This window comes from Eleutherodactylus coqui, chromosome 5 (genome assembly GCF_035609145.1).
Source record: "Eleutherodactylus coqui strain aEleCoq1 chromosome 5, aEleCoq1.hap1, whole genome shotgun sequence".
Lineage (NCBI taxonomy): Eukaryota > Metazoa > Chordata > Amphibia > Anura > Eleutherodactylidae > Eleutherodactylus > Eleutherodactylus coqui.
Genome location: NC_089841.1, coordinates 67,594,856 through 67,708,105, shown reverse-complemented (window position 1 = coordinate 67,708,105; position 113,250 = coordinate 67,594,856). Strand labels below are relative to the sequence as shown.

At 43.0% G+C, this 113,250-nt stretch overlaps 2 protein-coding genes across 4 annotated transcripts; one reads left to right on the top strand and one right to left on the bottom strand.

The window, feature by feature from the left end:
• The first annotated feature begins 3,359 nt into the window (after nt 1-3,359).
• Nucleotides 3,360-78,012, top strand: RUSC2 (RUN and SH3 domain containing 2). Of its 3 annotated transcripts, none has more exons than XM_066602666.1 (12): nt 3,360-3,505; nt 18,312-20,300; nt 39,195-39,980; nt 42,137-42,334; nt 43,623-43,757; nt 44,003-44,079; nt 49,012-49,186; nt 49,968-50,073; nt 50,158-50,204; nt 51,591-52,449; nt 63,550-63,705; nt 71,178-78,012. In XM_066602666.1, exons 2-12 carry the CDS (start codon nt 18,398-18,400, stop codon nt 71,341-71,343), a joined length of 4,608 nt encoding a protein of 1,535 aa, XP_066458763.1. In that variant the 5' UTR covers nt 3,360-3,505; nt 18,312-18,397; the 3' UTR covers nt 71,344-78,012. The 3 variants fall into 3 exon arrangements, with proteins under 3 accessions (XP_066458763.1, XP_066458765.1, XP_066458764.1); XM_066602667.1 differs by lacking the exon at nt 3,360-3,505 and adding an exon at nt 16,235-16,288; XM_066602668.1 differs by lacking the exon at nt 42,137-42,334 and having other exon boundaries at nt 71,178-78,011.
• Nucleotides 78,013-78,164: 152 nt separating this feature from the next.
• On the bottom strand, nt 78,165-104,694 carry CIMIP2B (ciliary microtubule inner protein 2B). The gene is made up of 6 exons (XM_066602669.1): nt 104,537-104,694; nt 98,467-98,693; nt 96,921-97,096; nt 86,142-86,280; nt 84,541-84,762; nt 78,165-78,554 (listed from the first exon to the last, which is right to left on the bottom strand). The coding sequence occupies exons 1-6, from the start codon at nt 104,602-104,604 to the stop codon at nt 78,466-78,468; spliced, it is 921 nt and encodes a 306-aa protein (XP_066458766.1). The 5' UTR covers nt 104,605-104,694; the 3' UTR covers nt 78,165-78,465.
• Nucleotides 104,695-113,250: the final 8,556 nt, after the last annotated feature.

Below are 113,250 nucleotides of genomic sequence, written 5' to 3'. Positions count from 1 at the left end.
CGGCCTTACTGCTAACTGCACAGTACAACGTCTTCTAGATCACAGTACTACTTCTCACACATAACTGGACAGGACTACTTCTCGGTGATCACTACATAGTGCCGCTTCCTGTGCTTCTTCATCCATCATATATGTTCGCTGGGATATAATACTCGGCACATGCAGACGGATGCACAGTACAGCTTCAGCTGTCATCGCAGGTAGGATTTCTATGACACACAGTTATAATTAAACTCAATTATAGGCTGTAATGTCTGTAGATTTGCTCCGGGTCGAACGTCTGTCCATAATGACAGCGAACATCAGCAAATCTTCATATTCATTACCAAACACAACACGACAGCGGCCAACAAACTGCACCTGCGGGCCGCTCACCCATGACATAGCTGGTGCTGCAGAGCTGGCACTATACGGAGCAAGTTCTATCATGTGTGATACCGCCTGCTGAGCCTGTGTATCCAATCCCTTCATGTGTGATACCGCCTGCTGAGCCTGTGTATCTAATCCTGTTATGTGTGATACTGTGCTGCTGCGCCTGTGTATCCAATCCCTTCATGTGTGATACCGCCTGCTGAGCCTGTGTATCTAATCCTGTTATGTGTTATACTGTGCTGTCAAGCCTGTGTATCTAATCCTGTTATGTGTTATACTGTGCTGCTGAGCCTGTGTATCTAATCCTGCCATGTGTGATACTGCCTGCTGAGCCTGTGTATCTAATCCTGCCATGTGTTATACTGTGCTGCTCAGCCTGTGTATCTAATCCTGCCATGTGTGATACTGCCTGCTAAGCCTGTGTATCTAATCCTGTCATGTGTGATACTGTGCTGCTAAACCTGTGTATCCAATCCTATCATGTGCGATACTGTGCTGCTGAGCCTGTGTATCTAATCCTGCCATGTGTGATACTGCCTGCTGAGCCTGTGTATCTAATCCTGTCATGTGTGATACTGTGCTGCTGAGCCTGTGTATCTAATCCTGTCATGTGTGATACTGTGCTGCTAAGCCCGTGTATCCAATCCTATCATGTGCGATAGTGAGCCTGTGTATCTAATCCTGTCATGTGTGATACTGTGCTGCTGAGCCTGTGTATCTAATCCTGTCATGTGTGATACTGTGCTGCTGAGACTGTGTATCTCATCCTGTCGTGTGTGATACTGTGCTGCTGAGCCTGTGTATCTAATTCTGTCATGTGTGATACTGTGCTGCTGAACCTGTGTATCTAATCCTGTCATGTGTGATACTGTCTGCTGAGCCTGTGTATCTAATCCTGTCACATGTGATACTGTCTGCTGAGCTGTGGTATCTAATCCATCATGTGTGATGCTGTCTATTGAGCTGTTGTATCTAATCCTGTCTGCTGTGATATTATCTGCTGTACTGGATGTATCTAATCCCTCTATGTGTGATACTGTCTGCTGTAATATCTAATCTTGACATGTGTGATACTATCTGCTGAGCTATTGCATCTAAGTAAGGTCCCTCCAGGGGTGCTGATTTGGGATCTTAACCGTGAACCCCTACGGCACCCCTGGACAGAGCCAATAACGAGGTCTGAACCGGACGTAAGCCTATAATGTGTGACACTGTCTGCTATACAGTTTATCTAAAGCCTCATTTACACGCAACAATTATTGCTCAAAATTCGTTCAAACAATGGCATATGGGCGATAATCGTTGCATATAAACGCTGCCATCCTTTACTTTTCAGCTGAACGATGATTTTAAGGTGAGCTTAAAATCCATCATTCAGCCTGAGAGAGTTAACATGGACTGCATGCTGTGTTCTCCACGGAAGTCGGAGATTACATTGTATTCAGCAAACAGCTTGTGCTAGAACAATGGAGCTGTATGCAGAGCTCAGGCTACATGCTGTGCTCTACAAACAGCTCCCGGAGCTCCATTTACACCTAAAGTAAGCTAATAAAGTGTTAATGGACATTAGCGTCCATTAACACTTTATGCAAACTGATTGCTAAAACTGTCAATCTTTTAATCGTTGGAAAGACTGTCTTTGCATGTAAACGGACCTTAAATGTATTTTGTCCACAGAGTCATTTGTATCTAAGGGCTTAAACAGATGGGCGTGTTTTTGTACTGTTATGCGGCTGTGAAAATCGCGCTTGAATAATGGGACGAAACCACTGATTTCAACGGTTTTATTGTCACTATCGGGATTCCCGCGCGTTAAAATACTCTGCGCCACAAAAGATAGGGCAGGACCCGTAAAACCATTACGGAGTTTGAATAGTCCGAGAGGGGAAAAAAACCCAAATTATAAACTAGTATGCTCTGTATCGGTGAGCGTATTAGCGCATGTGCCCATGTGTTTTTGCCCTAAGCCTGTACCATGAAGAAGAACCTTACTGCAGTCCTCATCCTGAGCCCTTCACATCAGAACTGGGGGGTTCCATTATCCTACTCCATTCGGGAAACTGGAAAACGGAACCATCGTATGTCGGAACCGAATGGCTCTGGACTGACCCACAGACTATAATGGAGTCCATTCAGTTTCCGTCGGCTGTCCAGCTTTTTGCTAGATTTGACAGGATGAGTAGCGGTGCATGCTGGGCTATTTCTTCCTGTGTTTTTTAGTGGAAATCAGCGTTGGAGATTCTGAACGGATCCTGCGATGCTGATGTGAATGAGCCCTCAGTGTACAATACAATACTTGTATGGCGCAGAGTTTTAAGGCAGCAGAAATGCAGTCCTAAGCTCTCGCTCACGACCTGAAGGTTGCGGGTTCAATCCCAGCATGGTTCAGGTGGTTGGCTCATCCTTCCGAGGTTGGTAAAATGAGTACCCAGCTGCGTGGGGCTAATATATAAAAATTACCTGAAAGCGCTGCGGAATAAGTTGGCGCTATACAAAAAGGATTTATTTTTATTTTATTTATGTCTTGCCTCATTTTGCAAAGATGGAGTGTCAGCTCTTAGGGCCGTGCATCAATGCATCAAGCTGCCAATGATCCCATTACGTAAGAGTAATGACTGTAAGCCGATGATGGTATTATTCTGTCACCCTCCTGTCATTGATCCAATCCTCCTCACCCCTCCTAGTGACATTTTACGCCCGCTGTGGAGAATCCCCACCGACCTGATTCCCGGGCCCCGGCGGGCTCACAGTCTACATTATTTAACTGTATGAAATACAATTTATAGATAGCAGCTGGTATTGGATGGCCCGTTTGCAAGAGGCGGTGTTGGCTGGGCATGAAATGGGCATGCAGAAATTTCAGGGAAAGAGTTAATCCAGCCTTTGCTTCCCACCCTTCCTTCATCCATCCTCCTCCTTCTCCGCCTATCCTCTGCCTTTGCATCCCTGCTACCTTGCAGCTTCTCCCTCCTCTCTGCCTGGACCCAGTGGTGCCTCTCTCTGGGCAGAGGCAGTGCTGACGTCAGCCCAGCTGCACTGGCAGGGCTGTGATGGTGGGATGGTGTGAGCGCTGCCAGGAATGTGATGCACACATACAAGGAGCCATGTTAGGAAGAGCAGAGCTGTGTGCTGGGTGAGTGGCGGCGCTGCTGGTTATGGAGGGGCTGTGGAGCTGTCCCCCTGCGTCCTTGCATGCAGGCTGCTGTCTGTGGCCCAGCTGTCATCCACATAATAGGCTCTTTCAGGGCTGCGCCTGTCTGTCTCCATTGTGTGTGTGCAATAATGTGCAACACCGCTGAGTCTTGTGTCACCTTGTGCAGCAGCCAAATGGATCTACGCCTGCAGTGTGTGTGTACGCCTATATGTGTGCGTTATATATGGTATCTATTATGTCTGCCATTTATATGGTATCTATGTGCGTTTTGCACTGTGGATACGGATGGGTATATGATTGTGTATATGTGATGCCTGGCTCCGTACATCTCATCTGGGCTACTGTGCTTGTCTTGTCATTGTCTATCTGGTGGGGATGCTGTCCTTGTCTCTATATGGCACACTATATATTGTATATACGCATAGGCCTGTATAAGCTGCATTTGTGCTCATCAATATTATCTATCTCTCTCAAATCTATCTTATATATCTCTATCTATCTCATATCTCTCTCTCTCTCTCTATCTATCTATCTCATATCTATCTCTCAAATCTATCTCATATCTATCTATCTCATATCTATCTATCTATCTATCTATCTATCTATCTATCTCTCTCTCTCTCTCATATCTATCTATCTATCTCATATCTATCTATCTCATATCTATCTATCTATCTCATATCTATCTATCTATCTATCTATCTCATATCTATCTCTCAAATCTATCTCATATCTATCTATCTATCTATCTATCTATCTATCTATCTATCTATCTATCTATCTATCTATCTATCTATCTATCTATCTTGGTTTCATGGTCTGCTCCTCTTTAAATTAACCCTGTATGTCCCCCCTCATGGCCTGTTTGTACGGGGCAGCGATAGGCCTTGTGTTCTCGCCATATCCTCAGTCTCATGATCATTGCAGATCATGTAGAATTTTATATTGTCAGTATTCTATGTCTATGTATTTTGCGCTATGGATAGATACTGGTTTATGGCTTATCGTATGGCTGGGTCTGCACATCACATCTGGGGTGCTGTGCTTGAATTTTCTATCTGGTGAGAATGCTGCCATTGTCTGTATACATCCGTATACTGTCGGTACAGGGTCACTATACAATGAACATATCTTCCAGCACCACAAAAATCCTCTATGAAATCACTTAATTTTGTTCAGAACAGGGTTAAAAACCATGACCAGCAAATGCGTGCTTTTTCATCACTGAGTTTCTAGCAGTTTAATCATGGCGGTTTCACATCATTCTAAAACACTTAAAAAGCCCAATGTCAGTTACTAAACCACTCCCATATCAGTTATATATACTGTATATATGCTTAGACCTGTGTATGCTGCGTGTGTTACTCAACAATATTATCTATCTATCTCATATCTATCTCAATCTCATTTCTATCTCATATCTATCTATCTCATATCTATCTATCTATCTCATATCTATCTATCTATCTCTCTTCTATCTATCTATCTATCTATCTATCTATCTATCTATCTCAAATCTATCTAACTATCTCACATCTATTTAACTCATATCTATCTATTATCTATCTATCACATATCTATCTATCTCATATCTATCAAACTCATGTTTATCGATCTGTCTATCTATCTCATATCTATCTATCTATCTATCTATCTATCTATCTATCTATCTATCTCATATCTATCTCATATCTATCTCATGTCTATCTATCTATCTATCTATCTCATATCTATCCATCTCATATCTATCTCATGTCTATCTATCTATCTATCTATCTCATATCTATCTATCTCACATCTATCTAATTCATATTTATCTATTATCTAACTATCTAACTCATATTTATTCAATATCTATCTACCTCATATCTATCTATCTATCTATCAAATTACCTGAAAGCGCTGTGGAATAAGTTGGCGCTATACAAATAACAAGATTCATCGATTATCATATGTACACTATGTGTGTATATTGTGTCTGTTTCCAGTTTCATGGTCTGTTTACCTAAAATCTTTTTTTCTGGACTGCTCCTCTTTATATTACCCCTATATGTTTCCCCCATGGATCGTATTTACGTGGCAGCGATAGGCCTGGTGTTCTCACATAGCCTCTGTCTCATGATCATCACAGATCATGTAGCTAATTAATATTTCATCTCTCGGGATGATTATCTCTTTGCTCCACCCTGGATGACAGAAGAGATGAGCAGCTTATTCCAGGACCTCTAATGTGGCCCCGGGATGTTGAGCTCTTGCACGGCTCAGTGGCAGAGATATAAAACAGAGTGCTGAGTGTGCGCGAAATTGGGCCTACGATCAATAATACAATCAGCAGGATTGATCCAGCTAAACACTACAAGTAATGTAACTCAAATTCAGCAAAACCAGGTAGGAAATTACTAGCCAGGCTCAGGGCTTAAACAGAAGAACGTGTTTGCGCAGGTTTTTGCGCGCGTGAAAGTCACGTCCATGGAAGATGACGAAACAAAGCAATTGATTTCAATGGGTTTGTCCTCACAAGCGTGTTTCCTGCGCGCAAATCCTGCATGCGAGAAAAGATAGGACCAACCCTAGGAGGGAGTTACGGCTCAAGCACATAGGTGCATGCACTAATATGCTTGTCACTATTGTGCACAAGTTTGAAAAAAAAAGAGAAGTCCTGTACGAACTAACTTGCATGTACCATGATTCCCCAAAATAAGACCCTGTCTAATATTAATTTTTGCCCCAAAAGAGGCACTAGGTCTTATTTTTGGGGGAGGCCTTATTATACTTACCTAGCAGGCTCGGTCCAGGTCCCCCCACTCCTCTTCATAGCTCCAGCGCGTGCGCTTGCCGCAGTCCTTGGCACCCGTACAACATGACTTCCTGGTTACGAGATTCATAAATCCCGCCACCAGGCAGTGATTGGTATATCCAATGCTGCATTGATTGGCAGCCATAGCATTGTGGAAGTGGGATTTATGAACTGGCTGTCAGCCGCAGCAAATGCAATGATTCATCCAGCGCTGCATTGATTGGTTCATCAACCACTGCTCAGCCAATCACATCCATCGCTTCCTGGAGGCGAGATTTACGAATCCCGTAACCAGGAAGTGATGTTATATGAGCACCAAGAACTGCGCGGATTAGAGCTATGAAGAGGAGCGAGTGGGACCTGGACCGAGCCTGCTAGGTTATGTATTTCTTTTTCTTTAATGTAGTGTAGCTAGGACTTATTTTCAGGGTATGGCTTATATTTCAAGCCTACCTGAAAATCCAGCTAGGGTTTATTTTTGGGGTAGGTCTTATTTTCTGGGAAACATGGTAGTATTATCTACGTGCAAAAAAGATAGGACAAGTCCTATTTTTTCTCACGCGTAGTTATAACACGCGAGAATCCCAATAGTGAAAAAGGAAACCATTGAAATCAATGGTTTCTTTTTGTCACGTTATGCGGTCACGATTTTCAGCAGATGTAAATCTCAGCAACTTTTTATCTTTAATCTTCACTGTCTTTCATTGCTTTTAATTATTTCCAAATTTGTTTTTACTGGAAACAATCAGTAAGCTGTTATTGGTTCATCTGCTACAGTATTTTCATCTTCTCTAGTTAGAGCATAGAATATGTCATGGCTTTCAGTTTATAAATAATGCATTGTTATATGCTAATAAGCTGCATATTCAGACAAACCATAGATAGAGTTAATATATAGCCACCAGCACCAGCTAGCCTACTTGTTGGTGGTTTCATGTAACAACAGGAATGTTTTTGCTAAGTTGTAAAGGGGTAAGAAGAAAATAAGTGAAAACAGCAATGGAAAAACTTTCGGAGCTTATAGAGCAGACTTTAATTAAAAGTGGAGCTTTATTTTAAGCATATTTATTAGAGACAGCACATGCACTACATAACTTAGACTATTTTATGAGACCTGCGCTTGGATTCCTGCAGTTGGGCACGTGTCAGAATACTTCATCTGTTTACAATAACTCCCTGCATGGTAAATGTAGTTCCTCAGCAGACATAACAGTGGAATAATAAAGACATACCATACTGCATATACTGGATGTTATTACAGCCAGGGGTGATGATATCATTTCTGGGGAACTTGTTTGAGCCTCAGGATTTCCATCTGTAGATTCCTGTATTATACATAAATATATCTATATCACACACAGACACAAATGCTTGTTATCTGTGAAAGGATGAGTATTATTTATGGTACAGGAATTATAGTCCTGCATATAGGGGCAGTAGTATAGTAATTATATTCTTGTACATAGGAGCAGTATTATAGTAGTTCTATTCCTTTACATAGGGGGCAGTAGTATAGTAATTATATTCTTGTACATAGGCGGCAGTATTAGAGTAGTTATATTCTTGTACATAGGGGGCAGTATTATAGTAGTTATATTCTTGTACATAGGAGGCAGTATTATAGTAGTTATATTCTTGTACATAGGTGGCAGTATTATAGTAGTTATATTATTGTATATAGGAGGTAGTATTATAGTAGTTATATTCTTGTACATGGGGAGCAGTATTATAGTAGTTATATTCTTGTACATAGGGAGCAGTATTAGAGTAGTTATATTCTTGTACATAGGGGGCAGTATTATAGTAGTTATATTCTTGTACATAGGGAGCAGTATTATAGTAGTTATATTCTTGTACATAGGTGGCAGTATTATAGTATTTATATTTTTGTACATAGGGGGCAGTATTATAGTAGTTATGTTCTTGTACATAGGGGTAGTATTATAGTAGTTATATTCTTGTACATAGGAGGCAGTATTATAGTAGTTATATTCTTGGACATAGGGGGCAGTATTATAGTAGTTATATTCTTGTACATAGGTGGCAGTATTATAGTAGTTATATTATTGTACATCGGAGGTAGTATTATAGTAGTTATATTCTTGTACATAGGAGGCAGTATTATAGTAGTTATATTGTTGTACATAGGGAGCAGTATTATAGTAGTTATATTCTTGTACATAGGGAGCAGTATTATAGTAGTTATATTCTTGTACATAGGTGGCAGTATTATAGTATTTATATTCTTGTACATAGGGGGCAGTATTATAGTAGTTATGTTCTTGTACATAGGGGGTAGTATTATAGTAGTTCTATTCTTATACATAAGGGACAGTATTATAGTAGTTATATTCTTGTACATAGGGAGCAGCATTATAGTAGTTATATTCTTGTACATGGGGGGCAGTATTATAGTAGTTATATTCTTGTACATGGGGGGCAGTATTATAGTAGTTATATTCTTGTACATAGGAGGCAGTATTATAGTAGTTGTATTCTTGTACATAGGAGACAGTATTATAGTAGTTATATTCTTGTACATAGGTGGCAGTATTATAGTAGTTATATTATTGTACATAGGAGGTAGTATTATAGTAGATATATTCTTGTACACAGGAGGTAGTATTATAGTAGTTATATTGTTGTACATAGGGAGCAGTATTATAGTAGTTATATTCTTGTACATAGGGAGCAGTATTATAGTAGTCATATTCTTGTACATAGGTGGCAGTATTATAGTATTTATATTCTTGTACATAGGGGGCAGTATTATAGTAGTTATGCTCTTGTACATAGGGGTAGTATTATAGTAGTTATATTCTTGTACATAGGAGGCAGTATTATAGTAGTTATATTCTTGGACATAGGGGGCAGTATTATAGTAGTTATATTCTTGTACATAGGTGGCAGTATTATAGTAGTTATATTATTGTACATAGGAGGTAGTATTATAGTAGTTATATTCTTGTACATAGGAGGTAGTATTATAGTAGTTATATTGTTGTACATAGGGAGCAGTATTATAGTAGTTATATTCTTGTACATAGGGAGCAGTATTATAGTAGTTATATTCTTGTACATAAGGAGCAGTATTATAGTAGTTATATTCTTGTACATAGGTGGCAGTATTATAGTATTTATATTCTTGTACATAGGGGGCAGTATTATAGTAGTTATGTTCTTGTACATAGGGGGTAGTATTATAGTAGTTCTATTCTTATACATAAGGGACAGTATTATAGTAGTTATATTCTTGTACATAGGGAGCAGCATTATAGTAGTTATATTCTTGTACATGGGGGGCAGTATTATAGTAGCTATATTCTAGTACATAGGGGGCAGCATTATAGTAGTTATATTCTTTTACATAGGGGCAATATTATAGTAGTTATATTCTTGTACCCAGGGGCAGTAATATAGTAGTTATATTCTTGTTCATAGGGGCAGTATAATTGTAGTTATATTCTTGTACATAGGGGCAGTACTATAGGAGTTATATCCTTGTACATAGGTGGCAGTATTATAGTAGTTATATTCTTGTACATAGGAGCAGTATTATAGTAGTTATATTCTTGTACATATGGGACAGTATTATAGTAGTTATATTCTTGTACATATGGGACAGTATTATAGTAGTTATATTCTTATACATAGGGGACAGTATTATAGTAGTTATATTCTTGTACATAGGGGGCAGTATTATAGTAGTTATATTCTTATACATAGGGGCAGTATTATAGTAGTTATATTCTTGTACATAGGGGACAGTATTATAGTAGTTATATTATTGTACATAGGGGGCAGTATTATAGTAGTTATATTCTTGTACATAGGGGGCAGTATTATAGTAGTTATATTCTTGTACATAGGGGGCAGTAATATAGTAGTTATAGTCTTGTACATAGGGGGCAGTATTATAGTAGTTATATTCTTGTACATAGGAGACATTATTATAGTAGTTCTATTCTTGTACATAGGGGGCAGTATTATAGTAGTTCTATTCCTGTACATAGGGGGCAGTATTATAGTAGTTATATTCTTGTACATAGGGGGCAGTATTATAGTATTTATGTTCTTGTACATAGGGAGCAGTATTATAGTAGTTATATTCTTGTACATGGGGAGCAGTATTATAGTAGTTATATTCTTGTACATAGGGAGCAGTATTATAGTAGTTATATTCTTGTACATAGGTGGCAGTATTATAGTATTTATATTCTTGTACATAGGGGGCAGTATTATAGTAGTTATGTTCTTGTACATAGGGGTAGTATTATAGTAGTTATATTCTTGTACATAGGAGGCAGTATTATAGTAGTTATATTCTTGGACATAGGGGGCAGTATTATAGTAGTTATATTCTTGTACATAGGTGGCAGTATTATAGTAGTTGCATTATTGTACATAGGAGGTAGTATTATAGTAGTTATATTCTTGTACATAGGAGGCAGTATTATAGTAGTTATATTGTTGTACATAGGGAGCAGTATTATAGTAGTTATATTCTTGTACATAGGGAGCAGTATTATAGTAGTTATATTCTTGTACATAGGGAGCAGTATTATAGTAGTTATATTCTTGTACATAGGTGGCAGTATTATAGTAGTTATGTTCTTGTACATAGGGGTAGTATTATAGAAGTTATATTCTTGTACATAGGAGGCAGTATTATAGTAGTTATTTTCTTGGACATAGGGGGCAGTATTATAGTAGTTATATTCTTGTACATAGGTGGCAGTATTATAGTAGTTATATTATTGTACATAGGAGGTAGTATTATAGTAGTTATATTCTTGTACATAGGAGGTAGTATTATAGTAGTTATATTCTTGTACATAGGGAGCAGTATTATAGTAGTTATATTCTTGTACATAGGGAGCAGTATTATAGTAGTTATATTCTTGTACATAGGTGGCAGTATTATAGTATTTATATTCTTGTACATAGGGGGCAGTATTATAGTAGTTATGTTCTTGTACATAGGTGGCAATATTATAGTAGTTATATTCTTGTACCCAGGGGCAGTAATATAGTAGTTATATTCTTGTTCATAGGGGCAGTATAATTGTAGTTATATTCTTGTACATAGGGGCAGTACTATAGGAGTTATATCCTTGTACATAGGTGGCAGTATTATAGTAGTTATATTATTGTACATGGGGGGCAGTATTATAGTAGTTATATTCTTGTACATAGGAGGCAGTATTATAGTAGTTATATTCTTGTACATAGGAGGCAGTATTATAGTAGTTATATTATTGTACATGGGGGGCAGTATTATAGTAGTTCTATTCTTATACATAAGGGACAGTATTATAGTAGTTATATTCTTGTACATAGGGAGCAGCATTATAGTAGTTATATTCTTGTACATGGGGGGCAGTATTATAGTAGTTATATTCTTGTACATAGGAGGCAGTATTATAGTAGTTATATTCTTGTACATAGGAGGCAGTATTATAGTAGTTATATTCTTGTACATAGGTGGCAGTATTATAGTAGTTATATTATTGTACATAGGAGGTAGTATTATAGTAGATATATTCTTGTACACAGGAGGTAGTATTATAGTAGTTATATTGTTGTACATAGGGAGCAGTATTATAGTAGTCATATTCTTGTACATAGGGAGCAGTATTATAGTAGTCATATTCTTGTACATAGGTGGCAGTATTATAGTATTTATATTCTTGTACATAGGGGGCAGTATTATAGTAGTTATGTTCTTGTACATAGGGGTAGTATTATAGTAGTTATATTCTTGTACATAGGAGGCAGTATTATAGTAGTTATATTCTTGGACATAGGGGGCAGTATTATAGTAGTTATGTTCTTGTACATAGGTGGCAATATTATAGTAGTTATATTCTTGTACCCAGGGGCAGTAATATAGTAGTTATATTCTTGTTCATAGGGGCAGTATAATTGTAGTTATATTCTTGTACATAGGGGCAGTACTATAGGAGTTATATCCTTGTACATAGGTGGCAGTATTATAGTAGTTATATTATTGTACATGGGGGGCAGTATTATAGTAGTTATATTCTTGTACATAGGAGGCAGTATTATAGTAGTTATATTCTTGTACATAGGAGGCAGTATTATAGTAGTTATATTCTTGTACATAGGTGGCAGTATTATAGTAGTTATATTATTGTACATAGGAGGTAGTATTATAGTAGATATATTCTTGTACACAGGAGGTAGTATTATAGTAGTTATATTGTTGTACATAGGGAGCAGTATTATAGTAGTTATATTCTTGTACATAGGGAGCAGTATTATAGTAGTCATATTCTTGTACATAGGTGGCAGTATTATAGTATTTATATTCTTGTACATAGGGGGCAGTATTATTGTAGTTATATTCTTGTACATAGGGGACAGTATTATAGTAGTTATAGTCTTGTACATAGGGGCAGTATTATAGTAGTTATATTCTTTTACGTAGGGGCAGTATTATAGTAGTTATATTCTAGTACATAGGGGGCAGTATTATAGTAGTTATATTCTTGTACATAGGGGGGCAGTATTATAGTAGTTATATTCTTGCACATAGGGGGCAGTATTATAGTAGTTATATTCTTGTACATAGGAGACATTATTATAGTAGTTCTATTCTTGTACATAGGGGCAGTATTATAGTAGTTATATTCTTGTACATAGGGGGCAGTATTATAGTAGTTATATTCTTGTACATAGGGGGCAGTATTATAGTAGTTATATTCTTGTACATAGGGGGCAGTATTATAGTAGTTATGTACTTGTACATAGGGGGCAGTATTATAGTAGTTATATTCTTGTACATAGGAGACATTATTATAGTAGTTCTATTCTTGTACATAGGGGGCAGTATTATAGTAGTTATATTCTTGTACATAGGGGGCAGTATTATAGTAGTTATATTCTTGTACATAGGGGGCAGTATTATAGTATTTATGTTCTTGTACATAGGGGGTAGTATTATAGTAGTTATATTCTTGTACATAGGGGGCAGTATTATAGTAGTTATATTCTTGTACATAGAGGGCAGTATTATAGTAGGTATATTCCTGTACATATAGGGCAGTATTATAGTAGTTATATTCTTGTACATAGAGGGCAGTATTATAGTAGTTACATTCTTGTTATGTTATTTTTGGTATAGAATAGAAGTTTATTAATTGGTAAAAGCACCGTGCAGAATAATCCTACAGCTTAATGAATATAAAAAGCAGTTAAAATGCAAATAATTGCTTTAATTCATCTAACTTGTTCTCTTATTAAATTTTCAATAAAATATAGCTCTATTAAAGATAAATGTGAGAAATTTTTCTGGAGTGAGGCCACAAATATATTATCTCCGCACAAAATGAAATATTGTCCCCATTACCCTGATCTCAGGGTGGAAAATTACCCTCACCAGTTATTGCCTGATAGCAGGTAAAAAGTGACAACCTCATGCTTGGTTCAGAATGCATAGCAGAGATCTCCCAGCCATCCCTGCTTGTTCAGTGTCTGGAGAGCCTTGTCTGCATATTTGCATTCTGAGAAGTCTCTTCTTTATAGTAATCTAATGTAAAAAAAAAAAAGCTTACTGCCCCCTACATTATAGAAACGCACTTAAGCTTTTGGAACTGATTTCTCCAATCCCTTTTGTTCTACTATGAATTGCATAACTGTCGGTATATATTGCGTTAATCGACATAGCTGCACGGGTGATTAAACTGCTGTAAGGAGTCACATAACACCTCATAGGTTTACAGGTATTGTATAATTCACAGGTGAGTGTTATGTCAAATTGTTCTCCCATCACTATTTTCATTCCAACCATCACTTCTACATGTGCTCCTTTTTGATGCTCCTCTGTGCTTGAAATGGGCCTTTGTGAAAAGATGTCCTGTTTATTAGTCCAGGTGGGTAAATCTACTTACCCTGGTCATCCAGCTTTGTGGACTTCAATCTATCTGCATCGTGGTCAGTAGTTCAGTTCAGTGTATTTACTTGCATTGTTCTTCTAGTCTATACAACAATCAGACACTAGTGTCTATTTCTTTCTTAGTCCTGGTCAGTGGAGTGTAGCTAAATTTCTAAATTAGTTTGGACCACTGATTTGGAGGTCTTTAGCTGTGTACGTATATATGATTCTTGGTCTCCATTTTGGTCAACCCTACTTACCTTTGAGACAACTCCTTTGACAGATGCATCTTCTAGTCTACTCTTGATAACTCAGTTGGGTCTATCAGTCTTTGTCTTTTTGTGGGGTCTAATTGTCTCCACTCTAATTGTCCTTTTTGGTATGCAGTAGTTTTTCTAGTCACCTAGCTTTGGAGGTATACTCTTTACCCAGGTCAGAAAACTAGATTTGGAATAGTCTTTTCCTACTAAATATCTTCTGGTCACCAGGTTACTTGGATGTACCAAACAATCCGAGTTCCAAAACTGTAAGGAGTCTTCTTATATTTCACTTGACTTCAACTCATTTGGCCTCCTGGCTTTGGTTCATGCTCCAATCTGTGTTCTGATAAGTAGATCTGATGGATTTAACAACAATACTTGTCCTGACTCCCACATTCTGAGCCTTTGCGTCTGCTCTTAGTTCCCTTTTTGGCAGTATTTCAGATTGCACCATCAGGCTTGGGTGTAAGAAGTAGTCATGGGGCTTTATAACAAAACTTGCTATGGGTCTTACGCTACTATGACAGTATCCAACAGTAAGTGAATGCAAGCATATAAGATAATGATTATTTTCATCTCTACTCTTTCCCATGTCTTTTCCTTTCCTTGATCTTCTCGTGTTCTGCATTCAATTCTTCGCTGTCTTTTTATGCTTTTTGCCCAGTATCCACTAGGATCTCCAACTGCATTTTAGTTCTAAGTGTAAGTGAGTGTCTTCTGGGCTCCATAGCTATGCATTTTACCCTAGTAGTTACATTTGCATGTATCCTGCTCAGGGACCCAGTTCAGCATATCTTCTTGGCTTGACTATGGACTGTAAAGTCTTCTCCTATCTTCTCCTGGCCAATGGCTAAGTTGATATTTTAAAGGTAACCTGTCATCATCACTGAGCCCCATAAAATATGTTATGGGGCTCAAAGAACGGGGAGTCTCAGAAGCTGTATTTCATACTTACTGGGGTGTCCCTTTCTAGTGTGTGCACCTCCCATAGTGATGAATGGGAGATATTTGCGCAGAAAGAGTCAAGCTGCCCACAAGTGCCAACTTCATGGGCAACAGGGCATCTGATGAGTATAAAACACAGCTCCCTGGACTCCCTGTTCCTCTGTAGTTTATGGGGCTCAAAGGTGATGACAGGTTTCCTTTAAGGTCCAAAAGTACATTAGGAAAAAGTCAGCCTAACTCACCGATTTCGTCTGGACTGTCCGACTTTTGCATGTGTATGGGGGCTTCCTGATTCTCCCTGACAGAAGATGTTGAGGGAAAGAAGGGTCAGGCTCACTGAATTTCAACACCCTATTCTTTTGTTTCCTCTGAAGATAGGCCAACGGCCAGAAAATTCTGGCTGTGGGTTACCTCCCTCTGCCCACTGAAAATGCTTGGTCTAAGAGTGTTTCAATGTTTGGAAGAGTTGGGTAAAATAGCTGTTAGCCGAACAAACACTTAAGCCAACAGCTATTGAAAAGGCATGAGTACCTTTAGTCTGTGTGTCATGATGGGTTGTCTCCTTTCCTCATTTCATCTAGTGGCATTTCTGAGTATTACTATTCATATGGTTGTTGGGTGTCCTCCTACTTCAGTCATAGTAAGAAACTTAGCTGGGTGTATCTACTAGTTTTGGCATATTTTCCTATCTCCCTCCTAGTCACTTGTTTTGCCGGACAGAAGATGCCAGTTTGCTGTGGTCATGATCTATTCTTGGCTGACAGTTTCAGTTTGTTTCCATTTGTCATGTATGTCACACGAGCAGTCGGGCTCTCGCCCCAACATGGGTGAGTTACTGAGCAGGAGCATAAATGTAGCACTTGGTAAGCATTTGTGGTTTGTGTTGCATCTGATTTCATAGATTTTTTGCCATGTTGTTGTGTTATACATTTTCTTGAGACATGACCTGTTGTAACCTTTGGCATTTAGAAGATGATCATGAATCGGAATTTTTGACAAGATGCAATGTGAGTCTTCTCAAGACAGATAACGTTCTAAGATCAAACTTCAATGTTCATCCTTCATTGAACGCTGTTGGATGCTTTTGTGCCTTGGTATGTCAGTTGTGATTAACGTATGTTGGGTGGTATGTGTGATAGTATTTGTGTGCCAGGATGTGATTGTTCTATGCCCCTAGTGCCAGTATGACAATGTCTATGGCTGCAGTCAATATCCCATCATAGTGGAGCTTTATATATAAAGTGGATAGTTGATATGGGTGACCAAATAAAGAGGCCCTAAATGCATGTGTTGACATTTAAAGTAGCCCTTAAAGGGGTTGTATAGTATAAAAAGAAACATGTCTGCTTTGTTCCAAAAACAGGACGGCACCTGTTTACAGGATGGGTGCGATATTGCAGCTCAGCCCCATTCACTGAAATGGAGCGGAGTTATAATTAAACCAAATATAACTCGTGGGCAAGTGTGGCGCTGTCTCTGAAAGAAATCAGCTATGTTTCCTTATCCTGCAGAAAGGTCCTTACATACAGTATAGTCTGTTTGTAATTCAGGTCATAATACACAGAGTTAGGGTGGCTTCAGATGACTGTATGCAAAATTGCGCACACTTCAGCAAAACATATTTGCACAGTGCAAGAGGTTTGATGACGTAGATGTGCACGCATATAGGCACATAGTACTGTACGTTTTGCGCACACAGGGCCTGTTCACATGCGCGCAAGACCCCCCCCCCCCCTCCCGCTGTTATTTAAAAGGCTATTTAGCCTAATAAAGTTCAGATGTGTTCTTTTATTTTCTCAGAACTACACAACATATTGCGCATTAGCACACCCCCAATAGATTCTTTGGGTCCCTTGGTGCGCAAATACGTAGGAAAATAGAGCATAACTGCGGCAGAAATCTGCTGCTCAGCTGTCGATTTTCTTCTATGGCTTTTAGGATAGCTTCCGAGGAGCATATACGCATCGTTTTTGTGCTGTGAACGTCACGCTATTGCCCACGTATCTGCGCAATTTGCTGTACTTTTCGATCTGACCAGGACAGTTCACAGCTGTGCCCCAAATTAAAAGGCAATTTAGCCTAATTAGTGCGTGGTGTGTTCTTTTCCACACTAAATTGTGCAGCATTTGCTCACCCTCCATAGACTCCTATGGGGCCTTTGATGCATGCACAAAAATGGAAATGAAAATAAACCCATTGAAAACAATGGGTTCTGTTCTCTGCACATTGTGCGCAAAGATTTTATGCACACAAATGCAGACGCAAATACGCCCGTGTGAAACCGCCATTAGAGGCAAAATCCATGCAGGAGACTCCTTTTTGATTCCACCGTGTGCACAAGAAATGCAAATACAAGACATTATATATATATATATATATATATATATATATATATATATATATATATATATAAAGGTTTTCATCATGTTCATTGGGGGACACAGCCAGACCTTGGCAGCAGCCATACTCCAAGATCTTACTGTGTCCCCCATTAACATAGACAAGAAAGATAGAGAGAACGAGTAAGTTTCCAGTCCAGCATGTTAAATTTCAGGGGGTGTAAAAAGGATGTAGCAAAATGGGTCTGGCAGGGCATACTGTATGTCCCAGGTGCTGAGTGCCAATGAGCGTGCCAACAAGCCAGTTTGACGTGCCAGAGTATTAAAACTTTGGGCTATAGTGGCAAAGTGAATCTTTGCCCTGGGTAAAAATAACCCTAGTTAGTGATTACAGAGCTTATACAGTTATGGAGACAACTTACTATACTGTAAATAATAAAGGAACCATAATGTTGTAAAATAAAGTCACATTATATAAACTTGAGTTGGAAGGCAAATTTCTTGGACAAGGATTAATAACTTCCATTTATTCTATTTTTTCTTGCAGGTATCTTCACATTTAATATGTACAACCGTTCTCCTACCTGCAGTCGGTGAGAGTATCCAATGTCCTAAAAGGAGATCAACCTCATTATGGATAGCCCACCCAAGCTAGCTGGAGAAACCTTAATAGTGCACCATATCCCATTGGTGCACTGCCAAGTACCAGATAGACAATGCTGTCCAACATCCAACAGATCCCATTCCTACAGCAAAAATGACCTTGGTATTACCAGAACGACTTCTCTACCAGAACGGGACCTATCACAGGCTGACTCATTGGTCTACAGCAGTTTAATCCAAACATCTGAACCATCGGTGAAAGAAAGGGGGAGCAAAAAAGAAGAAGATTGGCAGGGACCAATCACTAGAAAGCGACATAACCCATTCCTTCCGAATGATGAAGATGAAAATACTACATCAAGTGGAAGTGAGGGGGAAAAGTCCTTTCATCTCCATAGCGCTTTAAGTGGACCAAAAACAGGATTTCAATTCCAAGATCTGTCCTTGCCCCCATTTCATCTCCATGATAATCCACCTATTGTGAAGCCATGGATATTGACGGGAAGGTCAGGACTTACGGATGGGCAAGAAGAGAAGACCTCACCTGATGATTTGCAGAAAAGTACAAATGGTAACCCGGGTTCATCAATTGAGGACCAATCTTGGAATCATCATGGTGGTCCTAGCTTCACTTTGGATTGGAATCAGAGCTCAGATTTAGGAAACCAGGATTTTCTCCAAAGCAGAGAGTGCACCTGTAATGGTTCAGAATCACTGAGGCACTGCAGGTGTTACAGTGCTTCTAGCCAGTCAGAGATGGACCAGCAGGTGAGCTATGTAAGTGATTCCTCCTGCAATAGCTCAGACGGGATTCTTGTTAATTTCAGTACCTTATATAACAAGATGAACGGACAGCCTAGATCCAATCTTAATTCGGGGAGCCTCTCATGTGATTCTTCATTTTGCAGTCACCCCGACACAGGTGCTTTCTACCTTGATTTGCAGAGTTCACCCACAGAATCCAAGATGTCTTGTGACTCACATGTTCAAGAAGCTTCGGGTAAGCCATGTAGTTGCCACCATCACTCATCTTCTCCTGAACTGGATGCCAACTGTAACTCATACCATCTTAACTGTGACTCAGTGCCATATAATGGAGAGAGTTCAGAACTAACTTCATGTTTCCAAAGCCAGGCAAGGCTTGTAGTGGCGACCCAAAATTATTATAAATTGGTTACATGTGACTTGTCATCTCAATCCTCTCCTAGCCCAGCAGGTTCTTCAATTACCAGTTGCTCGGATGACCATACCAAAGGGAGTCCAGTGCAGCCAACAGAGTATTTCCTTTTTCAACAGCCAGAGACCAGTTCAGACACAAATGATCCCAAACCGCTCATAGGAAGATCCAAGTCAGACACAATTGAGGGGCAAGTCTACGTCAATGTGTCACCACCAAATTTTAATACCGGTAGACAACGGTCTCGAAGTTATGATCGCAGCTTGGACAAGAGTCCATCCAATCGACTAGGGTCTTTGGAGCGTATGATGAGTTGTCCTGTCAAGTTAAGTGAAGGTCAAATAATACAACCTGAGGGCTCATCTCCAAAGAGGGTTACATCATTTTTGGAATTAGCTAAGAGCAGAAAAAAGAATGGAACCAGTCCACCATTAAGATCCAGTGGGGATTCTTCCTTAGAGTTCTCTCCAATTCCAGAATATCATCGGGACAGTGGTAGAACATATGAACATGGAGAATTTCGGAGTCACAGCCTTCCACCAATGTCCTTTTTGCACTGTATGAGCCGTACTTGTGAGGGTTGCTCAAGCGATAATGTGGAAAATAAACCTACAACTTCAAAGCCGACACCTAGTACTAACCAGACACGTGCCACTACCCAAGCTTGTGTTGATCAGACCTTGAAGTGCAATGGTCTAGATGCTGGAGTTTCTGGGCTTAACTTCCTCCAAAGAGACCCAAGAGTAAAAGGAGATGGTAAGTAGAAATATAAAGGTGCATTTCGCTGTTCTATTTTCATGTCAGAAGTTATTAGTGTAGGATTTCTAGTCTTTCTAAGAATTAGCTTTGACTTCCAGTTAAGTGACCATTATTCACGTAATGATGCTAAAGGGCAATTACAGTCAGAACTATCAGAAGGCATACTGTTTCTCCTTGTGGACTATGCCAAGTAGGCGTAAGGAGACCTATAGGCAAAACAATTCTTCTCTGGGGAATTTGGTATGCAATTGTAAGATAGTACAATGCCTTTGCAGTGCCACCTATAAATGCCGCTGCTTCATTACATGCCAGAGATATTTTACAAATTGTTATAGTCAAATATTGTTAAATTTGAATGTAATTACGTAATCATGTTTCAGGATGAAGATCAGTTTTTAGATTCTGGGATGTTGTTTATCACATTATCAACATCTGCTGAGTAATGCTTTTTATGTGAGTTGCCAAGGGGATAATAGGAAGAAAGAAGCACTTTTCTAGCATTAACTACTATACTGCTCTTATGGACAGAAATACAACTAAAACAATGATACAAGAATATAACTACTATAATACTGCCCCCTTTGTACAAGAATATAACTACTATAATACTGCCCCCTATGTACAAGAATACAACTACTATAATACTGCCCCCTATGTACAAGACTATAACTACTATAATACTGCCCCCTATGTACAATAATATAACTACTATAATACTGCCTCCTATGTACAAGAATATAACTACTATAATACTGCCCCCTATGTACAATAATATAACTACTATAATACTGCCCTCTATGTACAAGAATATAACTACTATAATACTGCGCCCTATGTACCAGGTTACAACTACTATAATACTGGCCCCTATGTACAAGAATATAACTACTATAATACTGCCCCCTATGTACAAGACTATAACTACTATAATACTGCTCCCTATGTACAAGAATGTAACTACTATAATACTGCCTCCTATGTACAAGAATATAACTACTATAACACTGCCTCCTATGTACAAGACTATAACTACTATAATACTGCCCCCTATGTACAAGAATAGAACTACTATAATACTGCCCCCTTTGTACAAGAATATAACTACTATAATACTGCCCCCTATGTACAAGAATATAACTACTATAATACTGCCCTCTATGTACAAGAATATAACTACTATAATACTGCCCCCTATGTACAAGAATATAACTACTATAATACTGCCCCCTATGTACAAGACTATAATTACTATAATACTGCTCCCTATGTACAAGAATATAACTACTATAATACTGCCCCCTATGTACCAGGTTACAACTACTATAATACTGGCCCCTATGTACAAGAATATAACTACTATAATACTGCCCCCTATGTACAATAATATAACTACTATAATACTGCCCCCTATGTACAAGAATATAACTACTATAATACTGCCCCCTATGTACAAGACTATAATTACTATAATACTGCTCCCTATGTACAAGAATATAACTACTATAATACTGCCCCCTATGTACCAGGTTACAACTACTATAATACTGGCCCCTATGTACAAGAATATAACTACTATAATACTGCCCCCTATGTACAATAATATAACTACTATAATACTGCCCCCTATGTACAAGAATATAACTACTATAATACTGCCCCCTATGTACAAGAATATAACTACTATAATACTGCCCCCTATGTACCAGGTTACAACTACTATAATACTGGCCCCTATGTACAAGAATATAACTACTATAATACTGCTCCCTATGTACAAGAAAATATCTACTATAATACTGCCCCCTATGTACAAGAATATACTATAATACTGCTCCCTATGTACAACAATATAACTACTATAATACTGCCCCCTATGTACAAGAATATAACTACTATAATACTGCTCCCTATGTACAAGAATATAACTACTATAATACTGCCCTCTATGTACAAGAATATAACTACTATAATACTGCCCCCTATGTACAAGAATATAACTACTATAATACTGCCCCCTATGTACAAGAATATAACTACTATAATACTGCCCCCTATGTACAAGAATATAACTACTATAATATTGCCCCCTATGTACAAGAATATAACTACTATAATACTGCCCCCTATGTACCAGGTTACAACTACTATAATACTGGCCCCTATGTACAAGAATATAACTACTATAATACTGGCCCCTATGTACAAGACTATAACTACTATAATACTGCTCCCTATGTACAAGAATATTACTATAATACTGCCCCCTATGTACAAGAATATAACTACTATAATACTGCTCCCTATGTACAACAATATAACTACTATAATACTGCCCCCTATGTACAAGAATATAACTACTATAATACTGCTCCCTATGTACAAGAATGTAACTACTATAATACTGCCTCCTATGTACAAGAATATAACTACTATAATACTGCCCCCTATGTACAAGAATATAACTACTATAATACTGCCCCCTATGTACAAGAATATAACTACTATAATACTGCCTCCTATATACAAGAATATAACTACTATAATACTGCTCCTATGTATAAGAATATAACTACTATAATACTGCCCCTATGTACAAGAATATAACTACTATAATACTGCCTCCTATGTACAAGAATATAACTACTATAATACTGCCTCCTATGTACAAGACTATAATTACTATAATACTGCTCCCTATGTACAAGAATATAACTACTATAATACTGCCCCCTATGTACAAGAATATAACTACTATAATACTGCCCCCTATGTACCAGGTTACAACTACTATAATACTGGCCCCTATGTACAAGAATATAACTACTATAATACTGCTCCCTATGTACAAGAAAATATCTACTATAATACTGCCCCCTATGTACAAGAATATAACTACTATAATACTGCCTCCTATATACAAGAATATAACTACTATAATACTGCTCCTATGTATAAGAATATAACTACTATAATACTGCCCCTATGTACAAGAATATAACTACTATAATACTGCCTCCTATGTACAAGAATATAACTACTATAATACTGCCTCCTATGTACAAGACTATAATTACTATAATACTGCTCCCTATGTACAAGAATATAACTACTATAATACTGCCCCCTATGTACAAGAATATAACTACTATAATACTGCCCCCTATGTACAAGAATATAACTACTATAATACTGCCTCCTATATACAAGAATATAACTACTATAATACTGCTCCTATGTATAAGAATATAACTACTATAATACTGCCCCTATGTACAAGAATATAACTACTATAATACTGCCTCCTATGTACAAGAATATAACTACTATAATACTGCCTCCTATGTACAAGACTATAATTACTATAATACTGCTCCCTATGTACAAGAATATAACTACTATAATACTGCCCCCTATGTACAAGAATATAACTACTATAATACTGCCCCCTATGTACCAGGTTACAACTACTATAATACTGGCCCCTATGTACAAGAATATAACTACTATAATACTGCCCCCTATGTACAATAATATAACTACTATAATACTGCCCCCTATGTACAAGAATATAACTACTATAATACTGCCCCCTATGTACAAGAATATAACTACTATAATACTGCCCCCTATGTACCAGGTTACAACTACTATAATACTGGCCCCTATGTACAAGAATATAACTACTATAATACTGCTCCCTATGTACAAGAAAATATCTACTATAATACTGCCCCCTATGTACAAGAATATACTATAATACTGCTCCCTATGTACAACAATATAACTACTATAATACTGCCCCCTATGTACAAGAATATAACTACTATAATACTGCTCCCTATGTACAAGAATATAACTACTATAATACTGCCCTCTATGTACAAGAATATAACTACTATAATACTGCCCCCTATGTACAAGAATATAACTACTATAATACTGCCCCCTATGTACAAGAATATAACTACTATAATACTGCCCCCTATGTACAAGAATATAACTACTATAATATTGCCCCCTATGTACAAGAATATAACTACTATAATACTGCCCCCTATGTACCAGGTTACAACTACTATAATACTGGCCCCTATGTACAAGAATATAACTACTATAATACTGCCCCCTATGTACAAGAATATAACTACTATAATACTGCCTCCTATATACAAGAATATAACTACTATAATACTGCTCCTATGTATAAGAATATAACTACTATAATACTGCCCCTATGTACAAGAATATAACTACTATAATACTGCCTCCTATGTACAAGAATATAACTACTATAATACTGCCTCCTATGTACAAGACTATAACTACTATAATGCTGCCCCCTATGTACAAGAATATGGCCCCCTGCACACGGGTGGAAATTCCACGGCGGGATTTACCGCAGAATCTCCGCCTGTGCTTGCCTGCATAGGATTGCATAAAAAAATGCCATCCTAGGCAGACGGCCGTGATTTGTCCGTGTAAAAACACGCGCGAAAAACAAATCGTGGCATGTTCTATTTCTGTGCTGGTCTTCCAGAGGCCCGCACAGAAATGTCAGTAGTGACCAGCCAGCTGCCAGCGCATAGCAGTGATGGAAGATGCCAGGAGCGGGTGAGCCGCAGGTCTCTGTAGGGGCATGGTTCCGCATCCCTCGCAGCCGGATCTGACCTGGCCGTCTGCAGGCGGCCTATAACTACTAAAATACTCCCCACTATATATTATAATGTAGTCACAGTCCCCTGTGTTGAAGAATAGAGACACAGAGAGTTTAAAAAACTGTTATGCCCGGCTGTAATTGCTCTTTACAAATAAGCAGTTTATAATAACTGAACTTGTCACCAGTCATCTGTAATTGAAACCAATAACAGCGCTGTATGTGAATGCAGATGAGCGGTCCGGTGGACGGCTTCCCTTGCTGCACCTTTTTCAACCAAGTCCACTTCCTCATTTCCCTGTGATGTGGATGATACAGCTGAAATCTGGTGCCTGCGATGTGCGGTGGGCTCCTGGCGCATGCGCAGACAAGCTACTTGTTTCTGCCCACAAATGGGATGGCTTATTTGCATGACAGTTTCCCTTTAAGCTCACATGAGCTAGATATATGTGAGGATATAGTGTTTTGTAACAGAAAGCTAAATATGGTTCTATTATTGCAATGATAGGGATGAGATAGTAAGATTATTATACTGTATTTACGGGATACTTTGCAGTCCTTTGCGATTGGTTAGAATGTGTCTGCTCTCCTTCTACTGCATTATTCTATGCACTGATATGCATACAGCGCTTGTATCATTGTACTATCACACGTCTGATTCTTGCACTTTCTGTGCTCCTACTTTCCCATAACAAAATGTCCTGTCCGGTGTACTACAAATATACTGCTGTTATGGGGATGGTATACAGATCAAAATTTCTTTCCATAGCAATACCATCAACCAAATTACTTCAATAGTGTCCATAATATCCAACTTTTGAACAATGGAAAGAGGGACAACTGCATAAGCAGCCACACTTATAAGCAGCCCTACTGTAGCACTATTTTATGACAGGCCGTGCCCCTTTTACGCAAAGCCACACCCTCTGTAGCCCAATAGTGTTCTTCAGTGACCCCCACACTGTAATAGTGTGCCTTAGTGACACCATCACAGTAATAATGACCCCCTTAATGGCTTCAGTAGCAATAGTGACCTCGCTAGTGGCCTCAGTAGTAACAGTGATCTCTATAGACGCCCTAGTAGTTATAGTGGTCCCAATAGTGGCCCCAGTAGTAACAGTAATCTCTATAGAGGCCCTAGTAGTTATAGTGATTCCAATAGTGGCCCCAGTAGTAACAGTGATCTTTATAGTGGCCCCTAGTAGTAATATTTATCCCTAAAGTGGCCCAGTAGTTATAATAACCCCCCCCCCCCTCCTGCCCCCCAGAGTGGCTCCAGCGGTAATAATGATCTCAATAGTGACTCAAGTAGTAACAGTTATCTCCAAAGTGGCCTTAGTAGTAATAGTTATCCCTAAAGTGGCCCCAGTAGTTATAATAATCCCCAGAGTAGCCCCAGCAATAATAATGATCCCAATAGTGGCCCAAGTTGTAACAGTGATCTCCAGAGTGGCCCTAGTAATAATAGTTATCCCCAAAATGGCCCCAGTAGCTATAGTAACCCCCACCCCACCATAGTGGCACTAGTAGTAATAGTGATCCCCATTAGTAGCCCCAGTCTTAATAATGATCCCTAATGTGAACCTCCAGGCACCTATCAAGCATTTAACCAACTTGTAGTCCCACTCCAGCAACAATAGTGCAGCTGCTGTAATCAGTCTGAGCTCTCTGCTGGTGTCTGCATACAGGAATGCAGACACCGGGGCAGAGGTCAGGGCTCACACTGTCTACACTAGTGTCCACAAGTGAGTTAAATGCTTGTTGTGGGGGAAAAATGGTACATGCCTCCTACCGCGTGGGACTTCGGTACAATGTTCACAATCTGGGACTGTCTTGCAGACAGTTGGGAGACATGGTATACTGCGAATATGTGATAAAAGTCAAATTTGATCAACCCATGTAACTCTACATAGTGAAGGTGAGGGATCATTCTAAGAGCAGGATCATTTCCAGGTCACAACCATACAGCATGAGAATAAAATTTAGATGAAAGCTGGCTCAACCCAACAATTTTGGTGTATTACTTTTACCGATGCCATAATCCTCACTTGATAGCAGATGATGGAGAGTGGGGGGGATGAAAATTGAAGTATGTTGTCTTTTAAGATGCCTAATCATTTATTTCTGTGAGAGTTAAGCCACCACCAGATATGTCTGGTAACAGCTTATTCCCCTCTATACAGTGAAAACGCTTGCATGCTTGACTGAGTAGAGCATACATACAAGGAGAGTCTATGTATAATATACAGGGAATGGACAAAAATATGGAAACTCTGTACGAAATGCATGGGATTTTAATAATTAGCAGTGACTTGTCTTTTGACCACCTGCTTAGCTGAGAGCTTTCTCACCAAATTTGTGTTTACTTCACCTCTTGCCCTGCTCTGGGTGGTTTTGGGAGCCAGCTGGTAACAGCAGCTGAGTGGCTCAAACCCCCGACCAATGGAACCTTGTTGCTCAGGCAGATATTCACTTCTGCCTGGCAGCATTTGTGTCTTATTACCTCCACTTAAAAGCTGTGTCATATTAACTCCACTTCGCAACTGAAGCCTATGGTCCCTGTGATAACAATCAGCAGTGAGAACCCAGGACAGGTCTTAGATCTTCTCACAATCTTCCTGCCACCTTTCTTCCCATTTATTTGGAGTACAGTTTTCATTTTTAACATTTTTTTTTATATCTCTTGTGTCAGATACTAACCCAGCAATCCGCAGGAGCAGGGAAATATGATGTGTCATGGAAACAAGATAGATCATTAACCCGGCGGCTGGGTCTTTTGGTTTTCCTTGGCAGGTGTTTGCGTCTGAAAATATAAAAACCCATCCATGATGCAGAATCTTATCTTATCTGCCTTATGTCCATCCTATAGATAGATAATTCTATTTACGATGGACACCCCGGGCCTTGTCTGTTCTTCAGCTGCTGCATTTGCTGTGTGCTGAGAGTCGCTTACTGGAAGCTCATGGGCAATGTGAGTAATGCAGAGACTGGGACATTCCAGAAGCCCCAGGTAAAAATAGACGATGCAGACAGCTGCCTGTGTCATTATAGGGGAGGAGACGCGCCCCGGGCAGACATGTTTTATGAGATGCCTCGCCACATCTGCATCGGTGACATATGCCTGAAGTCATGACACAATGTAACACGTGAACCGCTGCCTGAGATACACATATATAAATACTGACGTAATTATTCTGTGCGCATACTAATGTGTGTACACATAACTATATATGTGCACATATGTATACAGACACATACACCTTCAAACACAAAGAGGGAGAGACATCTATATAAATATACAATCATTGTCCAAAAAATCAAGCACCTAGAAGAAGTTGTCATTTTGCTGCAAAACGTGGCATACAGTTACCTCTCAGGCAGATGAACAGTCTTGTCACCTGAGGCCCTAAAAGTGGTTCCCCCCTTGGCCTCTAAAAGGCTCTCGGAGACTCCTTGTGTGTAGGGACCTCTTCGTCCGCTTGTGTAGAGCTTGTTGACCACTAGATGCCTCTACGGCACAAAGAGAATTCGCCCAATTAACATACTTTGAGAGGGGAGCGCATTATTGGGATGTGAGAAGCTGGATGGGCAGATTGTCGAACTGCCGCCATCTAGGCCGTTCTGACCAGACTGTTAGGAGGTGTTGGGACTAGTGGATGTGTGAGGGCACACAAGGCAACCGGGCTCAGGACGGCCTCAACAGGCCACCAGTAAAGAGGATCATCTGATTATCCAACAAGCGCGAGCAGCTCCCACTGATTCACTGTCCGCTATATAAAGACAGGGGCGCCATCGTTACAGGCACTTGTGTCTGTCGGAACCATTTACAGATACCTAGCTGAAGGACATTTGGTCTCACAGTGCCCATTACATGTACTACCTGTGACACCTACTTGTTGTAGGCTCCATTTGCAGTAGTGTTGTGAACGATGAAACTGGCCTGCTACGGAGTGGAACCAGGTTGTCCTCAGTGATGAATCTAGGTTTAGTTTGGGCACTGACGACATGTTCGTGTCTGGAGACCTCGGGATGAGCGCCTCAACCCTGACTTTGCTGTGGAGCAGCACACTACCCCCACTGCTGGTGGAATGGTCTGGGGGGCCATCGCATATGACAGTCAGTCACTCCTAGTAGTGGTATAAGGGTCAATGACAGCCCAGTGATATGTTCAAGACATCCTGCAGCCACATGTGTTCCTCTCATGGCGGCTTCCAAGAGGCATTTTCCAGGAGGATAATGCTTGGCCGCACACACAAGGGTGTCACAGGAACGTCTCCACAACATTGTCACACTAACGTGGCTGCCCGGTCCCCAGATTTATGAGACCATCGGGGGCCCTAACTTCAACAGCCCACAAGTTTGCACGATTTAGAGGCTCAGTTACAGCAAATGGGGAGCAATATGCCGCAGGATATCATACAGAACCTATATGCCTCCATGCCCACCCATATCACATCTTGTATCCAAGCCAGAGGTGGTACAAGAGGGTACTAGAGCCTCCATGCCTGCCTGTATCACATCTTGTATCCAAGCTAGAGGCGGCCCAACAGGGTACTAGAGCCTCCATGCCCGCCCGTATCACATTTTGTAGCCAAGCTACAGGCGGCCCAACAGGGTACTAGAGCCTCCATACTTGCCTGTATCACATCTTGTATCAGTGTTCAGTTTTCTGTAGTAAATTCTCCTTTTGCTCTGATATTTTAATCACTTACTTAGATCAACGTTGCAATCACATAAAAAGCTTTCATTTATTTCAGACAACCCCTTTGAGGGGAGGGAATGTTTTTCACAATGAGTGTACATATGAAGCAGGGTATGGGAGTTGTATGGCATGGTGGTGAAGGAGTCACCATTTTTCATAAAAATAAACTTTTAAATGTGGTTTTCCGCTCCATAGGAGGGCAGTAATACTTCGAACATTGCCTAAAAACTTTAACCGAAATTCACAATAACAGGTCTCACAAAATATAGCGCCTTGGGAATGGCAAGGCCCTCAACACACACCAGGATCAGTACATCTCCATCTTTGGATTTCATGCTATCATCATCGTATTTTCAATAGTCCACATTAAATTATCCTTGTCACCGTAGGTTTGAGCGTCTACACATGATACAGACCATGTCTCAGTCATTGATCTGTCCGTCTTCATTCATAACACTGCTTGCTTAATTTCGGGAGGTCGCCGCACACTCTAACATCGTGGCCTCAATGGTGCCGTATTCACATAATGCAAGGCATCTCACATTTACATGTAAATTTGGAGCTCCGCCTACACATGGACTCCACGCACAGTAGATGCATAAAGTACAAATACAACCGCACTAACTGTGATACATCTCTTCTGCACGTATCGCATAGCTTCTCTTTTGTACGTATCGCCTCCATGAAATCCTGCCTGACCGATACATACCGATACATCTCCCTGGTAATTAACCCCTGCATTAACAGCATACATATCAACATAATTAACACATTGTATACATAAAACTAGCAGTGAATCCCGACATAACCACTACACATATCACCTAGTCATGTACGTTCATAATAGTCCAATAGTCCATGAAGTGTTTGCACAGTAAGGCCGCCTGCAGACGAGCGGGTCGGATCCGGCAGCGAGAATTCTCGCCGCGGGACCCGACCTGAGAGCCTGCAGGGACGAGCACGTACTCTCCCGCGCCTGGCGGCCCCAGCTCTTTCATGTGCCGGCTGCGGCACAGCCGGCGCATGCGCAGACCGGAGCCGGCGGCCGGGTGAGTGCGTGCCCTGCACAAAAATAGGACATGTCGCGGTTTGTTTGCCGTGCGAGATTTCGCGCGGCCAAACCGCGGCCGTCTGCATAGGAGTGCGTATTGTAATGCACTCCTATGCAAACTTTCAGTGGCCGCCGCGGGATTTCCGCCCGTGTGCAGGCGGCCTTCATTTGAGACCGGTCTCACAAGTTTAGCCACTTTCATCATTCTGGGTGCATTTCGCAATCATCGACTTCAGGACCAAGTCCCTGCGGGAAGGGGACCTCCCTTTCCTTTCATGCAGCCTGTGTCTAATTGTCCCTGGTCATCAGGCCCTTTCCTTATCTGTCATGCACTGTTCCCCAACATGGGGACAGCATTCCAGTCACCAGTCTTCCATGGCTGCCTCCACGTATTCTGCCAATCTGTGTATATATATATATATATATATATATATATATATATATATATATATATATATATAAATAATCACATGAACATATACTGTACATAATTATATACAGGTATACATATATAGACCCAAATATTTAAATATACTACAAAGAAATCCACATCAAACCCAATGACAATTTGCTTCCAATGCAAATGAATGGAGTTTCTCTTCACGGGCACCAAGGGAAAATCTTCATAAATTGTTGTCTGCGTCATGGAAAAATAATCTGCAAGAATAAGTAGCATGCTACTTATTCTCATATCTGCCGCACAGCAGATTAGTCCCACACCGATTAGCCCCATAGAATAGCGCTAAGCCTTATACGGATCTGCAGCACATCAAACTGCAAATCCGTGGCAGATATCCAAGTGTCAACCCCAGATTTCTCCAATATGTGTTGGATATGTGTGAACATACAGTACCATTATAATATCTCATTGTCTATAAGTGCACATATACAGCTTGTCCTGATGCGATCACAGTTGAATAATAACTATTATGACTGTGACCGGCTGTGCCTATTCTATCTGTGATGCGTTCCCACTTGGACGGTATAGACGTTGCATGCCGTGCATTGGGTTGTGTGCTTTGTTTAATGACAATTGCTGGTTACTGAGTAACATCAGCATCCTGGGAGCGCAAGGCTTAACCGTACACTGAATATTCTCACTTCTATCCAGCCATGTGTTATTTTTATTAAACCAGCAATACATAGGATTGAACCCTCCTATATTGGAAACTATGGACATATTTTGTAGGTTGGTAGGCAGTGTAGGATATAGATGTTATATGAATTGAGGAGGACACATATCTGCCATATTCTTCTAAATCTGGCCTGAAATTATTGCAGGTTGGTTTGGATTAGGAGTACTATGGAGTGAGGGTAAAGCCCATTTATCCCATGAGGGACGCAACGGGACCACCTGTAAAATGAGACACAAAACAGACTGCCTGGTCCACCACGACCCTTAGGTTTTGGCACTTGGTACCCTGAATCTTAGACCAGTCCTTTGTAGCTAGGTCAAGCTGTTGTCTTCTAACTGAAAATATGTGAAGAGACCAGAGCATTTATATTGAGCCCTGTACGGTGCATTATTTGGGCACTATATGGTTCCACTGTATGAGTACTGCATGGTTTTATTGTTTGGGCAATGCATGCCAATATTAGTTGGCCTCAATATTTTCGAGTAATGTGTGACAGTATTATATGAACACTGTGTAGTGTTGTTATTTTACTACTACTTGGGGGTATTGGTTTGGTACTCTATATTGGTATTATTTAAGCAATATGACAATGCTATTTTATTTAGGCACTGAATAGATGTATTGTTTGGCTAGAGCATGGCTGTATTTTTTCATTAGTGTAATGAGTTATTGTTTACCTATTGTATGGAGCTAATACTTGGCTGTTGCATGGAGGTATAATTTGGGCAATATATAGCAGTGTTATTCGGTTACTGTATGGAGCTATGATTTGGCTATTGTGTTGAGGTGTAATTTAGGCAACATATGGCAGTATTATTTGGTTACTATATGGTAGTAATATTTGTCTCTTATATTGCAATATCATTTGTTCACTCTATGGTGGTATTATATGCGCAATGTAGAGTTGTATAATTTGTCACAGAGCTGACAATGTGTGAGGGCCGAGCGCAGACGTTTGTGGGAAGGGGAAGACAGCGGGGAATAAGAATGGCTGTCAATCGGTGGCTCTGCCGTTTCTCCCTGGAACACCCAGACGCGGCCCGTCCCGGTTGCGCACAGTGGCAAAAGAAATGACGGTAGTGATGAATGTGGTGATTCTAATGTTTATGTGACGCCAGTACCTTTTTTGGTGAATCCTTCTGGTAGCGATGAAATAAAAAGAGTCCACACCAGAGTTGATAAAGTAAACCAAAGATACACAGTTTACTAAATATCTTCACAGCAACACAACAGTTCCAACTTTGCAATGCAGCTTTGAGACAAACTTCTCAGGTATAGCTTGCAATAACAGTCCTTTCTTATCTGATTCTACCCTGAGGAACGAGTTCATTAAACCACGGTAAACATCTGTGGTAGCAAGAGGTTATTCGTGGAAGACTGAAGGGAATAAAGCCATCTCTCCTGGACACACTGACTTTTGCTCTCCCGAGATTAGTTAGACTCACTATTGATGATGGCCACTCTGCTCTAAGGGGTCTGCCCTGTCTGTGCTTTCTTTTACAGCAGGGATGAAAAAGACTCCCTTCACTCTGGCCTCCATTGCTTAACTTTTCTTCACTAATCTCGACCAAAATCCATGAGGCCGACTACTCCTGACTTGAGCTCGGCATGCTTAGTCTTCCCTCTCTCACTCTCTCACTCTCCAACCACCACTACTCACTCCTCCTTCTCTACTCAAACTCTAACTTACCCTAGCTTAGCCTATAGCCAATCCTAAACTAGGACTGAACATCGTGGAAGTAGCATCTCCCTTTGGTTCCAGCTGTCTTTCAGTCCAGTCAGCCTTTCAGTTTCTTAGTGAGAGTATTAAAACCAGCTTCTTTGTGTAAAGGATGCCGGTTATACTTCTTGTGTTTCTGGCCAGTGTATTGTGGACTTTTGCTCAGTGGTTCTGTGCATAGTGGACTTGTACCCTGAGTTTCTGTGCAGTGTAATTCATTATCCATAAGTTTAGTATCCTGCATTCTGTGGTTCGGTGTTCCATGGTGTTGAAACTTGTTCTACCTTGTTTCTCTCCCACAGTGGGGTCACCCTTTTTGGGGTAGGGCCTCCGCTTTAGTTGCTGGTCCAGGTAATACCTTGTCTCCCTCATCATAGATCCTAGTATTTGCTTGTTCCAGGCACCTATGTTTGACCCTAGATGTCCCATATATCCATCCTCTAGTTTTGACTCCATGCTTAGTTCCAGAATAAATCTACTTCATTTGCTCCAGCTAGTCTAATCATATGTGACATTGTTTGATTAGTATAGGGTGGTATTAGTTGGCTTTTACATGGGAGTATTGTTTCAGTATTGCATTATGACATTATTACAGCATAGATGAGATGTTTTTGTTTTTGACATTGGATATTTGAATCTCAGTATCAGCTAATCCATTCGCTCATGTTCAGTAATGGCAAAAGATGTTAATTGAAAAATTAGCAAAATTATTCTTTTATCTATAATGAATGTATTCTAGGTGGGAATGTTTTTTCAAATTGATAACTATTTCTTAGAGATATCATAAAAGGTGTTGGCGGTAATTAGAGTCAATGGGCAGTGTAGATTTGTACTCAGGATAGATTTGGAGCTCAGCAGCTGGAAGTTAAAATAGGCGAGACTTTCCAAATGGCTTTAGCCGATAGTTTGATTGCTTTGAAAATCTAAATCTGGTCAACAAAGGTCAATTGAACCATGATCTGACCAGCAATGCCTTCACTGACGGGACATATTGAGATATATGTGGCATGTCTCCAGTAAACACAGTGATTTTGAACCTACCGGCAATAATCCAAGGGAACCGTTTCTAATTTAGGGCAAATTAGCCTTAAATGTCTAAGATTTAAATAAAAACTAAAGAGCCTTTTTGTTTTCTTTTTTTTTAATGATATTCATAACACCAAAAATCATACTAAAGGTATAACTGAACTTCAATAAAAAAAAGTTGGGGGCTCAACAGGGCAATCGAAAGTTCACAGTGAACTGCTGAGCATCGATAACTGTTAGTATTTTTCACTGTGATAAATTCCACAATACATTAAAAAATGCTATTTGTTCTGAGAAAAAACAAGTCTTCATATGACCCTGCAGAAAATAAAATAAAAAAGTTATGGTTCTTGGAAGGCTGGAATGAAAAAACGTCCAGAAAATGACCAAAAATGAAGACTGGCTGTGTCACTAAACAGTGAGGAGCAATGAGCATAGAAAGACAAGAAAATAATTAGTTTTACCAGGTCTGCAATGGAGGGTCCAAATGGAGCCTACACTGTAAATGTGAACAGAAACTAAAAGCTGACCAAAAAAAGGTGGAAAATGGGTTATTCAGGGAAGCAAAAACTTTTGAGCGTTGTTCATATAAAAAATACAAAATAACACAAAACTCATGTGTCCCGACCCCACATCACTTCCATTCCTTTTCTGGTGGTGTCTGGTCCCGCACTGCTTTTTACTTCCTGCTGCAGCAGGAGAGGGCCTCTGATTGGCTGCAGTGGTCACATGTCTCTAGTGTTAGTGATATCATTGATGGTTCACTGCAGCTGGAATGAAAGAGCAGCAGGGGACCTCATGGATGAGGACAGCTTAGAATCTTTGGAGGTGAGTACATGTATGTCTTCTATGTTTATTACAGCAGTATGACATTGCTCTCCAAAATTTTGCTGTCGTGGACAAACCCTTTAAAATCCTTTTTAGACCTCATTCCACCTTGTTTTTGTCAGCTTGAGGCTTCATTCACTTTTAGGGAGCTATGTAGCTGGTTTTTCACGCCTGTCTGAAAAATGTGACCATCTGAGGCATTGTATTGCAATGAAGTTGTTCACCTGGGCGAATTTGTGGTGCGTAAAACCATTGCATCGGGGAAAAAAAAAGATCATATGCGACTGAAATCAGAGGGTGCACAGCGGGAAAAAAAAAAAGATAGTTCTAGATGTATCTTTCGACCAATATATGCTGGTGGCTCCCATAGACTCCTAAGGGAGCTGATAAAAAAGGGAGGGGGAGAGAGTTTAGCAACACTGCGAAAAGCTTACAGGTACCTCTATTTAGTCATTCCGTGGATTTATGCCGAGTAAGGTTTTCCGGGCTGCAGAGTATTCTTTCGCTAATACGTCGCGCCCAGCCGTGTGAATAAATGAGAAAACGCTAATTAAGCTCGGGACTTGATCGCGGAAGATCGTTCATTCATGCAAATTAACGTAGCATATGAGCGAACATAAAAACGCATACGCTTGTGTGAATAGCCTGAGGGTGCATTCAGGTGGGCGTGCTTTTCTCACCTTATACTGCTGTTATAAGCACAGCGATCTAACAGGACAAAACCAAACCACAGATTTCTATGGGATTTCAGTAGCTTCGTTTTCACCCCCTCCTTTCCCGACCAGGTTTTACACGGCCCAGGAAAAGATAAGATCTGCCCTATCTTGCACGCATAAAGTGAATACCGTGTGCGAGAAAGATCGGGCAGTCCCTGACTTCTCGCACTAATTTCGAAATTCCTGCGCTCTGGTGCTGGGGAAGGAATTCCACTCACTCGGTCACAACTATGCTCCGTGCTGCGAAGTTTAATTGCGCCTACACTCGTCTGAATCTGCCTAAGGCCAGATTCATGCGGACGTATTTGCAAAATATGCACATGCGAATGAACCCTATTGAAATCAACTGGTTCTATTCTCTGCGTAGTGCGCACGCCATAAGGTGCGCAAATATGGTCAGGTGAATCTGGCTATAGGCCTGTGTCACCTGCACATATTGGCATAGTGCTTTGCCATCAAAATGTGCTAAAACCGGGCTTCATCCACTTTTTGGAAAAGTGTCGGGGTGTGCTGTAAATGCCCAAAAAGCAGTTTTGGCGCATTCACCCAAATTATGACTTTTGGATGCCTTAGTTCTGGTATCCAGGGCTTTTTTTTTACTAGGGCGCAATATGTAAAGTGAACCATTGATAGTCAGTATTGGGATTTATATTCTTCTTTCATCACAGATCTTATTTTACGACTGATTAACCCCTTCATGAACAGCCTATTTTGTGCCTTAAGGACGAAGCGTTTTTCATTATCACATTACAAGATTGAAGGGTTTTTTTTGGATGTGTTATGGCACCATTCTGGGGTACATATTTTGTATTGTATGACTTTTATTACATTTTGGGGGAGGGGTAGTGGAAAAAATTACCAGAAATTCCACCATTGATTTTGGGTTTTGTTTTTACAGCATTCACCATTCGGTAAAAATAACACAATAAATTTATTATCTGGATCAACACGATTACTGTGATGCCAAATTTCTATAGATATCTTTTATCACTTTTACTTCTTTTGCAAATAAAAATACGTTTTTATAGAAAAAAATTAAATCAGCAGCCTCCCATTCTAAGACCGAGAGCATGTTTATTTTTCTGGCAATGAAGCTATTTGAGATTTTTTTTGGGGGGGAAAGAGTTGTAGTTTTTTGGTATCATTTTGAGGTACATGTGACATCTTGATTGCTTTTTATTGCCTTTTCTTTTAGAGGCGAACAAAAGAAAAATTGCAATTCTGGCGTTATGTTTTAAAATTATTTCTACAGCGTTCATAACACAAGAGATGAATAACCAAATATTTTCATATTGTCTGGGTCGTTATGAACGCGGTAATACCTAATATGTGTCTCTTTTTAAATATTTTTTTTGTGTTTTATATATTTAAAAAAAGGTTTTGTAAAGAAAAATGCATTTTTTTTTAAACTGGATTTTTTTTCCAATTAAACTTTATTGGACTTTTTTGACACTAATTTGAAGTACCTGAGGGGACTTGAAGATGCGAATGTTCGATCGCTAAGATAGTACACTGCATTACTTGTGCAGTGCTTTCTATTAAACCTATTACATGAGCCTATTAGACTCTGCAGGAGGCGGGTCTAATTGGATGTTACATGGCAGGCATGGAGAACTTTGTCAGGCTTCCGGCTGCAATGGGAACCCATTGTTACCTTGCGATTGCATTATGAGATCCCGATGGGTGACAGAAAGAATCCCCTCCCCATGTCATCTGCTTACATGCTGCAGTTGCTATTGATTGGGACATGTAAGGGGTTAAACTGTCAGGACCTGAAGTTTCTCAGTTCTTGGATGTTAAGAACAGGAGCCTGGCTGTCAATAGTCGGCTAAGCCACCGCCTTAAAAACATGTATGTGCAGGTTTAAAGCCCATTAGTGAGGTCAGTCAAAAGGCGTATTGCGTTCAAGAAGGGGTTAATAAACAGAATTTAACATATAAAATGCTATGATGGGATTTAACAGAAGCGAATCCCTACAGACTATGCTTGTTACTGCGCCGCAGATGAAAGTCTTGTGAAGTTCTCTGGGAATCACTGCGGTTCCTGCTTTGAGCGTTGTCCTGAGAATACTGATTTTTTTTTTTGTTTTCGGGTGAGCTAAAGAATCTGGGTTGGCGCCAACATAACACAGCGGCAGAACCTGCTTTGCTTACTGATGCGGCCTCATTACGAGCAGCGTGTAAAGTCAGGGTGAAGGCAATTGGTATTAGGCCTTGTGTTCACCACATGGGAATATAATGAATATTTAAATTACTCAAGTAGAAGCTCATTGACCTGGAAATGCAAATGAATCTGCTGATATCTCATTATATAATGAAATGTATTACTGCTTAATGGATAAATAACCGATATTACACAAATACATCGTCTATATAACGGCTCTGCTGCATACCGTTCTTGCAGATTACATTATAGTTAAATTTGCTTACTTTACATGATGGGGAAGGTAAGGTATTGTGGTTCTCCCACACTATATCTTGCTGAACATACCGCTACAAAGCCTTAACAGAAAACATCACACAGGATAGGTTGGATGTGAAGACATAAAGGGTTTTTTCAGGATTTAAAGGGGTTGACAAGTTTTAACCTGCCTATCACCAGTGGTCCCAATAAAGTGAACAGAGCAGCATGGCTGGCCTTAGCTATGTGCGAACCCTTGGTGCCCCTGGCTACCAGCTTGTAGAAGGGGCACCAAGTGGATGTAAGCTGGAGGTGATCACCTCTGTTGAGTCCATCTAGTCAGTTGACCTTCGCTTACTTTACTCTGATGTTCTAAGGAGCCTCTGTCAACCTATGGGCGCCTCTGCAACACAACTACTTAGTTCTGGTGTGCTACTGAACTTTCAGATAGACTAAATAGATTTTCTGCAACAAATCTATTGCATGTGAATATAACCTTATAGTATAGCAAATATCACTGTTCTCCATACTGCGCCTCTCCAATTGTTGTGAAACCACAAGTCTCAGCTTTCCTAAGATTGGAAAAGACTGTTATAAAGTGCTCATATTATATGACCACATGATCTCATGGACTGTGTTGTGTTTTGTCATCACACAGGTATGGGCGCAGAAGCCAAACCAGTTTTCCGCTACAGCAAAGACCAGCGTCCGACCACCTTGCCAATACAACCATTTGTTTTCCAGCATCATTTTAGCAAGCCTAAAACTCGTCCCCTCCACAGTCACTTTACCTCCAGCTTATCTCAGCTGTATGGTCTGTCCAGCAATCGTTCGTCCAGCCAACATAATGTGTCAGAAACCCAGTCGTCGGCACCTGGCACTCTGGCCGGGCAGATGGAAGTCAGTGGTGGTCACGGTAAAATGATCAGTGTTCCTGGAAAGCTTTCTCTGGATGGACTGAAGACCATTAGAGATGATCAGGATGGAAAACAAGTACCGGAAACAACTCGACCATCTCCATTGGGCAGCTATTCTCCGATCCGGAGTAATGCCACGTTCTTTCAAAGTATGGACTCTGGTTCTTCCAGTTCCCCATCTCCAGAAAGAGTCAAGGAGAACCAGCCACCTAGAAGTCGCTCTTGTCCTGTATCAGCCAATCTTCTGCCTTTAAGAGCCACACAGGTCCGAGGGACCACATTACCTGGAGCTGCTAAACCCACTCGGAAACATGATGGATCTCCAAAGGTGGAGGTCCCAAGGCCACTCATCAAGAGAGAACCACTCAAGGAACCATGCACACAAGTGTCGAAGCATGGACTTCCACCCATTAATTCTCTACCCCTTCTGAGCACGGTTCTTCATGAGGTCAACCAGCTTGGCCGAAATGAAGAGGATAAAGACAAACGAGTCCCTGAAAATATCATGTTATCAAGACCTGTTAATGGTAAGAAAATTTTAATGGATGATGAGTTTTATAATTTGCCATGGCTCTCCATGATCTTGATTACAAATCATAGAATGAAGCTGTATTAGTAAGGTATAATCATTAGAGGGGTTATCTGGGACTTTTGCTACTGATGACCTATTCTCAGGATATATCATCAAAAGTTGATCGGCAGAGGTCTCCCACTTGGGATCCCTGCTGATCAGCTGATTTCCAGGCCCGCTGCCAGTGTCGACAGTGCTGGAAGCAGAGAGCACTATCCATTTTGCAGTAAATTGCTAATTTTGTTAACCATTGCAGGGACTAACACATTATAAGTCAATGAGGTCCTTTAGTTGCTATTTGGATGCTGTGGATGGATCTTTTTTTTGTCATTATTTCTATTGTACTTTTGGTTTTTATGAATTCCCAGGATAATTCAACTAATTGAAACCTGAATGGTTTCATTAACATATAAATACTGAAGGTGGATTCACACATGGCATAATTTACACCATTTCTATATGTGCTGCAGATTTTGGATGCGTAAATTCATTATAGCCTTGAATACTATGTGAAAAACAGTTCTGCAGCTAATGCACCACAAAATCCACAACAGTAATTCCACTTACGTTTTTGCTGCGGGATTGCTATTGCAGACTTTGTAGCGTATTTTGTACACCATCGAAAAAATACAGTGGTGCCTTGGGTTAAGAGTTCAATTTGCTCCGTGATGGAGCTCTTAACCCAAAACAGTCGTAAGTCAAATCAATTTTCCCCATTGATATGAATGGAAAAGCCATTAATCCGTTCCAGATCACGAAGCTCTCCCATTGATTTCAATTGGGATGCCGTTGCCCCACTGAAAGCAATAGGACGCCGGCACCCCCGCAGTGATTTTTGGGGAAGGGCTTTAAATATAAGCCCTTCCCTAAAAAACATCCCTAGCTGTAGTAAAAAAATATATACCCACCTGTCTACCGCTGCCGGGGCTCAGGCATGTCTAGCCAATGCTTGTTCTCCCTGCACTGCTCTAAAGCTTTTCAGCAGGTGGGAATTAAAAATCCCCGCCTGCTGAAAGGGCTGCGTCTGATTGGCTAAGCACTCAGACAATCACAGGCAACGCTCAGTCATTTATTGAATGACAGCTGAGCACTGCCTGTGATTGGTCACAGCACTCAGCCAATCACAGGCAGCGCATTGAATTCAATGAATGGCAGAGCGCTGCCTGTGATTGACTGAGCTCTCAGCCAATCAGATACAGCCCTTTTAGCCCTCCAAAAAGCTTCAGAGCAGCACAGAAAAGAACAAGCGACTAGATGTGCCTGAGCCCCGTCAGCGGCTGACAGATGAGTATATATTTTTTACTTCAGCTAGGAATGATTTTCAGGAAAGAGCTTATATTTAAAGCCCTTCCCCGATAAGCACTGCAGGGGTTGCCGGCAGGCCATTGCTTTCAATAGGGCCACCGCTGCTGCTTGTAACCCAAGTTTTTGCTCTTAAATCAGAGCAAAAATTCGGGAGAGGACCTGCTCTCAAGTCGAAAAGCTTGCAAGCTGAGGCACTCTTAACCCAAGGTATAACTGTATATATATTTTATTGATCCTGCAACTTGGCTTCCTGTTGCCCTCTGTCAAGACTGCCTGCCATGGTGACAACACTATGACCGGGTATCTAGGATGCATGATGCTTAATGCTTCAGAAGTCCACTAGAGCACTGAAAGGGCACTTCATAGAGATGGCATGGTTCTTTAGGGGATGATTAGATTAATGCTGGGTGTACACTATCCGAAACTGTGAGCTGCACTAAAAGACTTGAATGCAACTTGCATCAGATAGCATATGGCATGTTCTATTACTTGACCATGTAATGGACAGGAATGGGATGTACCATAAGTTTTTTTGCATGGACCGTCGATGTTTCCAACCAATCATAATTGAGGGTTATGGAGCCGACCCGTCTCCTTGAACCACATGGTATAAACAGGGGCTCACTTGCATGGCCCATCTGTCCACCAAGATATTACTTTCTCCTCTTTCCCTATCACTAACATCACTTGGAAATGGGCACTGGGATTTGGTTACTGCTCCTTTCACTTGACCTCTTCACTAACCTCGGTCACCTCTTCCTTCTCTCTCTCCCCTCATTCTTTGCTTGGTCTGCGACCACTGTATAGCCAATCACCTGTCCCCTCAAGCGCTGAAGTGGAGGGAGTATAGGCGCCGGAACCCACTGGGCCTCGATCGAGTTCATGGGTTGCCAGGACTGTCTGGGAGTCTGGACAGAAGGCAGGAAACGAAGATAGTGAGAAGGAACCATTTCTTCGACTTTCCAAGCAGTCTCGGCGGAAACCATTTACACTCACGCCTCCATGGTGCGAAATGAATGATCCTGGTCTACATGAGTATGGGGGATGGAATGTGTGATATTAGTCTGGCAATCTGATAGTATATGGATGGTGAGAATCTGAAAATGAATAATTGAAGGTATTATAAATACAGTAAATGAATGAATACCTAATTGAATGAATGAACAACCAAACTAATGAATGTTATAAAACAATGTACCTATGAATTAATGAATGCAGTTTAACAGTCAATGCTTGATATGCATAGAAGGGTTTAGGAATGAGGATGTTATATTCTGGAGGGAGGATTTTGGATTGACTCGTAAATAGAGAATTATCTAGACAGGTATGAATGTTTAGCATAAGACGGATCTGCAATGAATGAACACTATACGAAAATAAGAGATTTAGGGTTATAAAAAATTATGTAATGTTAAACAATGGAGATTTTAGAAATGAATGAATGACATGCCAACAGAGGGATTAATGAAGGATATGAAGGAAATGGATGTAGGAGATGGAGTAAATTAACAATATGCAGTGAGAGGAATATAGGGATGAGAGAATGCATTAACACATTGAGAAAGAAAAAGATTTGAATAATGAATGAATATACAGAAAAAGGAATGAAAAAAGATACCTATAGAAGGATTTAAGAATTAGTGAATGATATGTAAGGCCACAACTTGGAAAGGATGCTATCTATACTGGGATCTGGAAATGATTGTTATATGCAGAGATAAAGTTGTAGTAAGGAATGTAAAAGTGAATCAGTGAATGAATGCACTAAAAATGTTTTATTTGTTTGTTATTTGCATAAATTGATTTAAGGAGGAATAATATGAAGGGAGAGACATGAAGAAATAAATGACTAATACATAGCATGGTACATATAAATGAATGAATTAAGAATCAAATTAATTATTGAATTATATGACAAGAGGCTAATTTAAGAAAAGAATGTGGAAACACGGGTGTGGGATTTAGCAGTTATGTATCATATGCAGATAGTGATCTAGTAATGAATGTATGAATGAAGGAATGAAATTCTGCATACGTGTACTATTCAGTATAGATGAATAGATCTCTAAGGTGACTTCTAACATTGAGCAATATGCGGGGAGAGAATGTCATAGATTCAGGAGACGTCTGTTTGGTTGATGCCACATTATTCCCCTGTCTCCCTCTTATCACACATCTGTCATTTATAATAAATTCCTCGACTTACATATCACCCTTCTCCTCGCAGACATCGTATCTCATCTTATTTTCGCACTGCTCCGTCATCACTTATTTACATTTTTTCCCATCGCAGGAAAACCTTCAGCTCTGATCTCCAGTGACTTCTTCCCAGATTACTTCTCCCTTGCAGAGCGCCCCCCAGCGGAGTTCTGTCTATCCCCAGACAGCAGCGTTGAGTCTGTGTCTATTGATCTCATGCAGAAGAGGGGTAAGATCTGTGGTGTTGTACATGGAGGATGGAGCATTGGATGGGCTGTATAAGGCCCTTTTTTAGGTGCTGATTGACACCAACCCCATACAGCTCATATTTTCTTTGAATTAGCAACATCATTGAAACTTGAGGTATTTTGTGTCTCATGCCCCAATAATATAGCAAATTCCTAGAAAATTGCTTCCTCCACATTGCAATAAATTAGAACTTGATCATGATTCTATTTTGCTTTCTTCTCCAAGGGCTGGTGAAGGCTGTAAATACTGCGGTAGACCTGGTCGTGGCTCATTTTGGAACAAGTCGGGACCCAGGAGTGAAGGTCAGGAAGGACTGAACTAAAATATGTACTTCAAAAATGGTGTTGCATAAGAAAAAAGCTATATATATATTGCACTGATAGGCAGTCTGCCTGTATTCTGCCTATGCAAAAAGCAGTAAAATATCAGCATACCAACAGCAACAATTTGGGGAATAAATACTGCACCAGAACCAAGTTCATAACATAAATACAGCACCAGAACTAAGCTAAGATCAATATATAGCTATTATACCAGAACCAAGCTCAGTACATAAATATAGAACCAAGTTCATAACATAAATACAGCACCAGAACTAAGCTAAGATCAATACATGACTATTATACCAGAACCAAGCTCAGTACATAAATATAGAACCAGCTCATAATTTAAATACAGCACCATAACTAAGCTCAGTACATAAATACAGCACCAGAACCAAGCTCATAAGATACATACAGCAGCACAGCCAACCTCAATAGATACAATGCCAGAACCAAGCTCATAACATAAATACAGGAGCACAACCAACCTTGGTACATAACTACGATACTAGAACTAAGCTCAGTACATAAATACAGCACCAAAACCAAGGTCACAGCATAAATATAGTACCAGAACCAAGCTCAGCACATACGTATTGTACCAGAGCCAAGCTCGGTACATAAATACAGCACAAACCAACTGCAGTATATAGATACAATACCAGAACCAAGCTCATAACTACGCAAGTATATTAGAACATCAGAGGGGAGGGGACAGAGTGTCCTCTCCCTTACAAGGTAGTGGCTGTTACCCTATGCAACCGCATGGGTTGCACACAGCTAAGGCCGGCCATGCTTCCAGTCAGTGTGCACTAGTAAGTCAGTGTCCTTCTAGGGAAGTTGGGCCTTATAAAAATCAATCGCAATCCAGCTGCTTCACAGACATGAACATTTTAAAGGAGATCTGAATGGTTGCCTAGAGGTCCAGTGTCCTTATGATAATGCGAAGCTGCCAAAGCTTGGGCACAAGAAGGGTTGTCATGGGGACAGTGAGAAAGGCTATCTGTAATTTTGGTCTCTGATTACATAATTCAATCACCGAAGAAGAACCCGTTAAAACTTATGAATAGCTAAGCACTAGCTGTAATTGGCTGAGCGCTCAGCCAATAGCTAAGCACTAGCTGTAATTGGCTGAGCGCTCAGCCAATTAGCACAGCCCTTTCAGGAGGGCTGAAAGTGCTAGACAGCAGTGTCGGGGAGCCAGCCGGAGGACGCGTCTGAGTGGCGGAGAGGTGAGTAAATTTTTTTTACTTTTTTTACCACTTGATGATTTTCAGGGAAAGGCTTATATTTCAAGCCCTTCCCCGAAAATCATACTGCATGGTTTGTCACAAACCACTGCTTTCAGTGGTTCCGGCAGCAGTGCCGATCCCATTGAAAGCAATGGGATAGCATGCTGCACTTCTGTCACAGCTGTGACAGAAGTCCGCGGTATTCTTCCTATCTTTCCAATGGGGCTAGCGCTGCTGCCGCTGGCCCCATTGAAAAGACTGGCAATATCCCGGCCTCATCCCAGCGTCTTTCTTGCGCTGCGAGGCGAGTGTTTTCACTTGCTCTCGCAGCGCAAGAGAGAATTAAACGCCAGTGGGTGTCCAGCCTAAGAGTGGGAAAAAAACTGATCCAGTAAACTCTGTAAATTTTGTTACCGTGTTCTTACGTTTCGTCCAGTTTATGTTTTTATTTTTTACAAAAAGAAAAAAATACTCAAGCGCAGGACTTTTTTCTTCCAAAAAAACCAAAAACTGGACGGAATGGAGCGTTCCATTTTTCATTTTTATATTGTACTCAATGGGGAATGGACACGAGTGGAAACTATTCTGTTTGGGCTTCTGTTTAACAGATCTGTTGAATCGCACTGTGCATGTGCAGTTGTAAAACTGGAGCTTAAAAAGAAAAAAAAATGTGTAACAGATAGGAAACTGCTGAAAATGGAACCTAACTATCCGTTTTTTTTTTATGGAACTGTTTAATAGAGCTGTCAAATACCGGATCTGGTTGCTTCAGTTTGCATCAACTAGACATCCGTTTTTTTGTTTTTTTTTTATTTTCAAAAAGAGCAAAAAAAGGATCCGTTAAAAAGGAATAAGGCTCCATTCATACTTCCATCTGCTTGACCCATCCAGGGGTTCCGTCAAAAATACCAGAAATAGTTCAGCATGCTCTGTTCTTTTATCTGGTAAAATGATGGAACCCCTGGACATAACCAGACAGAATCCATTATAGTCAATGGGTTCCGGCAGGCATTTTGACAAATCCAATGGCCTTTTAATTTTGTTCTTCTGTTCCATAACAGAATAGAAGAATGGAAATATGAAGAGAGCCTTAAATAATCCGGATGTGAACATAGCCTTTTACACAAGCGCTAGCTGCCACCGCTAGTGCTCGCAAATTACAGATAATTGCCTGGCTGAACTTGCAAGCCCGACAGTTAGCCATAAATAACGATTGTTGGTGGCGCTTGCGTAATACCGCCCTAACGTATTAATTTACAGATGACACTTTCTGAGAATAAACATTGATAATAAGGAGAATCCGTGTTATTACATTCTGTGTAGCGAATAGTCAGCTATCAGAAGATGCAGTGATAGTATTAAGTGTCATCTATAGATCCTGCAGTCACCACACACATACACAATATCGCTCATAATTCTCAACTGCCATTTATGATTAATCAATGAATTATACTCATGTCTGCTACTAAAAGGATACATCTAACACACATATGAACCATAAAATCACAGGATACTTAAGCCACCCAGGGAACACCCCCAACGGGTCAGAAACAACCCTTTTAATGCCAATTGACAAAACCCCCATTACTTTGGCACCCAGTTTAGGGATGGCGAAGTACACATATACACTACTCTACCAGAAGTGATTGGACACCTGAGCAAGAATCAAAAGTAGTATTTATTTCCATATATTAATACTTAATAGGGCCCTTTGGCCCTAATGACCTTGGATACTGTCTGTTGCACTTTCTACTAGTGACTTATACACATCAGCTGGTATTTCCTTCTATTCATCCTGCAAATATCTCAAGGAAGATGGACTCTGTTCATATTACCTGACCCGACGTTACAGTTTGTCCCAAAAATGTTCAATAGGTGTAGTGTTTCAGGTACTAGGTTGGAGCAACAGGTATAGTAGCTGTCCAGGTCACTAGAAAATAGTCAAGATAGCCAGAAGTGGTTAACGGCAAGTCTTGGGTTGCAGTACAGATGAAAGAGGCAGGTAACGTTGTTAGGAAGAAAGCTAGGAGTTGTTATTGGGAAGTCATGGGTTGCAGTACAGATGGAGGAGGCAGGTAACATTGTCGGGAGGAAAGCCAAGAGTTGTTATTGGGACGTCTTCAAGTCACTTATAGCGGAGGAGACGCGCTAGATCACTGTGGAGCACAATAATCACACACTAAGGAAGTGGCAGGGCCAGGCTTTTATAGGAAGTGCAATCAAGAACAGAGGCGGGTTCAGGACTAGGAGGCCGGAACTAGATAACTGGAATCAGGAAAATGACCAAAGGCCGGAATGGCTCAGCAAGGAGAGCTAGTGACAGAAGTGCAGGAAGTCCCAGGTTCGATCCCTGACAGTAGGGTTCAAATTGGGACTCCGTGCCGCCAGTCCAATTGTGGAACATTTATATCCTCAGACCAGTGTAAAACAGTGTTGGATTTGTGACAAGTTACTTCAATGGAAGTATTACTGACGATTCCCAGAGTATTGTCAGCAGCACATTATTATCTAGAATGCCAAGATCTACCTCCAGGTTCATGGTTCTTACAATGGTTCTTTTTCACTAAGACCATGCCACATAAAACATCCCTAGTAGAGATGAGCGAGCGTACTCGGAAAAGCGCTACTCGCTCGAGTAATGTGCTTTATCCGAGTATCGCTGTGCTCGTCCCTGAAGATTCGGGTGCCGCTGTGGTTGACAGGTGAGTCGCAGCGGGGAGCAGGGGAGAGCGGGCGGGAGAGAGGGAGAGAAAGATCTTACCTCCGTTCCTCCCCGCTCTCCCCTGCAGCTCCCCGCTCCGTGCCGGCACCCAAATCTTCAGACCCGAGCACAGCGATACTCGGATAAAGCAAATTACTCGAGCGAGTAGTGCTTTTCCGAGTACGCTCGCTCATCTCTAATCCCTAGACCATAACAGAGCCTCTGCCATACTTAACAGTTGCCATAACACACTCAGGCAAAAGGCGCTCCTCAGACATCTTCCACACCCAGGTACAGCTATCTGATTTGAAGATGAAATAACGCAATTTGTCACTCCATAGAGCATTCTTCCATTGCTCAACTGTCTAATGACAACGCTCCTTACACCATTATAGACAGGCCGGTAAATTGCACTTCGTGATTGACGGCCCATGTGTACCTGTATATATAACGGCATTGCTGTCGAGCATTCAAACTTGTTGCAACTGAAAGAAGTGGCTAATCAGTGATCAGTGGGGCTCCCAGCAATTGGAAATATATTTTGTGGGAAAACCCTGGAAATGGCTGAATAAAATTATGAGTCTGTGTTAACACTTGGCTGATTTTTTTGCCTCAAATACCTCTCCAGATTTTGGCAGAAATCCGTACTGATTTTACTGCCGATTCATCACAGATTTCACCATGCTATGATGAAAGCGGGGAAATCAAAATCGGCAACAGAAATTGCCATGCTGCGGATTTAAAAATTTGCATCACAGCTGAACTTTGAGTTGAAAAAACTTTGCAGCATGTAGATGCGATTGGTTAAAATGTTATCCACACAGCCAGTATTGTGATCCACTGCAGATTGCACCTGCAGAAGGTAAAACCCACAGCATTACCTTCCCTTTTGGACCTACGCTGACCACAGGTAATTTTATTTATATGTATTTAATTTCACGTAACGAACCTTTTTTTTTTACTCTGCATTGTCTACAGGCTAAACTAGGGAACAGCTCTGTGAGCCCCAACATTGGACATCTGATCTTGAAATACCTGTGCCCAGCCATCAGGGACATCCTGAGTGATGGCTTGAAGCCTTGTGTCCTGGATGTTATTATTGGGCAGAGAAGAAATATGCCATGGACGGTGGTAGAGGCATCAACACAACTAGGTATGGTCACCATTGACCCAGCACACAGTCATAGATTAACCATGGAGCAAGTGCCTGCATGAGCACTGCAACCCCACACCTACTGCAGGATGCTGAACACAATGGCATTTCAGTAATTGTCCATCAGCAGGATAGGTCATCAATAGTAGATCGATGGGGGTCCATTGCCAGGGATCCCACTAATCAGCTGTTTGCTGTGCCTGTGTGCTTTGTGCACTGAGCTGATTTCTGAAGAAAGCAGACAGCTCCGTTCTCACTGCAGTGGCCAGGCTTGGTATTACAGGAAAAGTTCCCATTGAAGTTAATGGGTATTTGGCCTGCAATACCAAGCTTGCCCACTGCAGTGGGAAAGAAGAGGTTTGCTTCCTGCAGAAATTGTATGAGCACACCAATCCAGCTAACAACTGATCACCAGGAGTCCTTGGTGCAAAATCCCAGCTGATCTATTACTGATGACCTTTCCTGCTGATAGGCCAACAATAGTTTGCAAATGAACATCCCCTTTAAGTATGCAGCTCTTTGGGGTACTAAGTGATTGTTTCTGGGTACCGCACATGCATGCACACCACCATTCTATTCACTAGTGGGAACAGTGACCGTTGTTCTTGTGATCCCTGTTGGGGATCCCAGTGGTCGGATCTCCAATGAACATACAATTATCACCAATCCTGTGGATAGGTGATAAATAGGTTTAATGGGAAATTAAATAAACGACTGCAAATATACAGCATCTGACTCTAATAACCGGTCACTCATCTATGTATGGTATTCTTCAATTCAGGTCCTTCCACCAAATTGCTGCACACTCTGTGCCAGAAAGTGAATCAGTACTCCGAGCTGTCCAATCACAATCTGCGCTTCAATGCCTTCATCTTTGGTCTTCTCAAGTGAGTCCATGATTCTACTATAGACACAGTCCCAGAACCTGCTGAACTCCTTCCACTCATAATATATATCTCCATTTTTTTCAGTATCCGCTCACTTGAATTCTGGTTCAACCATCTGCACAACCATGAAGGTAAGTAGTTTACATCCGGTTAGTCTCAGGTTTTCTGCTATGGAATTTTTCCACAGATTTTATGCAAAGAGTGAAATCCACTTTGAAAATCCGCAATAGATTTGCATTTCATGCAGGAAGGGCATGTTGTGGATTTGGTAATCCAAAGCATGGTCTGAAATCCACACATGTACATGTGAATGGCGTTTTGGAAGCCACTTCCACATGTATTGTACTGTAAATAGCGCCCCTTTTTATGTAAGTAAATCTTAAAGGGATTCTCTAGGACTTTCTTTTACTATTGATGACCTATCCTCAGGATAGGTCATCAATAGCTGATTGGTGGGGGTTCACCCCTTGGGATCCGCACTAATATGCTGTCAGTAGGGACAGCACTGTAAGCTGATAGCAATGTCAACATTGCAGTGACCCTGTTTGATACTGCAGGCACAGCTCCCATTGCATTCAATGATGAACTATTGCATTACTATTGTTGACCTATCCAGATAGGCCATCAACAGTAAAAGTCCTGGAGAACCCCTTTAATTATTCTATAATGTATTTCAAGTCCTTACCACTTTTAGGATCTCTGCTTGTTTTATTGATTACATTCAGACCTTGAAACCCACCCTAAGAAAGTCCCATGAGCACAAAGGCATTGTGCCAAGGCCACAATCTCTGTAAATATGCCCCATTAGAGCATATGAATGTTGTAGAGTAGGATCCCCTATTTGGGACCCCCCTCTAAGAGTCCGAAATAAAAGCAACTCTAGGACTTCGTAGTCTTTGAGCCATCCTTGTCTTACAAGGATGGCTATGTATTTGGCCGGAAGGCTGCCATCCCAAAGAGATTGTAAGGTGCTGTCCAGGTGTGATACCAGCTGGAGGCTTCTGAAGGCCCCAGGGTTTGCTATTTATTTTGTTCCTTTAAGATGGGCCTGTGGCCTGTCCTACTAGAATGCCTGCAGATATACCATGTATTGCAATACTGAAGAATTGCAAATTATGGTATAAGCAATCAAACAATCGCAGGTTCAAGTACACTATGGAGACTAAAAAAAGGTAACAATAAGTGAAAAATAGTTTTTTAATCATTGTAAAAAATGAAGGCTATGAAAAGTTTTAACCGGCCCATCCCATTTTTCCCATTAAAAAAACCAAAAAATTTGGTATCACCATGTGCATAAAAGTCTGATCTACCGAAATAACTCATTATCTATCTCGCATGGTGAACATCGTCAGGAAAAAAAAAATACTGTCCTAGGCTTCCAAGAGCGGCAGTAGGTCGGAGCTCATTTTGAGCCTATGTCTGGTCCTGTTTTTCTGCTCTGTCATAGGACCTAAGCAATTACGGTATTTTTGTAGGACAATCCACTGGAATGATGTATGTTTTCTTTTGTCCTCTAGATATCATATGGGCTCACTACGATCCTGTTGGCTTCTTGTCTGTGTCCCATGGAGTTTGTCAACCGCTGTTTGAAGAACTTCTTCTCCTTCTCCAACCTTTGTCGCTTTTGCCGTTTGACTTGGACCTTCTGTTTGAGCATCACTTAGTCCAGATGAGTCGAGAACAGCAACAGAAAAAGGAGATGCTCCGCGTGAAGCAAGACCTCATGCAATCTGTTCACTCCACCATACAACTTATGAGAAGCCGTGATGAGGAAGAGCAGACCAGCCAGGAGAAGAAAAGCCTTGAAAAGACATCTTTAGGGGAGTCGACCAGTAATGAGAGGCCGACTGGTGAAGGTGCCACCGCCATGGAACTTGATGAAGAGCACAAGAAAGAGAGTACAATGGAGGTGAAGCGGGACAAGCAAGCTGGGTGGTGGTACCAATTAATGCAGAGTTCCCAGGTCTATATTGAGAATTCAACTGATATAACCAGGTTTACACGCCAAGAGAAGAGAAGGCCTGGAAATGGTGGGACACCAAAAAAAGTGCCACCACTCAGAGAGGGTGTTGTAGATGGAGCAGAGGCTTGTCCTTGTGTAGAAGGGACAGCGGAAGACAAACCTTGTAAGAAAGAGATGGGAGATGACACACAAAAGGATAATCGCAAGTCGTGGATGGGTAGTCCCCCTGAGTCTGTGCTCAATGAACTTAAACAGGGGAAGGAAAAAGAGAATGGGGACTCACAAAAGACCACTCAGCCTAGTAGTCAAAAGCAAGATGCAGCTAAAGAGAATGTGCAGAGCAGCCCAGCCAGGAAATGGGGACACTTGTTTGGGTCAAGAAGGACTGTGAGTGAAGGAAAGCAGACCAACAGGTAAGACTCATGTACTGGAGACTACAGAAATTATTCCTTTAGTTATGAAACATGTTACATTATTGTACAAAGTTAACAATTTAGCTTTTGGATGACATTTCAGCAGCCACAGACTATGGTAGGTGGTAAGTAGACTGTGTCCCACTAGTTTTATCATACTTCAACTTATAGCGTCACAGTATAGTACTTTGAGCTGGAAATCAGAAGACCATAACACATATCTGTGGAAGCTCCAGAAAGCTGAAATATCCCATCATTCCCTGCTTGCTCAATATCTGCAAAGAACATGCTCTGGTAATTTGCATTCTTGAAAACGTTTTCTTTACACCAAGCACTGCGTAGCTATCTGAGGAAAACAGAGGACTGCTATGGATTCGTTAAACATCAGTATCGGACTCCACCAGCAGAATAGTGAGTGCAGCTCTGGAGTATAATACAGGATGTATCTCAGGATCAGTACAGGATAAGTAATGTATGTACACAGTGACTCGACCAGCAGAATAGTGAGTGCAGCTCTGGAGTATAATACAGGATGTAACTCAGGATCAGTACAGGATAAGTAAAGTACGTACACAGTGACTCGACCAGCAGAATAGTGAGTGCAGCTCTGGAGTATAATACAGGATGTAACTCAGGATCAGTACAGGATAAGTAATGTATGTACACAGTGACTCCACCAGCAGAATAGTGAGTGCATCTCTGGAGTAAGGTGTGGTTTGTTGGAGCTCCTCAGAGAACCAGGGTGTGGCTGCAGTCCCAGCTGGAAGCCTGTTTTGGATCCCAGGATCAGTGCACTCATCTGGGCTTCTTGTTCTATGGAGTCACGCAATTCCCCCCCCCCGGCTTCGGTCGGAGGGGGGGAATGCTGAGAAGGCAGCGACAACACCATCAGCGGCGCTGGCGGCATACGTGGTTTCAGCAGCAACAACCAGGAAAGCCGGAGCAGCTAGTAAAGCTGCGAAGAGAGAGGGTCCGGGTCGCAGGCGCAGTGACATGGCCCAGCAGGTTGGTGCAGCTGCATCTGACAGCGCCGGAAGCGAAATGATGACCCGCAGTCAAACTCGCAGCCAAACGCTCAGCAAAGAAGGTAAGCCGCAGTGGAGTGATCGCAGGAAAGGGGAGTCGGTGGTAGAGCTGGCCTCCCGTCTGGCCACCAGCATGGCGGACTATGAGCGTGCGGGGAGAGAAATCCTCCTGCAGAAGGAGAAGCTGTGGTCGGCCAGGTCGCTAAAGGACCAGACCGCCGCTAAATGCAAGAAAGATGTAATAAGCAAAACTATACAGGACTGTAAAGATTGCATACAGAGCTGCAAGGAAGAGAGGGACAGGATTCTAGAGCAAAGTGGTCCCTTTAGGGAAAAGTTACTTAACGGTGATAGATTTTCCAAAATGGCGTCAGGACACAGTGGTCACAAGAAGGCTGATCACTCCAGCGATGGAGACAGCGGTGGTGACTGTACTGACGATGATGCCTTTGAGGATAGCCTGAGGGAGCAGCCTGTCTGCTCAGGAGAGCAGACCCAGAGTGGCACTACAACCACCAGCAGCCTCCGGCCGGAGCAGGTTGCGCTGCCTCTAACCTCCGGGGATTCAGATCCAGAGGAAGATAAAAGCGATGGGGGCGCTTTAATAATGCAGCAGATAAGGCTGTTGGAATCCCCCCCCAATATGAGCAGCCTTAAGTTTGGTGATGATTTACCAGAAGAGGATGTGAAAATCAAGACAAAAAAAGGGAAAAAAAAGAATTTGGTGCAGGAGAAATTTGTGTATGTGACGGGGGGCGCTGGTTTGGCTGCAAAGTCGGATCAGGGCACCCCCACCCTGAGAACCCCGCTTTCTGACTCTGCAGTGGGTTTTGAACATGGGAACAGGGATAAAGGAGTTAAACTGGCCGGGTCCTCTGTCCCTGTTTCAGTTAGTGCAGTGACAGAAACAGCCAGCAGGGCGGCCAGCACAGGACAAGGCAAGGTGGCAAAAGAATTTGGCAGTGGCGGAACTGCCAGCACCAGTAAGGCCAGTGATGCGGAGGGTGCTGCGGGGTCGGGATCGGGGGTCCCCCGTGCGACAGGTCGGTCTGCAGGGGTCCCTCAGTCTAGGTCCCAGTCTAGGTCCCAGGCACCCAGTGATGTGGAGGCTGCTGGCAAAAGTAAGGAAAAAAGCAAAAGTAAAAATACTAAAAGTGCTGGAATGCAGAGTGCTGACCATGGGGGGGGTCATTACGGTGGTTGCAGCTGCGCAAGATGGGGCAGCAGTGCCACCCCCAAGGTCTACCAAGGCCCAAAATAAAAAAGCTGCTTCCAACCCAAAGTCTGGTCCAGAGGGTCTTGGTATGAAAGGTCTTGGTATGAAAGGTGTGGATATGTCTGGTGCGGCCCGTGTGTCTGATGCTCCGACGCACTCGGAGGCACGGGCTGCAGCTACTGTTCCCGGCACAGGGGCACCTACTGTAAATATAGGCACAGGTTCTAGGGATGGTCAGGGCACATCACAGGTTCCAGTCGCCCCTCTGGTGGCGACCACAGCTGGTAGGAGTTATGCCAGTGTCGCCGCTGGAGGGGAGGGGTCCTCCTTGTCTCCAGGCTCTAGAGAGGGCGTATTGCAACAGCGCCTCCTGGGGGCTCTACGGAAGGGGGAGAGTTCAATCACAGTTGGAGGAAGAGAGGTGAACCTATCTCTTTGGACAGAGAGACACGGCTTAGGAGCCTTCCGAGAGCAAAGGGGGGAGACCGTATGGTCCCTACCAACACCCGGGCAGGACGCAGGTCGTAGGAATGTGGTCCGTCTTCGTTGGAGGGGCAATGATACATGCCCCCCGAGGGCGAGAGTAGTGGAGCTTCTACTGAAGATGGGCTTCAGGGCGGTTGACATCTTTGCCCTGATCCATCCCTTCGGCACGTCTGAGTTTGACATCAGCTTCGTTCGTCCAGAGGGGCTAGAACTCTTCTGGGGGAATTACGAGCTGATGAAAAGCGAGCCCGGCTGGCGAGACTTTGCCGTCCAGGTGGTGTCTCGCCAGAACGAAGTCAAGAAGGTGACCGTTTTGACTCGTAACGAGTCGCTTTCTTGTTTTGATATTATGACGTGGCTCGGTCGATACGGAGAGGTGACAGACATGCCCAGAAAGAACCGGGATGAGCACGGCATCTGGTCCGGGGCCTGGACATTCATGGTCAAGCTGAAGCGTTCAGGAAACTCAGTGGCACACATACCTTCTACAGCCTTCCTCGGCAGGGATCGTATCTTGGCCTTTTACCAGGGGCAGCCGAAGCTCTGCCACAGGTGCGGCGACCCCTCTCACTTGAGCGCCGCTTGTAAGACCTTGAAGTGCGCTCTGTGTGGGGGTGTGGGTCATCTAGCCGCCTCCTGTGCAGAGATTAGGTGTAACCTGTGTGGTGACCTTGGTCACCCATTCAGTCGCTGTCCATGCTCCTTTGCCAATGCGGTCTCAGCACCTACGGATGGGGGCCACGGTGCGGCCTCTGGGGGTGAGGGGACTAGCAGAGGTGGAGGAGCTCAGGAGCCAGGGAAGAACCGGCAAAAGACGCCTGCTGAGCAGAGGCGTCAGGACAAGCGCAGACGGAGCAGGGAGCTGACAGGAGCGCCCACAGCAGGTGGATCAATGGTGGCCCCTGTTCCTGAAGCAAATCTCGCGGCTGAGGCTTTGAGGGACAGCGAAGTGGATGAAGAGGACAGGAGGATCCAGAGGGAGGAGGGAAAGACCAACTCTTCAGATTCCTCCCACTATGAGAGTGTGGATGAGGAAGGAAAGAGGTGGTTAGAGAAACGGCGTAAGCTAGGTGCCACTAGGAGAAAGCGAAGGGGGGATTCAAGATCTTCTCCCACCCCTGGCCAAGTACTGGAAGGAGAAGCCTGCTCGCCTCCAGTTGGACTCTCCAATAGGTACCGGGCCCTTCAAGACATCTCTTCCTCCTCTGAGGGGGAAGCGAAGGGCAAGGTGCCTGGGGCAAAGAAAGGGTCAACAGGGGGCACTGAGTCTCCACGTCGTGGAGGCCTAGTTCCTTCCGGGGAGGGGGCTACTCTGGAGCCTGGAAACAAGGACGATGGGGTCGGGGGATCCCCTGCTATGGACACATCTGTGTCCAAAAAAAGAAGCAAGGGGCTTTCCTCCGACCCCGAAGAAGCGGGTGTGAGGAAGAAAGCCATCTAATTTAATCACTCATGATGGCGGCACCCACTCCGCTGACTCTGGCATCAATTAACGTTGCCAGCATTAAGTCAGATATGGCTAGATTTGCGGCCTTTGATTTTCTCGGCCGCGTTGAAGCCGACATTTTATTTTTGCAGGAGACCAGGCTGTCTGATTTGGCAGCCATACATAAGGCAACAAGGGAGTGGAGGTCAGGCCCTTCCTACTGGTCTCTTGCGGCCGAGCCGTATAGCGGAGTGGCGGTCCTTTTTACCGCAGCGGTCGAATGGCGACGAGTAATTGAATTAGAAATGGGAAGGTGCCTGATCTTAGATGTCCTCATGAAGGGACAAGAATTGAGACTTGTAGACATCTATGGTCCCCAGTCAAAAAAGGACAGGAAGAGTCTCTTTATGAGGATCAAGCCCTACCTTTTTACCAGCCGCCAAGTTGTCTTTGGAGGTGACTTTAATACAGTCACAAGAGCCCGCGATAGGGGAGGCTCTGGAGACAGGCGGTTGACTTTTGATGGCGTCGCACTTAATAGTGTAGCTAGCGAGGCTCGCCTGGTGGATGTCCACATCTGGCACACCCCAGGCCACGAGGGGTTCACCTATTATAGAGGTCAGAGCAGGTCTAGAATAGACAGGTTTTATTTGAAGGAGGAAGCCATCTCTTCACCAGTGTCCGTTGTTGAGGTGGAATTCTCCGACCACTGTCTGATTTTGTTTTCTCTGAATGTTGCAGAGACCCCCCGGATGGGTAGAGGTTTGTGGAGACTGAATTCATCACTCCTGGAGGAAGCAGAGATAAGACAGTCCTTTGAGGATTTTCTGCAGAGCCAGGTACCATTACTGGATCTCTGTAGCAGTAAGTCAGAGTGGTGGGAGATGTTCAAGAGGAGGGCGGCGAGGTTCTTCCGTGAGCTCTCCAACCTCAGATGCCTGGACAGGTACCGCCTGTACAATGGCCTGAGGAGGAAACTCGAACATCTCGTTTCGACTGGAGGTAGCCGCGAGGAGATCTCCAGAGTGAAATCTTTACTCAAGACGTGCCAGTATGACAGACACGCATCCTTGGTTTTTGAGAGGGATTTCGGGAAGTACCGCTCGCCCGACCCTTACAGAAACTGTAGGATGTCAGTGAATAGTAAAGTGGTCACTGGACTGATTGACAGTACGGGGTCCCTGAATCGATTCAGATCAGGGATTCTGGAGGTCGTCAGATCCTACTACTCGCAACTCTTGGGAAAGAGGGATCTAGATTCAGAAGTGATGTCGGCTTTCCTGGCTGAAGCTGTCCCTGGGCCAGGGGTAGACACCTCTCTTGGCGTTTTGACAGAAGAGATCAGAGAAGAGGAAGTTAGACTGGCGATTGATGGGCTCCGGCCCAAAAAGTCGCCAGGTCCGGATGGATTAACATCTGAGTATTATAAGACCTTCAAGGACCTCTTGAGTCCCCTCTTGACGGAGGTATTAAATGAGTGTCTTTCCTCGGGCACTCTGCCAAAGTCAATGAGGAGGTCGGCCTTGATCATTCTGTCAAAAGGTAAAGACTCGAGCCGTATTGAGAACTGGCGTCCCATAGCGCTTCTCAATACGGACAGGAAGGTTCTGGCAAAAGTGCTGTTTAATCGGCTGGTCAAGTTTGCACCCCGGCTCCTCTCGGGGGCGCAGCATTGCTCTGTTCCAGGCCGTAGCACCTTTAGCGCTGTTCTCGGTGTCCGGGAGGCAGTGGAGCAGGGTAGGGCTGGTCACTGGGAGGTGTACCTGCTGTCCTTGGATCAGGCCAAAGCGTTTGATCGGGTTAATCACGAGTACCTCTGGTCCGTCCTTCTGAGATACGGCCTGCCAGTGGGGTTTGTTGATTGGCTGCGAACTTTGTATGCAGGGGCTGAGACTTTCCCGCTGGTGAACGGTTGGCCCGGCCGCCCTTTTGAGGTGGGGTCCGGCGTCCGTCAGGGCTGTCCTCTAAGTCCCCTGTTGTATGCGTTTGCGATAGATCCCTTCCTTAGGAGGGTTGATTGTGGACCTATAGCAGGGGTCGGGATGGACCGGGCGGTGCCGGAGGCTACCCTGAGGGCAGTGGCATACGCCGATGATGTCACGCTCTTCGTGTCCTCGAGAGAGAGAGAGGAGGCGGAGTTTGTGGTGTCGGAGGTGGACCGCTACTCGGAAGCTTCCGGGTCTATGGTCAACTGGGATAAGTGTGAAAGTCTCTGGTTAGGAAGGGGGGATCCTACGTTTGATCTCCCGGACACCCTTCCGGTGCCCCAAACTTCAGCAAAAGTACTTGGCATCAAATTCGGCCAGGGGGATTACCCCATGCAAAATTGGGTGGACAGGCTGGATGGTGCAACTCACAAGGTAAATCAGTGGAAGGGTTGGTCTTTGACCCTTCGGGAAAGAATTAGCCTGATCAAAACATACCTGCTCCCGTTATTCATCTACCTGGGCAGCGTATGCATTTTGCCAGAACCTCTCTGGACTCGGGTCTACAACCTGTTCTTCCTAATGTTGTGGGGGAACAGGTTGAACCTGATCAGGAGAGATGTTACATACCGCACGAGGAGACTAGGGGGGTTGTCTATGGTCAACCCCGTGGTGTTTCTTGTAAACACTTTTTTTAAGATCAACATAGGCAACCTCTGGCAAGAGAGGGCTCCTCCGTGGGTCTACTCCTGCAGGGGATGGTTTCGGCCCTTCTTCCAGGAATGGGAGACAGGAGGGCGAGTGAAGGACCTTCGCACGCAGCACGGACATCTCCCGGCTTACGCTACCTTGGTTCTGAAGGTGATACGCCGGTGGGGTCTGGGGATGTGGGAGATCAGGACTCTGACGAGGAGGCTCCTCGACGAAAGAGTCCTGTTGACCCATTTCCAGAAGCCCCTGGCGCTCAAGGACTGCCCAAGTCGGGACCTGGAGGGAGGGTTACGTTTACTGAATTCAACCCGGGTCCCCTTGAAGTTTTGGGACTTGGCTTGGCGCTGCTTTCACGGGAGACTGTATGTAAGGGGTAACTTGAAGAGCAGGCCTCTGATTGACAGGGGTTGCCCCCGTCAGGAGTGCAGCGACGTGCTGGAAAGCATGGAGCATTTCCTGCTTCAGTGCCCCTTTAATACAGAGGTATACCAACGGGTAGGGGTCTCCATAGGCTGGCCTCAGCTGGCACACCTCTCCTATGCGGAGTGGGCTTATGGAGCGTTCAGAGGCCTTGGTGGCAGGGACCGCTGCACTTTATTTCTAGTTAGCCTAGTGGTCAGGTTCCACATCTGGAGTGCACGGTGTTTAATCTCGACGGAGCTGAAAGTCCTCCCCGTGGATACGGTATATAGGAACATCCTGGGTGACCTGGTGAAGGTACGTTCTGTGGAGTATGAGAGGCTGGGCACATCTAAAGCTTCTATCCTATGGAGAGGGCTTGTATTTCGTTAGGGACAGTTTGTTTTTCTTAATTTTCTAGGGGCAGAGTAGGGAGAGAGGAGGGACAGGATAGGGAGAGAGGAGGGATAGGGCAGGGACAGTTTTCCATGAAGGGTCAGACTGAGGGGCAGACTAAGGACAGTCTAGGGTAAATTAGGGAAAGAATAGGGAGAAAATGCAAGGGATAGTACATTAAGATATCTGTGCCCGGCTTATCACCTCCAATCCCGGTGGCGGGCTGTGAGTGCACCATAAAGCTTTTTGTTTTGATTTGGGCAAAATGGAGTGAAGTAGGGCTGCAGGTGAGCCGACCTTAGGCTTTCGGGTTATGTTAATGTATATCGTGTATGTCATGTATATTGGTTAATGTATGTTTTATATGTATATATTCACGTTCTGGGTGGTAGTTAGGTTGGGTGGGGGGTTGGGGGGAGTGGTTTCACGCCTTGAGCCGTAGCCTGGCACGTCCCGAACATTGAACTCTGGGCACGGACTGGTGGAGCGGGCATGGCCCCCAGGCTGCGGCAGGCAGAGTGTTGTACAGTTTATATATATTAAAAAAAAAAAAACCCTGGTGTGGCTTGGCACGTCCTGAACTTTAGAACTCTGGGCACGGACTGATGGAGCAGGCATGGCCCCCGAGCTGCACTGGGGACCCAAAAAAAAAAAAAAAAAATTTTTGAAAAACTATTTCTTTAGTTATTTTTGTATGCCGGTTGGCTTGGTCTTTATTTTCATATTTAGTTAATTATTGGTATATATATATATGTTATGTTTACGTTATTGCCTAATTTTGTTTATGATGGGGTTTCAGTGCGGTACGGCTGGACCTGGAGTTTTAGTTTTAGTTTTCTCTTCTGGATAGCTGGATGCTCTTCTTTTAGGTATATTGTGTTTTGCTTTGAGTGTGTGTGCGAGTGTGCGGCAGGGGGGAGGGGAGTCCAGACATGGGGTTTCTTTTGTTTGTGGACCATGGACTCTGGGTGAAGGGCCTTATCTCTGTATACGGTTGTATTATTATTATTTACTATTGTTACAGTTTGCTTTTATTGTTATGTTTCATACTTTTATAATAAAAGATCTACAGGATATAACTCAGGATCAGTACAGGATAAGTAATGTATGTACACAGTGAATCCACCAGCAGAATAGTGAGTGCAGCTCTGGAGTATAATACAGGATGTAACTCAGGATCAGTACAGGATAAGTAATGTATGTACACAGTGACTCCACCAGCAGAATAGTGAGTGCAGCTCTGGAGTATAATACAGGATGTAACTCAGGATCAGTACAGGATAAGTAATGTATGTACACAGTAACTCCACCAGCAGAATAGTGAGTGCAGCTCTGGAGTATAATACAGGATGTAACTCAGGATCAGTACAGGATAAGTAATGTATGTACACAGTGACTCCACCAGCAGAATAGTGAGTGCAGCTCTGGAGTATAATACAGGATGTAACTCAGGATCAGTACAGGATAAGTAATGTATGTACACAGTGACTCCACCAGCAGAATAGTGAGTGCAGTATTATACAGGATGCTATTCAGGATCAGTAGAAGATAAGTAATCTAATGTATTTACTAATGTATTTAAGCTCTGTTCATATTCTATGATGCAGTGCCAGATCATTTGTATGATGGATACCAGCAGTGCCCAATGAATCCCTTTGACTTATAATGGGGTCTGTCATTTTTGACAGGAAAAATAGTGCAGATGCAGATAAGAAAGGAGCCTCAGCCAATAATTTATATAGATTCGCTAGATTAGAAAAGGCTACTTTCACATTGCCCAAATCAAAAACGAATCCTCCAGCACTCCAATTGTATATATGTGTAAAACGTAACCTTTATTCGGAATCCATTAAAAGCATCTTATAGAGAACAGAAGATAAAACCCTAAGGAATGCTTCTACGCATTTAAAGCCCCTGTCACCAGGCTCTTACTTGTGGCTCCTGAGATGTTGTTCCACAGTTAAAAGCAGCAACTACCCTGACACATGTGAGAAATAAATTCATTTCAAACAATATCAAGCAATCAAAAATCAGACTATATCATGAATACCAAACTATACATAGTGCATAATGAATACCTGCATACAGAGATGAATAGATGTACATCATGTCCGCCCTGTGATTAAGACCTCTGCGGTGGCGGCTGTCAAAGAGCATTATCCAGAAAGCCTCTCCGCTGTGGAGCTTGTGCTCTTAGTCGCCATCCCTATAGGAAAAGAATTGGAGAACATCTTCAAGACCTGGTACACATGGTAACTACAGGGTGTCTGCGGTATCATAGCATTTGGGTAACCGAGCTTCTCTTCAGATACAAGGCTTAGAAAGGGTTAGCAGACCATATAGGGGTGTCAGCTGGACATAACAGAGAGGCTTTCTGGATAATGCTCCTTGACAACCGTCACCCCAAAGGTCTTAATCACAGGACGGACTTGATGTACATTTATTGATCTGTGTATTCAGGTCTTTATTACGCACTATATAATTGTTTGGTATTCATGGTACAACTCAGAAACCACATCGTGAGTAAGAGCCTGGAGAGAGGGGCTTCAAACATGTAAAAGCGTTCCTTAAATTGGATTCCAAATAATAGTCAAGTTTTATTACTGTATATATATATTTTACGTTTTTACGTTCGCCCACTGGTGACGGAAAAATGTGTGCACAAATCTAACGTTTGTGTGTGCGTTTAGATGGCCCTGGCCCGGCGCATATACCCCGAGGCTGCAATGCTGTTGGGCGGAGGGAGACAGTTTAGCAAGGGCCAGAGAGGAGCAGGGAAGGGGGTGGGAGTTTAGCTGTCATGCTGCTAAACTACCTCCCACCTTCCTTCTCCGGCAGCTGTCATAGGCTCCCATAGGAGTCTATGCAGCCGCCGGCCGCAAAAAAGTGCCCGGCCGAAATGCACTATCTTGGCTGACGGGGCGCTTTTACACTGTGCACTGATGCATTGTAAACTGATACATCAGAGGGGCAGTGTATATCAGCCGGGTGTGAAAACCCGTCCGGTATACGCCCGTGTGAATCCAGCTTTAGTAGCATATGTTACCTATTGGCCTCCATTGTAAAAAAACAACGTATAATGCACGGCATATGTTCATTTACTGGATGCCTCTGCATGGATCTGCACAGTTGATCATTTTGCAATTCAAAGTAACTGGTGGTAACCACAAGTCGAAGAGAATAGGGAGAGGTGGACACATATTTGCTCCATTTATGTCTATGGGACTTTTGAAAACAGTCAAGCGAATATCATAGATGTCATTGACTGTTACCCCTTAGATTTTTTTACAGCATATATAGTTAACAGCAGCATATATGGATTAGGTAAAGGTCATAGATGCATCTATGGATTAGAGTCCCGGAAATAGTCCCATTTTTTTAGGACCTGTGAATATTTGACACTAATACAGTAGGATACTTTTAGTACACTTTTGTATGAAGATTTGTCTTTCATTTTCCTTCTACTGCTTAAATGTTTGATGACCCTTGATGTCATCGGTTCTGTCTGTGCCGCAGGCTGCCCTCAGGCTGGTTGAGCCTCGATAAATCCGTGTTCCAGATGGTGGCGCAGACGGTGAGCGCAGGAATCTGGGGAGAGGCGTCCTCTGAGAAGGAAAGCATGGCAGCAGAAAGAGGAGCCGCATCCTTGTCTCCATCTTCCCAGAGCCCTCCGTAAGTTCTCCAGCAGTTTACTTGAATAACCATGAACTATATCATACAGGGTGAGTTAAGAGTCAGTGGTGTGACTGCAGAGTTGTACATCGTCTTTCCTTCACACAGGGCAAAGTAACCTTGTAATACTCTAGCCAAGGCAAAGTGGCTTGGTGTCACCCTTCCTGGCTCCCAGAACAAAGCCAGACCACCCACTATATTTATGCATGGAACCCATTAATTTAGAGATATTTGGTAACTGTATAGTTAAACTTAAGTGACCTATTTTACCTTTCCATGCTTTACCATTTCAAGATATCTGCTTGCTGTCAGTGAATAGAAACATACTTGTTTTTATCCGAAGGCTAAAGATTCATCTTGATTTAATGCTTCTTACATCTGATGGTTTGTTGTAATGTATTAAAGGGGTGTTTCCATCTTGGTCAAACATGGTCAGGGTGGGAACACCGGTCTGCACAAAGTGGCCAGGTGGTTTGGATTATGGGAAAAGCTGATTGGGCTTAGTTACACTATTTCTGTAATTGTCATAAAAGTCCAAGCAAGTTATGCAAACACCGCTTGCATTCATGTATTCGTACCAACTATTACTATTTATTGATCTTATGATATCGGTTATACGAGAAGGAGTGGAGTTGGTTCTCTAATGTTAAGCAATATTAATTCTTTTTGCATTGAGGATATGAAGGAGAACAATGCGTACAGTACTAGGGCGTTGGTCTATATCAATGTCTAATAAGGCCAGAGCAGGGCTTGGAAGAATTTGAATTCCACAGATGTCTGAGATTAACTGTTAGAGCTGACGCTAAGCATTTGAGATATAGGGACAATCCCATCACATATGTAATAAATCACTATCTAATGGGCCACACCTCCAGCAAGACTTAGAAAGACGAGAAGATGTTTTATTCAAAGTACTTGGGGTAAGATACCAGCTATAAAGTATTTTACGGGAATTTTCAAGTTGATTCATGCATCTGCAAATAGAAGAAACAGAAGTATATGCGGAGCACCACTGGTTGTCTGAGATTAAGATTTCTAGACCAGCTCTCCATTTCCTTTTCAGATAAGAGATCTATTAGGATGAGTTCAGAATTTGGTAACCACTTGAGAGCCCTTTATTAGTGCCTTAACACGAAGACAGCCAGGCTGTCGTGTTTAGAGGGAATGTTAATCCTCGAAGGGGAAGGAAAGGGTTTCAGTAGATGTCAAACGTGAAGATATTTATAAAAATCTGTTTTGGGGATATGGATCCTTGGAAGTCAAATCAGTGAATTTGAGATATGCCCTGGGCTTTTAGAGGTTTTCAGTTGTGACTTCTAGAACCTCTCTGTCTGATTTGTGTAGAAGAAAATAATTCATTTTTTTTCTTTTTAGACAATACATTCAAAAGGTGTCGAAGGGAGAGAGATTTTAAAATCAGAAAATAAATGTGCCAATAAATGTTTTGTGGAGCATGATCCCAATAAAGAGTTTTCAATAGGAATAGAGATGAGCGAGCGTACTCGCTAAGGCAAACTACTCGAGTGAGTAGTGCCTTATGCGAGTACCTGCCCGCTCGTCTCTAAAGATTCGGGTGCCGGCGGGGGAGAGCGGTGAGTTGCGGGAGTGAGCAGGGAGGAGTGGGGGGGGGAGAGAGTGAGAGAGAGATCTCCCCCCCCCGTTCCTTCCCGCTCTCCCCCGCCGCGCCCCGCCCCCCCCCGCCGACACCTGAATCTTTAGACACGAGCGGGCAGGTACTCGCATAAGGCACTACTCGCTCGAGTAGTTTGCCTTAGCGAGTGCGCTCGCTCATCTCTAAATAGGAACCCAGTATTTTGAAAAATCCTTCAACCATAGGAATTTAAGTTGATCTAAAATAGTATCCCTATAATACTTGATAATCGAAAGCGAACTGACCCCCACACCCATTTTTTGGATGAACATATGAAATATCACATTTAACTCTGGGTTTATTTTTTTCCCCAAACAAAAGCTTGTAACAAAGATTGAATATTTTTAAGGAAGGATATTGGTAGCAAAATAGGAATATTCTAAAAAAATATAACACTTTGGGAAGAATAATCATCTTCACTGCTGAGATTCTACCCAGCCATGAGATACCATAGGTTCTCAAGAGTTTGAAATCACTTTTAATAGATGGAATTATGGGTTTAAAGTTAGCCTCAAATAATTTAGAGTAAAGGGATGTCAATAAGATTCCAAGATAAGGAATTGAACATTTTTAGATCTGCATTGATAACCAAATTGAGAATTTGTGATTTAGGTGAATTGATTATGTAATAGGATATCTCAGAGAATCTATTAATTATAACATTAACAGCTGGTAATGAAATGATTAGGTCAGACAGAGTTACAGTAACATCATCAGCTAGTAAAGCAATTTTATGCTTTTTATTCCCTAATTGAAACTAACTAATAAACTGAGAAGATCTTGTTTGTTCTGCAAAAGGATTCCATAACTAAGGTGAAAATCAGCGGTGACATGGTACAACCTTGCCTGGTACCATTGCTGATTTTAGGAGGATTGAACAAAAAACCTGAGGAGTAAACCAAAGCATTAGAGTTATAATATAAAGACAGAGTTGTTGACAGAAATTTCGTCTACTATCCTAATTTAAGAAGAACCGTGTATAGATAGTGCTAGTATATTTTGTTGAAAGCCTTCTCCACATTTAATAAAAGTAGAGAAGACCACCAACTTCGTTTAGCCTCCTCATTTAAATTAATAAAACCTCTAGTTGAATCTGAGGACTGCCTATTCTTTATAAAACCAATGTGATCATTTTGAATTAATGGCAAACTTGGCAAAATACTGGCAAGCCTTGAGGCTAAAACCTTAGCGTAAATTTTTAAATCAGAGATCAATAATGAAAAGGGCCTAAAATTTGTAGGGATATGGTGGGGTTTACCTGACTTAGGAAATGGGACAATTAAGACATGTAGCATTACAGGGGAAAAAGAGCTTTTCTGAACTGCAAAATGATCATTTTAAGACAATATGGTGCAAGAAGGTTTGCAAACTTCTTACGATATTCATTTGAAAGACCTTCTGGTCCAGGGTCTTTATCGCATTCAAAATCTCTTTGATGGAGAAGTCTTTATTCAAAAATTCAATTTGGGGTTTAGATAAAGATGGTAGAGAAACCTCATTTAAGAAATTATCTATAATCTGAGTGATATCATTATGTTCCCTCAAGTTATATAAGAAATTATATTTGGCGAACTCCTCAGAAATGTTCATAACTTTATTACCCTGAGAGTCTAATAAGAAAGGAATCATAGACTTAGCTTCCTCAGTTCTAATTTTGTTTGCTAAAAGATTTGAAGCTTTGTTTCCTTGACAATAATGAGAGAGTTTAGCTTTGCGGAGGTGTAATTCATATTTATTTTGGAAAAAGCTATATAATTGGAAATGTGCCTTCTTATTCTCTGAAAGGACTTTATCCAAGAAATTCTTCTTGTTCAAGTCTTCAAGTCATTTAATATTTGCTAGATTAAAATCTATTTCTTTTAGCCTACGTTTTTTTCAAACAGTGGCCTCTTAGCACAGCCTTATGAGCTCACCAGATAGCTGATATGAGGGTATCATCTATTATAATTTAGTTTAAAACATTCCTCAATTACAGCTGGGGTTTCTTCCAAGAAATTCAGATTATTAAAAAGCGCATTATTGAGCCTCCAGAGAGATGACGGGATAAAGTTATATTTTTCTCAAATAGAGAAATTGGGGCATGGTCAGACTATGTAATAAGATCTATATGAGAAGAGTTAGCTCTCTGTAAAACCATCTATCAACTAGGAAAAAGTGGATTTGAAATATAATTTGTGCAAATTGAAAAGAAGGTGAAATCTCATTTGTTAGCATGTTGTATTATCCAGACATCATATACACTTTCTTTAAAGATCAAATCCTGAATATTATTATTTTTACCTTGAGGAAGCAGAATATTCTTATTAATAGAACAATTGAGAACTATATTAAAACCTCCACAAACAATTACTGCTCCTTGTTTAACATTTGTAAGTTATTCTAGCACATTTTTTGAAGAACTATATTGCTTCTGGGCATATAATGTAAGAATGGGATACGAGGATTTATTAATTAGACACACTAGAATAATTAATGTACCCTCATCATCGGAAATAACATTGAGACACTTAATTGCTAATGTTTACGTAACCCCCTAACTCTACAAGACATAAGTTTACGTCCTGGCAGGGTAGTAGTTAACGCAATAGAATGTAAACTTCCTTCCTGTCGATGGCGCGGGCTGTAACTGATAGTGGGCCTCCCGCTACAACAGTGGCTTGTGTTAGGTTATACATTAGGTTAGACACAATAATAAATTGGCAGTAGCACTTGAAAATACCTCAAATCTGTGAGGGGAGGTATACACTGGGTTGAATGATGCAGGCTCCAATGGATCTGAATCTGTGACCCATCCACACATGCAAAGTCCTTCATACGTATGGGCCGTGTCTGGGGTATTGAAAATATAATACTCACAATAGGAATTTCTCCATCCTTTATTGAGTAAACATAAGCTGACCATGTTTCAACTGCATCACGCAGCCTTTGTCTAGTCAGAGGCTGCGTGATGCAGTTGAAACATTGTCAGCTTAGTTTTACTCAATAAAGGATGGAGAAATTCCTATTGCTAGCATTATATTTTCAGTGCCCCGAATGCGGCCCATATGTATGAAGGTTATTCATTAGGAATGTAAAAAATATATATATATATTTCCAAAAACACTGAGGAACTTAAATACAAAATATATTGAAAAGTTGCAGAACTTCTCACTATATAGTAACTTTGTATATAATTCTAGTAATATTTCAGGACAAAGATACCATGTGTACTGGCCGTGCAATGTACTGCAGACATCACTGTGATCTTCATGCTGACTCATGATAAGCCTCGTCTGCCTCAGTTTACAGTTATTTTAGAGCAAGGATGAAATCTCATAGACAGCAACTGTGTGCAAAACACATCAGCCATCCAGAAATCACAGCGGACAGATGCGCATTTGTTTACATGTCCGTCATAATCAATCCTTATATCCATCTATCACAGAGAAGGCCGCTACCTGCCATCACTAGTCATTTCTTGTTTTCTATCCTACAGATTTGGCTTTTATTTCTTAAAATAATTTTTAACCCCCTAAGGAAGCAGACCATTTTTTTTTTCATTATCAGTTTTTCCTCCGGTCTTTTAAAAAAAAATCATAAATCCTGTATTTATCCATCAACGCAGCTGTCCAAGGGTTTGTTTTTTGCAGGATGAGTTGTATTTTTCAGTGGTACTATTTAGGCCATTAAGCACTAAGCACCGTAAATTTACGGCACTTGGTCCTGGGCTTTAATCACAGCCGATAGTAAAAATATGGCAGGAGGATGGGGGGAGGGTGGGATTAAAGTCCCTGCTTCTGCAATCAGGCAGAAGGAGGTCAGGCTGTCAGCTGTTAGACACAGCTTATAACCCGAAGGAGGAGGGAGAAGTGTTTTTTAACCCCTCTGCATTCTCCTTTCTCTAGTACGCAGCACTCAGTGAGTGCTATGTACTAAACAGTGAAAATGGAAGTGTTTCTTCCACTTTGCGAGTCGGTGATCACGTGACCGCTGGGATCCCCTGGCACAGTAGAGTTGCAGTGTCCTAGCAGGCCATGATCAGCTCTGCCAGTGACTATTTCCACTACAGGGGAATGTTTTCCCTGTAATTGGAGCTCTTATGGATGCCATATAGTGGAAAAGTGTGAAATAAAAAAAATGTAAAAAAAAAGACCATGTGAATGTCCCCCAGAGGTCTTGACATCATGAGGGACATGGATAGTAAAAAAAAAAATTACATAAATAAGTAAAACAAAATTACAGAATAAAACAAAAATATATGCATAAGAAAGAAAATAACCCAAAGCTGACGCCAACCAAAACCGTTGCCGTATGCGCCCTGTAATCCAAAACAATACATATCATATATCAAAACATCCAAAACAAAATGGGGAACCCATCACTATACTTTATTTTAGCATAAATATACTAATTTTAAAAAAACTATAAATGTTTAAAAAAAACCTTTTTTTAGCTTTTTGCTCCCAATAAAACTAAAAAAACTGAAAAAAGTAAGTGAAAAAAGATATTAAAAATAGCCCTATATGTGACAAGAAAAAAGACGCAGCAAAAATAATTTTGGTAACTGAAGGAGAAAAAATAGGGCAGTTAAACCACTACATGGGTAAAATCCCTAAAATGTGTCTGGTCCTTAAGGTACAAAACAGCCTGGTCCTTAAGGGGTTAATGTACCATATAATCAAAGCATTTAAAGGGTTAACAGCTGCTAAGAAAGACCCAGCGCCCACATTGTATGGAGCAGGATTGGCTCCTGATCTCCTTCCATGCAAACCCCAAATCTCCATGATGTAACTGTATGTAATGGAACGTTAAGGGGTTAAAGTGTACCCACACTTTCAGGTGACTTGTGTGTACATGAGGAATAATGCTATTCTTGACCATTATAGGACTTGTATCCTGCATTTATCACCAGCTTCCCCTCTACAGGTTCCATTTTTATTTCTCAATTCTCTCTGAGCTGATGGGTGGAGACTGCTGCTATGAAATCTTCTATATATGGCATAAGGAAAACACAGAAGATTCTGCTCTCTAATGTTTCCTAGCACACAAAGAGAAATAACATCAGCATAGAGGATATTAAACAGCAGTACTGAGAAGTGTAGATGTGATTTCAGTAACAGTAAACACTATAAGCTGCAGCCATTTCTGTGCAAGTCTGACTTTTTCTCTCTCACTCTGCTCGCTCCCCTCTCCTTTTTCATATGTCCAGCATAATTTATTTACCCCATTCATTTCCTGTAATCCACTTAAGTGTCTATGTTACTACGGTAGAGACAGATTTCACTTCACAACAGTGGACAGCAAATTAGAAGGGAGACCCCCCAGTGGCTACTTTGGTTGTGTAATTGGACATGCAGATATAGCAGAGCTGAATAAGTTGTTTTACATTTTGAGACTTTACCAGCAGTCCTATATAGAATTACAGATGATACATGGTGATAACTTATTGAGTACATATATTGTAATAGGCATTGGGTAATTTGAATCTCTTGTACCCCGATACAAAATTGGTTTCAGGGTATTGTCTCTCCTTGAGGAGACCACCTAGAAGGTGAGTGAGGAGACTTATAAGGCCATGCATGCTCCTTTGGGTAATATGCAAATAAGAAAGATGGAAGAATACCTCTGCAGCACCATCTATTGAATGGCAGCATTCCTTATTTGCATATTACCCAGAGGAGCTTGCATGCCCTTATAAGCCTCTTCACTCACCTTCTTGGTCCTCTCCTCAAGGAGGGACAATACCCCTCCCGAGCCTGTGCTACGGCACATGGCTGTCATGTGGGTGTTTGTTTATAGCTACAACTCTCACTAATACATTTTTTTCCTCCCTGTCCTGTAGACCAACCAATTCTTCATGCCACCACCCAGACCCCAGACAGAATGATATCAGCTTTGTATACGAAACGCATTTGGACCAGCTACGATGCAGCGTGCGAAACCGAAACCCCCTTATGCCCCTGAAGTTTGTTCCTCAGCCCGATCGAAGAGACTCACAACATTCATGAGACATATTGTGTACAAGACACTCGAAGATGGGGCTCATTCTGACAGCAGCACGTGGAACATGCCAAGATCTCTACACAATGGAGTTATTAATGGTGTCTCTATTGACCTCTGGGAGGAAACTGGAGCATTATGACTGGACAAGTGTGGTGGGATAGGTCACATTAATACAGTATTCTTTCTTCCTGCGCCCAAACCAACGTGCACGTGTGCTAGCCGTGATATTGACGTGAGCTGTGCATGCAGACATCTTAGAATATACTGTGACTTTCTCCGATGCTTACGTTTTGCCGAACTCATTACCGGCAACTAAACTTCTGCATTATTCCGCCATTTCTCTATAACTAGTACTTAAATATCAAAAGCTCTAGAATTTTTTTTCCGCTTAGGATAGGTTAAGTAAAACTAACACCAGAATACAAATCTTGCAGTGCCCGATCCCGAGAGCTTACACTCTACTTGGTTACTGGAAGCACATACCATTTGCTGCTTATGTTACATCAGCTTGCATCCTTGTGTTAATATAGAAAGCTGAGAGGAGAAGAAAGATGGTAAGAAAGACCCTCTCAAGAGGAGAATCCTGGAACCTTAAGATATTATTTCAAGGCTTAAATGAACCGGAAGTGTCTAGAACATTGGTTTATGATAAGATGGAAGGGTCATTGGAAATGCAGAAAGAAGGATGGTTGGCTTGGGATTGGATTTGGAGCTGGCTTGAGTAGAATGAGTGTGAAGGGTTGCAATAAGAATTTAAAGGATGCAATGAACTCCTATTTGGGGGCCCACCACAGTGGTGTAGCAATAGGCATTGAAGTCGTGGTAAATGCACCTAGGGTCCATGAAGCAATATGTCTAGTAGAGCGGTCCTTGGCCCCCCAATGCATGAGGGAATTGCAAATGTAGATATTGCAATTGATCCCTCTTGGTTAGATGGGGAAAGGGCGGAGATGCTACTGCATAAAGGAACGGTAGTACGTTAATCAGATAAAACAGAAGGCCATGGACACAACATGCTGATGACATCCTGATTTACTCACGTTGGAGCTTTCTCCATAAACAAATGTATATGTTATTATCCTACTGTTACTGCAGATTGTATAGGAGTGATTATATACCGTGGCACATACCCTCTGTGGAGGTCGAGGATGCCCAGGTATTGAATTGCCGCCTGGAGCCTATTGCTTCACCTCTGATGAGACCTTGTATGGGTAGGGCTGATTGGAATGCATATTTTGCCTAATAGACGACTAATTGCTGGTGATGAGGGTTCATCGAAGATTATAACAGCTTCTCCCCATGTATAGTTAGTGAATTTGCTGCCGAAGATCCTTTTTTACCATCGATGAGAACATTTCACCTAAAGACCAACAATCAATAGTGACGTTGTTAATATTTGTAATACTGGGGCCACTATATATATAGTATCGCTAGAGCAAGCTATTATATCCCTATACTAACGGACACTTGACTTATTAATGCACTTTGTTCATATCATTGACTTTTTTTTATCTTGGACCCCAAGAGCTTGCAATTCAGTCAGGGCATCTGATCGCCCCCATAGTATTATAGGAGTAGTTCAACCAGGCGCTCTCATTAATGTAGTTGCGCTTCCTGCTGTAATACTGCACCGGATTAGTATTTGTAATGGGTATTGAGTGTGAGAAGGATCATTGATCCAGTTGTTGTAGGGTATGTGGGTATTACTTGTATGTACGAAGCTGTATATATAGATAGGGCAGGCAGTGTGTGTGCCGGTTGCTTGCACTGTTAATACAATATTCTGGATGATTTGCGTTGCTGTGTATGGGACGCGGGAGGGGTGCATTCTTGCATATAACAGAGCAAAACTGGGCTGCCGATATCCTTGATGTATCCGTCATGTGTACAAATGAAAGGATCTGCAGTTTCGTTACCATAGGCCGGGATTAGCAGATGAGGGTATTGGACGCTCTTAGGGCTCATGTCCACGGGGAAAATAAGAATTAAAATCCGCTGCGGATTTTAACTCTTCTCCCGCGCGCGGATCCGCACCCCATAGGGATGCATTGACCACCCGCGGGTAGATAAATACCCGCGGATCGTCAATAAAAGTGATTTTAAAAAAAATGGAGCATGAAAAAATCTGGACCATGCTCCATTTTCATGCGGGTCTCCTGCGGGTACGGCTCCCGCGGGCTTCTATTGAGGCCTATGGAAGCCGTCCGGATCCGCGGGAGACCTAAAATAGGAATTTTAAAGCATTTACTCACCCGCAGCGGGCCGGGAAGGTCTTCTCTTCTCTTACGGCCGCATCTCCCTTGCTTCGCTCGGCGGATGTGCCCGGCGCATGCGCGTGGCACGTCGACGACGTGCCGGCGACGTGCCGCCGGCGTGACGAATTCATCCGCCGGCCGAAGAAAGAAGATCCGGCCGCGACGCAGAGAAGAAACGGAGCGGATGGGAGGTGAGTTTATTCTCATTTATTCTTATTTTCAGCGCTCATGTCCGCGGGGCAGGAGGGACCCGCTGCAGATTCTACATGTAGAATCCGTAGCGGGCCCGATTTTCCCCGTGGACATGAGGCCTTAGAGTGTCAAGTACTTCTAAGACTGTTGACCCTGTTAGTAATCTTAAGGTTGTTACCTGCTGCATTTTCATATTTCTGTTTAGCTGCCTGGAAAAATTCTGAATTTTGTATTATAATGTATAGCGCATGGTATCAATACATGAATGCTGAGGATTGGGAAGGCATAAAAAGAGGGGAAAACCATAAAAACAAAGCTAGGGCACTCCTATGGGGCTTGCAAGGCCCGATATTAACATTCACTCCTCCTTGTGCAGATTAGTGAAGCTGGTTCCTCACAGAAAGCCAACGAGGCTCTTGAGGAAGAGTGACTGCGCTTCCTTGGAGGCAGATGAAGGTGACAGAAGAAAGGGAACCCCCATTTCCTGTTTGCCAGTCAACAAATCCAACCTTTGATGCGCTACTGGGTCGTATTACAGGGCCTAAAGAAACCGAATTATGACCCAAAAATGCTCTGATCATGGGATATCTATAGAATGTCTTTGGTTGACTGTAGATAGCTATTGGACAGATGTGGGAATTGATTATGGTGGTTTGCACAGTAGAATGGTACTTTTGAAATAAGTTAATATACTAATATCATGTTCATTAATGGGAAGAGATTACTGGGAGAAAGTTTAAGATAATTTTGCCATCCGGATAATACTTGTACATCATTGAGAAGTTACATTGTAACTATTATGCTGTGTACTATACTATGTAATATACCAGATCTGGACACATTGTTGGTGCTGTTCGATATTGCCAGGAGAAATTCGTGTTAATTGTGAATCTGGACTTTGCAGAGATTTTGTCTATTGGTAGAATAAAAAAATCAGAGGACGGCCATACTTACTGGTATGCTGATACGCAATACAAGGGCAGGTCTATTAGACATCACATCCCTCAGCATGTAAATGGACAGATTACTATATGGAGGAGCAAGCAGAACATACTAATGAACAACCACCAGACAACTACCACATATTGGGGAGGTAGGTGCTTAGTATTAGGATGCCTGTCCACGTCCGGGAAGGAATATCGCTAGCGATATTCCGCCACTGGGGAAGAGGGGGGAGCACTAAAAGGTTTCCGCGATGAGCCCATCTAATAGATAGCCTCACCGCTGAGAATCGCGGCAAATCTCAGCATGACGCGATTTTAATCACATGATCATAGCAATTACGTGATTAAAATCATCACGTGATTGCTATGATTCTCCGCTTATGGACGTCGAGCTGCACTTTCCATAGTTCTCCTATGGAAAGTGTGTCATGTGAACTCCACGTGCGATTGATCACCGCGGATCTCGTAATGACGACTCGCCCATGGACAGCCAGCCTTATACTTACAAACAGATAAGATATATAAAGAGTGCCAGTCCCACTGATATGTTTGGTGCACCATGTAGGCCTACAACCTACTAATGAAACCATATAGGATTCAGCCTGACGGGGTGCCCTGCACCTCAAGGGTGAACCACACTGGCTCTGACACTATATTTGCCCTTGTATTTTGTATCAGTAAGTATGGTTGCCCTCTATAATTTTTGAATTAATATCCCTTTTTTTCTGTGAATTGAATGTCAGAATTGTCATATTCTGTACTTCTGACGATGGATAACATTACTTCTACATCAGATCCTGCCTGTTTGGTAAGTTGTGCACTTTTAAAAAATACTGATATTCTTCACCCTGACCATATCTAATATTAATTTTTCTTCATAAGACTAGAGGAAAATTCTATTTATTTGCATTATTGATGTAAAGTAGAATGATGAACTGCAGTTGTTTTGTTTATGATCCACTTTGACAGTGATGGGAGTCGCAACGGACAAACAATTTCGAACCTTGACAACTCCTATGGTTTGAACAAGCATTCTTAAAACCATTTATAAAATGAGTGTCAAATCTTCCTCTAATCTTAGGAAAAAATTGCAGCAGCCTTACAAACATTAGTCACAATTAAAAATCAAGATCACACAAAACCACTACTTTCTGCCTGGATGAGCCCCCGATACTTCATTTTGACCATTTGTATTGGTTCAAGGGCCTGAACTTAATATCCATAATAGCATATAGTGAACGTTTTAATGTATTATCTGTCTTCAAAAGCCATAATTCTTATTAATAATAATGCTATATGTTTCTTCATCTTGATCTTTCCTTTTTCTATACAATCACTATTTAGTGAGGGGCATGTAGAAAGTAGTGGTTCTATGCACACTGTATAACGAAAGCCATTAGCAGGGAATACTCCTACAACAGTACATATTATTAATTATGTATTTCCCCTACGAAATTACCATTTTTGGGTGAAAACCAAGAGCCAACATATGCATGCATTTACAGTAATAATGCAATGTCCAATCACAAGACTCAAGAAGGGAGATAAACTCATGCATTCTCTGCAGGCCTCTTGATAACTTGGTCTCAAATTTCTTTCCCAGTGTTATGCTGCACCTTTCTCTCTGGAGAGCCCGCGTTCTGCCAGGATAGGGTTAAGCTGCGAAATTACTGGCGTATGTACATCCGCTCATGCCGAAACTAACCCTCGTCTGTTACATCTGCGCCTGTCATCTTGGTGTCCTCTGCCATATATATGTATATTTATTGGTTTGTTTATTTATTACACATATTAATAAAAAAAGGTGCTGAATATAAATGTCAGCGTGATTATTATTATTGTAATAATTGAAGGCTATACTATCAGATTAACTGGGCACCAACTGGCTAGTCTGCTCATGTATGATGTGATGGAGCAAAAGAGAAATAATGTGAGTATACATTTACAAATGTATGGCAGGGGCGGGGATTCCTTAAGCAGGGGTGTGGATTTCTAAAGCAGGGGTGTATCCCAACACCAATATAGGCACGCTGCACTACTAAAACTCATTGAGGCTCAATTTACCTAAACCAAACTGCTTGCTATGCCCATATATATGGGGTGCGCACACCTCTGCCATGAGTCATGTCATGCCTTTTTCAACCAGAAGAATAGTTACATCCTAAAGGAAGGGGAATCAAACTTGAAAGTTTTTTATTTCTGCTTCTTTTTGGATCCATTCACAGTTGAGACTTAATGTTACTGTACTTGTAGGGACATCTTAAAAGTTTTGCTTAGTGTGGCTCTGTGTGCTGTGACCCCCACTGATCTATCGAACAAGCCAGCTGAATTGTTCATCCGAGCATTGTCGCTACTCACTAGCTGAAGTGAAAGTGGGGTGAATCTTCCCAGATTGTATTGTTACTTCCACAAATGTGGGTTTTTGTTTGTTTTAAATTGAGGTTGTTACTTTAAGAGAAGCCTAGGAACCTGAAGTGGTGGCCTTGGCAATGTGGATGGCACTGAATAGTTTATAAATAGGAAATGCTGCTAAAGTGAAGCAGTTATGATGCAGTGCTGCTGTCTATTGGGCAGTAGGAAGCTTCGCTGATTGAGAGCTACCTGTGGGCTGCCAATTTCTCTCTACGAGACAACAAGCTCATGGGACGTGTTGTGAGCAGAAAAATAATTTGCCGGTTGTCTTCGTTGCTGCTCAGGTGCCACCACCACAGGAGACCAAAACAGTTCTGACTGTATTTCATTATCTGGAAATAAAGACTGTGCTACTGCAAGTATGTGGTCTCCACCAGCTTCTTTTCTGGCCTACCACCTGAATACTGGACATGGATGCAACAGGGGGTTCTTCCAGAGGTTTCCCTTACTAGTAATGAGAACTCCAGCCCTAATAACTGAACCATTGTTGCCCCCACCAGTAAGATCTACTCTGAGTCTACCCCCAGCACCTATTTCCAGGGACTCTATTACAGAAGACGAGCTCAATAGAAAATCTTTGAGCCTGTCTTCAGCTAGTGAGAAGAGGCAGCGCTCATCCAAGCACTTCTGCTGCTTGGTTTTGAAGATCGGTGTGGTCTCAACACCCAGACACCCACTTCTCAAAACTTTTGACATGTCAAAAGTTTGTTGAAAGTACAGTTACATTGCATGAAAAATGGCATGAAAACACAAAGTGTTAACACACATGATATCTCAACCAGGGCCAGCTCTACTGGTAGTAGTAGAACATGGGCCATTGATGTAGAGGTAATTAGTGGGTCTCCTGACTACCTCATCCTTAACTTAGCAAATATGATGTATGATTACTGAGATTGGAGTGGTCTAGCATCTGGCCTGGTGCTGATGTTGGCCCTTTTTATAAACATGAAGTCTTAGATAAACATAAAAATGCAATTGGATAGTGGATGAAGAGGGACCTAAAGACGAAAAAAAAACATACACTTGCTTATACACACATATTTATTGCAAGTAAACCTATGATTGTCTCCATGCTTTGTACTCTGGTATAACGATTGTCTCGGTTGCATCCTATGGCTTTGGCACACAGTAATTTTCTCATTGGTCCTTATCCATCTTGCAGTGTCCATCCCAGCTGAATAATGGAAGAATAGTGTAGCCAGTAATGTAGGATAAGTATGTGAAGCTTCATTATATGACTTTAGCACACGGGTGTCTGCAGGATGCAGGATTGTCCACTAAGGGTGAAGTTTCTGTTGGCTCTTTCATTGGATCCTATGGCTTCCTAAATCACCATTTGCTTTTGCAGTGTTGACTGACCAAGTGCATTTTGGGTAAGGTAACCGTAGGTGTGTCCATACTGAAACTTGTAACCTGTCAGAAAGGTAAAGACAAGATCAGGAAAGTCAATAATTTAGGCAGCTTGGAACTAAACCTAATTAACAAAGATATTTGAAGATTTTATCTTTAGGTATAACTTTTATCTTTGTATAATTTTTATTACATTTGTTTTATTTTTTGGGTGGGGTTGTGGAAGAAAAAATGAAAGGGGTTTTTCAGGCTATTTTTGTTGATGACCTATCTTCAGAATAGGTCATCAATTGATCGGCTGGGGTCCGTCGCTCGGGGTGTCATTGATTTTAATGTGAGTAGAGCTTGCAATTACCAGCACCTGCCACTACACAAGGGTCGGCGCTAACTGCTTCCACTCTGTACACATTTTTATGCAGCAGGCACCTAGGCAGTTGATTGGTCGGTTTCCTGAGCAGTGGAGCCCAGCTGATGAACTACTGTTGACCTATTCTGAAGATATATCATCAATAAAAAAAATCCCTTTAAGGGCGCCCACCCACTGGCGTTTGCGATTTCCGTGCGTTTTTTGCGGCGTTTTCGCGCCTTTTCCGTTAATTTCCATTGACATTCATGGGTGCATTAAGAGAAAAATAAGGACACATATGCAACTGACAGTTCCTATGTTAAAAATTGCAACGGACCGAAAAAAAAAACGCCAGTGGACAGGAACACATTCAAAACTAATTGCTCTTGAGAAAAAACGCAAAACGCAAAGGAAAAAAAAAAATCGCCAGTGGGTGGGCGCCCTAATTCTGCCATAGTTATTTGGATTTCATTTTTATGGTGTTCAGCATGCAGAATAAAGAATGGGATAACATTAGTCAGCACGATTCCAGTGACACCACGTTTAACCCCTTGAGTGGCGGGTTTCTTACCCCCCCCCCCCTACCCCCTCGTACCCACCAGGGCAGGTTTTTTAAATGGTTTAATTATTTAATTTCAACTAATTTTGCAGTCGCGTTCCAAGAGCCATAACTTTTTCAGTTTTCCATTAACACAGCCATGAGGGCTTGTTTTTTGCGGGACAAGTTGTACTATTTATAGCATCATTTTTGGGTATATATAATGTATTGCATAACTTTTGTAAAGAAATTTGTAGTGAGATTGGGGAAAAAAAAGAAATTCTGCCATTTGTTTTTTGGATTTCATTTTTACGGCGTCCAGCGTGCAGAATAAATAATGTGATTACATTATTCTCAGAGTCACACGATTCCGGCGATACCAAGTTTATACAGTTTTTTTATGTTTTGCTATTTTTGTACATTTAAAACATTTTTTTTCCTTAAAAGTTTCCTTTTGTGTCGCCACATTCCAAGAGCCGTATTAATCTTTTTTCCCATTGCCAGAGCTCTAGAAGGCCTTGTTTTTTGCAGGATGAACTCGTCTTCATTTATCGAATTTTTTGGAACATGTAAAATTTTGATCGCTTTTTATTCCATTTTTTCTAGTGGCAAGATTAACAAAATCTGTAATTCTGGCATGTTTTTTATTTTTATTTTTCACTGCATTCTCTGAGCAGTATAAATATATTAAAGTAATTCTACAGGCCAGTACGATTATGCCAATACCAAATTGTAATAGTTTTTTTCTTTTTTTACAGTTTTTTCACAATTAAAAAAAAAAAAAAAAAAGTTATAAAAGTTTAAATTACCCTCCTTTTGCCATATCTATAATTAAAAAAATCTAAATCAAAAGAAAAATACAGAATTGGTATCGCCACATCCGTAAAAGTCCGATCATTCTAAGTAGCGCATTATTTACCCCGCACGGTGAACATAGTCTGAAAAAAAAATAAAGAACACCACAAATGCACTTTTTCAGTCACCCTGTCTCCCAGAAAAAATGCAATAAAAAGCGATCAAAAACTCGTATGTATTCCAGATTGGTACTAACTAGAGATGAGCGAGCGTACTCGCTAAGACAAACTACTTGGGCGAGTAGTGCCTTATGCGAGTACCTGCCCGCTTGTCTCTAAAGATGCGGGTACCGGCGGGGGGCGGGGAGCGGCGGGGGAGAGCGGGAAGGAACGGGAGTGAGATCTCTCTCTCACTCTCTCCTCCCTGCTTACTCCCGCAACTCACCACTCTCCCCCACCAGCACCCGAATCTTTAGAGACGAGTGGGCAGGTACTCGCATAAGGCACTACTCGCTCGAGTAGTTTGCCTTAGCGAGTACGCTCGCTCATCTCTAGTACTAATGTAAACTACAGGACATCTCGCATAAAATGATACCTTGCTCAAGTACGTCGATGGAAAAAAGTTATCGCGCGCAGAAGATGCAGCAGAAAATACTTTAAAAAAATTAAATGTCTTTGAAAAAAAATACAAGTACTACAGCAAAAAAAATCGTATTGTAGTAATCGTACTGACCCGTAGAATAAAGTTATCTTGTCATTTTTGTTGCAGTCTGTGTGCCATAGAAACAGGATGCACCGAAAGATGGCGGAATTTCATTTTTTTTCTTCATTTTGCTCCACTAAAAATTTTGTAAAAGTTTTTCAGTACATTATATGGTACTTTAAATAGCATCATTGAAAAATACAACTCGTCCCGCAAAAAACAAGCCCTCATACAGCTACATCGATGGATAAATAAAGGAGTTATGATTTTTTAAACAGGGGAGGGAAAAAAATGGGGAAAAAAGAAAAAAAGGGTCGGTGTCATTAAGGGGTTAAATAATGTACTAACTTCCTTCTCTGGGTCATTACGACGCAGAGATACCACATGTGTAATTTTATTTTTCAATTTTTACAAAGTAAATGGAGAAAAGTGTTTTTATTTTTTCAATAATTTTTTAACTTTTTAAAAAAATTTTGTCCCTTTAGGCGACTTCCATGGAGTCCGATGGTGACAGCCCTTTACATAGACTGCAGCATTTAAAGAGTTAACACAGCAGAGATCGGAGGTTTTCTCTGAGCTCTGCTGTAAGAGCTGGTGCCTGGCTGTCTTCTGACAGCCAAGCACCAGCTCTCCCTGCCACAGAGACCATTGGCTTGCTTCTGACAAGCCGATGGTCTCTATGGCAACCTGTAAACAAAGCAGTGCAGGACTTTGAATTTAGAAGTTGAATTGGCAGATCAGCAATATCTTCCTGCTTCTGTTTTTCAAAGTCCTGCACTGTTCTGTGTGGGTTTGTGCAGGCAGAGCACACTGCCACAGCTTATGGCAGTGTGCTCTGCAGCCCCCATAGTGAAACATAGCCCGGAAATCTTTTAAAAAATTTTCTTTTGTGTTGCCAACGTTTTAAGAGCCATAACGTTTTTATTTTTATCGACAAAGCTCTATGAAGATTTGCTTTTCGCAGGATGAGCGCTAGTCTTATTTTAGCCCATTTTTGGAAAACATAACATTTCGATCACTTTTTATTTCATTTCTTTTCTAGAGGCAAGATTAACAAAATCTACAATTCTGGGATAATCTTTTAATTTTTTTAAGGCATTCACCGTGCAGTATAAGTAATATGTCAAATTAATGCTGTAGGTCAGTACGATTACACCAATATCAAATTTAGTCTGGTTTCACATGGGTGAGAATCTTGCTCAAGATTTGTGGGTTGCGAGACACAAAACATTGTGCAAATTTGAACTCCATTCTTTTGGATGGAGTCATACGCATGAGTGATGTTTTCCCTCACATCATTGCTACAAGGAAAAAAACATGGCATGTCCTATTTTTTTGCATTCCTCAGAACACATTGTCCAAGGATTTCAATTGGACCTTAAGTACATCACATAGCTCTTGCACACCGTGTGATATGCATGCGAGTGCAATGTGCAGTTTCCCATTGAAATCAATGGGGAACACTTTTGATCCTCTATCGCACATGAAACTCGTGTGAGAGGATCGGAATTTTACCGAAACAACGCTAGGCGTTTACGCCTAAAAATCGCCTCACATCCATGGGCAAAATGCACGTAGACAAGCGCAAAATTGGGATGATTTTCTCGGCCGGATATCATGCTTGTCCATGTGAAACTAGCCCTCTATAGATTTTTGTTTAGTTAGTTACCTTTGCACACTTTAAGTTAAAAAAAAAATACAAATTTTAAAAACTTTTTGTATCAACGCATTCAAAGTTCCCCAGCATTTTTTTTTTCGTCACTGGTACTGTTTCAGTCTTTTTTTCGTTGCGGGACAAGTTGTACTATTTAAGGGTACCAATTGGTGATTCATATGAATTTTTGATTGCTTTCTACTCAATTGTTTTGGAGGCAAGATATGCAAAATTAGCTATTATTAGTTTTTTTTATTTTCACGGCGTTCCCCTGCTATGTTTTATATGTGGGACACGGCGATACCAATTTCGTTTTTTTTTCATATAAGTAGTAAAAGGGGGAAGGTGGGGTTTTGACTTTTTTTTTTTTTTTTGCGATTTTTATTAAACATTACTTTTTATTTTTGTCCCACTAGGTGAATTGAATGTTCAATACTTCAGTATTGCAGTGTATTACATTGACCTATTAGACCCTGCCTGTGGCTGGGCCTCATGTGCCACCATAAATGGCAGACCTGGAGGCCTTTGTCAAGCCTACAGGTACCATAGCAACCCATCAGCACCCCACAATCACATCATGGGAGTCTAATGGGTGACAGAGGTAGCCCCATCACAATATCAGGCTCTTAAATACTGTTGTCATCTTGCATGTGGCACATATAGGGTTAAACAGCTGGTTTCCCAGTCATTAGAGCTGGAGTCTGGCTGAGCCTCCTCTCCTAGTGGCATGGCACACCTGACGGGCTTATTTCGATGCCCTGAAAAAAGGCCCCTTCGTGACCTTCATTAAAGGCATATTGGCAGTCAATCACAGCCGTATAAGGGGACAAAACCAAACCACTGATCTCAATAGGAGTTAAGTGGTTTTGTTTTCACCAGCTCTTTCAAATCATGGCTGGGAAAAGATAGGACCTGCCCTATCTTTCCTGTACATAGTTAAACTACATGCAAGGAAGATCAGCCAGCCGCTGACTTCCTGCCTCTTTTTTCAAAGTCCTGCACTCTACCATGGAGTTTGAACTGCCAGTGAGGGAGAAGAAATCTCCCTCACTCAGGCACAGCTACGCTACATACTGCCGAGCGTAGTTGTGCCTACAGCACTGTGAATAAGCCCTTATGGTTGCCTTCAAAGGGACGATTGTAATTGCAAGATTATATAGTAATAGAGACCCCCATAGTAGCCCCAGTAGTAATAGTGACCCCCATAGTGGCCTCAGTAGTAATAAGTGACCCCCATAGTAGTCCCAGTAGCAAGAGTGACCCCCATAGTAGTCTCAGTAGTAATAGTGACCTCCATACTGACCTCATTAGTAAGTGTCCCCTATTTTTGTGGCCCCAGTAGTAATATTGCCCCCCCCCCCCTTCATAGTGGGTCCAGTAGTAATAGTGCCCCCATATTGACCCCAGTAGTAATAAATGACCCCCATAGTAGTCCCAATAGTAATAGTGGCCCCAGTAGTAATAAGTGACCCACATGGTAGTTCCAGTAGTAAGTGTCCCCTATATTGGTGGCCCTAGTAGTAATAGTGCCCCACATGGTAGGTTCAGTAGTAAGTGTCCCCTATATTGGCCCCAGTAGTAATATGTGACCCCCCATAGTAGTCCCAGTAGTAATAACACCCCCCTATCACCCCCTACAGGCATTCCACTCACCCAGCCTGCAGCTCCAGTCCGACAGCAGCCGCTGCTGAGCCTGTGACCGCTGACCCCTCCCCCGCGGGACCCTTGCTGCGTACAAGATGGTACACATAGACACCAGAGGGAAGAGGACAGCAGTCACAGACTCTGCACTGCTGCCACCATACTGGAGCTGCGGGCTGTGTGAGTGGAGTGCCTATTAGGCTGCTGCACGGCCAGCAGGCCACATAAACTGAGGTGGTGAGCTGAATTTAGCCCGCGGGCCTTGTGTTTGATATGTGTGCAGTAAGCTATAAGACAGACTCATGTGGCCCTTTCATACTCTATAGCTGGAAAGGAAGCTTTGGATATATATCCGCATGTAGAACCACCTAACCTGGCACATATCCCGTATAGCGGGGCAATAAGCCCAGCTGCTCCAGGTAGATGTGACTCTGGTCGGACTGCTGTTTAGTCTCTTGCAGTGGTTCCTGGTGGTGTCCAATTTTATATCCCTTTTTCACTGTCATTGGAGCAAACTCCATCAAAGCTCTGTTAGTGGTGATGGGATAGCCAGTGCCAATGAGAAAACGAGAGCGGGGAACATACCCGGTGTAACCTGTGGGAACATAAAATGTGTCATATTTAAAGGGGTTTTCCTCAAGATAGTTCATCAATATCAGATCATTGAGCAACTGTTTGGAGTGACAGCAGTACATGTGTGACTACAGTGGTCACTTCAGAGCTTACCAGGCACAGTGCCATACATTGTATAGCTGCTCACTCCAATTTTGCATGAGTAGAACTTAGGTGCTGTTAGGCCATTTGACTAATGAATCATAGAATAAATGCACAAAATAATCCCATATATTAAACAGGTATTCCGGGTATTTGTTAAATTTCTCATTGATGACTGATACGTCATCAATATGTGGTCATTGGGGATCTGAATGGTGGGTCCTCACTGATCATATACTGATGACCTGTCAGTCATCAATAAAGTTAGCAAGGTCTTGGAATACCCCTTTAATATATAGCAGTGAACTGGGCCTGAAAAAAATGTACAAATATGAAAGCGAATATCCATCTAAACTTCCTGGTGTCTTTAGACCCAACATTTGTGCTGATGAATCCCATAATTTATCTTTATAGGTGTTACAGATCAGTTCTTCTGGCATAAATCTTCAAACACATGCTTCTCTTGATCATATTTAAAGAGGCAGTATGCAATTGGAAACCATGTGTCCTCTCTAATTAGAAAGTGCAGGGGTGCCTCTATTGGAGAAACTGCAGACCCACTCTAATGAGCACTATAGTTTACCCAGAGGCTACTCATGCCTCCAACAGGCCCACATGGCCAGCCTAAGCTACAAATGACCATGCACCAGGAACATGTAGTCTAGGGCGATCTCCCCCCTTAGGTCCACCTGGCCAAATGATCTCTTCCTTCAGCAGCAATATTTTATGAAGCTACATGAATCATCTTCCTTCTGCTTCTTTCTCCTCCCCTCTGATATTCTGAGGCACCACTCTAAGCCTATCAGTGCCCTGAAACACAATTGCTTAGTTCTGCTACTGTACTTATTTATAGAGCTTGGTTCTGGTGCTCTATTTATATAATGAGCTGGGTTCTGGTGCTGTGTATGTATTATGAGCTTGGTTCTGGTGCTCTATTTAAGTTATGTGCTTTGTTCTGGTGCTGTATTTATGGTATGAGCTTGGTTCTGGTATTGTGTTCATAGTATGAACTTGGTTCTGGTACAGTATTTATTCACTGAGCTGTTCTGGTATGGGTATGCTGTTATCGTGTTGCTTTCTGCACAAGCAGAATACAGACAGATTGCCTATCAGTGCAATATATATAGTTATGACAGGGGAAGCCTGGCACTGCAAGTGTACACACAGCTGGATCACGCTATTCCCACACTTTTATTTAATTACATTTACTTACATTTTTAATTAGGAAATACTTCTACAATACTTTGAAACAAACACCACCTGAGATAAAATACTTGTCGGGATCCTCATCATCCATGTAATATGGGGAGATCTGTATCTGGAAGGCATTGGGAGAGACATATGGGGCGGGCTCCTTCGACACTGGTGGAAGTGGAGTCCGATATTTGGCTGTGATGAGCTGGAAATAGGGATTCAAGCATAAAGAAATAATTAGAGATGAGCGAACGTACTCGGTAAGGCCGATTTCGCAATCGAGCACCGCAATTTTCGAGTACTTCACTACTCGGGTGAAAAGATTCGGGGGGCGCCGTGCGTGAGCGGGGGGTTGCAGAGGGGAGAGGGAGAGAGAGAGAGCTCCCCCCTGTTCCGCGCTGCTACCCCCCGCTCCACCACGCCACGCCCCGCCCCCTGGCGACCCCCGAATGTTTTCACCTGAGTAGTGAAGTACTCGAAAATCGCGGTGCTCGATTGCGAAATCGGCCTTACCGAGTATGTTTGCTCATCTCTAGAAATAATCCATCACTGCAGTTTATATACTGTATGTGTAGCATAAGCTGAAATGTTCTGAATATAATGAGTTTATGACGTTAGTTCACAAAAGCCGAAAACTAGAGATGAGCGAGCACCAAAATGCTCGGGTGCTCGTTACTCGGGACAAAATTTTCGCGATGCTCGAGGGTTCGTTTCGAATAACGAACCCCATTGAAGTCAATGGGCGACCCGAGCATTTTTGTATATCGCCGATGCTCGCTAAGGTTTCCATTTGTGAAAATCTGGGCAATTCAAGAAAGTGATGGGAACGACACAGAAACGGATAGGGCAGGCGAGGGGCTACATAGTGGGCTGCATCTCAAGTTCCCAGGTCCCACTATTAAGCCACAATAGCGGCAGGAGTGGGCCCCCCCTCCTCCCAACAATTTTTACTTCTGAAAAGCCCTCATTAGCAATGCATACCTTAGCTAAGCACCACACTACCTCCAACAAAGCACAATCACTGCCTGCATGACACTCCGTTGCCACTTCTTCTGTGTTACATGCTGCCCAACCCCCCTGCACGACCCAGTGTCCACAGCGCACACCAAATTGTCCCTGCGCAGCCTTCAGCTGCCCTCATGCCACACCACCCTCATGTCTATTTATAAGTGCGTCTGCCATGAGGAGGAACCACAGGCACACACTGCAGAGGGTTGGCACGGCTAGGCAGTGACCCTCTTTAAAAAGGGGCGGGGCGATAGCCCACAATGCTGTACAGAAGCAATGAGAAATCCCATACTGTGCCACCTCCATCTGGAGCTGCACATGTGGGCATAGCAATGGGGAACCTATGTGAGACACACTATTCATTCTGTCAATGTGTCTGCATACCCCAGTCAGACCGCGTTTTTTTATAAATAGTCAGAGGCAGGTACAACTCCGCAATGGGAATTCCGTGTGCACTTACAGCATGGGTGGCTCCCTGGAACCCACCGGCTGTACATAAATGAAGCCTATTGCAGTGCCCTGGACAGCAGAGCCAACGTCAGATTAAATGCAGGTGGGCTTCGGCCCACACTGCATGCCCCAACCTGACCGGGGTTTTTAATTCATAGACACCGGCAGGTACAACTCCCTATTGTGAAGTCCCTGTGGACCCACAGCATGGGTGGCTCCCTGGAACCCACCGGCGGTACATAAATATATCCCATTGCAGTGCCCAGCGCAGCTGAGGTAATGTCATGTTTAATGCAGGTGGGCTTCGGCCCACACTGCATGCCCCAGTCAGACTGCGGTTCTTTAGAAGTGGACACATGTAGTTACAACTCCGTGTGGACCGACAGCATGGGTGGCTCCCTGGAACCCACCGGCGGTACATAAATATATCCCATTGCAGTGCCCAGCACAGCTGAGGTTATGTCATGTTTAATGCAGGTGGGCTTCGGCCCACACTGCATGCCCCAGTCAGACTGGGGTTCTTTAGAAGTGGACACATGCAGTTACAACTCCGTGTGGACCGACAGCATGGGTGGGTGCCAGGAAGCCACCGGCGGTACATAAATATATCCCCTTGCAGTGCCCATCACAGCTGAGGTAATGTCATGTTAAATGCAGGTGGGCTTCGGCCCACACTGCATGCCCCAGTCAGACTGGGGTTCTTTAGAAGTGGACACATGCAGTTACAACTCCGTGTGGACCGACAGCATGGGTGGGTGCCAGGAAGCCACCGGCGGTACATAAATATATCCCATTGCAGTGCCCAGCACAGCTGATGTAAAGTCAGCTTTAATGCAGGTGGGCAAAAAATTAATTGGATTACACTGTAGGCGAGGGCCCCAAAAAATTGGTGTACCAAACAGTACTAATGTACCTCAGAAAAATTGCCCATGCCCAACCAAGAGGGCAGGTGAAACCCATTAATCGCTTTGGTTAATGTGGCTTAATTTGTAACTAGGCCTGGAAGCAGCCCAGTTAAAATAAAAATTGGTTCAGGTGAAAGTTTCAACGCTTTAATGAGCATTGAAACGTATAAAAATTGTTTACAAAAATTATATGACTGAGCCTTGTGGGCCTAAGAAAAATTGCCCGTTCGGCGTGATTACGTGAGGTTTCAGGAGGAGGAGCAGGAGGAGGAGGATGAATATAATACACAGATTGATGAAGCTAAAAGGTCCCCGTTTTTTATGGTGATAGAGAACGATGCTTCCATCCGCGGGTGCAGCCTACGTATTGTTTAAGTATCGCTGTTGTCCGCTGGTGGAGAAGAAAAGTCTGGAGAAATCCAGGCTTTGTTCATCTTTATGAGTGTAAGCCTGTCGGCACTGTCGGTTGACAGGCGGGTACGCTTATCCGTGATGATTCCCCCAGCCGCACTAAACACTCTCTCTGACAAGACGCTAGCCGCAGGACAAGCAAGCACCTCCAGGGCATACAGCGCGAGTTCAGGCCACGTGTCCAGCTTCGACACCCAGTAGTTGTAGGGGGCAGAGGCGTCATGGAGGACGGTCGTGCGATCGGCTACGTACTCCCTCACCATCCTTTTACAGTGCTCCCGCCGACTCAGCCTTGACTGGGGAGCGGTGACACAGTCTTGCTGGGGAGCCAGAAAGCTGTCAAAGGCCTTAGAGAGTGTTCCCCTGCCTGTGCCGTACATGCTGCCTGATTTCCGCGCCTCCCCTGCTACCTGGCCCTCGGAACTGCGCCTTCTGCCACTAGCGCTGTCGGATGGGAATTTTACCATCAGCTTGTCCGCCAGGGTCCTGTGGTATAGCATCACTCTCGAACCCCTTTCCTCTTCGGGTATGAGAGTGGAAAGGTTCTCCTTATACCGTGGGTCGAGCAGTGTGTACACCCAGTAATCCGTAGTGGCCAGAATGAGTGTAACGCGAGGGTCACGAGAAAGGCATCCTAACATGAAGTCAGCCATGTGTGCCAGGGTACCTGTACGTAACACATGCCTGTCCTCACTAGGAAGATCACTTTCAGGATCCTCCTCCTCCTCCTCCTCAGGCCATACACGCTGAAAGGATGACAGGCAAGCAGCATGTGTACCCTCAGCAGTGGGCCAAGCTGTCTCTTCCCCCTCCTCCTCATGCTCCTCCACCTCCTCCTCCTCCTCAACGCGCTGAGATATAGACAGGAGGGTGCTCTGACTATCCAGCGACATACTGTCTTCCCCCGCCTCCGTTTCCGAGCGCAAAGCGTCTGCCTTTATGCTTTGCAGGGAACTTCTCAAGAGGCATAGCAGAGGAATGGTGATGCAAATGATTGCAGCATCGCCGCTCACCATCTGGGTAGACTCCTCAAAGTTTCCAAGGACCTGGCAGATGTCTGCCAACCAGGCCCACTCTTCTGTAAAGAATTGAGGAGGCTGACTCCCACTGTGCTGCCCATGTTGGAGTTGGTATTCCACTATAGCTCTACGCTGCTCATAGAGCCTGGCCAACATGTGGAGCGTAGAGTTCCACCGTGTGGGCACGTCGCACAGCAGTCGGTGCACTGGCAGATTAAACAGATGTTGCAGGGTGCGCAGGGTGGCAGCGTCCGTGTGGGACTTGCGGAAACGTGCGCAGAGCCGGCGCACCTTTCCGAGCAGGTCTGACAAGCGTGGGTAGCTTTTCAGAAAGCGCTGAACCACCAAATTAAAGACGTGGGCCAGGCATGGCACGTGCGTGAGGCTGCCGAGCTGCAAAGCCGCCACCAAGTTACGGCCATTGTCAGACACGACCATGCCCGGTTGGAGGCTCAGCGGCGCAAGCCAGCGGTCGGTCTGCTCTGTCAGACCCTGCAGCAGTTCGTGGGCCGTGTGCCTCTTCTCTCCTAAGCTGAGTAGTTTCAGCACGGCCTGCTGACGCTTGCCCACCGCTGTGCTGCCACGCCGCGCGACTCCGACTGCTGGCGACGTGCTGCTGCTGACACATCTTGATTGCGAGACAGAGGTTGCGTAGGAGGAGGAGGAGGGTGGTTTAGTGGGGGAAGCATAGCCCATCGCAGATACCACCACTGAGCTGGGGCCCGCAATTCTGGGGGTGGGTGGGACGTGAGCGGTCCCAGGCTCTGACTCGGTCCCAGCCTCCACTAAATTCACCCAATGTGCCGTCAGGGAGATATAGTGGTCCTGCCCGCCTGTGCTTGTCCACGTGTCCGTTGTTAAGTGGACCTTGGCAGTAACCGCGTTGGTGAGGGTGCGTACAATGTTGCGGGAGACGTGGTCGTGCAGGGCTGGGACGGCACATCGGGAAAAGTAGTGGCGACTGGGAACCGAGTAGTGCGGGGCCGCCGCCGCCATCATGCTTTTGAAAGCCTCCGTTTCCACAAGCCTATACGGCAGCATCTCCAGGCTGATCAATTTGGCTATGTGCACGTTTAACGCTTGAGCGTGCGGGTGCGTGGTGGCGTACTTGCGCTTGCGCTCCAACACTTGCGCTAGCGACGGCTGGACGGTGCGCTGACAGACATTGGTGGATGGGGCCGAGGACAGCGGAGGTGAGGGTGTGGGTGCAGGCCAGGAGACGGTAGTGCCTGTGTCCTGAGAGAGGGGTTGGATCTCAGTGGCAGGTTGGGGCACAGGGGGAGAGGCAGTGGTGCAAACCGGAGGCAGTGAACGGCCTTCGTCCCACCTTGTCGGGTGCTTGTCTGCGCATGCTGGTGGTGGTGAGGCTGGTGGTGGTGGCTCCCCGGCTGATCTTGGCGCGACACAGGTTGCACACCACTGTTCGTCGGTCGTCTGCACTCTCAGTGAAAAACTGCCAGACCTTTGAGCACCTCGGCCTCTGCAGGGTGGCATGGCGCGAGGGGGCGCTTTGGGAAACAGTTGGTGGATTATTCGGTCTGGCCCTGCCTCTACCCCTGGCCACCGCACTGGCTCTTCCAACCTGCCCTGCTGCTGCACTTGCCTCCCCCTCTGAAGACCTGTCCTCAGTAGGCTTAGCAAACCAGGTGGGGTCAGTCACCTCATCGTCCTGCTGCTCTTCCTCCGAATCCTCTGTGCGCTCCTCCCTCGGACTTACTCCAATTACTACTACCTGAGTGATAGACAACTGTGTCTCATCGTCATCGTCCTCCTCACCCACTGAAAGCTCTTGAGACAGTTACCGGAAGTCCCCAGCCTCATCCCCCGGACCCCGGGAACTTTCCAAAGGTTGGGCATCGGTCACGACAAACTCCTCCAGTGGGAGAGGAACCATTGCTGCCCATTCTGGGCAGGGGCCCGAGAACAGTTCCTGGGAGTCTGCCTGCTCCTCAGAATGTGTCATTGTAATGGAGTGAGGAGGCTGGGAGGAAGGAGGAGCAGCAGCCAGAGGATTCAGAGTTGCAGCAGTGGACAGCGCAGAACTCTGGGTGGTCGATAGATTGCTGGATGCACTTTCTGCCATCCACGACAGGACCTGCTCACGCTGCTCATTTTCTAATAAAGGTCTACCGCGTGGACCCATTAATTGTGAGATGAATGTGGGGACGCCAGAAACGTGCCGCTCTCCTAATCTCCATATTAATTAGGACTACTACCCCCAGCAGAGACGCAGAACACTCAGGACGGTCACAGGCAGCCCAAATAGATTTTTTTGTCCCAAATTTTTGGAAAAGCCCACTGCCTATATAGACAGTATATGTCTTTCACCTTTTTCACTGTCCCTGCCTCAGCACTACTGGCCCTATACTATGTAAAATTACTGCAGACTGTTTCCCTCTGGACAGGATGACAGCGGTGATGTAACGGGCAACGCAGAGCCAGGAAAGAATTTTGCGCAAGCCTGCTGTAACACTTAGCTGGCTGCGTATTAATTAGGACTACTACCCCCAGCAGAGACGCAGTACACTCAGGACGGTCACAGGCAGCCCAAATAGATTTTTTTGTCCCAAATTTTTTTGGAAAAGCCCACTGCCTATATAGACAGTATATGTCTTTCCCCTTTTTCACTGTCCCTGCCTCAGCACTACTGGCCCTATAGTATGTAAAATTACTGCAGACTGTTTCCCTCTGGACTGGATGACAACGGTGATGTAACTGGCAACGCAGAGCCAGGAAAGAATTTTGCGCAAGCCTGCTGTAACACTTAGCTGGCTGCGTATTAATTAGGACTACTACCCCCAGCAGAGACGCAGTACACTCAGGACGGTCACAGGCAGCCCAAATAGATTTTTTTGTCCCAAATTTTTTTGGAAAAGCCCACTGCCTATATAGACAGTATATGTCTTTCACCTTTTTCACTGTCCCTGCCTCAGCACTACTGGCCCTATACTATGTAAAATTACTGCAGACTGAGGACGCAATGCTCTGCACGGCCGATATACAAAAAAAAAAAAATGTGCAACACTGCAAAAAGCAGCCTCAACAGTACTGCACACGGTCAGATGTGGCCCTAAGAAGGACCGTTGGGGTTCTTGAAGCCTAAAATCACTCCTAACACTCTCCCTATAGCAGCTCCAGCATCAGCAGCACTTTCCCTGAGCTATGTCAGAATGTATCTGTGGCGAGCCGCGGGAGGCGCCGATTTATATACTCGGGTGACACCTGATCTCGCCAGCCACTCACTGCAGGGGGGTGGTATAGGGCTTGAACATCACAGGAGGAAGTTGTAATGCTTTCCCTGTCTTTCTATTGGCCAGAAAAGCGCGTTAACGTCTCAGAGATGAAAGTGAAAGTAACTCGAACATCGCGTGGTGCTCGCCTCTAGTAACGAGCATCTCGAACACGCTAATACTCTACCGAAAACCCTTACACAGACACCAGGCAACTTTTAATAATCCTGGTCTTGAGGATGTTTAACTACTTTTTATCCTGCAATAGGTGAGAATATCTACAGCAAATGATAACAGTCCTGGGTGCTAGGAGGTGGTGTTTTTTGAGGAGAAAAACATTCCTTGCATTCCCTGCTTGTTCAGTGTCTGCACAGAGTTTGTGTCATCTATACACCATGCTCGGTACATCTCATATAGGAATAGATAATTGCATTATAAGAGCTGAGCTCAGTGAGTTTTATGGTAAACTTGCTGACTGTTTCCAATAATAACCAGAAAAACTGAGTGCAACTCTGGAAAATAATACAGGAAATAACTCAGAATCAATACAAAATACATAATGCAATGTATGCAAAATATGACTTAAATTTTTATGTTAAAAAAAGGACCAAAATACAACTTAGGCTGGCTTCACATAACCGGATTCCTATTGCGGAATCCACGTTCAGCATGCGCACGGAGGATCCACAGCAGATTGCATGCATTGAACGGTATGTACTTTGCTTTTTCCTTCACAGTTGCAGATACGAATTGCGTAAAAATCACAGCATACTCTACTTTGCTAATGACTCCTAGCGGATGGCCTTCATTGAAGTCGATGGAAGATGTTTGACCAGCAACCCATCCGCAATTAACAATGCAGACGGGCCGCAGGTACCTGCGTCATGCAGAATCCGACCCGGTCGTGTGCAGCAGGCCTTAGGTGGTATTTCCATTTGAGACACTTATGGCGTATAGACAATGGGGCATGTCTATTACTCTTTGTGCATCAAAGTTCTGGTGTATAAAAGTCACAATTTAGAGGCGCGCCAAAATTGTGACTTTTAAGACTTTTACACCAGGCATGTCCTAGCTTTAGGAGGTATGACCGTGCGCGGCCCTTCACGTTATTATAATGTATGCCAGAAACTGGCGTACGTTATAGCAAGAACCAACTACAGCTTGGACCTGGTGTAGCTGTCTATCTGGTGCAAGGTCGTGCCGCCAGATGAGACAAATGTATAAGGAGGTTTGTGCCTCTTAATATATTTGTCATACTTGGTCAGTGCAGAGTTTACTTAAACCAGTGTTTGAAATGCTGTAAATGCTCCGCACTATGTACTTAAAATATTGAATACCTGGAAGTTCCAATTCTAGGGATCCCACCAATAAAAGAGGGTTTACCCCTGCACTTGGTTTAGGTTCTGGGGTTATGACATTGGGGGAACATATTTACTTGGACTGACATTTCATATACCAGTCTATATAAATTATGTGCCAGCAGTCCTACAACAATTGAATTAAGAGGCTTGTGCTTCTTAATATATTAGTTGCATCTGGAGGAACCTCTACACACCAGATAGAGACCTATTCCAGCTAGAAGATGGAGTAGGTTTCTGCTATAATGTACGCCAGTTTCTGTTGTACACTATAGTAAATGTGACAGGAGCCCATGTGGGCAATGACTCCCTACGATAAACCTCACACAATTTCTGAAATAGTGGGGGGGCCCAGTGTAAAAGAGCAAAAAGTTGCAATTTTGGCATGTGCACTAAAATTGTGACTTTTGTACGCAAAGAAACTGACGTACAAAGAATCATAGATATATGCCTTTGTGTATCCTGTGGGGATACTATGAAAGGCTCTTCTGCTAGAGCACACTTATACGCATCTTCCTAGTTCTGTCTGTCCGCTGTCTCTAAGACTATGTCCTCCCTCTTTATCAAACTTAATCTCTCAAATACTGACCTGCTCGTCTTTACGCTCTCAACCAGCCGACCTCCCCCCAACATCTCCATATCGCACTTGGGGTCACACTGGACTCTGACCTTTCCTTTACCCCCTACATCCAATCTCTGGCCCGACCATGCCACCTGTGAAATGTCCCAACACATCATCCTGGTCCCCTCCATAAATATCATACATGTTTGTCTTATGTGGATGCACTGTGCAAAACCTGTATTATCATGTCCAGTGTGGGAGTTGCACAGCTGCAGTGCTTGAAGGATTAAATATTTATTAAAATCCAAAGTCTGCATGTGAATGTATCAAGTCTGTCATGTCACGTGGTATGAAAGAGGGTATATATAGGAGTGACTCAGAGCGGGAAAGGAGTTCCATCTTGTCTGCTACCTGGCTTCCACCTAACACAGAACCACATTGAGACACCTTCAGCCTCCCTGTGGTGAAGATGGAAGAAGAAGAGTGATATCCCGTGAATACGAGAGAGCATTTGTAAGTAACTACTTCTTCTCAAGGCCAGTGCACAGGTATTAATCAATCCTCTAAGCTGTTCAGAGCCAGGATCACCGCATAGAGGTGCACCCTTTAATTGTCACTCCCACGCGTCTCGAAGGCTGGGTGGAGGTACTTCAAGTCAATAATTGCTGCCTGAGTTTCTGTGGAGTGACCCTACCCCTTTCCTCCTCTGGACTGTTCCCCTTCCAGGAGCGTCTCCTGGCTGATAATGTAGACTGCAGGACCGGTGTCATCCTTAGTTTCCTCCCTGACTCAGATCTTTTGTCTTGCCTGCACTGTAAAGACTTTAAGTGAACTGCCTTGTATTATCTGTTTGATGTTTTTCTAAAATAAAGTTCATGCCGGGCTCTCACTGTTACTAGAGACCAGTGGTACTCAAGGACTGTGTGGAGCTGCATTTATTCTCTGCCAAGGGTCATACTGGTGTGTGAAGGAACAGTGGCGTCACCCGTGACAACTAAAATTGCTGTTATTCTGTTTAGTGGGCATCTCCTTATCCTAGGGGTGTCCCTGGGGGCCCGCAGTGATACTCTGGCCTTGGCTGCATGTGTTTCCTCCAGGAAAAAGTTTGGTAAGTGCCACCGTGACGAGCCATCACTTTACCCTCCCAGCTCCCCACGTATGTCAGGTGTCTAGGATCTCCCTTTGGGATGCTGCCCCTGCACCTCAGAAATATTGCTAAAATTTGTCCGTTCCTCACCACAGACACGCTAAAGACACTCGTTGTCGCCCTCATCCACTCCCAACTCGACTACTGCAACTTGCTATTTATTGGCCTTCCCTGCCTATGATGTGGGTCATCCAGAAGAGCATGCATGGTCTTATAAGTCTCCTCCCTCACCTCCTAGGTGCTCACCTTAAGGAAAGATGATACCCCTCCCAACCCACATCATAGGCCTCTTACTAGACAAGTCAGAATCCTACTGCACACTGATGAGGGGCAAAACCCCTAATAACATCTGTTTGTACATGGTTTTATGGCTTGGTTTACAATTTCCAATCGTTTTTATAAAGACCTGTATAAAGAGTCAGACATTGATTTGAAGGAATGCTGCCGTCCAGTAGGTGGCGCTGCAGCGGTATTGTTCTATCATCCTTATTTGCATATATTTCCCAGAGGAGCATGCATGGCCTTATAAGTCTCCTTACAAACCTTCTAGGTGCTCTCCTTAAGGAGAGATGATACCCCTCCCGACCTTTGAACAATCAGGACACAGATGAACATGGTTAGGGACCGCACGGAATGACATCATAGTCCGCTTATGGGCCCGGGCTGAAGATTGTGCTGCCATGCTTTTAGATTAGCCATAAATAAGTTTTCCCAGAGCAGTAACGTATTGCAAACTAGACAGGGTCACAGCTCACCTGTTTCTCATGGTCAGTCCGAGGCGGCTGCTGACCACTCTGAAGTTTACTGACCAGCATCTGCTCCTTCAGCTGACTCTGTTGTTGGTCTTGCTCCTTTTGAAAGTCACTCAGAGCATCTCGAGTGGTCTCAGCATACGTCTTAGCAAAGAATTTCTGAGATCTAGGGATGAAGCCTGAGAAGGCATGGAAAAGAGAGAAGGAATTTACGGTATGTAGTGGTATTATTTAAAAGGGCTATTTCCATCTTGGTGGAGATGAGAATACTCCTATGTACACCACAGCCAGGGTGGCTGAGAAAATAGAAACAGCCGAGCAAGCTATACTGTTTCCATAACTCCCATAGAAGTGAATGGGAGTTACGAAAACAATGCAGCACAGCCAGCCATGCTGTTTCCATAGTTTGGGAACTGCAGGAATAGTGTAGCTCACCATGCTGCGCCATTCCCAGAACTCCATTTACATCGATAGGAGTTACGGAAACAACATACAAGAGTCTTGCTCAGATGTTTCTATAATGCCCGACCACTTTGGGCCATTGTATGCAGCCAGTCCAGGGGTGCTCATGCTCAGATCTTGAGATAGGTTTAGTATCAAGAGGTCAGACCCACATCTGTCATACTTTTACAGCATATGCTGTGGATATGCCACTTTTATTGTAGAGCAGTACTATTTAGGGCTCATGCCTAGGTACTACTGCAGCATATGACCAATTTTGCAGACATGCGCTCTGCCAGTAGAAAGCAGCAGAGACCGCCAATGACTGCATGTGCACTGCGCATGCCTGCATATCACACGGACACGAGCAGTGTGACTATTTATTTTTATTTATTTCCATGGCGCAGAAGTTTGAAAAAAATTGCGAGAAGATAGGTCCTGCCCTGTCTTTCCCGCACGTAGTATTAAAGATAGGGCAAGTCCTATCTTTTCTCGCCGATACTATTAACGGGCTAGAGTCCCACTAGTGAAATCAATGGCTTCATTTTGTCACATTATGCGGCCGTGATTATCAGCCTATGGCGACCGTGTCTGCTTTGCAGACCTTCAGGTATTGTATTTTTGGCTTTTTCTGTGACAGCCCACGTGAAGAAGCTCTCAGAGCTGGGATGCATATGAAAAGGTCTTGCGTATCATATGCAGCGTATACAAGTGTACAGTGCTCACGCTGCATAGTACGCAGAGAAATAGAGTATGCTGCGATCTATTTCTTGTGCGTATCTACATGCACATGTGCATGGATCAATGAAAGTCCATTAACTTTCATTGACTCCATACATTGCGTATCATGTGTCTGTGCAATGCACGCGTAATACGGTGGACATGAGCTCGTAGGTGCTATATGATGGTATTTTTTTGCCATTATATTGCACTGACATTTAGACACTATATGATACTATTATTTAGACATATGGGCATATCTATGTATGTGGACAGAAAAGAGGGCTGTTAGAAAAATATGCAAGGTGGAACACATGAATGGGTTCAGCTAAAATAGTGAAAAACCAAAATAAATACAGAACTCATTGGCCACCCAGGGTCACATTACCAGTATATCCTGGAATCATACTCCAGTAGAGCTTCTGGTCTCCCAGACGAGGTTTCCTCCTGTGTGATATGTCCGGGTTGCTATCATAACGAGGAGGTGGGAACGGACAGGACTGAAGTACCAGTTGTCCTGAATGTCGGATATCAGGATTGGTCAACAATTGCCTGGTCAGCTTCCCGTAGGTCTTACCCAGGTTATATTTGTACTGCGGACAGAAGCCACCATACCTACAATGGACACATAGAGAGACATATGCAACATTAAACGTCTTCCTCTGGTTTATCCTTATCTTATCATCTCCTCTACCCACTTCTGAATTGGTGGACCTGCTTCCAAAAAGTAAACTGCAACATACCCAGAAAAAAAGTCATCCATAGTTACCTTTTGTTACCTCGCAGCGCCCTCTGCTGGTACATGACAGAACAGGCTTATAAATGAGAATACTACGCTGAATACCCACTTTATTAGAGACCCCCATGTAGTAGTGGGTTGGACCTCCTTTGGTCTTCAGAACCACAACAAATTTGTCATTGCATAGATTCAACCGGTTGGTGAAACCGTTCTGTAGGAATATCAGCCCATGTGGACAGCAAGCTTAGAAATTACATGAAGGTAATGAAATACTCTAATCAACCCATTCTACATCATTCCAGAGATGCTTTAGGGCTCCTTCACACTGCTGGTATAACATATTTCACGGGTTTTGTATGTGGAATATGCTGTACCAATCTGCCATAGACTCCCATGCTGCCGATCACACATATTGCGCAAAATATAAATAAAGATCGAAGCATGTTCTATTTTGACACATATTACACATGCATATATGCCAAGATAGTGGATGGCAATCTGTGGCCCGCAGCAAGTATGCAATGTCATTGCGTAATTGCTGCGTGCTGTGTGACAGTCACATGCGGGCGGCACGCAGCGAATTACGTTCAGGTGCAGCTGACCTTTTTGGGTTACGATCTGGGGACTGTGAAGGCTAGGGAAGCAGGGAAAAAAACTCGCCATCATGTTCCTGGAACTAATCCATGGAAAAACATTCTTCCACAGGAGTCAGAGGACTAAGGAGGTCAAGATAATATCCCCCACACCATTAGGCCGCCTGCACATGGACGGCTCAGATTCCGCATGCTGGATCCTACAGCGCCCCCCGTATGCCTGTCCGAAGTCTTCTAATCTGCACTGTAGATGGCCCGGTTGGCGCTTGCGCACATGTGCAGCACAGATTTTGGCACACCATCGCTAGGTGATGATGCAGATCCCGCAACCTTTCTGCAATGATGATTGCGGAAGAGCCGCGAGTCGAACGGCTTGCATTGACTTCAGTGGAAGGCGTCTGCATGGACTCTGCCTAGAAATAGAGCATGCTGCGATTTTTCTTCCGTGGACGGAAAATCGCAATTGATTTCTGCTTGTGTGCAGGGAAAAAAAATCGCTTTTCAACTGCATGCTATGGTCAGTATTTGCTGCGGAATGCAGGGCTGCAAAAAGTTGCATTACCGCGTGCGTTATTGCGCTTACGGTGGTCTGAAGCCTTCCTAATATAATATACGCTCATGTGAACGAGCCCTTAATGTGCAGCTTTCATGCTGTGCAAGTCACATAATAGGAGACATTTTAGCTGTAAGAAAGATAGTTTAGTCTCCTTAAGGGGGGCAGTACATGGGCGTAAGCACATATATGCTCGCCATCGCGAGACGTATATGCGCTATTCAGGGCTTTTTTGCACTGCCGGGACCACTCACATCGGTGTGGGCTCAGCAGCGCCATGTTTGAGTAGGCCGGGCAGCCTACTTAGTAGGCGGGTCAGATGACTCGATAGGCCCAGCTTTTTTCGTTAACCCTGCAAAACCGTGCAGTTCAGTGCGTGATGTCAGGCAGACGGGGGCATTCGGTGCCCAAATTGTGCACCAAAATAGAGCTTGTCATGCGAAATGTCAGGAAACCCATTGAAAACAATGGGTTCTATTTGCTGTGCATTTGGCGCACGCAAATGCACCCATGTGGAGATTTCCTTACACAAGCGTATCATATTTGCGCACGCCTGAGCCCTACTTATTTGCGGAACGAACAATACTTTTTGGGCGTATTTTACTGTACTTTTTGCGCCCATAAATCATGTTCATTTGAGCGCGGCAAAAAATGACGCACTGATTGCAATGGCTAATTAGTCTAATGAGTTCCAAATGTATTCTTTTCCCACTGCAATTACACAGTGTTTCACAGATCTCCTTGTGTATTTGCACATCTCCATTGACTTCTATGGGGGCGTTTGGTGCGCAAATGAGCAGGAAAATAGAGCATGCTTCCTTTTTTTTTTGCATGACTAAAATGCGCAAGAAATACGCGCATTCGAACAAACAAACCCACTTGACATCAGTGCGTTCTATTTTCTGCATATTCCTTCCCTTGAAGGTCAATTAAAAAAAATTGGCACTGCCACAAACAGCAGTTGCTTGCGTTCACATATTTTTCGCCTAAAATCCTGCTTTTAGAGAGGTTAGATTATTTGCATGGTTTTGTATGCAATGGAAGAATTAATTCCATGGTTTAGGCCATGAGGGGGTTAATGGCGGTGTATTGTCACAGGTCTCTGGTGTCCCAGGACCTGTGCTATTCAAGGGCGGCCGGCTGCCATGGAGACCTGTACACACAAGGACTCGGCCTGCAGCGATGAGAGGCAACAACACACCGTGATGACAGGAAACCATTGTGCTGCCCTCAGTGTATCCAGTGCTGATACTGTAACACAGAGGACAATTACTGGGTGCTACACTATTGTCTGTCGTCACCGGATACTGGTGACCCGGGCAGGGAAAGACCAATTGTAGCAACCCAAACATTCTTCAATTACCCTGTAATTTCCCTCTGATAACTGACATGGATGAAGATTATGCAGCAGATTGAAGAAAACTGTCTAAGACAAGAGCTCTGTTTGTTGCCCATAGCAACCAATCAGAGAGCAGCTTTCATTTTACCTCAACACTATGAGGAATGAAAGCAGCGCTGTGATTGGTTGCTATGGGCAATACAGACAATTTCATAAGTCTCCCTCTATCAGACCATCACACCTCTCACCAAAGTGGCCTGTACCCATGACAGCGAGACATGGCTGCCACACAGGTGCTTGACCCCGTGTGCCACATACATGTACTCAGCAGAACAGCGTGTGTCTATTGTTGGTGAATACTGGTGAACAGGTTTATTTAACTCTGAATGCCACAGGAAATACAGTTACACCCTGAGAATTTGGGGTTTGTATGGAACGGGACTGAGATCCAATCCCGCTGTATACAATGCAGGTGCCTGTTGTCTCTCTCAGCTCACACCCTACCGCAAGAGCCTAGATCAGTGTGAATGCTGATTGCAGCTGCTAACGCTTTAAAAGCCTCAATTGGTATGCGACCATGAGGTGCGGTCTGGCTGCCATGGCAGCCTGGGGCCTTCTGAAGGATACAAGGGCTCCCATGGCTAATTGCCTATCAAGTAACATGACCAAATATCCTGATTTTGGCAGGACAGTCCCGCTTTAGAACCCTGTGTCCCCCTGTCCCCAGGGTCCCTAAATGGGACAGCCTTTTTTCCCCCATTTTCAGGACACTGGGTGACCATAAAAGTGATTACCAGCTAGGATGCGCAGTTCCTGTACACGAATGCACAAACTGACGGCAGTGTGTGCATCCAGGTTCCTCCTCCCCTGACTTCTCCTTGGTTCAGCAGGAGGAGAGGAGAAGGGAGGAGGCATCTGGACGTACACGCTTCCACCTGTAGCAGTGCCGAGTAGAGGAGCAGTCAGTGCTATCCAACTTCCAGTTCCCAGCAGCCTGGACAAGTGTGGCGCCGCTGCTTACGTGATGCTGATCAGGTGAGGCCACTAAAGGCTGCTGGGAATCGGAAGCTGGGGAGCGCTGGTAGCGGAAAGCCTTTGGAGGAGGTGAGGGGGAGCGCCGCATAGTATGACATTAACTGTGGGAACGTAGCTTATTTAAGTAAAAATTCGCCTTGCATCCGCAGGTAAAATGCACTTGAAAAACGCCTTGCATCCGCAGGTAAAATGCACGTTGACAAGTGCGATATTGGGCCAGGTTTCTCTGACCAGTATCGCGCTCGCCTGTGCGAATGCAGCCTTAGAACATAGTATAATTCAATACTATGGTCAAACGATTGCAAGGGTAAATTCCCTATGGGGACTAAAAAATGAGTTTTCAAAGGTTTTATTGATTAGAAATAATAAAAAATTCTACAAGTTTAACTTTCCCACTTTTCCTCTATTTATAATTAAAAACTCAAACAAAAGCTTATTTAGTATCACCAAGTTTGTAAAAGTCCGATTTATCAAAATAACACATTATTTATCCTGCACTGTGAATATCATCAGGAATAAAATACGCAATGCCAAATTTTCATTTTTTTGGTCACCCCGTCTCCAAGAAAAAAGTAATAAAAAGCAGTCAAGAAGCTGCATGTACTCCAAAATGTAATAGAACCTACAGGACAGATTGTGGTATGATGTAGTCAATTTTTACGTTTCAGCTAGAGCACTATTTAAAGGGGAACTCCAGCAAAACTGACTTTCCAATAGTGCTCCTGCACACTTGCGTTTTTTCATGCATTATAGCTCGCTTTTTTTTTCACGCGATTATGAATAGGACTTTCTAACGTTTTTAACATTAGAAAGTCCCATTGACAACCGCGTGAAAAAAGCAGCTATAACGCATGACAAAAACGCAACTGTGCAGGAGCCCTTAGGGATAGCACTCAAATGCTGAATTTTTTGTACCCGCCCCCCACATCATAAGAAAAAATATATATATATATTGCACAAATAGGCAGTTTGACTGTATTCTGCTTGTACAGCAAGCAGCTAAATAGCTACATATCCACACCAGGACAGCGCAGTGAATAAATACAGAAATACAGCACCAAAACCAAGCTCAGTACATAGATACAATACTAACACCTACCTCAATATAAATACAGATACAGAACCAGACTCAGTACATAAATACAGCACCAGAACCAGGCTCAGTACATAGATACAATACTAGCATCTACCTCAATATAAATACAAATACAGAACCAGTCTCAGTACATAAATACAGCACCAGAACCAAGCTCAGTACATAGATACAATACTACCACCTACCTCAATATAACTACAGATAGAGAACCAGAATCAGTACATAAATACAGCACCAGAACCAAGCTCAGTACATAGATACAATACTACCACCTACCTCAATATAACTACAGATAGAGAACCAGAATCAGTACATAAATACAGCACCAGAACCAAGCTCAGTACATAGATACAATACTAGCACCAACCTCATAATGCAAATACAACACCAGAACCCAACTCAGTACATAATGCAGCACCAGAACCAAGCTGATAACAGTAGCAGAACTAAGCAATTGTGTTGCGAAGACACTGATGGGCTGACAGCAGCGAGAGCATGACATCATTGCGTTGTGAATGGAGCGCTATCACGTATTCTCGCAAGCCCATCCGCTCTGCTTACTGTACATTTTTGTGCTGCTGGACCCAATCACAACAGCGAGGGATACACCCGCACCGTTTTGAACCAGCTGAGCAGCCTAATTAGTCCACGACGTTATCAAATCACACCGCAAAATCGCACAGTTACGTGCATGATTTCATGCGGACGGCACCCCCATTGACTTCTATGGTGCCCTGGGTGCGTAAATGCACACAAAATAGGGCATGTTGTGTATTTTTTCGCTGATGGAAATGCGGGCAGAAAAACACTGAATGTGAAGGAACCCATTGAAATCAATGGGTTCTATGGTCAGTGATTTAGCGGTTTTGTGAAGGAGCCCTAACCCCCAAAAATTGCAGCCTGTTCTATTTTTGGGCTTTCCCCATTGAAGTCTATGGAAATCACTTGTGATCCTTTAACTAGTGAAAACTGCAATTTCACAGAAGTGATGCGATGCAATTTTTAATTAAAAAAAGCATCGAAATGCCATAAAAATTGCAGGCGCGGTATCGGGCAGAGTTTCTCCTGTGTGAAGTAGCCTAAAGAGGTTGTACTGGACTTACCCCGGGATATAATGAGGGTCAGGTGTCATCAGCGTCGGGCTGATTTTTGGGGCATAGATGGCTGCCATGCTGCCCGGGGTCTTCTCTGAGGATCTGCTCCCCTGTGTCTGCTGCTGGGTGTTTGTGTCACTGATGTGAGTCCTTGTCACTGTGTATTGTGTGTTGTCAGGGATGATTAGAAACTAGTAACAAGAAGGAGGAGCAGGAGAGCGGACTCCAGGCAGCGAGAGGAGAAACACCGATCTCCTGTCACACAGAGAGATGCAGAATCAGACAGGATGGGGAAGGAGTTAGAGACCATTTCCCCTTTAAAAATATAAATGATCAAAATCTGCACATCTGTTATAAAGTGATGATTCTGAAGGAGGTACCGCTATCATCATCAAGTCCCACATCTTACAATACAACTAGTTTACAGAATGTTGTGGCAGATTTCCTTTAGGCCCCCTTCACGTAGGCATATGCGTTTTTGCACACACCTCAGGACAACGTATTTGTGCTATGTACAATACTTTTTTGCGCGCATATCAACGCATTTTATCCTACTTTTTGCGCACAAAAGGCATGTTCATTTGCATGCAGGTCCGATTTAAATTGGTATTTAGTAGAGATGAGTGAGCACCCAAATGCTCGGGTACTCGTTATTCGAGTCGAGCTTTTTGTAAAATTCGAGAGCTCTACTGGAGTAACGAACCCCATTGACTACAATGGGAGACTCGAGGATTTTTGTATGTGGGTCTCTCTCTCTTGCCAGCCAGCCAAAAAATGTGCCGTTGACACGCGCGCTGCATCATGGCGGGGGGGGGGGGGGGGGTGTAAATAGGGACATCACAGTAGGGAGGAGCCAAAAACTGGGACGGGGGTCGAACACGGCGTGATGCTCGAGTACCATCGAGTATGCTAATACTCGAAAAAGCATCAAGCTCGGCAGAGTACATTCGCTCAACAATACTACTTAGCCTAATGAGTGTTCTTCGTTTCATGGAATTACGCAGCCTATTACGTAGGGACCCTTGGTGCGAGAGTGCGCAGAAAAATAGAGCAGATCTAATTTTTTTCGTGCACTCGAGAAATGCATGCGCAAAATCGAAAAATTTGAAATGAATCTATTGAAATCATCGGGATTCCTGGATGTTATTACTACACGCAAGAAAAGATAAGACTTGCCTTATCTTTCTCGCATGTAGTTAATTCTAAGTGTGAGAAAGATAGGGCAGGACCTATCTTCCCGCTTTTTTTTTTTTCAAACTCGCTCGCACTAGAACGAAGTTTGAATATTCCAAAAAAAACCAAAAAAACGGTTCATGTGCTACTGAGTTCCGCAGTGTATTAGCACATTTCCCATGCGTGCGAGTTGCGCCCGAGTGGTTTTGGAGCAAGTTCACACATTTCACACAAACAGACAAAAATAGGGCATGCTTTATTTTTGTTTACATTTGCGCACCAAGGGTCCCATAGAAGTCTATGGGTGTCGCACAAATGTACACTCAATATGTGCGCAAAAGCACAATACGCTGCGCAATTCCATGAAAAAAAACACATCTAGATTGCTTTAGGCTAAATTGCTTTTTAAATCACGGTGGGGGAGGGTGTTGTGCTGGCATATGTGCACAAAAAGTATAATACTATGTGCCGAAACAACACACATATCTACCCCATCAACCTCATTCATTGCACCAATACATGCACTGAGGCATGCGCAATTGCACATACTGTCATCTGAAGAAACCCTAAGGGTGCGTTCACACGAGCGTAGGCGTATTTACGTTCGCACGTGCGCAGCGTATAATCGCCGGAAAGAACGTTTTTCGTCGATCATGACCAGAGCTAGAAAGCGTATTATCGTTTGTTCCTACTTTGCAAACTATCTTTTCGGCCCTCGAATATGCGTTGGCGCGTATTTCGGTCGCATGTGTTCCGTTTTTTTTTCGGGTTGTCGTTTTTACGCGCCGTAAAATCGCCCGTGCGAACGAATACATTCGAAACCAACGCCTCAGATGGTCACGTATATACGATTGGGCGCAAAAACGTGCCGTTTATGCGCTCGTGTGAACGCACCCTAAGGGTGCATTCAGATGACCGTATATCGGCTGGGTTTTCACGCCGGCCGATATACGGCATCTCTCTCTGCAGGGGGAGGAGGCTGGAAGAGCCAGGAGCAGTGCTCTGAGCTCCCGCCCCCTCTCTGCCTCCTCTCCACCACCCTGCACTATTTGCAATGAGAGGAGGCAGGATGGGGCAGGGCTAAGTTTCATGAATTAGCTCTGCCCCCATCCCGCCTCCCCTCATTGCAAATATTGCAGAGGGGCGGATAGGGGGTGGAGAGTTGGCAGAGAGGGGGTGGGAGCTCAGAGCACTGCTTCTGGCTCTTCCAGCCTCCTCCCCCTGCAGAGAGGGACGCCGTATATCGGCCGGCGTGAATACGCGGCCGATATACGGTCGTCTGAATAATCCCTAAAGCAAGAAGAAATACGGTAGGCAACTAATTAGCTTTAATTATCACACTTATATTATTGCATTAGATGCAGTATTATGGACAATGTATATTTATAGGGTTGAATTAAATGACGTGTGTACACAATGTTGGATTACCAATAACATTCTATTATAAATTGGATGCAGTAGTATTCTGTTGCAATTTTATGCAAAATGGTTATGCAAGTTTAATGTCTTTACCATCAAAAATGAGGTTCCTCTACTACATAATAGAAAATCACATGTTAATTGGATTTCAGATCACACCACCACAGTTCCAGCCCAACTCATCACCAAGGTGACATTATACAGTATATTGACCAAATGCTTTCCACATAATTCATCTACAAACCACAATCTCTTCTTATAAATAGTTTCATCTATTGATACAGAGTAAACAGAGGTGGAGTCATAATGAGATTATTAATTAGCAAAGCATTTAGGATGGTGTACAGAGAGCTGGAAGAATTTGTACCCCAGACAAGGTATCAACCCTATCGTCACCAGGCCATTCACCAAATGTCACTCTGATAATATTGCCCTTATGTGCAAGAATGTAACTACTAGAGTCCCTTACCCTGTTCGCGAGTGGTAATGTCTTCATTTAAATTGCAGGTGTCAAATTCTGGCACCAATTCAGAAGTGGTAAAAATGTAACTTCACAATAATAAATTCAACTCTTCGCTTTAATTCTATTGTTTTCTGAATAAATAATGGTGTTTCCGGCCTGGAAGATTCCAAGTTTTTAGACAATTATCACCTATTGTTCTTAGGACTCGAACCTTAAAAATAATCACAGTGGGAGCAGATTCCTGACGCTCTGTGCTCCTGCAGGGAAAGTGCTACAGAAGGGGGACAGAACATGCATCCCACGCCTCAATCATCTGGACACAGTAAGATCGATGCGTGGCTGCTCACATGTAGTTTTCATATCAAGAAAAGAGAAGGGGCACATAGCAGGGCAACAGGAACAGACAAGTACTAAGGGTGCACTGTGTAGCCCTGTCTGGGTTCACTGTATATTGGGACAAGTACTAAGGGTGCACTGTGTAGCCATGTCTGGGTTCACTGTATATTAGAACAAGTACTAACGGTGCACTGTGTAGCCATGTCTGGATCCCCTGTATATTAGGACAAGTACTAAGGGTGCACTGTGTAGCCATGTCTGGATCCCCTGTATATTAGGACAAGTACTAAGGGTGCGCTGTGTGGTCATGTCTGGGTCTCCTGTATATTAGGACAAGTACTAAGGGTGCACTGTGTAGCCATGTATGGGCCCCTTATATATTAGCAGAAGTAATAAGGGTGCACTGTGTAGCCATCTCTGGGTCCCCTATATATTAGGACAAGTACTAAGGGTGCACTGTGTAGCCATGTCTGGATCCCCTGTATATTAGGACAAGTTCTAAGGGTGCACTGTGTAGTCATGTCTGGATCCCCTGTATATTAGGACAAGTACTAAGGGTGCGCTGTGTAGCCATGTCTGGGTTCACTGTATATTAGGACAAGTACTAACGGTGCACTGTGCAGCCATGTCTGGATCCCCTGTATATTAGGACAAGTACTAAGGGTGCACTGTGTAGTCATGTCTGGATCCCCTGTATATTAGGACAAGTACTAAGGGTGCGCTGTGTAGCCATGTCTGGGTTCACTATATATTAGGACAAGTACTAAGGGTGCACTGTGTAGCCATGTTTAGGTCCCCTATATATTAGGACAAGTCTGGGTCTACTGTATATTAGGAGAAGTACTAAGGGTGCACTTTGTAGCCATACCTGAGTCTCCTATATATTAGGACAAGTACTAATGGTGCGCTATGTAGCCATGTCTGGGTCCCTATATATTAAGACAAGTACAAAGGGTGCACTGTATAGCCATGTCTGGGTCCTCTATATATTAGGTCTAGTACAAAGGGTGCGTTGTGTAGCTATGTCTGGGTCAACTATATATTAGAAGAATAAAGTGTATTGACCCATTTGGCTCTCCAGAAAAGAGTATATGAGTTAGAGGCATCATATATGTATACAGCTCTCTCCATTGCAGCTTATAGGGCTTATGAAATGTGTGGAAGTGGAACTTACTTTGATTTATTATGGCATATACTTAGGATATCTTAATATATTTATCAATGTCTGTTCGTTTGTTGGAGCCTCATGAACAAACTGTACGACTGATGACATAAAATTTTGCACACAGTATAATCTCGACCCGGAGAAGGTTATAGGCTAAAAACAATTTAGAAATTTTGTTGTCTCTGCAACTTTATTTGCATTTTTTTGCCTTTGCTTGAATTTTAATGCAGCAACCCCCAAATTTGCTTTCACAAATGGATTCTACGGACTCAGTTTAGTATTCCTGGTTGTTTCCAACAAGTAATTCCCACTAGAAGAATCAGACTGAGCGTTGGACATTGGTGTTTCAGGACTGCTTCTCAGCCCCCATCTAACCCTGGTGGAGCTACCAGTCATTGGCCCATTTTGTCCTTCCTATTTCTGCCTTGGATGTCCGTGTGGATAATGATCTGTCCCCAGACGGGAATACATGAAGCAAATTTATGAACCCTGACCCTTATTTATCAAAACTGTCTAACAGTAAAGCAACAAATGGTAAAAAACAGTTTTTGGTGTCCATAGCAACCAATCACAGAGCAGCTTTTATTTTATCTCAGCACTGAGGATTGAAAACTGTTGCTCATAGCAACCAATAACAGCACAGGTTTCATTTTACCTCAGCACTAAGAGGATTAAAAGCTGTTGCCTATAACAACCAATCACAGCGCAGCATTCATTTTACCTAAGCAGTATAATATATAGCAACCAATCACAGCGCAGCTTTCATTTTACCTCGGCAGAATAACAAATGAAAGCTGAGCTATGATTGGTTGCTATTGGCAACAAAAAATGCCAAATTTTACTCAAATCAGACCGGAACTGTGGATTTGTATACGACACAAACAAACAGGTTTTATATTTTAGATATAAGATGCCAAGCAAGTGAAGGAGCTATTTGCGCAGAATGACAACAGCCGCACTTAAAGTAGCAGCCGGTCGAGTAGCTGCAGCGCCGGAGAAAACTAACACTCAACTCGAGAATCAACTTAAGTGACAAACGGCCGCTTTAATTGTAGAAACTGACGAAGCGCAGCATGGCCGACATTCTTCAGACCGAGAGACACTCAATTTTGAGAAGAACAGCTTGGAAATTCTTGGAGGGGGAAGCTTTCAGATGTAATGCAAACAATAACTATGAGTGTCATCCCCACCTTTCTATTGGCCGAATTAACATAGCATTAATTAGCATAGGTGTCCTTTGACGTATTTATGCGTACATTTTGATATCATCTTTTCTTACTTAAAATGTCACGTTTTGTATTGCATGCGTTCTGTATCGGGCTAATATGCTATATGTGTCAGATGGGAATACCTTTGCAGTCATTGGAAATGGTTCAGTATAACCATGTGGCTCTCAGACCAGAAACAGTTGTGCACCCTTGTATATACAGATAGATAGATATTTATCTAAATGAGTGTCCACCCTTAATTTAGCAGGAATTGTATTATATTATACAACTTGTCATGATACCAATTTAAAACCATCACATGCCATTGATTAAAAATACATACATTTTTTTTTTTACACTGGAGGCTATAAGTGACAGATGCCTGACAGATGGCATCCGTCAAGGCATCTATGGAACGTTAGTGTTACATGTGTTTACATGTTTAACATCTCATATCATACATCTCTGGATATGTTGGGTTTAATGATATGTCATGGAAGGACAGCTGTATTAATCTATATCTATCTATCCACCTTCAATGTGACCCATTATCTGTAAAATTCATAGTAACAAAGTAACATAGTATGTTAGGCTGAATGAAGACAATGTCCATCTTGTTCAGCCAGCTTCAACCCCCTAGTTGATCCAGAGGAAGGCAAAACCCCAAGAGGCAGAAGCCAATTAGCCCATTTGGGGGAAAATTCCTTCCCGACTCCGTAATAGCAATCAGAATAATCCCTGGATTAACCTTTGATAGGTCCTACCTAAATATAAGACCCAGAACTACAAACCTGCTGGTCACCTAATGTCTATATCCTGTAATATCCTTCTGCTCGAGAAAGACGTCTAGTCCCCTCTTAAACTCCTCAATGGATTTTGCCATTACCACGTCCTCAGGCAGAGAGTTCCTCAGTCTCACTGCTCTTACAGTAAAGAACCCCCTTCTGTGTTGGTGATGGAACCTGCTTTCTTCTAGACGTAGAGGATGCCCTCTTGTTACCGTCGCAGTTCTGGATATAAACAGATCATGGGAGAGATCCTTGTATTGTCCCCTCATGTATTTATACATAGTTATTTGATCGTCCCTTAGCCGTCTTTTTTCCAGGGTAAATAATCCCAATTTTGATAGCCTCTCTGGGTATTCCAGTCCTTTCATTCCATGTATTAGTTTAGTTGCCCTTCTTTGAACCTCCTTAAGTATTGTAACATCTTTCCTGAGCACCGGTGACCAGAACTGTACACAGTATTCCATATGAGGCCTGACAAGTGCCTTATATAGTGGAAGGATAATGTTCTCGTCCCTCACCCCTATACCTCTTATAATGCACCACAAGACTTTATTTGCTTTTACAGCAGCTGACTGGCATTAGTTGCCCCAGTTAAATCTACAATCCACTAGTACCCCCAGGTCTTTTTCCATATCACTTTTCCCTAGCAGTACCCCATTTAGTGTGTATTGGTCACATCCCTTTTTCCTGCCCATGTGTATAACCTTACATTTATCAACATTGAATTTTATTTGCCATTTTTCTGCCCAAGCCCCCAGCTTATCCAGGTCCGTTTGCAGCTCAGTCCTATTCAAGTGAATGGTAGTTGCAACACCAGGCACAACTTGACTTGGCAATCTTTGCCCACTCTCCCTTGCAAAAGCGCTCCAAGTCTGTCAGATTGTGAGGGCATCTCGTGTGTAGCGCCCTCTTCAGGTAATCCACAGATTTTCAATGGGATGTAGGTCTGGGTTCTGGCTGGGACGTTACAAAACCTTGATCTTCTTCTGGTGAAGCCATTTTTTTGTTGATTTGGAGTTCTGCTTTGGGTCGTTGTTGTGCTGGAAGGGGAAATTCATATTCATCTTTTTAGCAGAAACCTGAAGGTTTTGTGCCAAAATGAACGGATATTTGGGACTGTTCACAATTCCTTCCACCTTGACTAAACCTCTTGTTCCAGCAATAGAATAACAGCCCCACACATAATGCTGCCTCCACCATATTCACTGGGGGTATGGGGTTCTTTTGGTGATGCGCAGTGTTGGCTTTGCACCAAAACATACCTTTTGGAATTATGGCCAAACGTTCAACCTTGGCCCCATCAGACATACTTTTAACAGACTTTATGTAGGTTTGGGCAAAACATAGCCAGGCTTGGATGTTTTTCTCTGTTAGAAAAGTCTTCCATCTTGCCCCCCTTCCCCACAGCCCACACATACGAAGAATACGGGAGATAGTTGTCACAGGCACCACACAACCAGTTCTTGCCAGAAACTCCTGCAGCTCCTTTAGTGTTGCTGTAGGCCTCTTGGCGCCGCCCGGACCAATTTTCTTCTGGCCTTTTCATCAATTTTTGAGGGATGTCCAGTTCTTGGTAATGACACTGTTTTGCCATATGTAACCCTCTTCTTGACTGTCTTCACTGTGTTCTAGTAACATCACAATGGTTATTATTCCTGAACTGTGGCATCGCTCTGTTTAATATCCTGCAACATTATAATGTTTATTATTCTTGTACTTTAGAGGGAATCTGCCCATAAGCTACATATTTGGGGAGGTTTAAAGGTCAGCGAACAGGGGAGTCCGGGAAGCTGTATTTAATACTCACCAGGTGCCTCGTTCCAGCGCTGCGTCCCCGCGAAATTGACACACGAACACAGCTTTCTAGTCTGCTCTGTCCATGCTCTCTCCAATTCATCTCTGTGGTCGAGAGTACACAGAGCAGGCTGCAGACAGTCACACTGTGTGCGTAGGACAACTTCACTGGCTCACAGCGCTCAAATGGGGCACTTAGTGAGGATGAACCATTGTTCTCTGGACTCCCTGTTCCCTCACCTTGGAGCCACATAATATATCTGGAAGACCAAAAACCATTACGGCTGAAGGAGGCCAGAACAGCGGTTGCTGGTGCTTCATCAGTAACGCTTTTTGGTTGTCCAGATTTTGGTTTATCAGCAACAGAACTGCACTGC

Excerpts from the sequence above, each read along its gene's own strand:
- CIMIP2B (XM_066602669.1), bottom strand. The coding sequence starts at position 104,604 with ATGGCAGCCATCTATGCCCCAAAAATCAGCCCGACGCTGATGACACCT. Across the intron at positions 98,694-104,536 it reads GACCCTCATTATATCCCGGG|GTATGGTGGCTTCTGTCCGC; the intron begins GTAAGTCCAGTA and ends TGTCCATTGTAG. Across the intron at positions 84,763-86,141 it reads CGACAAGTATTTTATCTCAG|GTTACACCGGGTATGTTCCC; the intron begins GTGGTGTTTGTT and ends ATGTTCCCACAG.
- RUSC2 (XM_066602666.1), top strand. The coding sequence starts at position 18,398 with ATGGATAGCCCACCCAAGCTAGCTGGAGAAACCTTAATAGTGCACCAT. Across the intron at positions 50,205-51,590 it reads CCATCTGCACAACCATGAAG|ATATCATATGGGCTCACTAC; the intron begins GTAAGTAGTTTA and ends TTTGTCCTCTAG. Across the intron at positions 63,706-71,177 it reads CCATCTTCCCAGAGCCCTCC|ACCAACCAATTCTTCATGCC; the intron begins GTAAGTTCTCCA and ends CCTGTCCTGTAG.